Source organism: Callithrix jacchus, chromosome 21 (genome assembly GCF_049354715.1).
Source record: "Callithrix jacchus isolate 240 chromosome 21, calJac240_pri, whole genome shotgun sequence".
NCBI lineage: Eukaryota > Metazoa > Chordata > Mammalia > Primates > Cebidae > Callithrix > Callithrix jacchus.
In genome coordinates, this window is record NC_133522.1 from 51,032,490 (window position 1) to 51,151,599 (window position 119,110).

General features: G+C 59.1%; 1 protein-coding gene across 4 annotated transcripts; it reads left to right on the top strand.

Annotated features, from left to right (window-relative positions):
* The first annotated feature begins 17,176 nt into the window (after positions 1-17,176).
* COL18A1 (collagen type XVIII alpha 1 chain) lies at positions 17,177-118,293 on the top strand. Of its 4 annotated transcripts, XM_078358754.1 has the most exons (42): positions 17,177-17,286; positions 17,361-17,458; positions 71,929-72,473; positions 78,332-78,406; positions 80,029-80,088; positions 81,991-82,120; positions 85,004-85,080; positions 85,340-85,555; positions 85,914-85,940; positions 87,299-87,361; positions 87,466-87,552; positions 88,010-88,063; positions 88,222-88,380; positions 89,380-89,442; positions 89,917-89,943; positions 93,887-94,018; positions 94,468-94,530; positions 95,389-95,415; positions 96,317-96,352; positions 96,980-97,051; positions 97,363-97,398; positions 97,738-97,827; positions 99,074-99,103; positions 99,202-99,228; positions 99,612-99,674; positions 99,936-100,010; positions 100,863-100,889; positions 101,176-101,229; positions 101,643-101,717; positions 102,989-103,057; positions 105,944-105,986; positions 106,423-106,485; positions 110,780-110,823; positions 111,163-111,270; positions 111,808-111,961; positions 112,040-112,113; positions 112,520-112,648; positions 113,761-113,793; positions 115,298-115,543; positions 116,023-116,220; positions 116,892-117,007; positions 117,899-118,293. In XM_078358754.1, exons 1-42 carry the CDS (start codon positions 17,276-17,278, stop codon positions 118,107-118,109), a joined length of 3,987 nt encoding a protein of 1,328 aa, XP_078214880.1. In that variant the 5' UTR covers positions 17,177-17,275; the 3' UTR covers positions 118,110-118,293. The 4 variants fall into 4 exon arrangements, with proteins under 4 accessions (XP_078214880.1, XP_078214881.1, XP_078214878.1 ...); XM_078358755.1 differs by lacking the exon at positions 95,389-95,415; XM_078358752.1 differs by lacking the exons at positions 17,177-17,286; positions 17,361-17,458 and adding an exon at positions 60,027-60,642.
* The last annotated feature ends 817 nt before the right edge of the window (positions 118,294-119,110 follow it).

A 119,110-nucleotide genomic window follows, 5' to 3' on the forward strand; every position in this document is an offset into this window, starting at 1 on the left:
GCTGAGCACCAAGAGGAACCTCGGCCGACTCCCAGGCAGGTGGGACAACGAAGACATCACCATGCTTTGGCCCCTGAAGCAGACGCCTCGGGAGAAGCACCCTGGCTCTGTCTCCCTCCCGCCTTCCAGCCTCTCGCTGAGCCAGGCATGGGCTGAAGCTCGCGGGCAATGCTTGGCAAGCAAGCCTGGGACTGATGTTCGCGGTGCGGAGCGGAGCAGGGAAGGGGCGGATCTGCAGGCGTGTCTAACAGCACTTCTGCCTCTGCGCAGCACCCAGCGCCTGAGGACACTCGGTTGTTACCAGCTTTTCTCCTGTAAGGCTTGTGCATGTCACCAGGGGCTTGTGTGCGAGCGTTTCCCTGAGCGTTGTCCAGTCTTCTCACGCACTGTTCACTGAGACGCAGTGCCCAGAGACACACACGCCACGGCAACCGGTGACTGTGAATCAGTACTACCCTTAGAGTGTGCAATGCTTCCTGTATCTTCTACTCTAAATTTAAAAATGGATACATTGACTACATTTTAAAAAGAACTATTTGTCAGAGGACACAAAGTTAAAGGTGAAGGGGCTAGGCACGGTGGCTCACGCCTGTAATCCCAGCACTATGGGAGGTCGGTGGATCATGAGGTCCGGAGTTGGAGACCAGCCTGACTAACATAATGAAACCCCATTTCTACTAAAAATACAAAAAACTAGCCAGGCATGCTGGCAGGTGCCTGTAATTCTAGCTACTTGGGAGGCTGAGGCAGGAGAATCCCTTGAACCCAGGAGGCAGAGGTTGTAGTGAGCTGAGATTGGGCCACTGCACTCCAGCCTGTGCAACAAGAGTGAAACTTTGTATCAAAAAAAAAAAAAAAAAAAAAGGTGAAAAGCCACAAACTAGGATGACATTTGCCGCAAGGCATTAGTATCCTGCATATATAAAGACAATCAACAAGTTAAAAAGATTTAAAAAACCAAATAACACAATAGAAAATGGGCTTAAGATATTAATACAAATGTCCCAGAAAAGATACAGAAATGTCTCATACAGTAAAGAAAAGTTCCTCTCCCTCACTGGGGAATGACGAGGTGTAAGTTGAAATCCGCTGTGCACTCGCCATGGGCTGGTGAGGATGGGAGCTCCCAGGACCCTCTGTACTGCTGTTGGGTGGGAGAGGTCTTGCTGCTTTGGAAAACCATCTGATGGCTCCCGGCAGAATTTAAAGATGTGTGTACCCAGGGACACTGCAGTGCCCACCTTAAATATGCACCAAACCAGAGAGCCTTTGGTGAGCCATGAAATCGACTGAGTGGGACGCAGCAGCACTGATAATATATATTCTGATAATGGTTACCGTCAAACCTCATCGCGGATTTCAGGTCGCATTTCCTCATTTGCTGGTGAGAGAGGAGTTCCTGTATCTTTCCTGTGACATTTGTAACTCAAGCCCGTCTATTGTGTCATTTTTTTTTCTCTCTTTTTAGTTTGTAGACGTTCTTTTCTGCTCAGGATACTAATGCCTGGTGAGACATAACTTCTCTCAGTTGGTGGTCTTTTCACTTTTATTTCTGTGCTCTTTTACAAACAGTTTTTTATTTAATATAGTCAGATGTGTGAATCTTTTAATTGATGGCTGATTAGTTTGTGCTTTGTTTAAGAAATTCTTTACTTTGTGATTATTAAAATATTTTCTGCACATTTGGTTTAAAATAGTTTTCTTTTACATTTATGTTTTTAATCTGTTTGATTTAAAAACCAACAACCCCCACCATCACCAGCTACTCTCCCCACCACCAGCTACTCCCCCCATCACCAGCTACTCTCCCCACCACCAGCTACTCCCCCCCCACCAGCTATTCATCACCATCACCAGCTTCTTCCCACTGTCACCAGCTACTCCTCACCATTACAGCGACTTTCCACCACCAGCTACTCTCACCAACACCAGCTACTCCCCACCATCACCAACTACTCCTTACTATTACCAGCTACTCCCCACCATCACCAGCTACTCCCCACCATTACCAGCTTCTCCCTGCCATCACCAGCTTCTCCCCACCATCACCAGCTACTCCTATCACCAGCTACTCCTCACCATCACAGCTACTCCTCACCATTACCAGTTACTCACTAACCCTAACAAGACACCGACCAGCCCCAACTACAGCCCAACTCACCTGAGCTTTCCCCAACTTCTCCAGGCTCTTCCCCTTCAAGCCCACAGTATGCACCAGTCTCCAACCTCTTCCTCAAGCTCTCCCAGACACAGCCCTTCTTTGCCAAAGTGTACCCCAGCAAGTCTTCAGCATTCACCCCAACTGCCCCCAAGCACTTGCCCACCAGCCCCACTGTAGCCTCCTCAGCTTGCCATCAGCCCAGATGACAGCGACTAGGAGGCGTGGGGGTGAGTGCAGCGAGGGTGGCCTCTGGGACCTGTGTTCCTCCCCAGTCCCTGCTGGTTGGAGACCCTGAAGTCAGAAGCCCGGTCTGAGCCGCCTTTGGGGAGGTAGAGCCTCTGCATCCGGTGGAGGCTGCTGGGCCTGCGGCAGAGGGAGCGTTATGGAGCCCGTGGAGCAGGAGCTGCCGCCATGTGAGGGAGGATGCCTGGCTGCTGGGTCACACTCACGCTCCCCACGGGCTGGGCTTTGTCCTGCCCCAAGGAACAGAAGCAGGGCTCTGCTGGTTCCAGTCACAGTGTGGGGAGAAAAGCCCACAAAACCCCACGCGGCTTGCAGAGCCAAAGTTAAGTTGGAAAAAGGTGCAGTGCGTGGGCCCATGGTGGGGACCTTCCTCGCACACGTGCCAGGACATCGCTCCTGGCACAAAGCTGCCTGCCCGCCTGCAGCAGGCCGCAGGGGCACGGTGGGTCCTCGCCTGCTCCTCACGCCCAAAGTGTGCCCTCCTTCCCAGGTTCACAGCCTCTGATGGCCGGACCTCAACACGGCCAGCATGGTGTGCACCGTCAGGGGGAGCAGTGCTGTCTGTCACGCTTTGTCATGCTTTGCCGGTGTCATCTGAGAAGCTGTGCTGGGGACATGGGGGTGTGACAGGAGTGGCCCTGCCGTAGAGACCCCCTGGGGCGGTGCTCCTGTAACTCTCCAGAAGCCTCTCTGTTGACACGCACACCCCACTGAAGAGGGTACACGGCAGCACCTGGTTATACCCACACCCAACATTCAGAAACGCCCCACCCCACGGCAGGCGTCACGCAGGTACCAGGCAGCCTGCATGCAAAAACACAAAAATATGCAAGAAAACAACTGCCACACGCCTTTCTAGAACATGTAACCCAGGCGTCAAATCCCACAACCAAAGGTGCACAGGTAGGACAGGGAGAGGACGAGGACAGCCTCCACGCCAGAGGACAGAGCGGGCCGGCGTGGCAGCCGCGTGGACACAGGGAGGCCCGTCCAGGATGGGAGGAGGCCCGGAGCCAGCAGGGTCACCTCATGGGGAGGAGGGTCCCATGGGGAGTAGCAAAGGCTCAGTGCAGGCAGGAGCTCAGCCCGTGGAGGGGCAGACGTGAGTGGGAGATGAGCCTGAGCCCAGAGTGGTGGTCTGCAGCCCAGGCACCAAGCCCCAGGGCCCTGGGACTGCCATCAGCTCCCCCACAGCACAGACAGTCCCTTTAGCTCCAGCATGGAGCACAGGTTTATCAAGGAAGAGTAGCTTTGCAACCCTGCTAGTTTAGACTGCAGTGGGGACGGAGGCATGGCGGACTCTGGAGAAGTCCTGGAAACTGAAGTCAACAGAGCTGGGTGGGATGCTGGAGAGAGCCCAAGATAACACAGACGGCCCTCCAGGGTCCGGGACACGCTGAGCACGGGTCCCAGTCAGCTGGGGTCAGGGGCTGAGCAGGTGCTCTCAGGCCTTCTACCTCCGATCCCAGCTCTTCCCTGTGGCCGTGCAGGCTTGGGGGAAAATGGCCTCCGCTCTGCAAACCCGGTCTCTGAAATGGGATCAGACCCTGCGTATGGTCTCTCCATCTCATCTCCTGTAGTTTTCATTACTGAAGCTTTATAGTAAAATATTGAAGACAGGCTGCATTCTCCAACTTGTTCTTCCTATTTCAACCTTGTTTTGGCTCTTCTTGTTCCTTTGTGTTTTCAGACAGAGCTTGTAACCAGCTTGCTAATCATTACCAAACAGTTGCTGGCGTTAGCTTGTAGCTGTGTTGTATTTATACATAGTTTTAGGGACACTTGACATCTTTACAATATCGAACCTCCTGAGTCCATGCTTCCACTTTGTGCAAGTTCATTGCTGGCATAGAGAAACACAAGCAACTGCTCTGTGCTCCCTCATGTCCTGCAACCTTGCTGAGCTCACTTATTAATTCTAAAGTGTATGGGCAGCTCCCTTAGGATTTCCTGTGCACAGTCAGGTCATGTGTGAAAAGCACTTTTTATTTGTTCTTTTCCAACCTGTACCCCTTTATTTCTTTCTCTTGTCTAATTAAACTAAGATCTCCCACACAATATCGTACAGAAGTGGTGAAAGCAGCATCTTTCTCTTGTTCCTTATCTTGGAAGAGAGCATTTCGTTTTCCATATTAAGCATAAAGTTACACCCTTTACCAGGCTGAGGAAATTCCCTTCGATCCCTAACTTGCTGAAAGTTCTTTAGAATGAATCGTGTTTAATTTTGCTGTGTTCCTTTTCTGTAGATAACGTATTTTTAGGGAGATGAACGCATGACTTTTCATTCTCCTGCTACAATGAATCACATTGACTGACTTCTGACTCTTGAACCAACTTTGCATTCCCGAGAGGGCACCTGCTGGTCACGCTCGAGGTTCTCTCCACACAGTGCTGGGTGCTGGTCACGCTCGTGGTTCTCTCCATGCAGTGCTGGGTGCTGGTCACGCTCGTGGTTCTCTCCATGCAGTGCTGGGTGCTGGTCACGCTCGTGGTTCTTCTCTCCATGCAGTGCTGGGTGCTGGTCACACTCATGGTTCTCTCCATGCAGTGCTGGGTGCTGGTCACGCTCGTGGTTCTTCTCTCCATGCAGTGCTGGGTGCTGGTCACGCTCGTGGTTCTCTCCATGCAGTGCTGGGTGCTGGTCACGCTCGTGGTTCTCTCCATGCAGTGCTGGGTGCTGGTCACGCTCGTGGTTCTCTCCATGCAGTGCTGGGTGCTGGTCACGCTCGTGGTTCTCTCCATGCAGTGCTGGGTGCTGGTCACGCTCGTGGTTCTCTCTATGCAGTGCTGGGTGCTGGTCACGCTCGTGGTTCTCTCCATGCAGTGCTGGGTGCTGGTCACGCTCGTGGTTCTTCTCTCCATGCAGTGCTGGGTGCTGGTCACGCTCGTGGTTCTTCTCCCCATGCAGTGCTGGGTTTTATTTTGCTGACATTTTGTCAAGGATTTTTACAGGGTATTGATCTGCAGCTTTCTTTCCTTGCAGTGTCTCTGTGTGGTATCAGGGTCATGGAGGTCTCGTGAAATGAATTAGGAAGTTTTCCTTTCACCTCTATGTTCTAAAAAAGTTTCTGTAACTTGCAATTACTCATTCAATATATATATTTTATTTTTAATTTTTTAATTTTTGTAATTTTTATTTTTTTAAAGATGGGGTTTCACCATGTTGGTCAGGCTGGTCTTGAACTCCCAACCTCAGGTGATCCGCCTGCCTTGGCCTCCAAAGTGCTTGGATTACAGGCGTGAGCCACCCTGCCCAGCCCCCTACTCCTCCAATAAATATTTTATAATATTTACCAGTGAAGGAATCAGGGCTAGGGGTTTTCCTCCTAAGTGGCTTTTAATTATGAGTTCAATTTCTTCAACAGATATAGAACTACTCAGTTTTTAAAGCTAAAATTGTTCACAAATGGCATTGTATAAATTCTGTTTTAATAAGTAGCATTTATTATCCTTTCTACTTTTTAGGAGACGGGGTCTCACTCTGTCACCCTGGCTCGAGCTTGGCGGCATCATCATAGCTCTCTGTGGCCTTGGATTTCTGGGCTCAAACAAGCATCCCGCTTTGACCTCCCAAGCTCTGGGGTTGCCGGAGTGAGACTCTGCCTACATCGTTTTGACATCTGCAGGATCTTCTGTTCTTCTGTTCTTTCATTCTTGACATTGGAAATTTATGTCAGTACCCTTTAAAAAAATCGGTCTGGGCTGGGCATGATGGCTCACACCTGTAATCTCAGCACTTAGGGAGGCCAAGGTGGGCAGATCACTTGAGGTCAGGAGTTTGAGGCCAGCCTGGCCAACATGGTGAAACCCCGTCTCCACTAAAAATATAAAAATTAGCCAGGCGCGGTGGCTCACGCCTGTAATCCCAGCTACTCAGGAGGCTGAGGCAGGAGAATTGCTTGAACCCAGGAGGTGGAGGCTGCAATGAGCTGAGATCGCGCCACTGCACTCCAGCCTGGGCAAAAGAGCGAGACTCCATCTCAAAAAAAAAAAAAAAAAAAATCAGTCCAGACAGAATTTCCAGAAGACAAAACAAAACAAAAAACAGCCAGCTTTTGGCTTCAGTAATTTTTCTCTACTGTATGGTCTGTTTCCTGTTTCATTAATTTCAGTTCTGATATTTATTATTTCCTTTCTTCTGCTTCCTTCGTGTTAACTTGCTGTAATCCTGGTTTCTTCAGTCGGAGGCTGAGGTCATTTCTTTGTGTTCTTCCTTTTCCACATTTAGTGCTATAATTTTTTTTTTTTTTTTTGAGACGGAGTTTCGCTCTTGTTACCCAGGCTGGAGTGCAATGGCGCGATCTCGGCTCACCGCAACCTCCGCCTCCTGGGTTCAGGCAATTCTCCCGCCTCAGCTTCCTGAGTAGCTGGGATTACAGGCACGCGCCACCACACCCAGCTAATTTTTGTATTTTTAGTAGAGACGGGGTTTCACCATGTTGACCAGGATGGTCTCGATCTCTTGACCTCGTGATCCACCAGCCCCGGCCTCCCAAAGTGCTGGGATTACAGGTGTGAGCCATTGTGCCCGGCTTAGTGCTATAAATTTCCCATTAAGCACTGTGTTAGCTTTTCCCCAGAAATTTTGATATGCTGTATTTTTATTTTCAATTAACTAGTTTTAATTGTCTCCCAAGAGTCATAAGATTTATTGAGAAATGTGTTGTTAAAATTTCCAGATATTTTGGGACTTTCCAGATAACTATTTTTTAATTTCTTGCTTAACTTTGTTATGCCCTAAAAGGATACTTTGTAGGATTTGTATTTTAAAAAATGTGTTAAGATATATTTTATGAGACAGGAAAGGTGGCTCACGCCTGTAATCCCAGGACTTTGGGAGGCCAAGGCGAGCAGATCATGAGGTAAAAAGTCAAGACCATCCTGGCCAATATGGTGAAACCCCGTCTCTACTACAAACACAAAAATTATCTGGGCATGGTGGCGCACGCCTGTAGTCCCAGCTACTAGGGAGGCTGAGGCAGGAGAATCACTTGAACCCGGGAGGTGGAGGTTGCAGTGAGCAAAGATTGTACCACTGCACTCCAGCCTGGCAACAGAGCAAGACATGGCCCAGAATATGGCCGGTCTTGGTGTATGTCCATGTGCATTTGAGAAGAACGTTCTCTGCGAAGATGAATCAGGTGTAGGTGGTGGACAGCAGTGCTTGTGTCCTCTGCAGCCTTACTGATTTTTTGTCCATGTATTCTGACAGTTACCCCGAGAAGAGAGATGAAGTCTTAAAGCACCACTGGGTATGTGTCTGTTTCTCCTTCCGGTTCAAGGGGTTTTTGAAGCCCTGTTGCTTGGGACATGCTCATTTATGACTATGTCTTCTCAAGCCCGGACCCCCATTATCACGCCCAGTCTCTCATCATCCGTGTGGACGTTCCTTCTGTGGAAATCTGCTTGTCAGAGGGGAAAGCAGTGACTCTGCCTTTGGCTGGTACTGCAATGGTGCATTATGCTTAACTCTATAAATGTCTTTACATTTAAAGTGCATTTCTTGGGGACACAATGTACCTGAATCTTGCTATTTAAAACCTGCTGCGTCTTTTCACTAGCATGGCTGGACCATTCGCATTTAATGTGATTATGGATACAGCTGGATTACAGGCTCCCATTTTGTCACGTGTTCTCTATTTGTTGCGTCTTTTTTTCTTCTTGTGCTCACTCTTCTGCCTTCCCTCGATTAACAGAGCGTTACCTTATCATTCCATTCTACGCCCCCTTGTCTTAGGACTTATACCTCTTCTAGAAATTTGTGCTCACCATCCCAGAGTTAAATGTTAATCAGAGTGTCCCTTCAGACAGTTAGACGGCTTCAGGTGCAGCGTGAGGACCTTACAGCAGGGTTTCCCCAGCTCTTCCTTCCCATCCTCTGTGACGTCATCACACATTTCACTGTTGAGCATGTTACCAACACAAGACAGTGCGATTTCCCTGCAAACGGTTGTCATTTGCAGCAATTAAAATGCTTTTAAAAATTTCATTTTATCTTCATTTCTATACTCTAGCACTCCTCATTTCTTTTTTTTTTTGAGACGGAATTTCGCTCTTGTTACCCAGGCTGGAGTGCAATGGTGCGATCTCGGCTCACCGCAACCTCTGCCTCCTGGGTTCAGGCAATTCTCCTGCCTCAGCCACCTGAGTAGCTGGGATCACAGGCACGCACCAGCGTGCCCAGCTAATTTTTTGTATTTTTAGTAGAGACGGGGTTTCACCATGTTGACCAGGATGGTCTCGATCTCTTGACCTCGTGATCCACCCGCCTCGGCCTCCCAAAGTGCTGGGACTACAGGCGTGAGCCACCGCGCCCGGCCTTTGTTCTAAATTTTAAAAACATATTTTCACTGGCAAAGCATTCTGAATCAACACTCTTTCCTTTCAGTACTAGAAAGCTGTCTCCCCGTCATTGTGCACCACGCACGGTGTCTGCTATGCTTCTCACCTCCTGCGTTGGGAAAGGCTTCTTACCCTCCTCCGGCCAGTTGCCTTAGAGAGTTTCTCTGTCTTTCCCTCCTTCGGCCAGTTGCCTTAGAGAGTTTCTCTGTCTTTCCCTGCTCCGGCCAGTTGCCTTAGAGAGTTTCTCTGTCTTTCCCTGCTCCGGCCAGTTGCCTTAGAGAGTTTCTCTGTCTTTCCCTGCTCCGGCCAGTTGCCTTAGAGAGTTTCTCTGTCTTTCCCTGCTCCGGCCAGTTGCCTTAGAGAGTTTCTCTGTCTTTCCCTCCTCCGGCCAGTTGCCTTAGAGAGTTTCTCTGTCTTTCCCTCCTCCGGCCAGTTGCCTTAGAGAGTTTCTCTGTCTTTCCCTGCTCCGGCCAGTTGCCTTAGAGAGTTTCTCTGTCTTTCCCTCCTCCGGCCAGTTGCCTTAGAGAGTTTCTCTGTCTTTCCCTGCTCCGGCCAGTTGCCTTAGAGAGTTTCTCTGTCTTTCCCTCCTCCGGCCAGTTGCCTTAGAGAGTTTCTCTGTCTTTCCCTGCTCCGGCCAGTTGCCTTAGAGAGTTTCTCTGTCTTTCCCTCCTCCGGCCAGTTGCCTTAGAGAGTTTCTCTGTCTTTCCCTCCTCCGGCCAGTTGCCTTAGAGAGTTTCTCTGTCTTTTTTTCTCCAGCAGCTTGAGTAAGCCCAGGTTTCTGTGATTGTTTTTGTTTCTGTTCTGTTCTGTTTGTTTGTTTTTTGGCGTTTGTCTTGGTGGATGTTCTCTGAATTTTGTTAATCTGTGGTTTGATGTCTGTCACCACAGATTTTGGAAAATTACTGACCATCCTTTTTCCCACTGCCTCAGCACCTGTGATTCCATTTGTACCTATGTTAGACCACTTGGTATTGTCTTGCAGTCTCTTGGAAACACACCCTATGTTTTTCCCATTCTTTTTATCTCTTTGGTTTTCATTTTGCATGATTTCTACAGAGCTATTTTCAAATTTGCCAATTTCTTTGGCTAGGTCAAGTTTACTGACAAGCTTCTCAAAGCCATTTTTCATTTCTTTTACTGGGTTTTCATTTTTAGCATTTTCATTTCCTTCTTTCTCACAGCTTCTATCTCTCCGCAAGAAAGTATATTATTCTAAGGAAAGGACTGAAAACAAGCTAAGCCTATCTGTCAGTGGTGGAAGAACTGACAGATAAGCTAAGTGTCATTAATTTTAGGGAGACTTAGCCAGTCAGTTTCATTTTCAGATAACGAGGTCGGGAGCTCAAGACCAACATCCTGGCCAACAAGGTGAAACCCCATCTCCATTAAAAATGCAAACAAAATTAGCTGGGCGTGGTGCACTGTAGTCTCAGCTACTCAGGACGCTGAGGCAGGAGAATTGCTTGAACCCAGGAAGTGGAGGCTGCAGTGAGTCAAGATCGTGCCATTGCACTATAGCCTGGGCAACAGTGACAGACTCCATCTCAAAAAAAAAAAAGTTTCAATTGTTTAAATACATGTATTCATTTTGACATAGAGAGAGCTAGAGCATAAATTGAGTTTAAAAAGCAAGCTTCAGAACCATGGATATTATCTAATGTATGCTTTGTTTTTAAAATGCCACAAAGCAACATAATATTTCTAGAGCAACAAGTATCTACAAAATGCATTTTGTAAAACAGCCTGGAAGGAGAGCCAACAGATAGCAGGGCTTAGGCTTGGCAAGAGACAGGGATGGAGCTCCGGCTTCCTTGGTCACATGTGGTTTTTACAGTGAGGTTGTGTGTCTTCAGACGACTCACCCTGTGATTGGGTGGATGGTGCAGTGGGGGAGGGAGCACAAAGGGCCCCCGACAGCTGCCGGTGGAGGCCTGGGAGGGAGGCTGTGGTGGGTTTGTGCCAACGCTTCCCTGGGGCTGCAGACTCCAAATCATGTGTCTCAGCTGTGCCAGGCTTGCTTTCCTTCCCACGTCCGGTCCTTCTGTGTAAACACACGTTATCAGCACCCACGTCCCGCCAAGCACGGCTCTGGACACTGGTGATGCAGCAGTGAACCCCACAAAGACTCCGTCACTCAGGGCTGGCTTTCTTAGTGGAAAGGTGCCAGAATGTGAGCCAGAGAAACACCAGCGCCAGGCATGGGAGTGTGGGCTCCGGCTTCCAGCGGCTGGTTGGGACTGGCTCTGAGGGCCGGGCGGGCAGAGCCCCAAGTGAGAGGCATCAACAGCCGGCACAGGGTCAGGACAGGGTGCAGACGACGCCTCAACATCAGCCTCGAGTGTGAACAAACCCAGACTTTGTGGGGGCGGGGGGCGAAGATATGGTGTGTGTGGGTGTACTGTGCATGGTACTTGTGTGAGATGTGTGTGTGTGTAGTGTATGGTGTGGGGGCGGGGCGCGAAGATGTGGTGTGTGTGGGTGTACTGTGCATGGTACTTGTGTGACATGTGTGTGTGTGTGTGTAGTGTATGGTGTGGGGGTACATGTGTGTGATGTGTGTGTAGTGTATGAGGTGGGGTACATGTGTATGATGTGTGTGTAGTGTATGGTGTGGGGGCGGGGGGCGAAGATGTGGTGTGTGTGGGTGTACTGTGCATGGTACTTGTGTGAGATGTGTGTGTGTGTAGTGTATGGTGTGGGGGTACATGTGTGTGATGTGTGTGTAGTGTATGGTGTGGGGGTGCATGTGTGTGATGTGTGTGTAGTGTATGAGGTGGGGGTACATGTGTGTGATGTGTGTGTAGTGTATGAGGTGGGGTACATGTGTGTGATGTGTGTGTAGTGCATGGTGTGGGGGTACATGTGTGTGATGTGTGTGTAGTGTATGAGGTGGGGGTACATGTGTGTGATGTGTGTGTAGTGTATGAGGTGGGGTACATGTGTGTGATGTGTGTGTAGTGCATGGTGTGGGGGTGCATGTGTGTGATGTGTGTGTAGTGTATGGTGTGGGGGTACATGTGTGTGATGTGTGTGTAGTGCATGGTGTGGGGGTGCATGTGTGTGATGTGTGTGTAGTGTATGGTGTGGGGGTGCATGTGTGTGATGTGTGTGTGGTGTTGAAGAGTGGCACATGGTGTGTGTGGTATATGTAGTGTCTGGTGTGTAGTGTGTGGTACTTATGTGTTGAGTGTGTATGTGTGTGTGATATGTGTCTGTGCTGTGTACGGTGTGTGTGCATGGTTAATGTGCATGGTATGTGTTTGGTGTGTGGTGTTTGTGTACGTGGTATGGTGTGGGTGTATTGTGGTGTGTGTGGTATGTGTGTTTGGCATTTCTGTGTGTGATGTGTTTGGCATATGTGTGTGTGGTATGGTGTGTACGTGGTTTGTGTGTATGTTGTGTGTGGTCAGGATGTGGTGCATGTGGTATTGGACATGTGAAGTGTTTGTGTGTGTGATGTATATGTAGGATGAGTGTGGTATTCATGCACAGTTTGTGTAATGTGTGTGTTGCAGTGGTATGTGTGCATGGTGTTTCTGTGTGGTGTGTGTGTACATGTGGCATGGTGAGGATGACATGTATGTGTGGTGTGGTATATGGTGTGTCTGTGGTATATGTGTGGTAAGTGTGTGGTGTGTGTGTGGTATATGGTATGTGTTGGGTTCGTGGTGTATGTGTGGTATGTGTGGGGGCTGTCTGGTATATAGTGTGTGTCTCTGTAGTGTGTGGCATAGTGTGGCGTGTTTGTGGTATGTTTGTATGGTGTGTGTTGTGTTTCTCTGTGGTGTGTGTGGGGTGTGGGGTGTGGGTGTGGTATATGGTGTGTGCTGCGTTTCTATGTGGCGTGTGTGTAGTATGTGTGGGGTGTGTGTCTGTGTAGTGTGTGGCACAGTGTGTCTGGCATATGTGTATGGTATGTGTTGTGTTTCTCTGTAGTGTGTGTTGTGCATGTAGTGTGTGCTTTGTGTGTATATTATATGGTGTGTGTGGTATGTGTATAGTGTGTGTGTGGTATGTGGATGGTATGTGTGTGATGTGTAGTATGTTGGTGTGTGTGTGTGTGGTGGATGGCATATGTGTAGTGTGTGATGTTGGATGTGTGTCATGTGTGGTATGTGGTATATGGATGGCATGTGGGTGTGTGTGGTGTATGTGTGTCATTTGTGATGTGTAGATAGTGTGTATGAGTATGTGATGTGTGTATGGCATGTATGTGTTGTGTGGTTGTGTGGTATGTGGATGTGCATGTGAATGGTGTGTTTGGGGGTGTGTGTATGTATGTGGTGTGTGTATGGTATGTGTGTGTTTATGGTGTGTGTGTTATGTGGATGGTGTGTGTGGTGTTGGGTGTGTGGCATGTGGTATTGGTTTTGTGTGTTATGTGTGGTGTGTGGATGGTTGTGTGGTGTCAGATGTGTGTTGTGTACATGTGTTGTGTGGTGTGTGTGATGGAGGGGTGTATGTGGTGTTGGTGTGTGGTGTATACATGTGTTGTGTGGTTGGCATGTGCATGGTGTGTGTGTATGGCATGTTGTATGGGTGTGATGCGTATGATGTGTATGTGTGTTGTGTGGATGGCATGTGTGTGGTGTGTGTGGTGTATATATGGCATATGTGTGTGTTGTATGGGGTGTATGTGTGGTGTGTGTTGTGTGGATGGCATGTGTGTGGTGCTGGGTGTGTTTGCAGTGTCTCCTGTGGGGTGTGGGGTGTGAATGGCATGTGTGTGGTGTGTGGTACTGGGTGTGTATTTGGTGTTGCTTGTGGGGTGTGGTGTGTGTGGTGTATGTATTGTGTGTGTATGTGTTGTGTAGAGTGTGTATGGCACGTGTGTGGTGTGTGTATGGCATACGTGTGTTTTGTGTGGTATGTGCATGGCATGTTTGTGGCGTGTGTGGTGTTGAGTGTATGTGCAGTGTTGGTTGTGTGGTGTGGTGTGTGTGTGTGTGTGTGTGTGCATGCGGGTGGCGTGTGCATATTCAGAGTGCCTCCCCAGAGCGATGTCCTGGCTCCCTGGGAGGCTGCGCTCCTGCTGCAGCGCTAGCGTTGGGATTCTCTCGTCCACGTGGGGCTGAGCATCTGGAAGGAGGGGACCGGGGTGTGGGCGGGGGCGCTGCTGATGGTGCGGCTGTCAGGAGGGCAGGGAGTGGCAGGGCCAGTAATTCCTTCCTGTCCTTCCCCGGGGTCAGCAGCACCGTGATGGAGGCCAGGCGGTGCGTGTCCCTGTGGAGGGTTCACCTCAGCCAACGCGGGCCAGGTGGGCCTGGGACGGAGGCCTTTTCTCGCAGCAGCAAGATGGGGACGTGCACCCAAAACCTGCCTTAATGTTTGTCTTAGAACCCACATGTGGAAAAGCAGAGAGAAAGGGGCCGATATCTCCTGTGCGTCCACACTCAGAGGGAGCCACGTGCCACAGTGGGCTCTCAGCCTCCTATGCGGATGCTCTGCGCCACGGGCTATGTGGCGTCCCAGGTGCTGGCCGTGGCTCTTTCCACGAGACACTTTTTATTCCCATCGCTTGTAGGGGGCAAATGTTCCGCTGTGTGGCTTTCCCATGATTCGCCTGCTAATTCTGCCATGACAAGCCCCTCTATGACCTGTCTGCAGCATGAACGGTCTGGCCCCCAGTGCTCAGGGCTCAGCGTGCCCCCCAGGCCATGTCCACCAGCAAGGCCCAGTAGGAAGGGATGGCAGGGAGCGCTGGGCAGCTGGGTGAGCACTCCCGTTTCCACCTGTTTTCCTCCCGTGTCTCAGGCAGGAAGGGTCCCTGGGGCGGGTGCTGAGGCCACGCCCCAAGTCTGTTAAAGCCCCTTCAGGGCCAGAGCCAGGGCCAAGGCTGGGTCCGCTCCATGTGGGAAGAGAGCAGCCTCCCAGAAAGGCTGAGCGGCTCCTAGAGTCCTTAGGGGGTTGCAGTCTGCCCGGGCGGCCTCGCTTGCTGGGCGCAGCTCCTCCGAGCCTGAGTGCGGCCCCTTCCCTGTCTGTACCGCCTCTCCCTGCTCAAAGCCCCCAACGCCATCCCAGGCCCCACTTGCACACGAAGCAAGACAGACACCTGTGGTGCAGGGCCCGGACTTGAGGAATCCGCTACAGCTTCTGGGAACTCGGTCCCAAGCCTGTTCCACATCCTCCACCCCAGGGCCTTTGCTGGAGCCGCCCTCGGTCCTAGATGTTCTCTCTCCTCCCCACGCCCCCGGACAGCCTGCTCCTCCCGGTCTCCCCGCCACGGCCTGCCCCTCCCTGCGGCCCCCCACGGCCCGCTCCTCCCTGCGACCCCCACAGCCCACTCCTCCCTGCATTCCCCCCCACCACCTGCTCCTCCAAAGCCCGGGAGCCCTATCCTGGCCCCTGCAACCAGCCACGGCCACTACCATGCTGCCCATACCTGTGCTCCAAGGCACCTGACATATCTGTCTCTTTAGGGGCACTGGTTTGAGCGCGTGCATACCAGAGGGCACAGAGCCTCTGGGAGCCTGGCGGAGGACAAGCAGGGCTGAGCAGAGCTCCACGTGGGTGCCTGGGCGCTGGCCTCAGACCACGTGTGGGCCTCTGTGCAGAGGGGGCTGGGAGGAGGCATGGCTAAGGAAGAAACTTTTGGTCTTATTTTCTGGGTGCGCTTCTGCATTTTCTGTTGGTTTTTCTATGGTGATCACGTATCACTCGTGTCCACAGAGTAAACAATACAACTCTAACAGAAAGAGGGGCTGCGGAAGGGCCTATGGAGACAGACAAGAGGCCCCGCGTGAAAGGAATCAGTGGAGTCACGTGTTCCATAGCAGCTGTGTCTCCTACTGATAGCACCCTCGTAGTCCCCCAAGGTGGGGAGTGGGGCAGGAGAGAGGCAGGCCCGCTCGGGCTGCAGGTGGGCTGGAACGGGCCCTGCCCCACACCTTCCCTCCTGGGAGCCGCAGACAGGCCCCCAGGGCAGTGCATCAGGCCACAGCTGCAGAGACCTGCCTCCCCTGATGGAAGACTCAGGAATGGGTTGGGTTGGGTGGAAGTGGCGCCCCAGGGCAGGTGAGATGGAAGAGGTGAAAGGGACCTGCACTGCAGGGTTATCAAACAGGGGGGCAGACGGACCAGGGGCCTTAGGAAGGGTTGCCACCAGCGCCCAGGACACGTGAACACCGCCCCCACCCAGGCACATATGCTGGCATATACACCACGTGTAGTTACAGACACACACAAATGCCAAACAGTGCACAGAACACGCAGACACATGCACACAAGATGCAGTCACAGGCACACACCGCAGACATGCAGACCCACCCACTGCAGGCACCACCAGACCCTGACACACACCGGACTCACTCCTCCACCATCCAGAGAAACAAAAGTTCTGTGGAAAAGAAAAGTGTGCGACGATCGCTTCTACTCTATGCTGAGCCCTTTCATCTTTGTTGTTTTTTAAAAACATGGGTCATAATCCGTTAAACTGATTTCCTTCCTCACAGTGGACCAGAAGCACTCAGAGAAGGACTGCGGGTTTGAAGGCAGATGCTGGTGGGGACCTGGCCAGGTGGATGGGCGGGAAGGGGTGAGAGTGGGCTGTGGGGAGTGCAGGGAGGAGTGGGCTGTGGGGAGTGCAGGGAGGAGTGGGCCGTGGCGGGTGCAGGGAGGAGTGGGCCGTGGGGGGTGCAGGGAGGAGTGGGCCGTGAGGGGTGCAGGGAGGAGTGGGCCGTGAGGGGTGCAGGGAGGAGTGGGCCGTGGCGGGTGCAGGGAGGAGTGGGCCGTGGGGGGTGCAGGGAGGAGTGGGCCGTGGGGGGTGCAGGGAGGAGTGGGCCGTGAGGGGTGCAGGGAGGAGTGGGCCGTGAGGGGTGCAGGGAGGAGTGGGCCGTGGGGGGTGCAGGGAGGAGTGGGCTGTGAGGGATTCATTTCTGACCCTGCAGAAATAGAGGCAGGGTCTCTACCTGGGCGGGAGAAGGAGTCTGGGAAGGTTCTGGGGGGCGGCAGCGGGACCTGTGACGGAAGAAGCTCTGCTGGGCCGGGGCTGGGGACAGGGGGACCCGCGGACGGAGCCGGCGCAACTAGCGCACGTGGGGGGCTTCGCGGGGCGGGAGGTGCCGGCCTCTTCCTTCGTCGCGCCCCGCCTCGCGGGGAACCTCTTCTTCAAATCGCCGCCTTTCCGCTGCCCCACCGGACTCCCGGCCTGAGGTCGTAGCCCCGCGGGCCGCGGTGGTCCCCTCCCCGCCTAGTCCTGGGCTTCCTCCGGGGCAGCCCCCTCGGGCCTGGCTCTGGGTCTCAGCCTCGGGCAGCTCCCTCGGGGCGGGGCAGCGGGGCGGGGCGCGTTCCCATCCGCCCTCGCTGTCCCCGCCGCCCCCGGGTCCCGGCCCGTCCCCCTCTCCACTCCCCGGGCCAGGCCCTGCCCGGGTGCCCGTCGCTCCGCCCTCCGCCCGTCCCCGCCCCGTCCCCGCCCCGCGCCCGCCCCCGGCCGGGTCTCCGGCGGCGGCTACCGGAGCGCGGAGGTCCGAGCGGGCGAACCGCGGCGGAGGAGGCGGCGTCCCGCGGCGCGGACGGTCCTGCGAGGAGCACATGGCGCCGAGGTGCGGCCGCGGGGGCTGCGGGGGGCAGGGGCGCGGGAGGCGGCGGGGCCCTGACCCGAGCCTGTTGCCCGCAGGTGGTCCCTGCTGTGGCCGCGGCGGCGGCTGCGCCTCCTGGACGTGCTCGCGCCCCTAGTCCTGCTGCTCGGGGTCCGCGCGGCCTCCGCGGAGCCAGGTAAGACCCGGCCGGGGCGCGCAGGTTTGCGCTGGTGCCTCCCGCCTCCGTGGGGTCCCCGGCCCTGCTCCCTCCCCCCGCCGGCCGCTCTCGGCTGCAGCCCCGGCCCTGCCCACGCGCGCGGGAGGCGGCGGGAGCGGAGGAGCCGGGCCGGGGCGCCGAAGTCCCGCCCATTCATTCTCCCCCGCGCGCCGCGGGCCCGGGCGGGCAGGGGGGGCGGTGTCCGGAGTCCCTGGCGGTGACCGGACTCCAGCGGCCGGCGGGGACTCGAGGCGCGGGCTACGGGGTATCCGGAGACGCAGGAGCAGCAGCCGGGGTCGCCGTCGTGGCCTCGCCCCTCGCGGCGCGGGGTCCCGGGACTGAGCGCGGGCGGAGCTGGTGGGTCGGCCCGAAGGCGGCGGAGCGCGGGGCGCCATCTCCGCGTTTCCAACCTGTTGAGGCGCAGCCGCGCGGGCTCCCGGCTCCAGGCTCCTCGCCCCGAGCCGGGCATTGTCCCCGCCGCCCGCCGCGGTGTCGGGTTGCGCGCGGTCCCCTTTGATGCCCCCGGGCGCCGGGCGCTGCGCTGCGGGAGAACAATGCACGGGACACGCCGCTCCCCGGCCTCGCGCTTCCCTGCCCGGCGCTGCCCGGCGCCCTTGGGACCTTCCTGCCGCCAACCCGGGGCCGGGTCCCCACCACGCTGCTGGCCCGGGTCCTCCCGCCTCCCTGCCAGCCCAGCAGAGGCCCAGGGGGAGGGGGCGGGACGCGGACCCCAGGGGAGCCCCCACAAAGGGCCTGGGTTCGTCGTGGCGAGTGGAATCACCCCCGGGGATCCACGCAGCCAGCCCTTGCCTCTGACTCCACACCTGCTGGCTCCCGCGGGCGAGGAAGCAGGAAGCGGGGGAGGGAGGTCTTGATTCTCGTAGTAATTTGTTTCATTGTTTCCAATCGACTTAGTCACCAGGTTAAATAGCGACACAGACCTTTCTAAAAAGTAGTAAGTAGAGCCGCTAAAAACACCTGTTGGTTGAGTAGCAGACAATTCCCCACTTACCGTGCCAACTGTAGGGGTGAAACCTTGGCGGAGAGCTGCTGGGAGCCCACGCGGCGTCATCCCGGCGCTGCCCAGGGTCACTCGGGCCATTAATCACCGCTGCAGAGCTGCCCCCTGAGCCGGGCCGCCAGCGCCCGCAGGGCCCAGACCAGGGCGGGACGTTGGGGTGTTTTAAATCCACAGGGACAAAGGAGAGGAAAGGGCTGGGGCCGAAGCCCCCAGCTTATGAAACGTTATCAAGGAAGAGGTGTAGAAGGTGATGGTTTTTTGCCTTGGAACAGAAAAGATAACTTAGGTGAGCTTTGGTGAGACGCGACCTTGAGCTCTGAGAGTGAGGTGTTGAAGTCAGTGCAGACCTCGGGGGAAAGTTAGGGTTCACCGAAGGCTCCGGCCCAGGCCTGCCCCAGCCCCCAGCCTCTGGGACAGGAAGCCCCTTGGAGGTGTCTGATGGAATGTGGAAGGCAGTGGCCTGGAGGTGGAAGCGGAAGAGGCCCGCGGGGCCTCCCTGCTGCCCAGGCGCCCCTCCCCCAGCCCAGAGAGCACTCAGGCTCCAGGCGGCGGCCACCCAGGTTCCAGTCCCTGCAGGACCAAACCCCCGTGAAGTGGGAAAACAGTCGTCCCCTTTAGGGGTTATTGGAGAAGAGCTAATGAGCCTGAAATGCTGACTCAGCAAGGGCTTGATTTATTCTCGAGAATCTTAAACATCACCCTTGAGAATCGAAGGCCTGAGGCCCAGTTTGCTGATTTGCACATTTTTCCTGACCAAAATGGTGCACGTTACGTGTCTCTACGCACTTGACCCCTAGAAAGTCCTTTGCTTTGTTGTGTGGGGACTGGTTGCTGTGGTTCTGAGACTCCCGAATGGTGTTTGTGCCTTTCCCTGTAAGTCAGGAGCCCGGGAGCTTGGCAGTCACTTGGCCACCCGGTGCCACTCAACTGTGAGAGGTGCCATAGTCAGTGGTCACTCGGCTGCCCGGTGCCACCCAGCTACGTGAGGTGCCACAGTCGGCAGTCACTGGCTGCTTGGTGCCACCCAGTTGTGAGAGGTGCTGTAGTTGGTGGTCACTTGGCTGCCTGGTGCCACCCAGCTGTGAGAGGTGCTGTAGTCAGTGGTCACTCAGCTGCCCGGTGCCACCCAGCTGTGTGAGGTGCCACAGTCGGCAGTCACTGGCTGCTTGGTGCCACCCAGCTGTGAGAGGTGCTGTAGTCGGTGGTCACTTGGCTGCCTGGTGCCACAGTCAGTGGTCACTTGGCTGCCCGGTGCCACCCAGCTGTGAGAGGTGCCACAGTCGGTGGTCACTTGGCTGCCCGGTGCCACCCAGCTGTGAGAGGTGCCACAGTCGGTGGTCACTTGGCTGCCCGGTGCCACCCAGCTGTGAGAGGTGCCACAGTCTGTGGTCACTTGGCTGCTCGGTGCCACCCAGCTGTGAGAAGTGCCACAGTCTTCCCTTCAGTTTCTCCTCTGGTGGCTTCGTGTGTGCGAATCGGCTGTGGGCCCTGTGCTTCTGCAAGGGGCTGAGGAAGAGGACTGTCCCCAGGGTGTTTGCTGATGCCCATGGCCACTCCAGGAGCCTGGTCTCCCGAGCTGCCATGTCTCTGAGCCTCTCCTATACTCTACTGCTGCACCAAGCTTTCCCCTCACCCCCTGCAGCCCCAGAAGACACGAGTCCTGCCCCTGCTGGCCACAGGACTTCCTCCTGTCTGGTGGTCCACGTGGAGTCCAGCAGAGTTGGTACAGGGCAGGGTCCCTGCGCCTCACTCCCTGTTCCCTCTGAAGCCCTGCAGGAATTGAGCTTCAGTGGCCCAGGTTCCATGGGTGTGGCTCACCCCGGGCCACACAGGCACCCAGGTAACGAGAAGACCCTCCTGTCAACGGGGGTCTTATTCCTAGGCCCACGCACTGGGGAGTCTTCAGGATTCAGATGCAGGGACTTTGGAAGATGGTTTTGAATTTCAGCAAAACTTGTTTTTCAGGGTACTCCTGTTTTCCTATAAATGAAAGCAGAGCGGGGAAGTCTCTGCAGGAAAACCTAGAAGGAGCAAACTGCCCAGCTCCAGAGTGCAGGCGCCAGACAGTGGAGGCCGGTCCCGGAGAGCCCCACCTCGCCCGCTGCTGCTCCATTTAGAACTGCATGGACACACATCCATGGGGAGGCCCAGTTGTGCTCACAGGTGCACAGTCCCACACGAGTGCAGGGGCACACCTGTGTACATGCAAACACACAGACGTGCACACGTGTGCACACACATGCCCCTGAAGATCGTCATGCTGCAGGGACACACTCTTTCTCCCTCAGAGTGCCTCGTTCTGCTTTCACCTGGATTGCTGAAAAGGCTGGGTTCTCTGGGCCCCGGGAGTGCCTGGGGGTCCTGTGGTATGAGCAACAGCAACCCAGCCTGGGAGCAGCTCCTGACTTCGGGGTATGGACAGTAGGGCTGGGCTGGTTGGGGTGGAAGCTGCAGCCTGCAGGCAGCCCAGAAAGAAGGGTCCCCACGACAGCCTCCCCATCCCCGCTCACTGTGTGACGGCAGGGGGCATGCAGGCAGCCCAGGGAGAGGGGCCCCCACAATGGCCTCCCCATCCCTGCTCACTGTGTGGGGGCAGGGGGCATGCAGGCAGCCCAGAGAGAAGGGCCCCCACAACAGCCTCCCCACCCCCGCTCACTGTGTGATGGCAGGGGGCATGCAGGCAGCCTAGAGAGAAGGGCCCCCACGACAGCCTCCCCATCCCTGCTCACTGTGTGGGGGCAGGGGGCATGCAGGCAGCCCAGAGAAGGGCCCCCACAACAGCCTCCCCACCCCCGCTCACTGTGTGACGGCAGGGGGCATGCAGGCAGCCCAGAGAGAAGGGCCCCCACAACAGCCTCCCCATCCCTGCTCACTGTGTGACGGCAGGGGGCATGCAGGCAGCCCAGGGAGAGGGGCCCCCACAATAGCCTCCCCATCCCTGCTCACTGTGTGGGGGCAGGGGGCATGCAGGCAGCCCAGAGAGAAGGGCCCCCACAACAGCCTCCCCACCCCTGCTCACTGTGTGGGGGCAGGGGGCATGCAGGCAGCCCAGAGAGAAGGGCCCCCACAACAGCCTCCCCACCCCCGCTCACTGTGTGGGGGCAGGGGGCATGCAGGCAGCCCAGGGAGAGGGGCCCCCACAACAGCCTCCCCACCCCCGCTCACTGTGTGGCGGCAGGGGGCATGCAGGCAGCCCAGGGAGAGGGACCCCCACAACGCCCTCTCCACCGCTCACTGTCTGGGGAGAGGATGCCTGCTCCTGCTTGGGAAGGAGACCCTCCTGTCTGGCTGTGGAGCATTCGTTGGAGACCTGGGCCCACCCTGGAACTCTGGGTGAAGCTCAGGGGTGGAAGAACCTCACAGCTATGGGGCATGGGGTGAGATGACAGACGCTCCAGCCAGTCTCTCCCTCTCTCTGCCGGAGGCCTGCTGGGGAGCGGGTGCTGGCCAAGGGGGCCTTTGTGCCCAGGACTGGTTCCCCACCAGTGCTCATGGGTCAGGTGCAGAGGCTGGCAGGCACAAAGCTGGCTGGGGCTGTGTCTGCAGGGGCTGGCCATGGCCCCTGCCCCACCCCTGGCATGGGGCACTGGCCTGTGCGGAGAAGGGGCCACCCCATTGCCTGCCAGGGCCAGTCAGAGCTGCCACCCTCAGGGCTATCTGCTAGTGGGTATCTGTCAGAGAACAAGATGACAGGCCCGGCTGGGCCCAGCCCCGCCGTGAGACTCAGCAGCTGGTCAGTGGTGGACGGCACAGGGCCTGAGAGAGCCGTTCCGTCATGTGCTGTGCAGGACAAAGGCAGGACCCTGGGAAATTGAAATATGTGTTGGGGGCCCTTACACGATGATGACACTTGGTACATTTTGAAATACTACGGCCCGTAAAGATCCTGAAAGCAGCTGGGGGTACTGTGGGGTGCTCCGCAGCCTCTGGGCTCTGCCACCTGGGTGCTCCTCTCATCTGAGGCCTCCCAGCTCTGGGGTTTAGGTCTGGGGCCCTTTTCGAGGCTCAGGCACCTGCCTAGAATGACTGGGCCGCTGAGCCCCGCCTCCTGGGAGCCTTGCCAGGGCCGGCACTGGGTGGTCACAGACCAGGACCCATTCAAGGCAGTAGAGTGCCAGGCAGGTGAGGCCCCATCATCTGGTGCCTGAGTGCAGAGCCTGTGCCATGGCCGGCAGCTGTCACCGGCCTTGCTGCCTCAGTTCCCCGTCTTTACGCCAGGGTAGGAGTGGCTGCTGCTTCCGGGGGTTCTGTGAACGGCCGATGGCAATTGTGTAATTCCACGCACCACACACTGCATCTTTTTTGAGATGAAGTCTTGCTCTGTAGCCCAGGCTGGAGTGCAGTGGCACCATCTCCGCTCACTGCAACCTCCGCCTCCTGCGTCCCGGTTCAAACAGTTCTACCTCAGCCTCCCAAATAGCTGGCATTACAGGCACGAGCCACCATGCCCAGCTAATTTTGTATTTTTAGTACAGATGGGGTTTCACCATGTTGGCCAGGCTGGTCTTGAGCTCCTGACCTCGTGATTCACCCTCCTCGGCCTCCCAAAGTGCTGGGATTAGAGGTGGCGTGAGCCACTGCGCCCGGCCCACACACAGCATCTTTGCTCCAGACCACATGTCATTTGAGGGGACACGCAGCCCAGGCAGTGAGCTGATCTGTGTTGTCCCGGTGCTGCCCAGTGCCACAGAAGATGGGGAAGCCACGCTCACTGCCCCTGGCGGTAACATGTTAGATGGCGGGTTTGGGCCTCTGCAGAAGGGCTGTCAGGAGGGGCTTTTGATCACGGATGCGCTGAGTCAGATTGAACGGGGAGGCTGCAGGGGAAGCGTCTGCACCCAGTGCCTGCAGGAGCACGCCTTCTCTCCGCCGTTCCTCCGGCACAGTCAAGCCCAGGCACGGCTGTTCTGGCTTCTTCCACAGGAGCCGCGGAAAGGGGAACTATTCGCAAGCCCCCGTGTCTTTCTGGGATTTCATGCCTGCACATGGGGTTACCCCTCGCCATCTGGAGGCCGATCCCCTGTGGGCCCTCCCTTCCCAGTGGGGCCTTGTGATGAGCAGGGGAGGGCAGGGCAGGGCAGGCACCAGCACCAGCACCAGGCTGGGTGGCAGTTTGCCTATCTCCCCGACGGCTTCTGGAAGGCCAGCAGGCCCTGTGAGTGGGTGTGTGCTGGTGCTGGGGCTGGGCACTGGCTCTGGGGGTCAGGGTTGACCCCTGCGGGGAGTGTCCGTGGACCAACACTGGGCCAGAGCCACATGCCGGAAGGCAGGAGGAGAGAGCGAGGTGGGTCTCGGTGGCGGAGGAGAGAGCGTGGTGGGTTGCGGTGGGTCGCGGTGGCAGAGGCCATGGTGCGGTGGGGCGCGGTGGGTCACGGTGGTGGAGGCCGCGGCCCCAGCCATTTGGTGGGTCGCGGTGGCAGAGAAGAGAGCGTGGTGGGTCGCAGTGGCGGAGGCCACGGCGCGGTGGGTCGCGGTGGGTCGTGGTGGGTCGCAGTGGGTCGTGGTGTGTCGCGGTGGGTCGCGGTGGGTTGCAGTGGGTCGTGGTGGCGGAGGCCGCGGCCCCAGCCATTTGTTGTCTGCTCATTTGTTTCTGTTCTGAAGTCCTCACCTCTGCCTTTTCTCACCGTTCCGTTGGGCGGCTTCAGCAGGTGCTGTAGTCAGCCTGCCTCTTTGGAATCTGCTTAGAGATTCTGAGACGGCATCGAGTTTCAGCTCGAAGACTCCTCTCTCTGCAGAGAACCTGCCAGCACAGCTGCTCTGGGGCAGGAGAGGTCCGTCTGTTTTGGGGTGACATGAACTGATGGGGGAGCAGGAGAGGTCCGTCTGTTTTGGGGTGACATGAACTGATGGGGGAGCTGTGCTGGACGGGGCTTCTCAGCCTCAGGGACTGAGAGACGAAGAGAGACCTCCCTTCCATGTTTCCACTTAGACAATGGGAGACTTTGTTTGAGGAGGAATCACTCCATACACGCAGACGCTGCTGCTGGGACGTCTGGCCTCTCTTTGTGGCAGGCAGGGGCATGAGAGGGGTAGCGTCCTAGGACCTCCCTGGGCCCAAGGCAAAGTCTCAGCCCCTCAGCTGCCAAGGCAGGGTGTTATCTGGGGCAGGACACGGTCTGCCGTGGCTCTGCCTCCCCTGCTGGCAGGTGACCCCATGGGACCAGTGTCTGTGACCTCTTCCATGGTGGGGCTAAGAGGCCAGCAGTGCGGGGGCTGGCATTATCGGGGAACCTCAGAGCCCAGGGCTGTGGGCTGAAGGGCGTTGAGGCCCCCGCCAGGTGCTGGGGAGAGCCCAGCCGTGGTTCTTGGTCCTCTCGGCCTTTGAGTCTTTCTTCCTGTGTGCATTTTTGGGCACTTTTTGTGAGCGAGAGGCCGTGCCTGCCCAAGAGACTTGAAGGAAACTCCAGAGTGAGTCTCGGTGGCCCACAGTCTGGAGTGCCGGGGCCGTGAGTGAGCGGGGACAGGGAACAGCGCGCCCTCGTCTCTGACGCAGGCCGGGGCTTCGCTCGCTCACAGCTCTTACCTTGGTTGCCCTCCCAGACAGAGTTGGGCTGAGTTTGGCCGCTGTGGTCCGGGACCTGCCAGAGAGGGGAGGGCCTCGTCCCTTCCTGATGGGCGACATTCATGCACATGCAGCTCTGCAGCCCAGACGGCCAGGCTGGGCCCTGGCTTTTAAGAAACCTTGCTAATTTGGTTGATGGAAAATACCATTTTAGGGTTCTGTGAGTCCTCATCGCCATGTGGGGAACATTTTCACGCACTAGGGGCCGTCCTGTTTCTCTGGCAACATGGAGTTTTCCGTGTGGAGGATGTTTTCATGCACCAAGGGGCTGCTGTGTTTCTCTGGGAACGTGGGGCTTGCCGTGCGGGAGGCGTCTTCACACACTGAGGGGCATGCAGATGGGAGCGGCGCGTGCGGCCACGGACACTAGCAGAGGCCTGCGAGGTGCCGCTCTGGTGTGGGGGTGGCCGAGCCAGGGTGGTGTTTGCTCAGATTCTGAAATCCAGGGGTGCGGTGGGCGGCGCGGGCAGGCCCCGGACAGGAAAGTGCTGGTGGCTGAGTGAATCAGACCCGGACTGGGGGCCTGGGGCTCACGCCTTGCCCAGCCTTCAGAGAGGTGCGAGCTCTTTTGGAGAGGGAGGCAAAGGCACAGCACCTGCTCCTGGGAAGCGCTGTCCAGCCCCGTGCCTGGCGCTGCGGTTGAGGGATAACCCATGCCGAGTGGGGCCGTGGGTGGTGCCCGTGCAGCCAGGCGGGCGTGGCGTGGCGTGCTGAGGGTTTTCATAAAGAAAAGCTCACCAGGTGCCTGCCAAGCAGGCCCTCAGCCCCAAGGGTGCTTGCCAGCGGCCGGGTGAGCATGAGCCCCGCTTATCCAGAACACCGCGTGGGCCCTCGGCTATCTGGAATGCCTCGCTGGGCCTTTCCGTTACCCAGAACACACAGGCAGAGCCCTTCCATTCTCTGGACTGCCCAGCCACGTGGGAGCTGCCGCACAGTGGCTGGTGTTTAACCGAATTCCTGGGTGGTCCCTGGAGCAGCACTTGCCCGGTCGCTTGTCCGACTGCAGAGACGGCTCCTTGCTGAGCGGACACTCGCCAGCGGTCCTCACCTGCTCTGCACGGGCCGCCTCGAGCACCTCCAGACCCCACTGTGTCCACAGCCCTCCTCCTTGGCTCACGTCTCTTCCTGGGCTCTCAAGGAAGCAGCGTCTTCTCAGGGGCCTCTCAGCCACCTCCAAGGCTGTCTCTGCCTCAGCGTCAGTTTCCTGGGTCCCTTTTACCTTGACCCCCTGTGGCTGCGGCCCTGCCAGGCATGATGACCAATGTCCCCTAGAGGACCTTCTGTCATGTCGAACCCCTGGACGGCTTACAGGCAGGGAAATGGAGAAGCAGCCCCTTCACGGGGCAGACTGCGCGGTGGTCTTGACCGCTTCCGTCTGGGGTCATCAGGCGCTGCAGGTCAGCTCTTCCTGGTCTTCTGTAAAGGGTGGAATAGAGGACCGGGGTCCCCATCATCAGTGGCAGGTCAGCGGCACCACAGTGCTGAGCAGAGGTTGGCCAGCCCTGGTGAGAGGCTCCAGGGCTGAGCCCTGACACTTGAAGCTATGTGTAGTGATGCGTGATGCCGTGTGTGCTGATACATGATCTCGTGTGTAGTTAGGCATGATGCCATGTGTAGTGACATGATGTCACATGGCGACACGTGATCTTGTGTGTAGTGACATGATGCTGTGTGTGGTGATGTGATGCCATGTGTGGTGACACACAACGCTGTGTGTGGTGACGTGATGCCGTGTGTGGTGACACACGACGTTGTGGTGACACGTGATGCCGTGTGTGGTGACACGACGCCGTGTATGGTGACACGTGATGCCGTGTGTGGTGATACACGATGCTGTGTGTGGTGACACGTGATGCCGTGTGTGGTGACACATGATCTTGTGTGTGGTGACACGATGCTGTGTGTGGTGACGCGATGCCGTGTGTGGTGTTACACGATGTGTGTGGTGACATGTGATGGCGTGTGTGGTGATACACGTTGTTGTGTGTGGTGACACGTGATGCCGTGTGTGGTGACACATGACGCTGTGTGTGGTGACACGTGATGCCGTGTGTGGTGACACATGATCTTGTGTGTAGTGACACACAATGCTGTGTGTAGTGGCATGATGCCGTGTGTGGCAACGGGACCCCGTATGTGGTGATGTGCTATGCCACGTGGTGACGTGCTGGTAGGGTCGCTGAGGCCAGGCTGGCTCAGAAGGCTCCGCTCCGGCTCCCCGAGGCCACTCATCTCTGTTCAGGCTCTGGGGTGGAGCTGGGCTGCAAAGTGGCCTGGACTTTATTTCCCTCCAGGCACAGTGTTTCTCTCACTAGATGTGTTGGTGTTTGGGGTGTTTTGGTGAATGCCAAGAAGCCTGGCTGGTGCTGAAGGACCCTCTCAAAGCTGTGAGTGGGCACCATGCTTAGTGGAGGGCCCCGGGCCACGTGGTTGCACTGTGACATTTTCATGATGTTTTAAGTTTTATTTTTTAAAATGACTCAAGTCCAACAGGAGCTTTATTGAGTATTTGAGACCCCAGCCGATACAGTCCTGCCTGGAATAAAGAGTAAAACCCCAGCTCCCAGCTCCCCCCTCACAGCCTGGGGTTGTTTCCTCCACGCTGAGGCCACGTCCCTGCTCTGTGGCCTGGTGGACCCAGGCTGTGTTCACTGGAAACAGGAATTTGTTTACATCGTTTTATGGTCACAAATAATAAAGATCAGCTTCTAGATGACAATGAAGTTGGAGACCAGCCGCATGCCCCGGGAGCCGTGGGTGGGCTGAGGGTCAGCCTCAGGACCCTGCCTTCTCCCTGGGTGTGTAGCAGCCCTGCAGGACAGAAGCATCAGGGCCGGCCTCCTCCGCGTCTCCTGGCAGAGGTCAGGGCCGGCCTCCTCCGCGTCTCCTGGCAGAGGCGTTGCTGTCGCAGCTGGCTCTGTGCACAGCTGGCAGTAGGATTCCCTGCACCTGGCAGCCCTCCACGCTCGTTGGGTGTGTTTTGCAGTCCCTAGGCCCAGCCTCGAGGGTCTTGTGCACCAGCCTGGCAGGACGGGCAGCAGGGAGTTAACTGGGCCATTGTGAGGATGCTGTGATCTCAGAGCTGTGTCATTGCTGATGGAAGAGGTGACGTCCCCTCCACAGAAAGCGCCTTTGTGCCTGACCCTGGCCCGTCCCCATGCAGCCCTGCGCAGGTTGTGAGGGGTCCTCTCCCTCTCCCAGAGGCTCCTCGGGGCACCGAGAACAACCCCCTCTTTCATCCCTGCTATCAGCTTGTGACACAGGACGGTTTGGGTCCCACTTGTATCTAAAGAACCGGGGGAAAGGTCACGCTGTCCAGACATTAATCCTGCGCGTGGCATTTCTTCCTGGGCCTATATCCTGGCAACAGGAGGGTGGGTGGGGCCCAGCTCTTCCCTGCCTCAGAACCTTCTGGGGCTGGAGGTGCGGCGAGGGCGGGGAAGGTGGCCTGGAGAAGGCGGTGGCCTGGAGAAGGCGGTGGCCTGGAGAAGGCGGTGCCCTTGGGATGGGCCTGGAGTGGGCAGCCGTGTGGGACTCCACAGGAGGAGAAACCATGGCTCCCAGCTGTGCCCGGGGGGGGCAAGCAGTGGCAGGGAATGCCGGGGAGCCTTGCTGGAAGCTGTGTGTGGCCAAGCACAGGCACCTGCTCTGCCTCTCCCCGGCCTGACGCCGTCTTCCCTGGTCACGGATTCCTGCCTCTCCCAGGAGGGCGCAAGGGCAGTCTGTGCCATTCAGCCGTGTCCGCCCTGAGCCGGGAGACTCTGGCCACCCCCACTCCACCTAGCCCTGCCTGGAGCTCCTGCACTGGTTCCTGGCCAGCACTGGGTCAGCTGGGGCCTGCCCGTGCCACTCCATACTCCTCAGTCTCCTTGAGGACAGACAGGCAGGCGGGCAGGCGGACAGGCGCTCGAGAGAAGGGACCTTGGCCAGGCGGTTTTGCCTCCTGCCCTCACCCCACAGATGCTTGGTTTGAGCCCCTTGCAAAGGACTCACTGCCAGTGCTCAGGGCATTGAATGATGAGCCTCCTGAGGCCCCGGGAAGCCGGATCAGATACCAGGGCCTAGTGGGTCTGGACCGGGGAGGAGGGCGGAAGTCACGCCGGCACAGAACAGAGAATCCTGGAACCGCAGGGCTCAGGACAGCTGGGAGTGGGCGGACAGGGTGCTCTGGTGCCTGGAGAGCAGAGTCCGTCCACGTGGAAGTGTTCGGGGCCGCGCTGCAGTCTCGGGAATGGAACGGGACCCCGAGTTTCTGGCTGTGCAAGGCTCCGTGTGGTCTGGGCTTGTCATGCTGTTAATTAGATGGGAAAACCGGGCCTTCTGTGGCTTACATTGCTCACTCCTGCAGTGCTCCTCTCGTGCCCGCAGGCCTGGAAGGCGTGGAGCTGGTCAGGTGGCCTGCGGGTTGCCAGGAAGGGAGCTCACGCCGTTTGCAGGTTGGCGAGGTACCTGCCGTGCCTGCCTTGTACAGAGCCACACGTGGACCACTGAGCGGAGGGTGCCTTTAAATGCTTCCACACCTGAGGCTCAGGGCCCTGTGACAGGACCCAGCCCAGGTCCCCCAGAGCCAGCCGCACCTCCAGAATTCCTAGCACGGTAACCATGACCCGTGTCATACGTGTGACCTGTCAGCTTGTGACCCTCCATTCCTGGCGGTGGTGTGGTGGCGTCTTCACCCCATTCCATGCCAACACACGGACGTGGACACATGCCCAGGCTGATATGCACACATGGCTTGCATATATACACATGCAGGCTCTCTCACACACAGTTCACACACACAGGCTCACACCAACACAGGCTGATATACACACACGGCTCATAGACACACAGGCTGTCACACACGGTCCATACACACAGGCTGTCACACACGGCTCACACACAGGCTTACACACATAGGTTCACACACAGCTCACACAGGCTCACATACACACACTGTCACACACACAGCTCACACACAGGCTGTCACATACACAGGTTCACATACACAGCTCACACACAGGCTCACATACACACAGACTGTCACACACACACAGCTCACACAGGCTGTCACACACACAGGTTCACATACACAGCTCACACACAGGCTCACATACACACTGTCACACACACAGCTCACACACAGGCTGTCACATACACAGGTTCACATACACACAGCTCACACACAGGCTCACATACACACAGACTGTCACACACACACAGCTCACACAGGCTGTCACACACAGGTTCACATACACAGCTCACACACAGGCTCACATACACACAGACTGTCACACACACAGCTCACACAGGCTGTCACACACACAGGTTCACATACACAGCTCACACAGGCTCACATACACACACTGTCACACACAGCTCACACACAGGCTGTCACATACACAGTTCACATACACACAGCTCACACACACAGGCTCACATACACACAGACTGTCACACACACACAGCTCACACAGGCTGTCACACACACAGGTTCACATGCTCACACAGGTTAACATACACGGCTCACACACAGGCACAGACACGGGCACACACAGGTTTATATACACACACAGGTTCGCATGCTCACACAGGTTTACATACATGGCTCACACACATAGGTTCACACACAGCTCACACAGGCTCACATACACACACTGTCACACACACAGCTCACACAGGCTGTCACACACACAGGTTCACATGCTCACACAGGTTAACATACACTGCTCACACACAGGCACAGACACGGGCACACACAGGTTTATATACACACACAGGTTCACATGCTAACATACATTAACATACACTGCTCACACACAGGCACACACTGGCTCACTGTGAGGTTTAATCACAGCAAAGTCTGAGCACGTTGACTTGGCCCAGGGACCCTGGCACGGCCCTTGCTGTCTGCTGAGGGGCATGAGAGCTGCTGGGCTTGCTGGGCAGGCATTTAGAGTGCTACGGCGGGGCCTGGCCTGTGAGCACAGAGGGGTCTCACCTCTTCCTGTGGTGTTTGAAGGGGTGGGAGGCTGCAGGGTGGAGCTGCAGGAACAGAAAGATGGCAGAAGCCAGGAGCCGGGCGTTTATGTGGGGCCGACCTGATGCACCTTGCAGCATGGCAGAACCCAGGCAGGGCAGCAAGAGGCACACGTGAGTCGCTGAGCTGTGTGGGTGTCAGGGCACAGTCGGTGGCACGAGCTCTTCCAGCCATTTGTCGGCGAAAAACGGGGCCTCTGCCTAGCACCCTGCTAAGGAAAAGGGGAGGTGGTGGTAGCCCCAGGTTAGGCCACTGGGTGGGGTGAAGCTGTGGGCCCTCCTGGGTAGAGGGGCTTGTTCTGAAGGAGATCACCTGGTAGGTGGTTTCAGGAATGTTGAAGTGGTGGTTTTTTTTTTTTTTTTTTTTTTTTTACGAATCTTGTGCTGTTGCCCAGGCTGGAGTATGGTGGCACGATCTTGGCTCACTGCAACCTCTGCCTCCCCAGTTCAAGTGATTCTCCTGCCTCAGCCTCCCCAGTAGCTGGGATTACAGGCCTGTGCCACTACACCTGGCTAATATTTTTTAGTAGAAATGGGGTTTTACCATGTTGGTCAGGCTGGCCTTGAACTCCTGACCTTGGGTGGTCTGCCCGCCTCGGCCTCCCAAAGTGCTGGGATTACAGGTGTGAGCCTCCGCGCTGGCTGAAGTGGTTTAACGTCCCCATTTTTGACACCTTCTCCTTCTCCATAGGGCAGCTTGGAAACAGTGTCCTGGAGCTTGGGGGAGTTGGAAGCCGTGGCTTATGTTCCATGGTGACGTGCTTCCTGAGGGTCAGCTGGTTCAGTTCCTCAGCATTGCCCAGTCCCCGAGTGAGCGCGGGCCAGCCCGGTCCCCGAGTGAGCGCGGGCCACTCCGGTCCTCGAGTGAGCGTTGGCCAGCTGCCCTCACTGCGCTGGGCACATTCCCCAAGCTTTTACCCCCTCTGCTGCCAGAGGCGCCTGTGGCTCCATGCCTTTCCGTCTGCAAACTGCTCAACACGGCAGCAGGGAAAGGGAAGGCGGCAGAAGCTCGGGGAATGTGCCCGCACACAGAGGGGCGCCTGCCTCCCGCAGGCCCGGCTCTGAAGGTCATGTGAGGGGAGCTGGACCCTGTCCTCTCTTGAGTCGCAGCCCCCTTGGGGTCAGCCCAGGTTGTCCCACCCCCACCTGGGTTGCTAGAGAACCAGGGGGCTCATGGCCATTCAGGCCCGAGTGAAACATTAACGGAGGCAGCCGGCCAGGGCTCCGGGCATTTGGAGGACGGTGCGGTTTTCTCCGTCCTGCAGACGCCATGCTTCTGAGGTGGAGTACTGGGCTGCCCGACTCGGACCCTCTCGGACCAGGGTTCCGCAGCGTCTTGGGGGCAGAGGCCGGGTGCACTCAGCTCCTTGCCCAGGGCCCTCCTGTCGGGCATTTGGATTTGGAATCCAAGGCCATGGGAGCAGCCACCTCCCAGTGAGTTCCACCTCTCAGACACGGGCCTGTCCTGCCAGCAGGCCCTGCAAAGGGAGCCGGGCCAGTGCTGGGCAGGGCTGCCGGGCCCTGGTGGAAACCATCCCTGTAGAGGGGCCTGGGTGCTGGTGCTGGGAGAGGGCAAGGAGTGGGGGACTTCAGGAGCCCCCGTGGCGGGACCCCAGCAGGCCGCCCCAGCTCCTGCAGCTCCCAGCCTGTTATCCGCCATGATACGGGGGCACCATCTCAGGTGGAGGTGGCGGCCATCACGGCAATCCAGGAGCAGACCCCGGCTTCCTGTGCCTCTGCGGTGGGCCCTGATGGTCCTGGCAGGTGTGTGGCACAAGCATGCTCAGGGCTCTGCTGGGGAGCAGCGGAGGCCCTCTGTGGGTGGAGAGCCAGGTGGGGAGGCACAGCTGCAGGTCAGCATGGCTGGAGCACGACTCTGCCTCAGGTTAGCCGTGGGTCTCTGGGCGAGGGTCGGAGCGTAGTTCCCGGGATAAGGATGCCTACCCCGAGGTGCCCCATGGAGGATGACCCCCCCACCGCAGGGCGGCCATGCCTGAGCCTGTGAGGAGGTACTTCCCATGGTGCCAAGGTGCTCCCCGAGGTCTCTGCATCCCCCCCTGCACCTGTGCAGCCTTTTCAAGAACTCAGCCAGTGGAGCCCTCAAAGCACAGCCTCGACTCCCTGCTTGGAGTTGCAACCTGACCCTGGACCAGAGCTCGGGGCCGGGTCCTGGTGGCTTCTGTCCTATAGTTTGGAAGCTCCTGAAAACCTGCTCCCTTCCAGGGCAGCCCTTGGCCCCACCGGCCCTCCCTTGGTGCTGGGTGTGCAGTGCCGTGGGGACCCTGCCAGGCACCTGGCACAGCCCCTTCTGTCTCCCGCCTGTTGGTTTCGGTGGCTTGGGCACTGCCTCGCCTGGGCGCCTGCTTCCCACAGACCTGAGCCGTGGCAGCCAAGATCCTTCCCTTGGACCTGAGTCGTAGGTGCTCTCAGGACGCTGGTGCTCTCAGGGCGCAGGTGCCCTCAGGGCGCAGGTGCCCTCAGGACGCAGGTGCTCTCGGCGCAGGTGCTCTCAGGGCGCAGGTGCTCTCAGGGCGCAGGTGCTCTCAGGGAGCAGGTGCTCTCAGGACGCTGGTGCTCTCAGGAGCAGGTGCTCTCAGGACGCTGGTGCTCTCAGGCCGCTGGTGCTCTCAGGAGCAGGTGCTCTCGGCGCAGGTGCTCTCAGGGCGCAGGTGCTCATGGTACAGGTGCTCTCGACGCAGGTGCTCTCAGGACGCAGGTGCTCTCAGGGCGCAGGTGCTCTCAGGACGCAGGTGCTCTCAGGGCGCAGGTGCTCTCAGGACGCAGGTGCTCTCAGGACGCTGGTGCTCTCGGCGCAGGTGCTCTCAGGGCGCAGGTGCTCTTGGTACAGGTGCTCTCAGGACGCAGGTGCTCTCAGGACGCAGGTGCTCTCAGGACGCAGGTGCTCTCAGGGCGCAGGTGCTCTCAGGACGCTGGTGCTCTCAGGACGCAGGTGCTCTCAGGACGCAGGTGCTCTCAGGCCGCTGGTGCTCTCAGGACGCTGGTGCTCTCAGGAGCAGGTGCTCTCAGGACGCTGGTGCTCTCAGGACGCAGGTGCTCTCAGGACGCAGGTGCTCCCAGGACACGTGCTCTCAGGACGCTGGTGCTCTCAGGACGCAGGTGCTCTCAGGACGCAGGTGCTCTCAGGGCGCTGGTGCTCTCAGGACGCAGGTGCTCTCAGGACGCAGGTGCTCTCAGGGCGCTGGTGCTCTCAGGACGCAGGTGCTCTCAGGACGCAGGTGCTCTCAGGACGCAGGTGCTCCCAGGACACGTGCTCTCAGGGCGCTGGTGCTCTCAGGACGCAGGTGCTCTCAGGACGCAGGTGCTCTCAGGACGCAGGTGCTCCCAGGACACGTGCTCTCAGGACGCTGGTGCTCTCAGGACGCAGGTGCTCTCAGGACGCAGGTGCTCTCAGGGCGCTGGTGCTCTCAGGACGCAGGTGCTCTCAGGACGCAGGTGCTCTCAGGACGCAGGTGCTCTCAGGACGCTGGTGCTCTCAGGACGCTGGTGCTCTCGGCGCAGGTGCTCTCAGGGCGCAGGTGCTCTCAGGGCGCTGGTGCTCTCAGGACGCAGGTGCTCTCAGGGCGCAGGTGCTCTCAGGACGCAGGTGCTCCCAGGATGCTGGTGCTCTCAGGACGCAGGTGCTCTCAGGACGCTGGTGCTCTCAGGAGCAGGTGCTCTCAGGGCGCAGGTGCTCTCAGGATGCAGGTGCTCTCAGGGCGCAGGTGCTCTCAGGGCGCAGGTGCTCCCAGGACACGTGCTCTCAGGACGCAGGTGCTCTCAGGACGCTGGTGCTCTCAGGACGCAGGTGCTCTCAGGACGCAGGTGCTCTCTGGATGCAGATGCTCTCAGGGGCAGGTGCTCCCAGGAGGCATTTGCTGTCAGGACGCAGGTGCTCTCAGGGTGCAGGTGCTCTCAGGGTGCAGGTGCTCTCAGGGTGCAGGTGCTCTCAGGGTGCAGATGCTCTCAGGGGCAGGTGCTCCCAGGAGGCATTTGCTGTCAGGACGCAGGTGCTCTCAGGATGCAGGTGCTCTCAGCACGCAGGTGCTCTCAGGACACAGGTGCTTTCAGGACGCAGGTGCTCTCAGGACGCAGGTGCTCTCAGCACGCAGGTGCTCTCAGGACACAGGTGCTCTCAGGACGCAGGTGCTCTCAGGACGCAGGTGCTCCCAGGAGGCATTTGCTGTCAGGACGCAGGTGCTCTCAGCACGCAGGTGCTCTCAGGACGCAGGTGCTCTCAGGACGCAGGTGCTCTCAGGACGCAGGTGCTCTCAGGATGCAGGTACTCTCAGGGTACAGGTGCTCTCAGGGTGCAGGTCATCTCAGCTGTGCCGTCCCAGGGCCACACCCCAGTAGTGCAGGTTCCTGAGGTATAGATGTCCCAGCTTCACGCTCAGCTTTCTGGAAGGCGATGCCTGTGTGTTTGCTTTCTGCTGCATTTTAAGAGGCCGGGCTCTCTTGGGAGCATGTGCGGGGCCTGGTCACTGGAATATTTAGATTGGTGGCACTGATGGGTGACCGGGTTGGGGACTGGGACAAGCTTCTTGTTCTTCGTTTTGTTGCCGTATCTACCTCCATTGCAGCTCTTTTTCTCTGGAGATTTTAAATGAAAGCATCCCCTCCCCCTGCTGTCCTGCTGCGGGCCCCTGGAGGTTTCTCCCCACCCCTTTCTTCTGGGTCTTAAGGTTAGCATTGACCCAGGAGGCCAGATGTGTCCCTTCATAACTCACAGCAGCCCCTGGGGCTTCTGGCTCTCCTGACTGCCAGCCTCCCATGCCTGCCTCAGGCCCCCCGACCCGCCTGGCACTGACCAGACTGTGCCGGGTGCTGTGCCCATGGGCTCCGCCTCCCCCAGGCAGGCCCCCTCTTGCTCCACAGCACCCTGACCCCTGACTTCACACAGCTGCAGGCGTGTTGGGACACACCAGCACCACGGTGGGCAGGGAGCGGAACTCTCCAGGTGGGGCAGGCAGGTGGGCAGTCACTGAGGCTTCCGTACACACTGGCAAGTACCCTGGACTTGGCCTCGAGGGGTGGCCGGTGCTCTGGGTGCCTTTGCCGGATGATGGGTCCACCAGGCCAAGCATTCACACTGGTCACCATCACGAGACCCCCTGCTTCCTGGACCCACGTTGGGTCCGCAGGGCTGAGAACCCAAGGAAGAGGGGTGAGGCCTCGGGCTCACGCAGCACCTGGCGATGAGCTCAGGCCTGACTGATGAGCCGAGGTGACTCATAGGCCTGCCCGGGCCTGGATGAGTCTGATGGTTCAGGCGCTTCCCTGCTTGCTCTGTCCTGGAAGACACTGTCCCTGGCCCTGCAGAGCCTGGAGGACACAAGGTCTCCTGGGTCACAGCTGAGGTGGCCGACTCCTGCCCACTGCTCATACCGGCTGAGGCCCAGCAGCGCCACCTTCTCCATGAAGCCTTCCTGACTGCCCCCGCCCCCGTCCCTCTGTGTGCAGGTTGAGTGTGAATCTTGAGTGCTGTGCAGTGTGGGGCACAGCGCTCCCGTTGGCAGGTGGCGTCCAGGTCCGGCGGCTCTCTGACTTTGAGGAGCGTGCAGCAAGGGTGGCCTTGGGCTTGAAACACACAGCACTGTGCGAACTGGGAGACTGGCTGAGCCTGCTCCGAGGAAGGTGGGGCCAGGGGCACCCTCAGCTGACCTGGCATGCAGGAGTGACCCCCCCAGGTACGGCCAGGGATGGAGTGTGTGGGGTCGGGAGACTTCAGTGGCAGCCAGGACCAAGGCTACCAGTGTCCATCTTTGGCATGTTTCATCTTTTATAGAACTGGAAACAGATTCTTTAACTTTTTAAAGTTGAGGTGAAATTCACAACACATAAAATTAACCACTCAGTGGCATTCAGTCCGGTCAGAAGGCTGTGTGGCCGTCACCACTACCCGATTCTAGAACATTGCACACCTGGGAGAGGAGGCCCTGGGCTGTCACACGGTCACTGCTCAGCCATCGCCAGTACCCAGTTCTAGAACATGCTTCATCCTTTTCATGGGTGTGTAATAGTCCACCATAGATTCTCTATGTTTTAAAGCATGTTTTATGTACCCTAAATGTGTCTGTGTTAGAGACGATCGCTTTCTTTAAATGCATTCCCGGAGGGAATGGAGAGTCTCTTTCCCTGTCTTCTTTGCTTTGGAAAACATTTCAGCCTCCTCCACAAGGTGAAAGATCAGAGTCCTACGCATGGGTACTGCAGGTGCGCAGTTGCCATGGTGAACTGTGGCTGATGGTCACAGTCACCCATGGCTGCTGCAGGTCCCTGTGAGGAAGGGGCAGCGCCAGAGCAGGAGGAGAGGGGTCAGCGGACATCGTTTAGCTGTGCCATACATTCAGGCACCCGCCCATTCCATCCTCCAGTCACCCACTGTTCGCCCAGCACCCAGGCTCAGCTGCTCAGAACACAGCCCAGGAAGGCTCCACATCCTGTCTTCTCTTCTCCCCTATCCAGTCTAACACGGTGGCTGGAGGCATTTTCTAGTTTCAAATTCTGAGCTAATGAGCATGCTCATGATGCGGGACCCTGGGACTATGGAACCCGGCGCCTGACTGCGGGTGATGGACAGGCTCTTACGGCCTCTGTCAGCGTCCTCTCCAGGGCCTGCGAGGGTCACCGTGTGTCCTCAGCTGCCAGTGCCCCTCCCCACCTCCCCTGGGCCCATGTGCACAGGACCTGGGCTGCCCGCCTTGGTCCAGCAGGACGGCTCCCGCCTCTACACCGCTGCAGGGCCAGGAGTGCTGTGTCCGTGGAGTAGGGGTCATTGTTTGGGGGCACCCTGTTTCCCTGGCACCCTCTCGCCCTCTCCTGCATGTGTGGGACTCCATGGTGGTCAGAGCTAACGCTCTACGTGGGCTGAAGCACCCTCGCTGGCTCCTCTCCCTCGAATGCCCTGGGGGGACACAGCCTTTCCTTGGGCTGTGATTGACATGGCAGGAGGGGCTCCCCGCCGCCAGGCACTCCGCTAGGGAGGGGGCTGGAGACCTGCATCGGGCTTCTCCTCCACCTGTGCCCAGGGGAGCTGCTGAGGAAGGGCTGGGTGAGGCATCTGCCCTGGGCAGGTTCAGGGTCATTCTTGGTGACCCCGGGTCCAGTTACAAAGGCTGATGGAGCACGTGGGTGGCTGCCTAAGTCTCTGGAAGCCCAGGAATGTGGTGAGGGCGCGTCTAGGCCTGGGATCTTGTGGTGGGTCTGGGAGAGCGTGCCTCTGTTTCTAGGAAGGAGAGCACACTGAGGGAGGCTTGATGGCCCGGCGGCTTTTCCCCAAGATCCCCCAGTCCCCAGCCTGCACCATCCACCAAAGCAAGCTTCTTTATGGGGCTGGCTTGGGAAGCCGGGATCACCCCATGAGGCCGGGTCAGCTTGGGAGACAGGCGGATTAGACGGAGCAGAACTCGGACTGCCTCGCCTGCCCTTCCGCCGGGCCATTGAAAACCAAGGCCGTAGAAAGGCCCGGGTGCCCATGCCAGCTGGGCGGTGGGCCTGGCAGGGCTGTATGTGGGCAGGCTCGGGTCTCTCGGCTTGCAGGTGGTTTGTGTGTAAGGCTGGGGGTGACACTCAGGAGAAGGTTGCATTCCATTCATAGCAGCTTATCTGGGCTGTGAGGCAGGCCTGGGAGGGGGCTCACCTCTGTTCCTTCCAAGGGTGGGCAACAGATGGACAGCATGTCTTACCCCTTCTGGGCTGAGGACAGAGGGGCAGTGTTTTCAGGGACTTGGGGAGGCACAAGTGACCTCCATTGAGCCCCCTGTGTGCAGGACCAGTGCTGGGTGTGGAGACAGCAGAGCCTGTGTGGACCCCGGTCTGGGGGAGGTGCCCTGGTGGTCAGGGGTGGAGGCCAGGCCTGGAAGGCCCACGGGGAGGGTGAATCTTTCTGACCGATTCCTGGAAGCCTCTGGAAGATGGTGCTGTCTCGGAGGCCCCAGCAGACCCCACTGCCCCATGACCATCCCAGCTGACTCTCTGTGGCTCAGTGTCTGCTGTTTGAGACCCTTTGGACACAGGCCTGGGGCAGGCCGTCGAGGACAGTCTAAGCTTCATGCATTGATGGGGTAGCAGAGCACCTGCCCTCAGCTTCTCGGGGTGCAGCAGGGGCACCAGGGTGGGTGGCTGGGCCGGGGCTCATTTTGGCACCTGGAGGCTGGCGGCTGCTCTCATTCCTGGCCCATCACTAATAAGGCTGTTAGGAGCCACCTTCCTGGCCCACATCCTGTGAGCCCACCCACGGAGACCCTCCCACGGCCAATCCTGCTGCGGCCTGCACCCCCGGGCGGTGCCCACCTCAGTCCCCACTGGCCTCCTTCCACGCTTTATAGCAGACACAGGTTGGAGATAAGGAAAGTTCCGGAGCAGGGACCGGAACAAGCCCTAGGCCTCTCCCTGCCCTGGCAGGGCCTCCCTGGGTTTGGGGGACAGGCACCCTCATGGGGGGTCCTGAAAGTCAGGCTGGGGCTGGGCTGGGGCTGGCAGAGGTGACCTTGGCAGGGGTGGCGTTCCATGGTCTCACTGAGAGTCCAAGGCCGGCAGCCTTTCGGGGACCCACCCTTCATGTTGTGGGTGATTCGATCCACTGATTGCCTCCAGGTTTAAATCAGGCAGATACGTACCTAGCAGCCTCCTCTGCCTCTGCACAGGGCCTGGAGTGGGAAGGACGGGCCGAGAGGCCGGGGGCTGGGGGCTCTGCAGGCCCTGGTGACAGCCACACTGCCACCTTTTGTCACTCATGTTTTTGGGGAGAATCCCCTTGAGTGCACACATCTGCTGCACCTCAGCACCTGTGGCTCCAGTCAGAGCCTCTGCACCACACTGCTGGGGTCAGAGGCCAACAGGACAATGGGCAGTTTCTGTGATTGCTGGCGGGAATCTTGAGCCATTCTAAGGGCTGGGATCCGGAAGCTTCCTTGAAACGTCTCTGGGGACGCAGCTCTGTGGGTGTGACGGCTCCATGGGCCAGGTGGCTCTGTGGGTCGGGCAGCTCCATGGGTCAGTCTGTGGCCCCGTAGCAAGCCCTCCTGGAGCAAAAGCCTGCTCTGTGAGCCAGCCCTGTGCGGGCCTCTCTCTGCCTCCAGGAACTCATGCTTCACCCCAGGAAATCCAGGACTGTGGGAGACAGCGCCCTGCACTGACTGCTCAGCAGAGTGATGCCAGATGCCCCTCGGGGTTCATCCCTGTAGGGAGAGGTGCCTCCTGTGGCTGCTTTGACTGAAATAAGTATGAGAAACCCAAGTAGGTTCTAGAAAAAGCAGCAGTTTGCACAGATGTTAATCCTCTTTGAAACTTGACTGAATAATTCAGCCAAAGAAAATAGCAGTGGCCTCGTTTTGAGAGGGTCACGGGCGCCGTTAATGCTGGATTCCTGCTGACCTTGAGAGTGTAATGAAAGGGCGAGGAGGGGGCGTGCTGGGCTGGTTCAGGTGTGGACGGAAAGTTTGGATGGAGCGACAGAACACTGAGTTCAGTCTTTTAATTTAAGGCTCTTAAAAGCCCTTTATTTTTTGCAGGTAGCATGCTCTAAAGACTAGCGTTTGAGGTTGCTGGTACCCTGCGTGTGGACCGGGCAGCTCCATAAGGTTGCTGGTACCCTGCGTGTGGACTGGGCAGCGGTTGCTGGTACCCTGCGTGTGGACTTGGCAGCTCCCTGAGGTTGCTGGTACCCTGTGTGTGGACCGGGCAGCTCCCTGAGGTTGCTGGTACCCTGCGTGTGGACCGGGCAGCTCCCTGAGGTTGCTGGTACCCTGCGTGTGGACTGGGCAGCGGTTGCTGGTACCCTGCGTGTGGACTGGGCAGCTCCATGAGGTTGCTGGTACCCTGCGTGTGGACTGGGCAGCTCCCTGAGGTTGCTGGTACCCTGCGTGTGGACCGGGCAGCTCCATGAGGTTGCTGGTACCCTGCGTGTGGACTGGGCAGCTCCCTGAGGTTGCTGGTACCCTGTGTGGGGACTGGGCAGCTCCCTGAGGTTGCTGGTACCCTGCGTGTGGACTGGGCAGCTCCATGAGGTTGCTGGTACCCTGCGTGTGGACTGGGCAGCTCCCTGAGGTTGCTGGTACCCTGCGTGTGGACCGGGCAGCTCCCTGAGGTTGCTGGTACCCTGCGTGTGGACTGGGCAGCTCCCTGAGGTTGCTGGTACCCTGTGTGGGGACTGGGCAGCTCCATGAGGTTGCTGGTACCCTGCGTGTGGACTGGGCAGCTCCCTGAGGTTGCTGGTACCCTGCGTGTGGACCGGGCAGCTCCCTGAGGTTGCTGGTACCCTGCGTGTGGACTGGGCAGCTCCCTGAGGTTGCTGGTACCCTGCGTGTGGACCGGGCAGCTCCATAAGGTTGCTGGTACCCTGCGTGTGGACTGGGCAGCGGTTGCTGGTACCCTGCGTGTGGACTTGGCAGCTCCCTGAGGTTGCTGGTACCCTGTGTGGGGACTGGGCAGCTCCATGAGGTTGCTGGTACCCTGCGTGTGGACTGGGCAGCTCCCTGAGGTTGCTGGTACCCTGCGTGTGGACCGGGCAGCTCCCTGAGGTTGCTGGTACCCTGCGTGTGGACCGGGCAGCTCCCTGAGGTTGCTGGTACCCTGCGTGTGGACTGGGCAGCTCCCTGAGGTTGCTGGTACCCTGTGTGGGGACTGGGCAGCTCCCTGAGGTTGCTGGTACCCTGCGTGTGGACTGGGCAGCTCCCTGAGGTTGCTGGTACCCTGTGTGGGGACTGGGCAGCTCCATGAGGTTGCTGGTACCCTGCGTGTGGACTGGGCAGCTCCATGAGGTTGCTGGTACCCTGCGTGTGGACCGGGCAGCTCCCTGAGGTTGCTGGTACCCTGCGTGTGGACTGGGCAGCTCCCTGAGGTTGCTGGTACCCTGTGTGGGGACTGGGCAGCTCCATGAGGTTGCTGGTACCCTGCGTGTGGACTGGGCAGCTCCCTGAGGTTGCTGGTACCCTGCGTGTGGACCGGGCAGCTCCCTGAGGTTGCTGGTACCCTGCGTGTGGACTGGGCAGCTCCCTGAGGTTGCTGGTACCCTGTGTGGGGACTGGGCAGCTCCATGAGGTTGCTGGTACCCTGCGTGTGGACTGGGCAGCTCCCTGAGGTTGCTGGTACCCTGCGTGTGGACCGGGCAGCTCCCTGAGGTTGCTGGTACCCTGCGTGTGGACTGGGCAGCTCCCTGAGGTTGCTGGTACCCTGCGTGTGGACCGGGCAGCTCCATAAGGTTGCTGGTACCCTGCGTGTGGACTGGGCAGCGGTTGCTGGTACCCTGCGTGTGGACTTGGCAGCTCCCTGAGGTTGCTGGTACCCTGTGTGGGGACTGGGCAGCTCCCTGAGGTTGCTGGTACCCTGCGTGTGGACTGGGCAGCTCCCTGAGGTTGCTGGTACCCTGTGTGGGGACTGGGCAGCTCCATGAGGTTGCTGGTACCCTGCGTGTGGACTGGGCAGCGGTCGCTGGTACCCTGCGTGTGGATTGGGCAGCTCCATGAGGTTGCTGGTACCCTGTGTGTGGACTGGGGAGCTCCATGAGAGGTGGAGCCCTGGAGCCTCTCTGGGATCCCCGGGCCCTAGTAGGTCTGTCTGGAAGGTGGGTGGGGCCACAGAACACCAGGAAAATATTGGGGCCTTTGCAGGTCTCAGGCTGGACTCAGGCTGAGCCAACAGACCCCATCCGAGGGCCTGCAAGGAGGCATCTTCTGCGTGGCTGCCACAGCCCCTGTGTGCTGGGCCTGCAGGAACGCCTTTGAGGTCACCCCTGGGGAGATGAGCAGGCAGCATTTGGGGCCACAGCAGCACAAGCTCCTGAGCGCCTGGTCCCATGGGGCTCGATGCCTGTGGGCAGCATCTCCTCGACCTACTGTGTGACTGTTGGGTCATGTGTCTTCTCTGTGTCTTAGTTTTTCTCTCCTGAAAAACTGGCATACCATGAGGGGCCGAGGGGCAACAAGCAGGTGCCAGGAGCCAGGGGGTATGAGGCGAGCCCTCAGGAACCCCAGTCTGTGTGCACAGTGGGAAAGAGGCCATGAGGGGTAGAGGGGAATGAACCCCCACTCTTCGGGGGCTCAGGTGCTAAAAAGATGCGTGAGCAGGTGGGTGAGCTGGGAGTGAGAGCAGACGCCCCTTTGGCTCATGGGTGGGTGGCAGGGCGGGCAGAGCATCTGGGGGAAGGATGCAGGTCCCAGCGTTTCTGCCGTGGGGGACAGGCGCCCCATGCTGGGACGGAGCAGGAGCTCCTGAGGCCTCTGCTGGCCATTCAGAAACCAGGTGCTTTTCCCACATGATCCCAGGCAGCAGTGAACAGGGCCAGGAAGAGAGTTTTTCCCTGAGGTCTGCGTGCCTTGCTCTCTCCTGGGGTTCTGAGCATCGGGCCGGAGGCTAGGACTCCTCCCTGCCTCATAGTCAGGACGAGGGTTTCCTGCGGCTCTGTGAGCTTCAGATGCTTGGCGTGTACAAGCCGTGCTGTGATGATACATTTAGAAGTCACGGAGAGGCAGGTGTGTTTTCTCTTGGGAAAGAGGCTGAAACGAATTTGCACCTGGGACGTTCCACCTTCACCTTCTTCCTGACCAAAGGACTGTGTACACAGGTGCTTCGCAGACGTGTCTGGGATGAGGAGGGCTGACCGACAGTGGGGAAAAGATGGGGGCTCCCCTACATCTTGGCGGGGCTCCCGGTGGGGTCACAGCCCCCAGAGCCAGACTTCTTGGAAATGGGTACCGCTGCTGTCCTTTGGGGGTCGCTCTGGTGAGGGTAACCCAGGGCCTTGGAACAGCCAGTTCTAGACCAGGCTGTGGTCCCCGTTATGTTGAAGGCTGTGGCTTGAGAGGCTGGGGTGGGAAAGCCCCGTCAGAGAGGAGGCCTGGGGCTGGTTCCGATCCACATGGTTTCCTGACGGACATGCTCGGTGGGATTTGTCCCTGGAGCACTGAGGGCTGAAGGAAACCCACTGCCCCGCTCTCTTGCTGTGGCCCTGGGCCCCATTCTTCTGTGGGTGCAGGTGGGGACCGTGGGGTGAGCCCGCCCTCCCGGGGATGGATATATGCCGGGATGCTGGATGCTGCCTGTGTGAACCTTGGGAAGTGGGTGGGAGGAGGGAGGGGGAGGAAGGGGGTGGGGTGGGAGGAGGGAGGAGGAGGAAGGAGACATCCCCATCAGAGACGCCTTCTGCAGGCCTCTAGCAGTTTGGTCTGTGGGTGGGTGGGTTTGGCCTGGGTTTGGGGGATCCTTTAATGTGGGGTGCTCAGCTGGGCCATGGAGCCCCAGCCTTCCCTCTGAGCACAGGCCCACCAGGAATGTGCAGCCTGTCCTTGGTGACCTTGGGGGCTGGGGAGTACCCACCCTCTGAGCCCCAGCTTGGCCCCCATGTCAGGTGGGAGGCACCAGCAGGGCCGGGCCGTGGGAGTCTGAGAGGGAGTCCGGGGTTGGCTGGGGCAGAGGCAGGGTCTGGGAGCAGGAAGTGAGTTTGCCCGCCAGCATGGAGGCGGGGTGGACGGGTGGACAGGGGGCCGGGAGTGAAGGGTGAAGGGTCTGCCCTGGGCCAGGGCACTGTTGGGGCCTCACGAGCACCCATGCGCCCCTCGGCCCCCCGTGCTCCCCAGCACAGGTCTGCTCCAGGGTGTCGGCCCCGCTAGTCAGGACCGTGCTTCTGTTAACCGGGGCATCCAGGAATGAGCGCTCTTCCGTCAGTAAACCCTGTGAGCCCCTCCTGAGCCCTGTGAGACGCAGCCTGAGGTCCCGGCCTCACCTGCTGTCCCTCACAGCAGAGCTGCAGGTCCCTGGTGTAGGGTCTGGAGGGACTTCTCTATGGGTGCGGAGACGAGAGACTAATACACGAAACACCGAAATCAAGAGAAAGAGCTGGCCCAGGGGACCAGCTGTGGCCCCAGTGTCTGACACTCTGACTTATTGGGTACAAAACGGGGGCAGGGTAAGTTGGCTGAGTCCTCCACAGTTATCGATAGGTCAAGAAAATTGCGCGTCTAAGGAACAGGGGGCCCAGGGCTTGCAAGTAGCTGAAGCGGGGGCAGCGGGACGCCCGTCAAGTGAGATCAGAGGCTTCAAGAATTATGCTGCTGCTTACTGTGGACTACAGCGGAGCTGGGTGCAGGTGTAGGGAGTGAAGGCAGACACGGATTGTAACCAGCACAACACACCACGTAGAGACAGGTAAGCCCCGGGCAGCTGCGGTCGGGCTGACTGATCTCAGCCCTTCCTCAAGAGCACGGGGCAGCGGAGTGTTCTCAGACTTGCCCGAGGACAGGGATGTCCCCTTCCAAGGTCTGCGGAGTAGCGGGTGCTTCCAAGCCCTGGTGCTGCTGCAGAGATTTCAGATGCCCTCCAGCAGGCCTGCGGTGGGTGTGAGAGGGCTGGGCTTCGGCATCCAACAGGCTGCCCCTGCTGGGAGCCTCAGTCGATGTTCCCCAGGTGACAGGTGTTACCGCCCTTGCCTCGTGGCCACATTCCATATCGTCCCTTATCAGTCCCCAACCACAGCGACCCCCGAAGTTCCCAGATAATCATGCATGAAATACAACAAGGCTTTAATCGAGGTTTAACGTCATCGTGGCTAACATCCGATCACTCGTGATACTTAATATTCAACAAGTCTAACGTCTGATCACTCATGGTACGTATTCCTGGCAAAATTCTTCTTTCTGTACTCTATTTATTAAACAGGAATTGGCCGAGGCTTCAGTCTTCTGCTTCGACACTTATGAGAGTTTCCACCCACACGTGGCCCTGCAGGGTGGCCGATTCCAAGGGGGACACTGGGGCCTCAGGCTCGTCTTCTGGGTGCCTTTATAAAGCCAGCACAATGTGGGCCTTGGCAGGCAGTATCCTCTGTGAGGAAAAGCGTGTTAAAGGGGCCCATTTGGAACCTGCCTACAGGGCTGCCATCTCTTTGGTGAAATGCCCACGTGGGTGGTGGCAGTGATTCTAGCCCTTGATTTCCTCGAGCTGATGGTGGGCCTGGGCTGAGAAGCCCCTCAGTCAGGAGATCCCAGGCTCAGGGACGAGTGAAGCAGCCGCCCTTGCCCCAGGCCGTTGATCGTGTGTAGTGGGCGGAAGCCCAGGGGAGCTGGGCAGGATGAGGGACTGGGCCGGTGCCCCAGTGGGAATCTGTGCCCATTTTTCTGACTTCTTGCAGGCCGCATTTCTTGTGATTTTAAAGCTGGGCGGGGGGCGGGGGTTCCATTTCCTGCTCTGTCTGGAAGGAGAGGGCTTTCAATTTGGCAGAAAGGTCATCTTTGTGGGCGCCTGTGCCTCAGGCCACATGGAGGCCACATAGAGGCCACATGGAACTCCCATGGGGGAGGGGATCCTGGAAGTGAATGGCGGGGAAAGTGCCCCACCTCTGCAGCCCTGGAGCTGTGGCCGGGGTGGGGCTGAGGCTGGGGGAGGGGGCCTGGTGGAGCTGAGGCTGTTGGGGACATCGCTGCTGGGGGGCCTTGGGAGGAGGGGTCCATGGCTGTGAGGTCCCCGAAGAGAGGGAGGTGTGGATGGAGGGAGTTGTGGCTGGAGGGGAAGCCATGGCTTGGGGGTCTCTGGCTGGGGAGGGGCTGACTATGTTGGGAGTTGTGCCTGGGGGAGGGTCCTGGCTGGGGAGGGGCTGGCTATGTTGTGAGTTGTGACTGGGGGAGGGTCCTGGCTGGGGAGGGGCTGGCTATGTTGGGAGTTGTGACTGGGGGAGGGTCCTGGCTGGGGAGGGGCTGGCTCTGGCCGGAGCTGTGGCTGGAGCTTCTGCTCCCTGCATCCCTCCCTGTACATAGTGAAGGTGGGTTCTATTGCCAACGTTCTGCAGGTGGGGGTATACTGCTCACTCCATAGCGTCACACAGGCTTTCTCCTGCACAAACACACTAAGACGCTCACTCTCCGGGGCTGCGCTGAGAGGATCCTGGACCTGGCCTTCGGAGCTCGTCCCAGGTGGCTGGGCTGGGAGTGCCATCACCCTGTGATGGCTTTCTCCATGTTGGGTTTACACTTCCTGCACGAGCTGCCTTCTCAGGGCTCTGGGCTGCTTTGCAGGCTGGTGTTTCGGGCAGGACAGGGAAGGGGGCTGTGGAGAGGGAGTGTGTGCCTGGGGAGGGAGCGTGTGCCTGGGGAGGGGGTGTGGACTGTGGAGGCTGAGACCCCGTTGTCCCTGGGCCCTCACATGGCCGCTCAACTCCGGGGGACGGTGGGGGTCCACTGAGGCTCAGGGGTCGTCCACATGGTGCCAGGCCACAAGAGCTCCTCAGCACGTGGTCAGAGTTGCGTCTGATCCATTCGGGCAAAGCGATTGCTTATTAGACAGCATTAGCAGGTCTGTCTGTGCAGCCGGAAGGAAGAAAATGCCCACACGTGACTTGACATTGACACCCAGAGACCCATTCCAAATGGCGACCTGGGGCTCCCTGGGTGTGGTCTGGGGGCCGGTGGGGGCCGAGGGGCTGCTCAGTGTGGAGACGGGTACGGAAGCCAGAGACTTTCATGGCCATTGGGCAGGTCCGTTCCCAGCACAAAGAAAGGTGACTGTTGGAGGCGCCACTCATCACCCGAGTCTGACCCACCAGGCACCCCACAAATGCCACCCGTGTGTGTCAGTTAAAAACTACTCTTAATTAAAGACTTTTAATTCGAGAAACGGTGTCTGTTGCTGTTAGGTACAGTGCGGTGACCAACAAGCTTGTTCCTTGGTCATTTCCCAGCAAAACGTGGGAGAGACCTGCTCTTCTGCTGCACCTCTGGCCGGCCTGGACGGGCCCTGATGGCCGTGATTGGGGGGCGCGGGGGGTGCAGAGGACGTGGCGCGTTCCTTTCCGGCTCCTCTGGTGTGTGCCGTCGTGTGCGTGAGCAGAGGCCGGGTGGATGCCAGGGGGATGCCAGGTGGATGCCCGCCGGTCCTGGGCCGCTGGGGAGAGAGGTCATGACCTTTTACTCTCCAGGCCTGTATATATTGCAACGTGTGCATTATGTTCATGATAAAAATGTGCAGTGAATCGGAGCCCAAAGTGAACTTCTCCGGGGAAGCTCCGGTTGGGACTAAGGTGCCTGCTGAGAAATGCCCTGGCCTGTGGCTCCCCCTGGCGGCCAGTCCCTGGCAGGACAGAAGTGCGCCCCACGAGGGCTCCAGGCGTCCTGCACCGTCCTGTGCCCAGGGCCTCAGGGTCTGCGAGCTGTGGGCGATTCACAGCGTGTTTTCCCTGGAGCTGCTGCCCCCCTACCTGGGCGGCTTTGGGTACGGGCAGCGAGCAGGGTTTGGGTTTGGAAGTGCAGCTTGTCCCGGTGCCAAGCCCAGAGCGTGGCCTCAGGATGCCCAGGAAATGCTGTGCCCTGAGCCTGAGTGCTCAGTGCAAACCTGTGAAGTCGATTATGGGCGTCGCCAGCTGGGGCTCCAGCAGGGAGTGGGAGCCAGGCAGGGGCGACGGGACTGTTTGTCTGAACTACTTCCTGACTGAAAGCAAATGGAAATCTCTGGCTGCGCACCTCCCACCCGGACCCCTGAGCTCCCACCTGGGCCCCGCACCTCCCACCTGGGCCTCTCAACTCCCACCCGGGCCCCGCACCTCCCACCCCAGCCCCTCAGTTCCCACCCGGACCCCTCAACTCCCACCCGGGCCCGCACCTCCCACCCGGGCCCCTCAGCTCCCACCCGGACCCCTCAACTCCCACCCGGACCCCTCAACTCCCACCCGGGCCCCTCAACTCCCACCCGGGCCCCGCACCTCCCACCCGGGTCCGCACCTCCCACCCTGGGCCCTCAGCTCCCACCCGGACCCCTCAACACCTACCCGGGCCCCTCAACTCCCACCCGGGCCCCGCACCTCCCACCCGGGTCCGCACCTCCCACCCTGGCCCCTCAGCTCCCACCCGGGCCCCTCAGCTCCCACCCAGGCCCCGCACCTCCCACCCGGGCCCCTCAGCTCCCACCCGGACCCCTCAAATCCCATCCGGGCCCCGCACCTCCCACCCGGGCCCCTCAGCTCCCACCCGGGCCCCGCACCTCCCACCCGGGTCCGCACCTCCCACCCGGGACCCTCAGCTCCCACCCGGACCCCTCAACTCCCACCCGGGCCCCGCACCTCCCACCCGGGCCCCTCAGCTCCCACCTGGACCCCTCAACTCCCACCCGGGCCCCGCACCTCCCACCCGGGCCCCTCAGCTCCCATCTGGGCCCCGCACCTCCCACCCCTGCTGTGTGGCCAGCACCCAAAAAGGGCGGGGAAGGCTGGCAGGCTGTGGGCCCTACTGGCGGCAGGGCCAGTCCTCCGATAACAGGACAAATGTCTCCGGCCTAGTCCCCGATGCTCAGGGACTCGAGGGCAAGGACTTTGGGGTCGGAACCTCTACTGTGGCTGTGTGACCACGCCATGGTTTCCAGCTCAGCTTCCTGACCTGTGTGTCCACAGGCTCTGGTGGGAATTTGCTGCGTCCACGAAGCTCTGCACATTTCAGAAGCAGGGGCCTCCCTGGGCTCTCATGGCCCCCTGGCTTCTTGACCACCCATGTAGAGGGTCCAGGGCTGCCCCTTGCTGTCTGTGAGGAAAGCGGGTGCTTCAGGCCTGCCGTGGGGCCTCTGGGATTGCTGGGTGGGCTGCTCAGGCCCTGCCCACCTGTTTTCCAAGGTGTCTGCACCAGCTCCCACCCCTTCGGCAGCCTTGAGAGCTCCGATTTCTCTGTCCTTGTTTCTCTCTGACTGTTGGATTCCAGCCCGTCTTGGGTGGAAAGCAGTACCTCGTGGTTTTCATTGTGTTTTTGTGGCGACGTCTTTTCTTGTGCTTTTCTTGTGCTCGTTGGCAATCTGTGTGTTGAGAAGCATCTATTCCGATTCTTGGCACTTTCAGCTGGACTGTGTCTTTTGTCTTTTGTTGTTGGGTTCCGGGTTCATCACCCAGACCCAATCCCTTCCTCACGTACGTGGTTCGCAAATACTCTCTCCCACTCCGTGGGGTGTCATTGCAGTTTCTTGATGGTGTCTTTTGAAGCACGAAACTTTTACATTTTTACGAAGTCCAGTTTATCTGCGTTTCTCTTGTCACTTGGGAGAATCCTTTGCCGAATCTAAGGTTATGAAGAAGAAAACCTTCAAAACGTTTTCTGATTGAGGTCCATTTCAAGTTCATAGCTTCACGTCGTGGAAGGCGAGGATCCAGCTTCGCCCTTCTCCGTGTGTCTGCTCAGCTGGCCCCGCACCGTTTGGCTGCTCTTTCCTCACTGAACAGTCTCGACGTTCCTGTCGAAAGCAAGTTGACCGTAGGTTTGTGAGTCTGTTACGGACCCTCGGTTCCGCTGCACTGATGCATGCGTCCGCTGTCCTGTTACCATCGCTTTGTAGTAAGTTTTAAAATTGGGAGTATAAGGCCTTGGACTTTTTTTCTAATCCAATACTATGAACGAACCAGACGGCAGACGAAATGGAAAAATTCCCACAAAGGTGCAAACTACTCGAACTGATTCAACAAGAAATAGTGTGAACAGAAGAATAACAAGTGAAAGGTTGAATCCGTCATCCAAAAACACCCACAAAAAAAGCCGAGGACCAGAGAGCTTCCCAGCTGCGTTCTACCAAGCATTTAAACAGTGAAAACCAATCCTCACAAACTCTTTCAAAAATCTAGGCGAGTGGGAAACACTTCCCAGTTCATTTTATGACACCAGTATTACTCCGATACCATAATCAGACAAAGACATTGCCAAAAAAGGAAACTGCAGATGAATTGATCTTACGAATATGGATGTGGAAATCTTTGGTAAACTGCCAGTAAACAAAATCCAGCCACATATTAACAAAAAGTCACCGTGCCTAAGTGGGATTTTCCCCAGGAATTCAAGGTTGGTCTAACACTTCAAAAGTCCATACACTACATTATGTCGACAGAATACAAAGTAAAAATCACCTGATCATCTCAACAGATGCAGAGAAAGTATCTGACAAGATTCAACACCATTCACGGAAAAGAAAACTCTCAACCAGCTGGTAAAGAGCCTGAGACGAAGCCCACAGCTGACACCATGCTTGTGCTGAGGGGCAGATGCTTTCCTCCTAAGATCAGGAGCAAGGCAAGGATGTTCCCTATCGCCCCTTCCGTTTAACACTGAACTGGGGGTTCTAGCAGGGAAGTAGGCAAGCGGAAGTAAAAGGAACAAGAAAAACTGTATTTTTAGAGGCCAGATCTTATATATATTATGTATCAGATATATTATATAAAACTCCTGGCCTCTCAAAATAGTTTTTTATTGTTCCTCTAAAAATACAGTTTTTTCTAATTAATTTACAAAAAAACCTGTTAGTACTAATAAATGAGCTCAGCAAGACTGCAGGATACAAAGTCAGTATAGAAAAACCTACTGTATTTTTTATACTTGGAATGAACGATCCAAAAATGAAATTAAGAAAGAAAAATCTGTTTACAACAGCGTCAACAAGAATTTTACCCCGAAAAGCACAAAACAACCTTGGAAGTAATTAAGGAAGATCTAAATAAATGGGAAGTCATCCCATGTTTATGTTCTAGAAGATAGCAGCACTCCCTAACTCCACTAGAGTCCACACAACTCCTGACAGAATCCCCACTGGCTGTAGAAATTGGCAAGACGACCCCAATACTCAAATTGAATTTCGAGGAACTCAGAATGGCCAAAGCAATCTTGGAGAAGAACGAAGCCGGGGACCCCTTGGCTCTTGAAGTTGCTGGGGTCTGAAAATACCCGCTTTGTTTTGGGGTAGAGTGTGGACGGTTCCCTCCGAGCCTGTAGAGCACGTTGAGATCTTTTGTTTCGCCTCCGTGAACGTTACAACATCAAGCGGGTGACATTGGTGAGCCTCGTGGCCCTGCTGTGCCCCACCCGTTGGCCCTTCCTGCTGCAGCATTCAGAAGACGGAGGCCTCCTCAGCCTGGGAGGGGTAACAAGGCTCTGAAGGCGTGCCAGGACTGGCACCCACACGGAGCCCCAGGGGCTCCATGTCTGAAAAGCATTTCTTCCCACCTTCTGGTGAGTCAGAGGTGGGGCTGGCATAGGGAGTTTGCCGGAAGGCGTCAGGAAGAAACCTCTATTTTCTCTACAAACATCCTATGAGAACATTTCAAACCTGCATCGAAGTTGGTAGGATGATGAGAAAATGCTCAGACACACCCTTCCATTCGACTCACAAGCAAACACTTGCCGCGTTTTCCCCAAACACTCCCTTTCTGTCATGTCCATATCCACGTGCACACATTGTACACACATACCCACGTACGCAGGTGTCCATGCACAGGTGTCCAAGCATGTCATCTCCCTGCGCCTCCACGTGCATGTCTGCACACATCCGTGATGCAGATCCGTGTGTGCACCTGTACATAGCCACGCCCACAGATGACATGCTCGTCTGTATGCACACCTAATCCACATGCAGTCCACTCTACAGCCATGTGTGCATGGATCCGTGCACGCTCCCTCACGTTCTTTGCCGAACTGGCCTGCGTGTCTCTCAGCAGCCCTGGAGCCGCCGGGGACCACGTGTTGCATGAGTGTCCTGCTCTGTAGTCTGTTGGTTCTAGAGCAGCCCCTCTCGCCCCCTGACCTGGGTGTTCCTGGGAGTCCAGCTGGGTGTCTGTGGGAGCATCTGTCCCGCAGCCTGGACCCACTCACGTGCATGCTGGTGTTTAGGTGCAGGCTTTGTGGAGAGCGGCCTCCAGTTGGAGGCAGAGGTGGCCGCTGTCCCCAGGAAGGTGTCTAATGTGTCTTTTCCCTGCATGGATTTGATCCTCATGCTGCTCCTGCCTCAGGCCCTGCTGCCCCGCTCATGACCCTTTACCAGTGATCTGTCTCCTGTGGCTCTGGTGGCCTTCCCAAGGGTGGGCCCCTGGGCGGTGGCGGCTCCACCAAGCCCAAGGGGAGAACCAGGCTCTCGTGGGCTTCCAGTTGCCGCTGGCCAGGTGTGGGGCCAAGAGGCAGGCTGCCCACTGAGCGCCAGGCTGTGCTTGGCATTAGCTTAGGAGCTGAGAAGGCTCCCACCGCTCGTGTCACCCAGTGGAGGGTTGGGGTTGAAGAGCTAGGGCCCTCCACCCCCCACCTGGTAGCCCCTGGGCTCTGCCAAGCCATCTGCAGGGACGCCAGAGCCTGGGGAGGGGCGAGGCTGAGTCTGGGAGCGCGCAGCCAGGGAACTGCTGAGAGGAGCCTCGTCATGTGGTCGGGGAGGGAAGCCTCACTCTGCCCCCACTGTGACGAGAGGATGGGTTACGGGGCACCCTGAGGACTGAGCAGAGGGGGAGGGAGGCTGTAACCTGGGGGTGGACGTTAGATGGGGTGTGGCCACACTCCCTCCAGCTCGGCAGGTCTCCAGGCACCCGTGCTTGGCGACAGGGAAGCGTCCTCCAGCGACCTTGACCTGGGCCCGGCCATCTGGCTTCTCACTGTGAGGCCTCCTCCAGCCACTGAACCTGGAGGCAGCAGCAGGTCGTGCCACTGGCCATGCTGTGGTGGCTGCCAGGTCTGGTGAGAGGTCCCGGCCTAGCAGTGGGGCCTGCAGGGGGCATTTCAGAGCTTCTGGCCTTTATCATTGTGGTTTGATAGGGTAGCCACGAAATGCAGAGTGCAGGAAGCGCGTTCAGAGTGTGGATGGTCATAACGTAGCTGCACTGCAGAGATGAAAAGTCGGGTTTTCATTTCAGAAGAGCTGGAGATGTGTCTGTAGCGCCCAGACCCCGACTGGCTGTGCCACCTGGGGGACATGTCCACGGGCAGCGGGTGCTGGGACGGCAGTGCCCAGCTCTCCCCCCCACCAGGGAGTCTGGGAGCCGTGCCAGGGCCTGACCCTGTCCTCGGCCAGTCTCTGGTCTCTGGGGCAGGAGGGAGGGAGAGCACACTGGAGGGGGCTCTGCAGGACACTGTGGGCTTGGGCGAGCGTCGGGGGCAGGTGCAGGTGGCGGGGGCAGCTCAGGTGGGGGCGGTCGGGCTCCCTCATCCGGGTCATCCTCAGGGCTGAGCTGTGGGAGGCCCACGGAGAGGGAGCCCAGAGCTGCCCGCCACAGGCCAAGGCCTGGAGTGGCCAAGAGCAGAAGGGCGCCTCTGACCGTTGAACTGCCTGGAGCCTTGGAGCTGCGACGGGGCCTTCAGCCCTGACACGGGCCCCTTCCCTGACAAGCCAGTTTCCTCTGTTCACGTGTGGGTGTTTGTGCCTTTTTAAAAAAGGAAAATAAAAGAGCACACTCTTTAGGAATCCAAACCAGACAGGCTAACAAGACAGGACAAAACCTGGCTCGGGGCAGGGTGGAGGCAGGGGAGGGCGGGACCTTCCTGGAGACCAGATGGGGTGGGGGGATGGGGGCTCAGTTCTTGGCACCTGTGTTCACAGTGGGTGGCGTCCCTCAGCCTCTGAAACTGCAGCAACTGCCTGTGACCCCCTCCCCCACATCTCAAGCCTCCCACTGCATCCCGGGCCCCATCCCCCCGCCGCCCCAAGTCTCATGCCTCCCCTCCATGTCTCAGGCCTGCCCCCGATCCCGCGTCCCAGGCCTCCCCAACATCCCAGGCCTCCCCCCTTCTGTGTCCCAGGCTTCCCCTCAACTGCATCCCAGGCTTCCCACCCCCCACCCATGTCCCAGGCCTCTACCCCCACCACGTCCCAGGCCTCTGTGTCCCAGGGCTCCCACACACCTGAGTCTCAGACCCCCCCACTACCACGTCCCAGGCTTCCCACTCCCCCACCCCGTGTCCCAGGCCTCTCCCTGAGTCTCAGGCCTCCCACCCTCATACCACATCCCAGGCTTCCCGCCCACCGGCTGCATCCCAGGCCTCCCCCCACTGTGCCTACCCTGCACCCCGCTGCCAGCCTCTTCCACGTTCAGAGCCTGTGGCTGGCGTGGCAGTGGCAAGCCCTTGATGGCTGTGTGGACGCTGGAGGCTGAGGAGGAACCTGCTCCGTGATGGGGCAGCACCCCCAGTCCGCCAGCTCCAGGGCCCTCATGGCTGCTCCGGCTCACTGTTGCCTCAGGAGAGTACTGGGCTGCCCCGGCTCTGCAGGACGGCGCCAGTCGGGGACAGCAGGTCCTCTGGGGGTGCGGGGTTCTGAGCTGTTCGCACCCCCAGCTCAGGCCTCAGGAATGGGCAGGCCGTGATAACAGGAGTGGCTGTGTGCGGGCTGCCCATGACTGCGGCTTCCAGTGGGCATTTCCAGTGCCCTGGCCAGACGGCCGGCCAGCAGTGGCCGTGGCACCACTGCAGCTCTGTAGCCTTCAGAGGACACCCATTGTCTCATCAGGTTAGCAGGGAATAGAGCAGGGCATCAACCCAAGATCACACCACACAGACTGGGGCAGGCTGTGATGATGCCCAACCCAGCAGCGGGGCCAGCCTGGCTTCCAGGAACAGAGCCCCTTCACCCGCCTGTTCTCATCACTAAGAGCAAGAGAAAGGATCCCACAGGCTCTGGGGCCTGAGGACATGGCTGGGTGGTGCCACCTTTCTGGAATCCCATGGGGTTGGTGAGCCACGTTCTTTCCCAGCTCCCCGCTGGCCTTCGCCGGGGTGACGTGCTTGTCTGCATGGGATTCGCTGAGGGAGCTGGGGTTTGGTGAGGGAGCTGGGGTTCTCTGAGGGAGCTGGGGTTTGGTGAGGGAGCTTGGGTTCTCTGAGGGAGCTGGGATTCGCTGAGGGAGCTGGGGTTCGCTGAGGGAGCTGGGGTTCGGTGAGGGAGCTGGGGTTCTCTGAGGGAGCTGGGGTTCGCTGAGGGAGCTGGGGTTCGCTGAGGGAGCTGGGGTTCGGTGAGGGAGCTGAGGAAGCTGGGGTTTGATGAGGGAGCTGGGGTTTGCTGAGGGAGCTGGGATTTGCTGAGGGAGCTGGGGTTCGCTGAGGGAGCTGGGGTTCTCTGAGGGAGCTGGGGTTTTCTGAGGGATCTGGGGTTCTCTGAGGGAGCTGGGGTTCTCTGAGGGAGCTGGGGTTCTCTGAGGGAGCTGGGGTTCGCTGAGGGAGCTGGGGTTCGCTGAGGGAGCTGAGGAAGCTGGGGTTCGATGAGGGAGCTGGGGTTTGCTGAGGGAGCTGGGATTTGCTGAGGGAGCTGGGGTTCTCTGAGGGAGCTGGGGTTTTCTGAGGGATCTGGGGTTCTCTGAGGGAGCTGGGGTTCTCTGAGGGAGCTGGGGTTTGGTGAGGGAGCTGGGGTTCTCTGAGGGAGCTGGGGTTCGGTGAGGGAGCTGGGGTTCGCTGAGGGAGCTGGGGTTCGGTGAGGGAGCAGGGGTTCTCTGAGGGAGCTGGGGTTCGGTGAGGGAGCTGGGGTTCTCTGAGGGAGCTGGGGTTTGCTGAGGGAGCTGGGGTTCTCTGAGGGAGCTGGGGTTCAGTGAGGGAGCTGGGGTTCTCTGGGGAAGCTGGAGTTTGCTGAGGGAGCTGGGGTTCGCTGAGGGAGCTGGGGTTCGCTGAAGGAGCTGGGGTTCACATTGCTCTTGCTGAGTTGAGTGAGGAACCGTGACGCGGCTACAGAGGACCTTCCGTTTCTGCACTCAGTGGTAGGAATGCTCAGAGGGGAAGGCAATGGGATTTGAAGGCTGCTTCCTCTGTGAAATCTGACTAGGGGGTTGATCTCCTGCCTCAAGGCAATAGGGTGGTGGGACTTCAGACTGGGGCACTCTCCTATGTCACCCAGGTGCCCTGCACACCAAGAAAGGGCCTCATCTGTCCTGTCAGCTCTGCTTGATCAGGGGCCGTGGGCCCTCTTCCTCCTCACTTTGGCTCCTCTCTGTGTGAGCTCCATCACAGGCCTCCCAGCTGCCCCATCAGAGCCAAGCGGTTCCTGCCTCCCTGCAGACCCCAAGGTCCCTCATGACCACATGTTCGTCCTCTGTCTGTACCAGGCCGGAGGCTGCACTCACCCCAGGAGGGGCTGATGAAAGCTGCCAAGTGCTGCTTCCTGCCTCAGCTTCTCAGCTCCCTCCACCAGAGGGGAAGAGGCCACCCCGACCCTGGTCCACTCTGCTCATGGCACTGCCTGGGCACACAGACTCCTGGAAGGAGCTACAGTTAGGCCGTTTACCCGGAGCTGGGCGGGGGCTGGGGAGGAGGCCTGGATCCCTGGCTACACGGTTGGCAGGACTGGGGTGACACCAGGGTGCTCTCTGAGACTGCAGGCACATGCTGAGTGTGCTTGCCTGGGTGTGTGTGCATGAGGCACGAGCATCTGTGAGTGGTGTGAGCAGGCATGGCAGAGCTGGATATGTGCACATGTATGTGTTCATGTGTGAGCTTGTGTGTGACTATTCACGTGTGGCACATGGCATACTGAGCATTCATATGCAAATGCATGTGTGCTATGTGCATGTGTAAATTTGTGTGAGTGTTCACATGTGGCATGCATGGCATAGCTGGGCATGCATATGGATGTGTATGTGTGTGTTGTGTGAGCATGTATGTATTCACATGTGACATGGATAGAATGGCTAGCATGCATATGGACATGCATGTGTGTGCATATGAGCATGTGTGTACGTGTGAGCTTGTGTGTGTGTATTCACATGTGACATGGATGGCATAGCTCAGCATGTGTATGCATGTGTACGTGTGTGTTCATGTGTGTGCATGTGTGTGTGAGAGCATGTGTGAGTATTCACATATGACATGGATGGCACAGCTAAGCATGCGTATGCACGTGTATGTGTTCATGTGTGAGCTTGTGTATGTGTATTCATGTGTGACATGGATGGCATAACTGAGCATGCATATGTGTGTTCATGTGTGAGCGTGTGTGTGCATGTGTGTACATGTGTGATCTTGTGCGTGCATGTGAGTATTCACATGTGACAGATGGCAGAGCTGGGCATGACGTGCATGTGTTCATGTTTGAGCAGGTGCATACATGCATGTGTGTGTGTAAGCAGGTATTTGTGTGTGAGCACATGTGCATGTGAGTGATGTGTGTGAGGAGGCTCACGTAGTAGCCACCCTTGCCAGGTGCTTTCTGGTGGGAACCGGATTCCAGGGGCTTAGCTGCACTGGCTGGGATTTCCAAGAGAAGGCTGAACGCGTGCTGCTGCTGAGGAGCTTGGAGGAGAGAACCCCGGATGGTGGACAGGAGTCTCTCAAAGCACCTGGAGGTGGAGGGCCCTGGACAGTGGGCTGGAAGGGTGGGGTCAGGAGTCGGGGGCAGGTGAAGGGTGGAGGGAGCTGGGCACCCCGCAGATGCCAGGGTGGCACTCGGTGCAGTGGGGCTGCCGCCATCCTCCAAGTGTGGCCCCAAGGGCTGGAGCTGCTGTCACTCCGCTGCCAGCCATCTTCAGTCCCTTGCACCTGGCTCTGCCCAGGAGCTGTATGTTGGGGGCGTGAATGCAGGGCCAGCCCAGCTGGCCAGTGACCCTCTGAGCACAGAGCCTTCAGGAAGGGGGCTGGGGGCATCCCCTCCCTGACAGTGAGGCTGGGCATCCCCCACAGGCAGAGCCCAGAGTTCCCTCCCTGAGATGTGACGGGGGACGAGGGGGGTGGTGTCTGGAATTTCTGTTCGGAGACTTTCCGGAGGTGTGTTTAGGCACAAAATCACATCAGCACAGTTGGTTTTCAAGCAAGGACAGTGTTCTCTGGGCATCTCTAAGACGAGTTTGAGCAGTGTGGGGATTCGTTTTGGGAGCAAGGCCTTGCTGAGACGCGACGTTTGCTGTGGAATGCCAGTGCGTGCCCTCAAGAAGACGCTGCACTCAGCTGCTTGAAATGAGTTGGGGTCCCACGCAGCCCATCCCTGCCCTGGGGACAGCAATTGTCAGATGGCTGCTGGGCATCCTGCCCTGGGGACAGTGGGAACAACTCAGGACAGGTTGTGGGGCTGTGGCATCACAGCGGCTGTCACTCTCCTGACCCCAGCCCTAGGGGAGGGTGGCTGCAACCCCAGTCACCCAGCCTGGAAGTGGCAGGGTCAAGAGGGACTCTGGCTGGGAAAGTGGGCATGCAGAACACTGCAGGAGGTAGCTTGTGGGGTGAAAACTGCGGGCCAGTGCGTGTGAGGATGTGCATACATGTGAACATGTGCGTGAGTGAGCATGTGTGTGGTAACGTGTGTGTGAGTGCATGCATGTGAGTGATCACACCTGTGTAGGCTGCCTGGGTTCCCTCTGGCTCCACCTGTAATGGCCTCCATGATCGTGAGCTGGGTCCACGGGCTTGTGCCTCAGTTTCTTCACCTGGAAAATGGGCCATACAGAGGTCCTCAGAGGGCATAGGGCACACAGCACCCACTGCTGTGCAGCCACTCACGTCACAGCCTCGTGGGTCGCTCACTTGTGGACTGTTCTGTCTAATTTGATCCTTCTGTGGACGGGGAGACTGAGGAGGGGAAGGAAGATGCCACAGTCTCGGCCTGTGAGCTGAGCGTGGCCAGAAGGCAGCGTTCCTGCCCCGGCCCCAGGCTCCACCATTGCCGGTCTCCTGGGCAGAAGGTCAGGAAGGGCTGAGAGGGACATAGTCCCAGGCAGGTAAAACCCAGGCTTCGAGGGGAGGCACAGCCGCTGAGAGGCTCCGAGCCCCTCCCCGGGATGTCAGCACTCGGGCGGCCGTTGCAGCAGTGGAATTGGCATCGCAGCAGGCTGAGCATTTTCTCAGTTGCAGACTGCAGCACAGTATCCACGCCAGGCGTCTCTGGGCATTCCGGGTCAGGGGGAGCAGGGGCTGGGGCCACTGCCTCGGTGCTCCTGGGATGGGGTCCTGGCCTGGAACCCCCTCCAGAGACTCAGCAGCCCTGCCGGACAGTGCCTAGCGGAGCACGTTGGAACCCTGTGAGCACTGCACTCAGTGCCTCTCTGTCCTCCTGGGGCCCAGGACTGCTGCGGGGCCACGGGAAGGAAGTTACGAACCCTCGGGTGCTGGGCACCTTGATTCCAAGGCTGGTGCCTTTTTTCCTTCTGCAAGAGTGAAGGGTGGGAGACAGAGCCACCCAGAGGCTGGGAAGACTGCCCGGGGTGGGAGGGCAGGAGGGCGGGAGCCTGGCTGACCCCACCTCCAGGCACAGAGGCCTCGTGCTGCCCTCACTCCAGCTGCACAGTCCCAATGGCTCCCGACCCCAGCGGCCGCTGCGTCCTGCTGCTGCTCTTCTGCTGCCTGGTGGCTGCCCAGGCCGACCTGCTGGACCTGAGCTGGCTATGGCCCAGTAAGGACACCAGCCACACAGCTGCCACGGTCCCCAAGCCCACAGCAGGCCCCACCATGCTTGTGGCCCCGCAGAATGGTTCCACAGAGCTAGAGACAGCCCCTGGCAACCCTAAGCCACCCTCAGAGCTGCTGGAAGGCGGCCAGGACACCCCCACTTCTGCCGAGAGCCTGGATGCACCGGAGAAGAACATTGCCGGTGTGGGAGCCGAGATCCTGAACGTGGCCGAAGGCATCCGGAGCTTTGTCCAGCTGTGGAACGACACTACTCCCACTGAGAGTGAAACGCTGGCCCTCAAGACTCCCGTGGGCCCCCTCGTCCTCCCTGTGCCCTCCGATGCCCCCTGGGAGAATGGGACCGTGCTCTGGCCTGGTCATCGTGCTCCGAGCTCTCCAGGCCCCCACACGACCGAGGCTGGCATCCTGCCTGCACCCACGCTATCTCCTCCCTCCCTGGGCAGGCCCCTGGCACCACTCACGGGCCCCCCAGGGCCGCTGCCGTCGTCAGGTAGAGCTTCTCTCTCCTCCTTGCTGGGCAGGGCGCCTCCCTGGGGAAGTGTCTCGGACCTGGATGGCCAAGGACGCCCGCCCGCTGCCTCCGCTCCCGGCACACAGCTCCGACGCCCCAACGTCCGCCCACACACGCCTCTTCTGCATCCCCTGGTGATGGGTTTCCTGGGCCACATGGCCCCCTCTGCCTTCTCCTCTGGCCTCCCGGGTGCCCTGTCTCAGGTTGCAGTCACCACTTTAATCTGGGACAGCGGTGCTTGGGTGTCCCACGCAGCTACTTCTGTGGGGCCTGGTCTCACTAATCACTCTGCCCTGCTTGGAGTGGACCCCGAGGCCCCCACCGGCCACTGCCTGCCCCTGCCGCCCTCCCTGACAGTCTGCGGCCGCCTGGGCTTCTCGCGTTCCTGGCTGCCCAACCACCTCCACCATGAGAGCGGCGAGCAGGTGCGGGCTGCAGCGCGGGCATGGGGGGGCCTGCTGCGGACGCACTGCCACCCCTTCCTCGCCTGGTTCTTCTGCCTGCTGCTGGCACCCCCTGCGGCAGGGTCCCGCTGCCCGCCCCACCGCCCTGCCGTCAGTTCTGCGAGGCCCTGCAGGACGTGTGCTGGAGCCGCCTGGCGGGGGGCCGGCTGCCTGTTGCCTGCACCTCGCTCCCGACCCAGGAGGACGGGTACTGTGTGTTCACTGGGCCGGCTGCAGGTAACTGGTCAGCCCCCGCCTCCCCACCCTTTCCCTTCTGTCTTGCCAGGTAAGCTCAGTCGGGGCCGACGTGAGCCTGGTACAGGCTCCCCCGACATCGAGTCTCTACGTTCAGGGCCTGTGGCCCTCGGGCGGTGGGAGAGCTGGGAGGGAGGCTCCCGTGTAGGGAGGAGGCCGGGGTCTGGACAGGAGGAGACCTGGATGAACCGCAGCTGACGTGTCAAACACTGCCTGGGCCAGCGGCTCCCTGGGCGTTGTAGTGCATGTAGTCCTCACCATGGTCCCAAGATACCCTGCACGTCATAGAGGGGCAACTGAGGCATGGGGCAGTGGCAGGACTTGCCCCAGGAAGCCGAGATTCCCGCCCAGGTGCGGCTGCGTCGGCGTTTCCCCCAAGCTGCATGGTCCGGCTGCGCCTCCTGGGAGCCCCGGCGTGCTCGGGCCGAGTGTGCTGCTGCGTGGCAGTGCGGAGATGCTCACAGTGAGGGGGAAGGGAAGTCCGAAGGGCATGTCCTGGGCGGGAGCCTTCCACGTCCCCCTCCCCAGCCTGGAGCACACCGCCTCCTGCTGCAGTTGGGGCTGCTCCTGGGCCTGGGGGAAAGTGCCCCATCACCGCGTGGCCTGGCCCTGTTGCTGGCAGGGTGTTTGGGGAGGAGGATGAGGAGGGAAGGGGGACTGTCTTTAACCTCCCGGGGGCAGGGGCAGCCCAGGAAGGAGCCCAGCAGCTCCCTCTGCATCCAGGGTTAGACGGGGCCCCTGAGCTGTGCCTGTCCCGTTCAGACTCCGCCTGCTGTGTGCACCCAGCAGCCTTGGCCAGGAGAGTCCACCCAGAGGCCACGTCCCTGCAGGGTGAGGGGCTCGGTCTTCTCCTGCCGTCCACCCCTTGGTGCTGAGGGGAAGCGGCCTTGGTCCCTTTGAGCTTTGGGACCAGGTTGGTGGGGGCTGTTAGTGGCTGCGCCAGACTCCGAGGTGGGGGTGCCTGTGGTGGACATGGTGGACACCCACCTGCCGGGCTCCAGGAGGGATGATTCCCCTTGACTTTTGCTCTCAGCGGCCATTTCTGTCAGCAAAGCCCAGAGCCTCTGCAGACCCACTGCAGGGCCTGGGATGTGGCCGGGGGTCCACGGACGGTGGGGGACAAGTACTGACACAGGTGGTCCCAGGAGCGAAGCCCACGTGGGCTGGAATAGAGGGGCAGGCGGTGGGGAGGGCTGCACGGGGTCAGGGCTAAGCCCTGAGGGGGGTCACAGGCACTGCCCTGGGGGGACCTGGTGTATGCAGGTGTGGGGGCCCTGGTGAATGTGCCCCAAAAGCTTGGGGCTGGAGCTCTCCTGAGGCAGGGGGAGGCAGGGGCTGCACCCAAGGCTTAGATGTCACCCCTAGGGCAGCTGGCACTGCTGCAGGCAGGCAGATTCCTGTGTCCTGCTCATGCTCCGTCCCTTTGACACCCAAATTAAGCGAGCACCAGCCGCCTCTCAAGGTCCCCCCTGCCCCACAGCCGCAACCCACCCGGTGGCTAAGCCCTATTCCCTCCCGAGCATGTTAGGGGGGCAGCCCTGCCCCTGCAGGAGCCGTCCTACCTGGAGGGGAGGGCCAGTGTCACGGAGCCCCAGCAGGCTTGAGCGCAGCCCACTTCGTCCCCTCCACTGCAAGCCCACAGAGGTGGACAGGCCAGCGGCCGGCTGGGAGGGGAGACGCCATGCCTGCTTACCAACTCTGCCCTGGCATTGCTGCGGAGACTGTGGGACCAGTCGAGTGCTCTGAACAAGCGCCGGCCTCCGGAGGGTGGCCGTCTCCTGGCGTCAGGCTCAACTTCGTGGCTTGGGGACTGGGGTCTGAGTGGGCTGTGAGGACAAGGAATTTCTGTAACTGCAGCTGGCCTGGTCAGTGGCGTGGCCTGAGGGGGACTTTTCACTGAACATCTGGTCACTTGGCAGGGCCCCTGTGTGAGGGAGGCCACATCCCAGACAGAGCCCTTGTCCATCGCGTTCATGGCCCACGTGGTGAACCTTGGGCTTCCGCAGGGGGCCCCTTCCCAGGTGGCCTGGACGGGAGGGTCCTGCTCCGTCTTCTGGCCTCTCAGCTCATCCCCAGCCCAGGCTTCTCTCTGGGGTGATCCCCCCACTCCTGCTGGGCCCCGTGTTGGGCTGGACACTCCCAGCCCTGGGTGAGGGGCAGGAGGAGGAGGGGGAGCCCAGCTGCCACACTGGTGCCTGACCCCTCGGGGCTGGCTGTGAGACCCTGGAACTGGAGATGCTGGGCTGTGGACACGGAGGCCTCAGCTGCATCTCCAGACCCAGGGGTCAGGAAGGACGTGCCCCTGAGGGGAGGTAGTCGGAGGGTCCTGCTGCCTCCAGCCCTGCTCCATCTCTGGCTCCCCCTCCACCAGGACTGGGCACTGTGTGTCCACCCCCTGCCCTGCCTCCAGGAGAGCACGGGGGGCAGTACGGCTGTGCTGGAGTATCGGGGGTGCTCAAAGGGAGGGTGCACCCATGGTCAGCACACAGGCAGGGACCCTGAGGGAGGCTGGAGTATCGGGGGTGCTCAAAGGGAGGGTAACTGCCAAGGGAGAGGAAGCGGGGTTTGGGCTTGGGCTGCCTGGAACACTGCCTCCAGGAAGACCCTGGGCTGTCCCCGTGGGGCTTTGTGGGTGACACAGAGCTCAGGTCACAAGGGCTGTGGGAGCGTCACCACACCACAGCAATGGTTGCCTAGCATTCTGGACTTTGCTCTCTATGCCCCTCCTGAGCTCTTTCAAACCCTTCCTGGCCCCTGGGACCGTAGCAGAGGTGAGTGGTATTTCTAAGGAATCCTACAGGCAGGCGGCCTCCGACCTGGGACGTGGGTATTGTTCCCGTTTATAGGTGAGAAGCTGAGGTCTAAGAAGGACAGATTCACCTGCGTGCCGCAAGCATGGCCAGTAGGAAGTGAGGCTCGAGGAGGGTCTGGCAGCCTGGCCCCGGAGCGCCCTTCAGCTGATGCAGGGCCGGGGGCACCCAGAGACCAGCAGGCGCCTACCCTCATGGTGCAGGCCGTCCAATGAAGGGCAGGGGCCAGTGCCGGGATGGATGGTGTCTGTGCACAGAGTGGGGTTCAATGGGGCACAGCTGCCACTAGGACGCTCGGGAGGCAGGTCTACACACGCCGGCCAAGCCGCTCCTCTCAAATGCACAAGCCTCATGATCTCGGCAAGTGGCGCACAGGCCCCGGGCTGGTGCATCTGTGTCCCCCATTTCCACCCCTATCACTGGATGTTTGGAGGTCAGTGGGAGGCCACGTAGCCACAGGAGTGCACGTGGTCACATCACCACGATGGCCCTGAGGGGCTGTTTCTTCATAGCTGCTCCCTACCTCGTGGGCCAGCCACTGGCGCACAGGTGTCCGTGCATGGTGTTTACCTCTTGCTCCTTTAATGAAATGTAGAACTTGAGAAAACGTTCCTGTTCCTTAAAACGCTTTGATTTACTTGACATTTCCACATAACTTTGGTTGAAGAAGGAGAGAACCACTCCGTGGAAAACAACGCATGCTTATCTCTCACCGCTTAGCATCTTACAAGTTGTTTTTGATGACGTAGTCTAAGCTTCTCACGGATTTTCCCTGCCTTCAAGAGGCACCAAGAGTGACTCAGCATTGAATTCCTGCCGGAGTGTCAAGGGCCCACCTGCACCTGTCAGGTACCATTGTCTGTGGGTTCAAGAGCTTTTATGATTCTGAACCAGACACAGACAGAATGAAAAGCGCAGCATTCCAAACGGGGCTCCCTGCTGGTCCTTACATATGTTTGAGTTTTGTATATGCTTTAAGTATACGATGTTATGATTGCCACAGTCAAGCTAGTTGACATCTGTCACTTCAGGTAGTTCCCGCTGTGTGTGAGCGTGGTGAGCACACTTACCAGCTGCTCGGGCTTCCAGTGCCGTGTGCAATACCGTGTTCTAGCTGCAGTCACCACGCTGTACATTAGCCCTCTAGAACTTACTCGTCTTGCATAACTGAAACTTTGTACCCTTCAACCAACAGTCACATTTCCTCCTCTCTGTGGGCTGGCCTGCGCTGTGCCCTGGTGGCATTCCCAGGTAAACAAAAGCAAAGGGAGTAATGCCTCTAGACCTTCCCTGCAGGAAATGGTCCCGTAGTCCACCAGGTGAAACGAAAGGACACTAGTTAGTAACAGTACATCAAGGAGGCCACTGTTGCCTATGCATGGAGTGGGGTGCAGCTGTGCCCCATTGTACCCCACTCTGTGCATAGGTTCCGTCCATCCTGGCACTGGTCCCTGCCCTCATCAGATGGCCTGCACAATTAGGGTGGATGCCTGCTGGTCTCCTGATGTTCCCCTGCTGGGCACTTACTTGTCCTGCATCTGCTGCAATGCTGAAGAGCCAGGCTGCTGGGTCCCCTTGAGGCTCCCTTGCTAGCCACACCTGTGGCGTGCACACACATTTGTCCTTCCTACACCTCAGCCCCTGACAACCCCCTTCTACTCTGCTCCTGTGAATGTGACCTGTTCAGATCCCACATATAAGTGACATCATGCACTGTTTGTTTCTGTGCCTGCCTTATTTTCTTTAGTTTAACGTCCTCCAGGTTGGTTCATTAAAAGTGCAGATACTGGCTTTTGTAGTTACTCCTGTGTTTACGTTTTTTGAGATCTTTGTTTCTTCACGTGACTTCTGTTACTGACGAGGACCCTTTCATTTCACCTTCTGGACCGTTTCCTGCAGGGTAGGTCTAGTGGCGGTTAACTCCCTTAGCTTTTGTTTATCTGGGAATGCCAATTTCTTCCTCACTTTTGAAGGACAGTTTTGCTGGATATAGGATTCTTGGTGAACAGCTTTTTTTTTCTTTTAGTACATTGAATATATTGGTTCACTGCCAAGTTTCTGATGAGAAATCTGCTGATAATCTTATTGAGAAGTCCTTGTGTGTGATCACTTGCTCTTTTTTTGCTGTTTTCAAGATTCTCTCTTTGTTTTTTGAAAGTTTGATCATAATGTATCTTGGCGTGGGTCTCTTAGTTCATCTTACTTGGAGTTCCCTGAGCTTCCTGACTGTTTATACTAACGTCATTCATCAAATTTGAGAAGTTTTCAGCCATTATTTCCTCAGATGGTCTCTCTGCACCTTTCTCTTTCTCTTCACCTTCTGCAGCTCCCACAGCATGTGTGCTTTCTTGTCTCTTGATGGTGGCCCACGTGTCCCTTGGGCTCTTTTCACCTTTCATCCATCTTTTGTTTTTGATAATTTCCATTATCCTATCTTCAAGCTCATTGATTTATTCTTCCGTCTGCTCAAATCACCTTCAAACTACTCTAGTGGTGTTCTTAATTTCAGCTGTTGTACTTTTCAGTTCTATAATTTCTTTTTTGTTTCTTTTGAGGTTTTTACTCTATTGGTATTCCATTTGGTCCCCACATTACTTTCTTGACTTTGACACTTGTTTTAAAGTCTTTGTCTAGTAGGTCTGCCCTCAGGTCTTCTGCAGGAACAGCTTCTGTTGAGTTATTTTTTTTCTCCTTTGAATGTGCTATATATTTGATCACTTTGTGTGCCTTGGGATTTTGTGTTAAAAAGCGGACATTCGAATTCAGTAACGTAGCTTTGGAAGTCAGTGCTCGCCCTTCACCGGCGTTCACTGTTTTTGTTACTTTAAGAAAAAGTTGCCTCTGTGCCAAAGATCTCCCTGAGGTGTGAACGTCGGGTCTTCTTGGGTCTTTCCCTGGGTCTCTTATGTGCTGCTGTTTTTCAATGCCCTGTTCTTTAGTGTTTGTGTCCCAAAGGAGGAATAAGAGAAACATGAGGGAGAAAAAACAGTGCCAGTCCTCCAAGTCCCCTTGAAGTCACTTCAGCTGGACGGGGGAGCTTGTAGCCACAGAGGGAGTGTAAAGTGATGGCCCAGCTTTCTGTCTGCGCTCCCTGATCCCCAGCAACTGATGAGAGCACAGGTTCTCAACGTCTGCAGGGCAGGGCCCTTTTTGCCATCCTGTTTCCCAGAAGCTGTGTGGCTGCTGCTCCTGAACACATGCATGGCACCTGCTGTGGGAATGGGGGTGGGGGTGGATGTGCAGCTGCTACTGTGCTGGGAGCTGGGTGTAGCGAAATTAACCACCCATCATTGTCCAAGCCTTCCTTTGGATGTTGCAAACTTTCAGTAGACTCTTCCGAGAGTTTCCGAGACAGATTCTGCCCCCGCACTTGTTAATTAGTTGGGGAGATGGATTCCTGGTGCTTTCCATCTGCCATTTCCCAGAATACTCCAGAGTCATTTTCAAACATGTTTCTTTCTATCAAGAAATCAAGTCTTGGTCAGGCGCGGTGGCTGAAGCCTGTAATCCCAGCACTTTGGGAGGCCAAGGGTGGGGGGCAGATCACCTGAGGTCAGGAGGTCGAGACCAGCCTGACCAACATGGAGAAACCCCATCTCTACTAAAAATACAAAATTAGCCAGGCGTGATTGCACATGCCTATAATCCCAGCTACCCAGGGGGCTGAGGCAGGAGAATCACTTGAACCTGGGAGGTGGAGGTTGTAGTGAGCTGAGATTGCATCATTTTACTCCAGTTTGGGCAACAAGAGTGATACTCTGTTTCAAAAAAGAAAAAGAAAAAGAAATCAAGTCTCAAGCAGCATTGTCATTATATCATGTGCAGGGTCCAGCCTGGATGGCACCCAGCTAGGTCAAGTGCAGGAGAAACTCCTCATGGGCACTTTGGCTGCATCCAGAGCTCAGAGGCTGGAGCTCTGAGAGAACTGCAGGAGCCCAACCCCATGGAGCCTCTAGCTCCCAGGAAGAGACACACCTCTGGGGGCGGAGTGACCACGTTTCCACGTCACTCAGCCCTGGGGATTGAGGTAGTAGCCTGGCACTGGGGCAGAGGCGGATCCCACAGTCCCTCAGTGGAAGCCTCAAGCCCCCCGTTTTCCTCTCTCCCTCTTCCCGAGATGGTATTTGGGAGATGAGATCTTCCTGGTGGCTGGAATCTGTCCCAGAAGTCAGCAGCTCGCTGCAGGGCCCCAAGATTCCCTAAGATAAGGCAGGCCCTTGGCAAGACCCCAGCCGCACGTGAGAGGGCAGAACGCAGCTCCTGAGCCCCTCTCTCCACGGCACCTGCAGTGGTCAGGTGGGGGCACGTGTATGTCCCCCCCGTGGGATCGCACCAATTTGCATATGGGTGTGTAGCTTCCTCTTGTGGCTGTAAGAAGTTACTGCAGATTCACTGGCTGGAACCACTGCAGATGTCTTACCTTTCAGTTCTGCAGGCCAGAAGTCTCGCTGGGCTGAACCAGCGTTGTCAGGGCTGGGTCCCTTGGGGGCTCTGAGGAGAAAACGTTTCTTGACTTTTCTAGCTTCCAGGGGCTGTGGGGGAGGGCAGGGGGCCAGGTAGCCTTGGATCTCATCCTCAGGAGCCTTTCAAAGGGGCAGCAGGAACTCCATGCCCCGTGCCCTGGGGGTCAGGCTGGGCTGGTTCTGGGGAGTGGCTGGAGCACATGGTGCTGAGTACAGGTGGGCATCTGCGGGGTTCGTATGTCGGTGGGTCTCTGAGGGTCTGCCCTGTGCTTTCAGGCCACGGTGGCCATCAGGGATGTGGTACATTGTGTGTGGTCCTTGAGGACTGGCCTAGCTGGAGCCCACTGCCCCGTGGGTGAGCACTGCTCTGGGTGGAGTGTCCAGTTTGGGGAGAGGGAGGGTCTTGTTCCTGGAGCTTTTCAGACAGAGCCAGGGACGGGATTCACAGGAGGCCCCCCAGCCAGGCCGTGCTGGGTGAGGCTGGGAGTGAGGGTCCTGGGAAGTCTGGCTTCTGGAAGAGGCGCTTTGTCTCGGGAGCTGCTGCGGAAGGAATGGACCTCCTGGCCTGCTAAGATAAGGGACCCAAGGGAGGGGCGGGGCCGGTGGGCACTGGTGTGAGAACAACGGAGAGTCCCACCAGAGGCCCCGCCCCTCGCCTGTCGGGAGGATGCCGGCTGTGCTGATGGTCCTGGGTGTATTTAAAGGGGCCTCTGTTAACACACACAGGTCTCCAGAATCATCCACACTTCTGGCTGGCCTGATTCCTACGTGGGAAACGGTCTTGAACAAGGCAAGTGCCTTGATCCCAGCAGGAGGGGCCGCCCCACCACACCCCGGCAAAGCCGGGCTCCGGCACTCGCTGTTTGGATTCCGGAGTGTCTGAGACAGCTGGGCCCGTGCCTCGAGGAGTGGAGGCTGCGCCATTCTCCGCCCGTCCAGCATCTTAGGGCTGGGCATTGGGAAGCTGAACTCCAAAGGGAGCCTCCAGGAGCTTCGTGGAGAGGAGACAGGACAACTTGGGAAGGGCTCGCCTGTTCTGGGGTCCCTGGGGCCGCTGGCACAGCATGCTGGTGGCTTCCAGCCCAGGAAGGTGGCTGCATCGTGCTGTCCCAACCGATGCCAGAATGTTCTAGGAAGGGTGGCAGGGAAGTTTCTCGAAGGTGAACTCGGGGGCATCTGGGTGACTGAGATAGGCTTGTTTCCTGGTGTTAGCACCACCCTGGCATGGACTTGTAGGACCTGGGCACTTCTTATAAGAAAGGATTGTTGGCCGGGCGCGGTGGCTCAAGCCTGTAATCCCAGCACTTTGGGAGGCCGAGGCGGGTGGATCACGAGGTCAACAGATCGAGACCATCTTGGTCAACATGGTGAAACCCCGTCTCTACTAAAATTACAAAAAAAATTAGCTGGGCACGGTGGTGCGTGCCTGTAATCCCAGCTACTCAGGAGGCTGAGGCAGGAGAATTGCCTGAACCCAGGAGGCGGAGGTTGCGGTGAGCCGAGATCGCGCCACTGCACTCCAGCCTGGGTAACAAGAGCGAAACTCCGTCTCAAAAAAAAAAAAAAAAAAAAAAAAGAAAGGATTGTTGTAACAGCTGCCATCTGGGAGGACGGCAGCCTCTGTCTGAGGGGGACATGACCGCTGGCCCCCAGAGTCCAGACTCCCCGTCGGGACCCCTCTGCCCCTAGCCTCGGGGCACAAGCCAGGCTGCTGTCGACAGAAGCCATTGTCCACTCTGCACCCAGCCCTGCTTCCAGTTGGCTCGAGAGTGGGGCCCACAGGGAGTCCAGGCCGCCACACTGCCTCGTGCTGGAGTCAGGCCACATGGGGCAGCAATGGCTGCTGGAGGTGCCCACAGGCGGGGGGTCTGCACTCATTTCCTTCGTGTTCTGTGTACTGTGAGCTCTTCAGAGGCACTGCTTCCCTCGTGAAGTTCAGGCTCAGCACTTCTCCCGTGTGTGGTCCCAGGTCAGCCTGGCCGCGGCAGGTACAGGCGCTCACCCCCGCCTTCCTCAGGACGCCCAGGCATCAGCAGCCCCTTCCCACAGGAGCGCTCAGAAGGAGCCAGCCTGCTGCACAAGCGTCCTAGGATGACCATCACACTGTTGAAAGCAGACTGTTTCCAGGCTCTCTGGCATCTCGGGAGGAGGCATTGGGGCAGGGCCCTGGCCCAGACTGTGGCTGCGAAGCCCGGGCTCTACCTGGCACAGCAGGTGTGCTAAGAAGGGACTGCCGAGCAGAGCCTGTCCTTGAGTGGGTGCCAACCCCCTCCATGGGCAGGAAACGAGGAGTGCTTGGGCTCCCTGGAGAGGGATGGACAGGGCTGGTTCTGACTCTGGGCTGCTGAGTTGAAGTGAGGTTGCACTCAGCCCGGCCAGGAAATAGTGGAGTGAGTTGCTGCGCTGCGGTGCATGGGCACGGAGCAGCGAGGCTGGTGGGGAGACTGGTGCTGGCAGATTCGTCAGGCGGGCTGCCACTCCCAGGGGTGATGGTAACCTCGAGGGCAAGCAGCACGGGGTGGGAGCCATGGCTTGTCCGTGCCAGGAGATGCCTGGCCCAGCGGGTCAGTCCCCAACAGCGCTGGGTGAATCCCGCCTGGTGTCTCGGAAGCCACACAGACCCGCAGCCAAGGCGGCCGCTCCGGGCCAAGCCCCACCTGCAGGCTCTGCGCTCCCACAGCTGTTTGTGCTCCAGGCTCCCGCTGCAGCCGAGCCTTGGAAGAGCATCGGGATGTGGAGCCGGACTCCTTCCTTCCCTGCGGTGGAGCTGCGGCTCTGTGGTGGCAGCCAGGCTGGGGTGCCGGCCTGGGCTGCTCTGGCAGTCTCAGAATGGGCGGGTGGGGCACAGGGCCGGGAAGGGGGCTGCCAGAGGGCCACCTGACCACTGTTGGCATCGCCCAAAGATGTAGGCCAGCCCCTTGCAGCTCCTTGGTCCAGCAGGGGTGCCAGCCAGTCCCTGGCACCTTCTCCCGCATGGCTGTGTCCATCCCTGGGGTTCCCTGCTTTGGGTCATGAGCTCAAAGCAGGGGAGGGGCCCTATGGACACCATGGCCCCTGCAGATAGGTTTCGGCATGGAGCATGCCTGTCGTTTGGAAATGAGTGAAGCAGGGTGGCCGTTGAGTAGCCGGTGGGTGGCTGAGCCCAGGGGATCAGGGCAGGCTGCCAGGCATGTGCAGAGCCCTCTCAGACTCAGTTTCCCCTTAGTGCCCCTGCCTGGCCACCTCTCCAGGCCGCCTGGGTGGCCCCCAGTTCAGTCCCTCATGGCCACCTCACCGGAGGTCTTTCTTTTGCAGAGAGCATCGGCGAGGAGGTGGGGCTGCTGCAGCTCCTCGGGGACCCCCTGCCCCAGCAAGTCACCCAGACAGAAGACCCCGATGTCGGGCTGGCTTACGTCTTTGGACCAGATGCCAACAGCGGCCAGGTGGCCCGGTACCACTTCCCCAGCCTCTTCTTCCATGACTTCTCACTGCTGTTCCACATCCGGCCAGCCACGGAGGGCCCAGGGGTGCTGTTCGCCATCACAGACTCGGCGCAGGCAGTGGTCTTGCTGGGCGTGAAGCTCTCTGGGGTGCAAGACGGCCATCAGGACATCTCTCTGCTCTACACGGAGCCAGGCGCAAGCCAGACCCACACAGCCGCCAGCTTCCGCCTCCCCACCTTCGTCGGCCAGTGGACGCAGTTAGCGCTGAGCGTGGCCGGTGGCTCCGTGACCCTCTACGTGGACTGTGAGGAGTTTCAGAGAATGCCGCTCGCTCGGTCCTCACGGGGCCTTGAGCTGGAGCGTGGCGCTGGGCTTTTCGTGGCTCAGGCAGGAGGAGCGGACCCTGACAAGTTCCAGGTAATTCTCACTGTGCCGTCGCTGGGGGGCTAGAGCAGCCGGATGGGGTGAGGTGGGGTGGCCACTGGGACAGGGACGGAGCTGCAGCCGTAAGAGGAGAGCCCCCACCCAGCTGCGGTCAGTCCTGGCCTCCAGTGCGGGCCTCTGGGTTCTTGGCCGGCCTGGCTGGGGTGGTATTCATGTTCTTGGCTCTTTGGCTCCTAGGCCCCCCGGAAGGGTCACCCTGGGCTTCTGTGGTTTTTCTGAGACCCCAAAGCCCAGCCCAGGAGGGACCCTTTGGATGACCTTGTAACTAGACATCCACCTCAGCTGTGACCTGGAGATTCCCCCATGCCTGTGCCAAGCCCTGTGGTGAACTGGGGCTCCTGGTCTCTGACTGGCCGGTCAGGGAGTGGGGACCGGGCCCAGCCCCACACCTCATGGCCCCGAGCAGAATGAAAGCCGAGGTTCTTGTTAGAAACGATGAATGATCTGGAGCTGATGGCAGAGGGTGTTGACCTCAGCAGGGGCCCTGTGGTGGACGCATCACCCGCTGGGAGCAGGTGCACAGTGTGGCCCTGCAGGTTGGGGCCTTCACAGGGTGCACAGCCCCGGGCCTCTGAGGCTCCACCTGGGAGCACGTGGGTGGGATGTCCTCAGTGGTGATGGCACGTGGCCGTCTCCACCCGAGTCTCCCTGGGAAGTCCCTCCAATGGGCCTTCATTTCTTGGGGCCGAGGGAGTAGACAGAGCCCTAAACCAAGGTGGGGTCTGTGTCCAAAGCCCCCACATTTCTGGAAACCTTTGGCTGGGAACAGCCGTGTGGGTGACCTCAGCTGAGGCCATCTCACAGTCCCCGAATCCTAACATTCAAGCTGGCCCGCAGCTGACGCCCCTGCCCTCGTGGTCAGCAGGGACAGAAGTTAATTATTGCCCAGACAAGGGCTGTTTGTTTGAAGTTGTTCTAAGTCCTGGCCTGGGGGTTCTGAAAGCTGACCCTGCACCTTTGGCAGGAACTTTTAACCCCGATTGCTCCGGAGCCGCTAGGTCGTTGACACCAACTGGGCTTCTTTGTTTTCCCCTCGGTCACAAACGCGATTCCTGGGAAAGAGGCCAGAGTCCCCTCCTTGTGAGAGGCCGTGTGTTGTGTGAATCCCCTGGTGTTTCTTCGTGGAATAAAGTCACCCATGTGCTGCTGGCCCTGGTGGGTGCTGAGGGCCGCATGCCACTGGGCCAGGTGGGGTGCTGAGGGCCGCGTACCACTGGGCCAGGTGGGGTGCTGAGGGCCGCGTGCTGCTGGCCTGGGTGGGGTGCTGAGGGCCATGTGCTGCTGGCCTGGGTGAGGTGCTGCTGGCCTGGGTGGGGTGCTGAGGGCCGCGTGCCACTGGGCCGGGTGGGGTGCTGAGGGCCGCGTGCTGTTGGCCCAGGTGGGGTGCTGAGGGCCGCGTGCTGTTGGCCCGGGTGGGGTGCTGGAGGCAGTGTGGGTTGATCAATGTATCAGGTCCCTGCAGGCCTCAGGTGTCAGGAGCTCTCTCTGGGTCTTAGGTGAGATTCTAGCCGGGGAGGGAGGAGCATGCGTGTGTGGAGAATTGTTTAGCACAAGACTTTCTCAGACTTCTCAATTGAGGTTCTTGGGAAAGAAACATTCAAGTTGTGTGACTCCCAAGGTTTGGCAGAAGGAAGCACAGAACTTTGGGTACGGGAAGAAACTGAGCTTCCTCCTGGTCAGCCTCTCTGCGAGCCGCACCAGCCCCAACGCTGCCACGGAGGGTGCCTCGGACGCCCGACCTCGGCTGCGTCCCACAAGCCCTCTGTGGCTTGTGTCGTGTCTCGTGGGCGTCCTCGGCCGTCATTGGCCTTTTCGGGGGCTGTGTCCGACAAGCCCTCTGTGGCTCGTGTCGTGTCTCGTGGGCGTCCTCGGCCGTCATTGGCCTTTTTGGGTTTGCTTCTTGAGTCCAGTCTGTCAGCAGCTTCTCCGGCGACCTCACGCCCCTCCAGCTGCGCTGCTTCCTGATTTCCAGGCCTCTGAGGCTGCAGTGTGATGGGAAGCATTTTCCTGCTCTTTCCTGACACGATGCCCGTGACCCCTCCGTGTGTGATCTCCGGATTTCATAACTTTCAGTCCTAAGTCCCTCAAATATTTGTGACGGGCCTGTGGCTTTTGCACTAGTGCCATCTGCCCCAGCCCTGGAGCCCCTGGCCACACACAGGCTCAACACTCCTCTGCCCTCTGCAGCTGCCGCCCACCCGGGCACCCTGCAGCCCCATGCAGAAGGCGCCGGCGACCTCGGGGGCTCCCTCAGGACTAGAGTGCTCTGGCGAAAGAGCGTGGTGGCCGCCAGTAGGGCGCTCAGGGTCTCGCGGGCCCCTCTGGATAGCGCGGGTCTGTGCGGGGATCGATGTCAGGAATGCCCAGGCCCTGCCCGGCACCAAGACCACCCAGGATGCACCCCAGCTCGGGCTGCCCAGTGGAGAAACACAATGTTCTAGAATATTCAGCGCCTCTCCCTGCAGTGTGAAGCTGAGAATCACTGCTGGTTTCTAAGGGAAACCTGTGCTTACCCAGGAGTCCGGGGGTTCCGCCCCCCACGCATGAGCGCACACGCACGTGCATACATGATTTCATGCTTGCATGTGTTCATGCACATGCGTGTACTCATGCATGCGTGCCCACACACCCAGGCCCAACGTCCAACCCACGCCCAAGCCACCTCAATGACCAGACCCCATAGGCCCATGTGGGGCTGCTGCGCCTCTGCCCTGAGGTTGTCTCTTCACAGCTCTGTCCCTCCCTGGGTTCCCCCACAGCCTCTGCCTGGGAAGCTGGGCTGAGAGCGGCAGGGCCTCGCTCTGACCGGGGCTGTTCCAAGGCCGCCTGATCACCCACTTGCTGAGGACTACGCAGGGCAGTGAAGACAGAGGCAGAAGCCCGCACGGGCCGGGATGACGGCAGGAAGGCCTGAAGAGGTGGCTGAGGCCACCACAGGGTCCTGTGCAGACACCTCCCGGATGCTGTCTGCGCTGGTCTGGTTGAAATGGGGGCTGATGGCAGGCCTTGGTGGGCACCCTCGGCGTATCCAGCGCTGAGGACGCCCTGAGGAGACACGGTGGCTTCCTGGCCACCCCCCCATTCTCTGGTCATGGCCTCCTTCCTGTGGTACAGCTGCTCACAGCCTGGGCTCATTCCACATCAGCGCTGGCTGCACTCTCCCCAGACACCCCGTGGGCTGGCCACCGCCTGAAGCTTCCTCGGGCACTTCCAGGCTTGTGCTGGTCCCACCCAGCTGCACCAAAACTGTCTGGAGCTTCGGATCGTCCTGGGCAGACTGGGAGCGAGTGTGGACAGGGAGGTGCTCCACAGCCACAGTGGACACAGGATGCCCTGGGGGGACTGTGGAGAGGGGCCCCGGAGCTCAGCCCACAGAACTGGGGCTGGATCTTCCTGCCACTGAACCTCCTGCCTTCCACCTTCTGCATCACAGTGGCCGCTGCTTCCGCCACCTTCAGACACCAACCCAGTGATGGGGAGCAGGGCGTCCCTCAGTGTCGGCCCGTGATGGCTGCAGCGTGCCCCATGCTGTGAGCTCAGCCCCCCGTTGGGGAGCAGGGCGTCCCTCAGTGTCACTGTGCCTGTGACGGCCCCAGCACCCCCCATGCCGTGAGCTCTCCATGTTTGTCGGCAAGAGGAGGAGACCCTGGCAAGTTGGGAATTGGCCTGAAATTGTTGGGAAAATGACAGAGCTGTGGCATGTGTGGCCCTGTCTCCCCCACACCGGGTCCCCAGTCGCCTGCCGGGAGCATGCCTAGGTATACGCTCCAGCGCACAGACACTCGTACAGGCACATGCACACATGCTCACACGGGCATGCAAACACACCCACAGGCATGCCCACAGGCATGCCCACACACGCACAGGCATGCACACACATGCTTACAGGCATGCACACACACAGGCACACACATGCACAGGCACACACATGCACAGGCACACACACACTCGCACAGGCACACACATGCACAGGCACGCATACGCACAGGCACACACACGCTCACAGGCATGCACACGCACAGGCACACACATGCATAGGCACACACACTTGCACAGGCACACACACTTGCACAGGCACGCACACACACAGGCATGCACACACACAGGCACACACACTTGCACAGGCACACACACTTGCACAGGCACACACATGCACAGGCACGCATACTCACAGGCACACACTTGCACAGGCACACACACTTGCACATGCACACACACGCACAGGCATGTACACACACAGGCATGTACACACACGCTAGCACAGGCACGCACACATGTACACAGACCTCGCCGTCAGCATAGGGGAGGCAGGTGTGGAGGCAGGACCTGGAGCTGGGGTGGAACGGATCCCAGGAGGCTCTAGCTCTCCCAAGGAGGGGCCTGAGTGGTGCCCTGAGCGAGGAGCCGGGGCACACAGGGCGTCTGGTGTTGCAAGCTCCCAGGGAGGACATGGCTCCAGTGGCCCGGGGAGCAAAGGCAGCGTCGCAGCACGGCCTCGGAGCCCACTGTCCCACAGCTGGAATGGCGTCTACGCTTCTGGAAGGTTGGAAAGCATGAAAAGAGACTTCGTGACACGTGTCAATCATATAAAATTCCAGTTTCGGGGTCCAAGAATACACTTTCGTTGGAGCGGCCACACCTGTTCGTTTCCTTGTTGTCCGTGGCTGACTTCCCAGGGCAGTGGCCACAGATTTCAGGAGATGGGAGGCCTTCAAAGTGGAAACCCCGTCCCGGCCTTTCCAGAGAAGCTGTGCTGACCCCTGACCCAGAGCCTCCTGCTACGAGAGCTATGAGATGTGCATCCTAGCTTGGATGAAATACAGTCTCGAAAAAGTACACAAAAATGATTAAAACATTAAATAAAAAATGAAGCAAATGCTAGAAACCCATGTGGACAAGCCTGTCATTTCTCCGTGAGGAAGGCCTTTTACAAAGTGTCAGACGGACCACGGCACACAGCAGAGAGTGGGTGCCAGAGGCAGCAGCCCTGCCCAGGTGTTGGGCCCCAGTGGGGCTTGCAGGCTGGGCTCTGAAATCTGGGCCGGATTCAGAACCTGCAGTACAGGCAGAGGCCCTGGTCACGTGCGTGACCCCCACGTGGCAGCCCCTCTTCCCGCAGAAGCTCCTCCCTGCATCCTCTCCCTCGGGCAAATGGCTCACATGAGATCGAGGACGTTGTGTGCTCCTGTGCCCCTGCCCAGTGTCCCCATCCTGTGTCTCACGGGGTCCTGGGAAGTGCCGTGCCAGGACCACAGAGGGCAGGGGCGGGCACCCTGGCACTCAGCCCAGGACTGGGAATGCCGGAGGGAGCCGTGTACGGGTGGGAGGGTGAGACTGGCTCTGGGTGAACGGGCGCAGAGACCCAGGAAACTGCCCCCGACGTTGGCAGCACTTTTGTTGTAGGCGGAATTCCAGGTGTGGTTTTCTATGAAGTTCAAAGAAAGCAAAGCCGCAGCCCTGCCTTGGTTGGCCGAGTCGGGGACGAGGCCGCCTGGTGCGTGTGTAAAGCTCCCGGGACTTGACCTGCCGCCCCTGGAACCTGCCCCTCTCCCAGGCCGTGGGCTGAGCCACGCCTGCTGTGGTTCTAAGCCCGTGGCACTCGGGTGGTCCACTGGCCACTGCCCAGCCGGGTGCCTTCCACATGAAAGCACCCAGGACGTCTTCCTGATGTGAGGGGCACCGCACCCCCAGGGAAGCTGCCCTAGACCCCTTCCCTCTCCGAGACTCCCCTGCCCTCTGTGTGCCCACTGAAATCTGGAGCTCAGGCAGTGCTGGGTTTGCTGTGGCTGCCTCAGGACCGCTGCTGAACCCTTTTCTCTCTCTGCCTTTAGGGGATGATTGCCGAGCTGAAGGTGCGTGGGGACCCCCAGGTACACTGCCTGGATGAGGACGATGACTCGGATGGGGTGAGTGACGGCCAGGGCCCGGGCAGGGGGCTCCCTCCACCCCTGGGATGCGGGGTTCAGGGCCAAGGGCTGTGTGTGTGAGTGTGAGTGTGTGAGTATGTGTGTGTGTGTGTGTGTGTGTGTGTGAGTGGTGTCCGTCTTGTGTGTTGTGTCCGCATGTCTGCATGGTGTGTGTCTCTGTGTGTGTGGGGTGTGTGTGTGTGTGTGAGTGGTGTCCGTCTTGTGTGTTGTGTCTGCATGTCTGCATGGTGTGTCTCTGTATTTGCGTGTGGTGTGTGTGTGGTGTCCGTCTTGTGTGTTGTGTCCGCGTGTCTGCATGGTGTGTGTGTCTCTGTATTTGTGTGTGGGGTGTGTGTGTGTGTATGTGTGTGAGTGGTGTCCGTCCTGTGTGTTGTGTCTGCATGTCTGCATGGTGTGTGTGTCTCTGTATTTGTGTGTGGGGTGTGTGTGTGTGTGTGTGTGTGTGAGTGGTGTCCGTCCTGTGTGTTGTGTCTGCATGTCTGCATGGTGTGTGTGTCTCTGTATTTGCATGTGGTGTGTGTGTGTGAGTGGTGTCCGTCTTGTGTGTTGTGTTCGCATGTCTGCATGGTGTGTGTGTCTCTGTATTTGTGTGTGGGGTGTGTGTGTGTGTGTGAGTGGTGTCCGTCCTGTGTGTTGTGTCTGCATGTCTGCATGGTGTGTGTGTCTGTATTTGCGTGTGGTGTTTGTGTGTATGTGTGTGTGAGTGGTGTCCATCTTGTGTGTCATGTCCGCATGTCTGCATGGTGTGTGTATCTCTGTATTTGTGTGTGGTTGTGTGTTGGTGGACTATGCAGCATCACGTGGTACCTAAGGGGAGACTCTGCCAGTCCCAGAAGGTGTGAGGAACTGCAGGGAATTGTCATTCGGGGCCCAGGTCACGACGTGCCCATGTGGATGTGGACCCACGGCCTCCCTCCTGGGTGGCGTGGGCAGGACACAGTGTGGCTGGGCTGTGGGTAGCGTTCATATATCCGTGTTAGTTTCATGTTTTTTTCTATATTTTGCCCAGTAATTCTGTTGTTTTTACCTGGAACATGCCAGAAGATGCCGGCTTGTTTACATGGCGGCTGTGACAGGGCTGCTCCCTGGTGCAGCTTGCCGGGTGCTGGGGGTGGCTGAGGCGTTGCTGTGTCACCCCTCCCGTGGCTTACCTTGCCCTCACGGGTCATTAGCCGACCCTGAGGATGTTTCTTTCTCCTCCGGGTTTTCATGAGGTTTGAAGCATCTGGCCGGCTTGGGGTGCGTTTGGCCCAGGCCTGGCCCAGTGGGGCCTCTGCCAGGGAACCCGGTGGGGACGCGTCTATGGCATGGCCTCTTCCAGGGCAGGGCTCAGGTCAGAGGAGAGGAGCGTGTTCCCCGCCTCTGTGTGTCTGACCGGCAGCCAAGGCACCTTTGGAAGTGTCACTGTCCTCGACCTGATTGGACGTCACTCACTGAAGCCCAGATGGTGCCCGGGCAGGGAGGGCCAGTGTGCCCACCCAAGCGGCCCCTCCAGGAGCACCAGAAGGGCTGGACAGGGCAGGGGCGAGGCGGGAAGGGGCCCAGGCATGCTGGGGTCGGGGCCTGGCTGCCATGTCTCCCTTCCTTTTCAAACCCCTCAGGCATCCGGAGACTTCGGCAGTGGGCTCGGGGACGCCCGGGAGCCTCTCGGGGTGGAGACGGTGAGTAGCCAGCGAGGCCAGCCCACCCTGCAGGGTCCCGGAGGCCCCTCCCAGTGGCGGGGTGCGCATGTGTGCACAGGTTTGAGGCCCCAGGAGCTCACTTGATGCCAGGAAGCGGATTCCCAGCTGGAAACAGACACTGGCTGGGCACACACTCCAAGCCTGGGGCAGGCCTCGCTCCCGCCCTCCTGGCTGCTGCGTGTCTCTGACGAGAGGACATTCCTTTAGAACAATGTCCTGACCCTGCACATTGCTTGTCCTTGAGGCAACCTTGGCCTTTTGCTCCCCCACCCACAGAAATCCTGCAAGAGAAGCACAGCGAACACCCAGCACCTGTACCCAGAACCAACATTGGGGCCTCAGCATCTCCCCATCTGCCTCACACACACTCTCACACTACACAAAATACACACACACAACACATACACACTGCACACATCACACCACACACTCTCACACTACACAAAATACACACACACAACACATACACACTGCACATATCACACCACACACTCTCACACTACACATACACATCACACACTACACAAAATAGACACATACACACACTGCACACATCACACCACACACACACTACACATACACATCACACACTACACAAAATACACACACCACACATACTGCACACATCACACCACACACACTACACATACACATCACACACTACACAAAATACAACACATACACACTGCACACATCACACCACACACTCACACTACACATACACACACATCACACACTACACAAAATAGACACACACACACTGCACACATCACACCACACACTCACACTACACAAAATACACCACACACACTGCACACATCGCACCACACACTCACACTACACATACACACACATCACACACACACTACACAAAATATATACACACACACCACACACACTGCACACATCACACCACACACTCACACTACACAAAATACACACAACACATACACACTGCACACATCGCACCACACACTCTCACACTACACATACACACACATCACACACACACTACACAAAATATATACACACACACACCACACACTGCACACATCACACCACACACACTACACATACACATCACACACTACACAAAATACACACACACCACACACACTGCACACATCGCACCACACACACACTACACATACACACACATCACACACACACTACACAAAATATATACACACACACCACACACACTGCACACATCACACCACACACACACTACACAAAATACACACAACACATACACACTGCACACATCGCACCACACACTCTCACACTACACATACACACACATCACACACACACTACACAAAATATACACACACACACACCACACACATACACATTACACAAGCTCCATGAGCTTGTGGTGGCCGCCGTGGGGTGCACGGGTGTGAGTGTGGCTAGCAGGAGAAGGCAGTCTTCCAGGCGGCCACCTTCACAGCTTTCCCCAGCCCAGGCACCTGAGAAAACATGCAGGAGGGGCGGGTGGCAGGGCAGGGAGGCCCAGCACCATGACCGCGCCCTGCACGGCACTTTCCGCTGGAGAAGGGCGTGGGAATGCGTCCCTGTGGGGACCCTCAGCAGGGACACATCAGCTTCGCGGCGTGGCCCGTCTCGCGCCGGGGGCCTTCTGCGGCGATGGCAGACTCAGCCCTCCCGCCACGACAGGCGCGTTCTGGGACCCTGGGAAACGGGCGGCCACAGCCCACCACAGGAAGCCCCTCGCCCGCAGCCTGGAGCTTCCCAAACCATCCTGTTTCAGAGGATTTTCCTCTTTCCTGCAATCCTAAGTGTTTCGTTGCACATACCAAGCAAGTCTCCACTGGGCATCTGCCGCCGAATAACAAGCCGCCTCCCCTCATCTGCCAGGGCGCAGCGCTAAAACCCAGGCTCCCCACGCCACCCCCGGTCACCGCCCCACCCTTGGCTGGAGGCAGCAGCATGGAAGAGTCCAGAACTGAAGAAAACGAGGAGCAGACCACGGCGCCTACATTAGGAGGTAAGCTCTTTTCTGGATGTGGTGTGAATGTGTGTGGTGTGGGGGGTGCGCTGCGTGTGTGAGTGTGGTAACGTGTTTGTGTGACTGTTTGTGAGGTGTGTGTGTGATATATGGTGTGTGTAGTGTGTTGCGTATGGTTCATGTGTGTGTAGTGTGTGGCACGTGTATGTGTGGTGTGTGGTGTGTCTGTGTGGCGTGGCGTGTTTGTGTAGTGTGAGGTGTGCCTGTCTGTGGTGTGAGGGCTGACTGGGCGCCAGCCAGGCCCACGGGCAGTGGTTTGCTGAAGGAGGAAAAGCAAAATGCATTGTGATCCTGGGTGCTCCCACACCCCTGTCCCCAGAGGAGAAGCCACCTAGGACTTCCTGGGCCAGTGGCGGGGGGCGGGCTCTGAACATGGGCTGAGTGTTAGAGCCTCACGTGGGACCAGCTGTCACTTTCCCCAACGTGGCCCTGGGTTTGTAGGAGGCTGTTGTCACTCTTAGGAGATATCGCAGGATTCAGGGGAAGAAGGATCGTGATAAACGCCACGAACTCTGAAATGTGTCTGACTGCTAAAGAAGAAATGATGAAGGGTGTGTGTGTGTGTAGTGGGTGTGTGTGGTGTATGTAGAGTGTATGGTGTGTGTAGTGTACGTGTGTGGCATGCAGTGCATGTTGTGTTGCATGTGTGGTATGTATTGTGTATGTAGTGTGTGTGTGCATGTGTGATGTGCATGTGCAATGTGTGTACAGTGTGATGCGTGGTAGTATGTGTAGTGTGTGTGTGATGTGATGTGTGTAATGTGTATGTGTGTGATATGTGTGTATATTATGTGTAGTGTGTATGTTGTGATGTGTGTAATGTGTGTGTGTGATATGTGTGTATATTATGTGTAGTGTGTGTGTGGTGTGATGTGTGTAATGTGTGTGTGATATGTGGGTATATTATGTGTAGTGTGTGTGGTGTGATGTGTGTAATGTTTATGTGTGTGATATGTGTATATTATGTGTAGTGTGTGTGCTGTGATGTGTGTAATGTGTGTGTGATATGTGGGTATATTATGTGTAGTGTGTATGTGGTGTGATGTGTGTAATGTGTATGTGAGTGATATGTGTGTATATTATGTGTAGTGTGTATGTGGTGTGATGTGTAATGTTTATGTGTGTGATATGTGTGTATATTATGTGTAGTGTGTGGTGTGATGTGTGTAATGTGTGTGTGATATGTGTGTATATTATGTGTAGTGTGTATGTGGTGTGATGTGTGTAATGTGTGTGTATTATGTGTAGTGTGTGTTTGGTGATTTATGTAATGTGTATGTGGGGGTGTGTGTATATATGTGCAGTGTGAGTGTGTGGTGTGTGTGTAATATGTATGTGTGTGGTGTGTGTATATTATGCATAGTGTGTGGTGTGGTGTGTGTATATTTTGTGTGTATATTGTGTGGTGTGTGTGTATATTTTGTGTAGTGTATGTGTGATATGTGTATATTGTATGTGGTGTGTGTATATTTTATGTAGTGTGTATGTGTGATGTGTGTATATTATGTGTAGTGTGTGTGGTGTGATGTGTGTAATGTGTATGTATGTGGTGTGTGTGCATATTTTGTGTAGTGTGTGTGGTGTGGTGTGATGTGTGTAATGTGTATGTGTGTGTATATTATGCGTAGTGTGTGTGTGTGGTGTGTGTATATTTTGTGTAGTGTGTGTATGTGTGATGTGTGTATGTTATGTGTAGTGTGAGAGTGTGGTGTGCTGTGTATAATGTGTATGTGTATGATGTGTGTGTTATGTGTGTATATTGTGTGGTGTGTGTGTATATTTTGTGTAGTGTGTGTATGTGTGATGTGTGTATATTGTATGTGGTGTGTGTATATTTTATGTAGTGTGTGTGTGATGTGTGTATATTATGTGTAGTGTGTGTGGTGTGATGTGTGTAATGTGTATGTGTGATGTGTGTATGTTATGTGTAGTGTGAGTGGTGTGCTGTGTGTAATGTGTATGTGTATGATGTGTGTGTTATGTGTGTATATTGTGTGGTGTGTGTGTATATTTTGTGTAGTGTGTGTATGTGTGATGTGTGTATATTGTATGTGGTGTGTGTATATTTTATGTAGTGTGTGTGTGATGTGTGTATATTATGTGTCGTGTGTGTGGTATGATGTGTGTAATGTGTATGTGTGATGTGTGTATGTTATGTGTAGTGTGAGTGGTGTGCTGTGTGTAATGTGTATGATGTGTGTGTTATGTGTGTATATTGTGTGGTGTGTGTATATTTTGTGTAGTGTGTGTATGTGTGATGTGTGTATATTGTATGTGGTGTGTGTATATTTTATGTAGTGTGTGTGTGATGTGTGTATATTATGTGTAGTGTGTGTGGTGTGATGTGTGTAATGTGTATGTGTGTGTGTATATTATGCGTAGTGTGTGTGTGTGGTGTGTATTTTGTGTAGTGTGTGTGCACGCACGCGTGCACATGTGTGTGTGAGGCAGGTGGGGAGATGCTGAGGCCCCGATGTTGGTTCTGGGTACAGGTGCTGGGTGTTCGCTGTGCTTCTCGTGTAGGATTTCTGTCTTTGGGTTTTCAATTTTATTTTAATTACGAGTTAAGAGAGGAAAAGGAGAAGGGAAATGCATGCTGTGGGCAAGGAGTTTGCGGGGCTGGGTCTCCTGTAACACATTCAGGAAGCATCTACCACGCTTCAGCTGTCGTCGGCTTAGGTGGCCACACGGGCTCGCTGCTGATTTTAAATTCTCTCTCCCTGTTGCTGGTGCCTGGGACCCAGAGCTTTGGGAAATGCGGCTTCAGGCTGGGGATCAAACTGGAGGCACCCGGGGGGGCCGAGAGCAGAGCTGGGGGCGCCCGAGGGGCCTGACCCTGGCCAACTCTGCTTCTCTTTCCAGCTCAGACGCTTCCTGGCTCAGATTCTGTCTCCACGTGGGACGGGAGTGTCCGGACCCCAGGTGGCCGCATGAAAGAGGTAAGGCCACTCTCCGCGCCCTTGAGCCATCGTGAACCAGATTTCCTGCGGCACTTGGGGCCACTGGCTGGCGAGCCTGATGGAGCCCCTCTGCACCTGCACCTCCTCTGTGCCCAGCACACGGTGCCAGCATGCGTCCACCCTGCATGTCCACCAGGGGAAGCAGAACCCAGCCCGGGACTCTGGAGGGCACAGCGGGGCATGCCAGCAGGTGTGAGCCCCACCCCAGCCCCGGCCCTTGTATTCTTTTTATTCCCAGGGCGGCCTGAAGGGGCAGAAGGGGGAGCCAGGTGTTCCGGGCCTGCCTGGCCGGGCAGGCCCCCCAGGCTCCCCATGCATCCCCGGTCCCCCGGGTCCCCCGTGCCCGGTCAGTCCCCAGGGTCCTGCAGGCCCAGCATTGCAACCTGTCCCCGGACCACAAGGACCTCCGGGGCTGCCGGGCAAGGATGGCAGCCCGGGAAGGGACGGCGAGCCGGTGAGTCCTTGCACCCCCAGTCTGGCCCATCTGGAGGTGGGGCTTGGGCAGGAGCGGGAGAGACTGTGGCTGGCATGGGAGTGGGATGGGTGCAGGTCAGCAGCATCGTTGGGACGCTGGAGACCCTGGGACCCTGCTTGGGGTTGGTGCTGGGAGGTGGTCGGGTGCGGGAGGCAGAGCTGCTCAGACACAGCCCTTGTGGATGTGAGAGGCTCCTGGCCCAGGGGCCGGGGCATCGGGGGAAGGTGTCTTTGCCACCTCATGGGGACTTCGAGCGTGGGGTGCATTTCCACGTGCAGATTCTGGGTGGGCAAGAGGTGTCATTTACCGTCGCTAATGGCTTCTCTTGCACACTCAGGGTGACCCTGGCGAGGATGGGAAGCCGGTGAGTCTGCTTGTCCTGAACCCGTGTGCTAGACCTTGGGCTTTGCCACCGATGACACTGTTTAAACGTGACCCAGTGAGGAGACTGCACAGCAAAACTGTTTTGAAAATGAAACTTTAAAAAAAAGATGAGTTGACGGGAAACAGGCAGTTATGCATTTGTGTTGAGATGTTTAGGCCACAACTACCAGGAAGGAGAGGAGTAAGAAAAGGCAGAGCTTCCAAACCCTCAGAGGGGAAACGCACAGCAAAGAAGCCGGAAGTGGGGAGCGGGTTCGAGACGGGGGCGAGACGGGGCAGACCTCCGAGTGGCCGGGGGCACAGTCAGAGCTTCCATCTCAAAACACTCGGTTCGGATTTTAAAAATCAGCAGCACTGTTTCCAAGAAGACAGTCAAATCACAAGCAAATAGAGACCCGGGAGCAGCCTGGCCAGCAAATGGTAACACGCGGCAGGAGGTTTCACGTGAAAAACAGTCTCGAGGGTCTGAAGGGGCAGGGGGCATCGCCTCTGCCACCCAGTGGTCATTCCCGACCCCACAGCCAGGCTGCCTGTGACGAGGGCCATGGCAGATAAGCAGGGCAGTCGGCTGGGGGCGGCACAGGCCCAGCCTCTGCGGCGGTGTGCGTGCGTGTGAGTGTGTGTGGGGCAGGAGCCACGTGGCTCAGCAGCAGGCTCGCTCTCAGACCTCCCCATCCACACAGTGAGCCCGGCCCGCCTTTGTCACGCCCACTGGACGGTTCAAAACACTGACCTTCACTTACGTACAAGGCCCTCACCTGCTGACCCATGTAGCAGACACGCAGGTGCTCTGTCCACAACTCCCCCACAACACCGCATGCTACACACATGCACACACACACCACACATACACCACACACTACACACATGCACACTCTGAATTACACACATCACACCCCTCACACACCATGTATGCACTCACACCGCACGTACACATACCACACATGCACCAGACTACACAATGCACACACACCATATACCACACACTAAACACATGCACACACACATCTCCACACACACAGCACACCCCTCACACACACGGCATGCATACCCACACACGTATGTAACAGTCTAAGCACCGGCCACTGTGGAGGCCATCGGGGACTCATCACGTCCTCTGGAGGGGTGTTCCCTTGGCTCCCCAAGGTGTCCGGCGAGATGGACTCAGGTGGGGGCTGCTCTATGGGCCTGGCACCCTCCTACCTTCCAGACCCTGGGGACTCCCCTGAAGAGCTCAGCTCCCGTTGGTCCCCTGCTTGGGGGACGAGCACAGAGGGTGCTAGGCCACGGCCTATGGTGGTGCCTCCGCTGACAGGGACCCTGGCTACTGTCTTCCAGGGCGACACAGGGCCACAGGGCTTCCCTGGGACCCCAGGGGACATGGGCCCCAAGGGTGACAAGGTGAGTCTTTGAAGCTGGGTGGGGCCCCCTTCTGTGTTTGCCCTTGGCCTGAGGTGGGGGGCTGCCTGTGCTCAGGGTGTGATGGGCTTGTCTTGTGTTCCCAGGGCGACCCCGGGGTTGGAGTGAGAGGGCCCCCAGGACCCCAAGGGCCTCCGGGGCCTCCAGGACCCTCCTTCAGACATGACAAGCTGGTGAGTCCCACCCCTGGCTTCCTGCGACCCGGGGTCTGCCCTTCTCAAAAGTGGGCACTGCCTCTGGCAGGCATCTGGTCCAGGTGCATCAGCTCCACCCTCAGGGGCTTATGTGGGGTCTCAGCTGAGCTGAGGGTCACAGGTGTGGTGAGAGACCTCGCCTACCTGCCTTCAGCTTCTCTGGGGCAGCGGAGGGGCCGTGGTTTCTCAGCTCCTCGTAGAAATAGCTTGATAGGCAGTTTGTGGGGCCGGGAGTAGGCCAGGCAGGGAGTCCGGGGAGGGGGCAGAATTAGTCCAGGTTGGGCACTGGGAGTAGGCCTAGTTGGGGGCGAGGGGGGAGGGCAGAAGCAGTCCTGGGGGGCGGGGCGGGAGCAGGAGTCACCCTGGCCGGCAGGGAGGCAGGAGCCATATGGGGGGCCAGACTCTGGGCACCACGTCTCCCCATTCTCTCCTGCAGACATTCATTGACATGGAGGGGTCTGGTTTTGGTGGTGACCTGGAGGCCCTGCGGGTGAGTGGCCCTTGGCCAGTGTCTGTGCCCGAAAGGCTGCAGAACCCCAAGATGCAGCTGGAGTCCTATGGGGGGTTGGGACCAGGCCCGGTTTGGGGTTGGTGGTCATCCTGGTGGGTGCCACATGGGCCGTGACCATCTGTGTTTGCCACGTCCAGGGTCCTCGAGGCTTCCCCGGCCCCCCTGGCCCCCCTGGTGTCCCAGGCCTGCCTGGTGAGCCCGGCCGCTTTGGCATGAACAGCTCCGACGTCCCAGGACCCGCAGGTCTTCCTGGTGTGCCTGGGCGGGAGGGTCCCCCCGGGATTCCTGGTCTACCGGTAAGTCCTGCCCCCCATCAGTGTTGGGGGCCCTGTCTGCTGGGAGTGGGGGTCCCTGCCCTACCACCGGGAACCCCAGTCCTCACCCCCTCTCACCTTGTCTCCTCTGGGAGCTGGTGGGTGGCTGCTTACAGGGCTGCCCTGGGGCATGCAGGGGCCCTGTGTGACCACCCTGTGGTTCTGGGGGTGCTGACCAAGGGTGACCACAAGCAAGGCTTCCCACCCCTCTGGCCCTTTGGGTCCACGGACCACACAGACAGTGTCTCCATGAGTGATTCCCACAGGTGGGGGTGGGAGAGGCGCGGTCAGCACCCCTGGAGGCCCAGGGACGGGAGGAGCCTGCTTGGCCAGCGCGGCTCATGGGGTCTCAGGGCCCTGTGGCAGGGTCCCCAGCAGCTCTGGGGCACGTGACAAGCAGCAGGTGCCCACAGAGGTGGCTGTGTGATTGGGTCACGCTGCACTGGTGTCCCGTGGCCTGGGACCTGGGGTCACTCAGCAGCATGTCATGACGCATAGGACAGGGACTGTGGAGTGAGGCCACACGTGGTGTGGCCCTGCTCTGGGATGGTCCCCACCTGAGCCAGCCCACCCTGCTGATGGGCGTCGCCGTCCCCATCGGCTCTGAGGCATCCTGCACCATCTGGTGCCACGTGGCGGGCACTCCCCAGGGTAATTGTCAGGGGCAGTTTGGGCTTCAGGAACGTGCCTAATTCACATTCATACCTGCGGTCAGACGGCCTCCTGGAGGGGGTAGCGATTACCCAGCCCGGTGTGTGATAGTGTCTCCCAGTGTGGGGCTGTCAGCCCTGCTGTCTCATCCTGCCAGCGTGGCTACGGCACTGTGGGCTGCACACGCACTGGCATCTCCCGTGAGCCCTGGGACCCTGGCCCTGCGTCTGGGGAACGATTTATGTCCTGAAGCTCAGATAATCTGTTAACTCAGAAATCTTTTTGGTGGCTGAATGCCAGCAAGACACACTCTGCTTTGCTCTCCCCCAGGGACCCCCAGGCCCTCCAGGAAGAGAGGGGCCCCCAGGAAGGACTGGGCAGAAAGGCAGTCTCGTAAGTCTCCCTCGAGTCTGGAGTGAATGGGGCCCAGTGCCACACCGTGTGGCCGGGGTGGCCGAGCCCTGGGGGTCTGTGGGTGGACCTGGTGGGAAGCGCCTGCATTCAGCCCCCTGGGGAGTGGCCTCCAGAGTGACCTTGGGAGAGAGCTGCGCTGCTTTGGGCTGAGCTGGGGACACTCGCTGTAAATGCCCCTCGAGGCTCAGAGCCTGTGGCTGAGCCGAAGGGCTCTCCAAGCCGGGAAGTGTGCGGGTCCCCTGTGGAGCCGGGTCCAGCACTGGGATCGGGCTTGGCTTCCCTTCAGAACCCCAGTCACAGCAGAAAGAGGGATGATGGCAGCAACAGCCTCGGAAACTATGAAGCAAAGCAGGGAGCAGGGTCAGGACACAGTTACCGGCAGGGCGACGCGCCCTCCTCTGCCCGCTGTGCTGCGGGTCTGATTTTGTCGTAATCCTCCTCTTTTCCACACAGGGTGAAGCAGGCGCCCCGGGACTTAAGGTACAAGCAGAACACCCGGCACACCGGTCCCCGAGCCCCGCAAGCCCTGGGCCTGCCCGCTCAGTCGGCATGCCCCAAAGAGGGTGGGGCCTCGCGGTAGAGGGAGGAGGCTCCCGGGGTGGGCCTTGACCCCCACTCCTGCCATCCATCCTGCTGGAGGCACTGGCAGCAGCCTCTGTCACTCTTGGGAGGTGGCTTTCATCGAGCCGTGGTCGGCTGGTGAAGTGAGGGCAGACGTGGGAACGACCTCCCAGTGACCCATGCCCGATAAAGCAGCTCCCAGGAGCTTCAGGAGGAGCAGCTGGGCCACTGCAGGTGGAGAGGCTGTCTGCGGCCTCAGAGGGGCCCTAAGCTGGGGACCCAACGTCCTCCCACAGGGAACCCCCTCCCTGCCTGTCCTGCACTCTCATGAGCGTCTGGGGATACTTGGAGGGAGCGCTGAGGGCGGCTGGGGTGTCTTCAGGGGCCCTGGCCTGGCCCAGAGTCTGCTCAGACCCTCTGGACTCAGGGCTGCTCTTACATGGACCCAGCCTTCCTTCGGGCAGCCTGAGGTCTGGGCCGTGGCCTGGTTGGACCAGACAGCTTATCTGACACCCCCACAACGACCCACTTCCTCCTGCTGTTCTGCGGGAGAGGAGCTGGAGGGAGGAGCTGGAACCTGCAGAGGAGGGGCTGGGAGCCGGGCTGGGACCTCATGTCAGGGTCTGTGCCAACCCCACCAGCACCCACGCCCCTGGAGGTCACCTCAAGGATCCAGGCCTCTGGGGGCCGCCCACTCAAATCATGTTCACGTCAGGAGCTCCCCTCCTTGGGCTGGATGGGGTGGGCACTAACAGGGAACTTCCCCCAGAGCGAGGCCAAGCTCTAGGCTGGGAGTGAGGAGGGAAGGAAGGCCAGTGGGAAGAGGATGGCTGGGAGTTGGGTGAGAGCCCAGAGGGCTGAGAGGAACATGGGCTGGAAGTGAACACACCAGCACAGACAGACACACACACACACACACGTAGCCTGTGTGCATGCACGCATCTCCCAGATATGAGCACACGCACACGTGTATGTACCATGTATGCACAGCATGTACATATGTGTGTTTAGGCTATCTGCACACGTGTCTAGCATATGTGCACATCTGCATACGTGTATCTCTAGGTGTGTGCCCACATACCTTTCTAACACACATACATATACATACCTCTAGCATATGTGCGTGCACACACGTATCTGTAGTCTGCACATGCATGTATTTAGTATGTGCACATTCACGTACGCATGAAGGCTTTGAGTTAAGCAGGGGAGAAGTATTTTGATCAGATTTAAAATCACCAAAATTAGATACGCACGTATGAAAATAGTGTACGCTTTAAAAAATCTAAAATCTCAAGTAACATGAATGAGAATTCTAGAACCATCTAGAACCCTGCAACCTAATTGTAAACAATTTAAAACAGAAAAGGGGAATGAAGTTAAAGGTTTTCAACAAACCTTTTTTTGGAGATGAAATCTCACTCTGTCACCCAGACTGGAGTGCAATGGCGCCATCTCAGCTCTCTGCAACCTCTGCCCCTGGGGTTCAAGTGATTCTCCTGCCTCAGCCTCCCAAGTAGCTGGGATTACAGGCATCTGCCACCACACCTGGCTAATTATTGTTCTTTTTTTTTTTTTTTAGTAGAGACGGGGTTTCTTCAAGATGGCCAGGCTGGTCTCAAACTCCTGACCTCAGATGATCTGCCTGCCTTGGCCTCCCAATGTGCTGGGATTACAGGTGTGAGCCATGGCACCCAACCTAAGCAAACTTTTTTATAGGCACTTTTTAAAGATCAAAACTTAGATGAGGCTGGGCACAGTGGCTCACACCTGTAATCCCAGCTCTTTGGGAGGCTGAGGCAGGAGGATCGTTTGAGTCCGGGAGTTCAAGGCTGTAGTGAGCTACAATCACGCCACTGTTCTGTAGCCTGGGCAACAGAGCGAGACCCTGCATCTAAAAAGAAAAAATAAAGGAGACGAGATTTTTAAAGACAATAAAAGGATGCCAGCACTAAAATAGATTAAAACCCAGGAGTAAACTATAAGATTCTGGTAACGTGAGCCCTCTGGGTGAGTGGGTACGAGATGTTACCATCTGTAAGACCTAGAGCAGTGAGTGCCCCCCCCACCCCGACGTGAGACCAGCCCTAGAAGAGAGGAGGTGGGTCACTCGGGATCGAATTGGCGGGTGCGGGAGGTGAGGCCCTGGCTTGGAGGCCTGGCTGCTGTGGGGATGTGGGAAGCAGGAATCCCCACTGAGGGGGGCTTCCTACCTCTGCCTGGGCTGTGACCTTATCAAGGGAGCGGTCGAATTCCTGCCCCAGTTGCAGGCAGTGCTGGGCTCCTGCTGTCTCATTCGACTCTGTCCCAAGCCCGAGAAGGAACCCTGGGCCTCTCTGTCTACAGCTGAGGAAACTGAGGCTCAGGGAGTGTGTGGCTGTGATTGGGGGGTGGTGCCACTGAGGCCTCCTGCCCTGAGGTCTCCCTGCCTCAAGTTCCCGGCCCCACTTCCCTGCACCTGGCTCTCACCACTCACCTGGGTCTCTGAAACTCCAGGTGGCCCAGGGCCTTGGGTCACAGATGTGGGGGTCGCAGATGGGTACACACCTCATGGTCTCCTGCTTCTCATAGCCTTAAGACTAAGAATCACCGCAACGCCTGCGTCCACTCGTGCCCCTGGTGGGCCCAGATCCTGAGCCTCCTCTCCTCCCCTTGCGTCCCCCACTGTGCATGTGCACCCGACCCAGCCAAGCTTGGGCTCTGTGGCTCTGTCCTCAGCTGTGTCTCTAAGTGGCTGGAATTGCGCTGTGAACTCGGGAAGGCCACTGTCCTCAGCTGTGTCTCTAAGTGGCTGAAACTGTGCCATGAACTCGGGAGGAAGGCCACTGTCCTCAGCTGTGTCTCTAAGTGGCTGAAATTGTGCCATGAACTCGGGAGGAAGGCCACTGTCCTCAGCTGTGTCTCTAGGTGGCTGGAATTGCGCTGTGAACTCGGGAAGGCCACTGTCCTCAGCTGTGTCTCTAAGTGGCTGAAATCACGCCGTGAACTCGTGGGAAGGCCACTGTCCTCAGCTGTGTCTCTAAGTGGCTGAAATCACACTGTGAACTCGGGGGAAGGCCACTGTCCTCAGCTGTGTCTCTAAGTGGCTGGAATTGCACCGTGAACTCGGGGGAAGGCCACTGTCCTCAGCTGTGTCTCTAGGTGGCTGGAATTACGCCGTGAACTCGGGGGAAGGCCACTGTCCTCAGCTGTGTCTCTAAGTGGCTGAAATCACACTGTGAACTCGGGGGAAGGCCACTGTCCTCAGCTGTGTCTCTAAGTGGCTGAAATCACACTGTGAACTCGGGGGAAGGCCACTGTCCTCAGCTGTGTCTCTAAGTGGCTGAAATCACACTGTGAACTCGGGGGAAGGCCACTGTCCTCAGCTGTGTCTCTAAGTGGCTGAAATCACACTGTGAACTCGGGGGAAGGCCACTGTCCTCAGCTGTGTCTCTAAGTGGCTGAAATCACGCCATGAACTCGGGGGAAGGCCACTGTCCTCAGCTGTGTCTCTAAGTGGCTGAAATCACACCATGAACTCGGGGGAAGGCCACTGTCCTCAGCTGTGTCTCTAAGTGGCTGAAATCACGCCATGAACTCGGGGGAAGGCCACTGTCCTCAGCTGTGTCTCTAGGTGGCTGGAATTGCGCCGTGAACTTGGGGGAAGGCCACTGTCCTCAGCTGTGTCTCTAAGTGGCTGAAATCACGCCGTGAACTCGGGGGAAGGCTCCTGCTGCCGTGGCCTTCGTTGCTTGGCAGGGCGTTACTTACCTTCTGATTTGCAGGTGTTGAGAAAGCATCTTAAGAAAAAGTGTCTGCTCTGGGGTTGCAGGGCCAGTGGGGGCTGGGCTGGGCCCTAACATGCTCTCCTCACCCCACGCAGGGGAGCAAGGGAGACCCCGGTCCCGCTGGTGCTCGAGGGGAGAGCGGCCTCACAGGAGCCCCCGGACCTGCTGGACCACCAGGCCCCCCCGGACCCCCCGGGCCGCCAGGACCAGGACTCCCCGCTGGATTTGTGAGTACCACCTGCATCTGACCCCCAGAGAGCCAGGGGTTGCCCGTGCCCCACACCTGCTGCCCCTGGCATCGCACTCACAGAGCAGCATGTCCCTGGCGGCGGTCTCACTGGCGTTGCCCCAGCCTGCCATTTCGTCTTCCCCTTGGGGGCTCCATCTCCCACCCATGCCCTGCCGAGCTGAGGGGCTGCCCCTGGGGAACTTGGCCCAGCCACGCCCAGCACCGTTGCGCAGGAGAGAGAGCACATAAGCTGATCGCAGACAGGCGGCCTCGGGGGTCCCCACCCAGGCCCTGCCACCAGGTGAACAGTCTCCGTCCCAGAATGGCAGCTCCCCAGGCCACCATGGCCCCGAAGAATGGCCTGTCCTGCTCAGGCAGTGCTGGTCCCAGGGAGGCGTCCTTCCACAAGAAGGGACATAGGCCCACACGTGTCTTGTACTCCTCCAGGATGACATGGAAGGCTCCGGAGGGCCCTTCTGGTTGACAGCCCGAGGCGCTGATGGGCTGCAGGTACTGCCATGAGCTGGGCGTGGCCGGCTCTGAGGGGCGAGGGGGTGTTGCCTGGGGCAGAAGAGTGTCCCTTGAGCAGCTGGCCTTGCCTGGGGCGGAGCAGGCCGCATGTCGGGGGACTGTGCTGGCCACTCTTACTCTGGAGATGCCCCTTTGTTGAACCAAATCACGGGGGGAGGGCCCGGTCTGCAAAGTGGGAGACACAGTGGGTGGTCAGGACGGAGGAGCGGGGCCACTGCACCCTAAGGGACAGGCCTTTCTGGGGAAATCCAAGTCATATTCTTTTTGTGGCTCAATTTTGGGAAGTGACAAACGTTTGCCCTGAGAATCTGGGGTTCCTGTGACATCTCCGCCATATTGCACCGTCAGCGTGTATACTGGTCAGGGTTAGGGCCAGCCAGGAGTGAGCAAAGTCCCCAGGTAACCGCTCAGACAACTCATGTGTCAGGGCACACCCAGGGGCCGGCCACTCCTTCCTCCCCCACCCCCGCTGTCCCCTCCATGACACCGGCTCCCCCGTGGTGCCGGCACAGAGGAGCCCGTAGGCACCACAGCCCCTGCCTGAGACGTGGGCGGCTGAAGCCACAGCATCCAGCTTCACTCTCAGAGACTCAGCCTGTTGAGAGCAGGGGTGGTCGGGACACATTTCTCACTCGGAGAAAAATGAATGAGGAATTTCAGTTAGGCAGAAACAAGCTGGGTCCACGGGAAGTTAGCAGAGCTTCACCACTTTCACTAGCACCCCTCCTTCCACACACGGGTTTTGAAGTCTTGACTGTTACCCGCCGGCTTTCCTTGTGGGGTGAGCATCTCACCGCAGGGCCTGCAGCTGCACTAACATCTCCTCTGCCCTCACAGGGACCCCCAGGCCTGCCAGGACTCAAGGTCAGTGATTGCCTGGTCGCTGGCTTGGCCCTGGCCTTGGCACCCTGGGGTTGGGGAGACAGGGCCTCGCCTCAAGTTGTTGGATGGCAGGCGTAGGATGAATTTGGCACGGGAAATTTGCAAAATGCAGCAAAAAGCTGAACTGGGAAATAATCACACACAGCTCCTATCGGGACCTCCAGTGTGAAGGATTATTGTCCCGTTCTCTCTCCGAAGCCCATGAATCAGGATTCCGGGGTTCACGTTCCTGCAGCACACTCTCTGACTTGGGCTGAAAGAGGGGCTCGGGAAGAACCCGGGGTCCCCATCTCAGCCTTAGTGACAGGTGTGGTGACCCTGGAGGACCTGGGAATTTGTCCTCTGCTCCCCTGTTCCTGGAGGACACCAGCCCCCAGCCTGCCCCAAAGACCCCACCCTCACCTGGGCCCTGGGCAGCAGCCGCCTTTCACCCAGCTGTGCACATCAAAGCATCGTCTGCTTGGTGGCAAGGGGCCCTGGGCGCACGGGGCCCACCCTGCGGCTGGATTCTCACTTGTCACCAGCCTTGTCCTGGCGCCCGCTCCTTTGAGAATGCTCTGCTTTCATTTGCAAGACATTGGACATTTCAAGAGGCTGACTTTGGAAGGGCTGTGTGTTCACTTTCTTAAATTGGGAAAGTGAGGTCATCTCAGCAGGGTTCTGCTTGGAGTCCCAGTGATAGAATATGCCCCCAGGCTCCACTGCAGACCAGACCGGGTGCCTTTGGCCACCATGGGTCACGGGGTCCCTGCACAAGTCTGGGCTGGGGGAGGGGCATGAGTTGCATCCTGGGTCACTCACTCTTCCCTTCCCCTGGGGTGGACGCTGCCTGGGGAGCTGGGTGGGCCCCAGTAGGTGCTCATGAGACCCTTTATCCATTTAGGGGGATCCTGGCATGCCTGGGCCACCGGGGGCCAAGGTAAGCATGATGCTGGGGCTCAGAGACGTGGCCAGGCAGGGGCAGGGAGGGCCCAGGCAGACGCCTGCCAGAGGTTGGCTCGGGGCGGCCTCCCCTGCTCTTCCTCCCACCATCCTTTCTTTATAATTGAAAATGTGCCAGTTTCAAAGGCAAAACTGCCAGGACACCCACATGCCGGGCACCCAACCCTAGGGCACCTACAGGTTTGACTGCACTGGGAGCACAGCCTTCCTCCCTCCCAGCTGCCTGACTGTGCAGGCCTCTCCGCCCCTGCCACCAGCCTCCTGCCTCTCCCTCCTTTTCCCCCACTTCCCGTTCCCCAACATCCCCCTCCTCTACTTCCTCCTCCTCCCACTTCCTCCCTACTTCTCCCCCTCGCCCCCACTTCCTCCTTCCCATTCCCCTCCCCCACTTCCTCCTCCCCCAACTTTCCCCTCCCTCAACTCCCCCTCCTCCTGACACCCCCTTCCCAGGTTCTCCGTCCCTCCACAGCCCCCGCTTAGGCCCACAGGGGTGAGAGAAGACCAGGCTGTCACCATGTCCAGGGGTTCTCCAGACTCCTCATGAGGGTCCCTGCAGCCCTGGGCATGTGGCCGACGCCCTGCATCCTCCATGTGTCCCTTTCAGGGAGAAGTTGGAGCAGATGGAGCCCCTGGGTTCCCCGGCCTCCCCGGCAGAGAGGGCACTGCTGGGCCCCAGGTGAGCGGCCTTGGTGGTCCTGGGGTGCGAAGGCGTGGAGCCCCAAAGGCACCATGCCAAGTTGAAAGCTGGCAGGAGGTGTGTCCCCCGGGCCCTGGGCCTCCGTGTTCCCTCCGGGTCTCTGAGTGCCAGGAGCCAGAGTGCATGTCTCCATCAGGGCTTTTGCTGGCTGTCTCTCTCCCAGGCCCCTCCCGGTCTGGAAATAAAAAACTGCAGGTCTTCATTCACAGTCGTCCCTCGTGGGAGCCTGGGGGCTCCTGGACGGGGCTCCTGTTTCTATTTATGATGAACCATTTCTTTCCTGTCTTCAGGGGCCAAAGGGAGACAGAGGCAGCCGGGGAGAAAAGGTGAGTGTCCCTGGGCAGGTGGATGGGGTAGGGGGTGCTGGGACATCCGGAAGGCTTGGCCTCAGCTGCCCCCGGGTCCATGCCGCTGCTGTCCACGTGGCTTCAGAGACTCAGGACAAAGACCCTGAAGTCGGCAGGCCGGCTTTTAGGCAGGGGCAGCCTGTGCAGCTCAGCCATCTCCCTGCCCTGCCTGGGAGGGGACTCCAAGGCTGCAGTCCACAGCCCTGTGCCCTCCTCACCCCCCGTGGGCTCTGGGCACCCCCTCCAGGGCTGGGTGGCTCTGGGGTCATGGCCAGAGTGGCTGAGATGAAATGCTGGACACATGGCATCTTCTTCCAGGGAGATCCAGGGAAGGACGGAGTCGGGCAGCCAGGCCTCCCTGGCCCCCCTGGACCCCCGGGGCCTGTGGTCTACGTGTCGGAGCAGGACGTAAGGATGCTGCATGGGTGGCCACCCAATGTCCAGACCTCCCACTGGGTGCAGAGAGCCCTCCCCGAACCCCCCACAGCCCACAGGGCAGGCCAGGCCTTGACCTCAAGGCCACACTCTGACTCCACGGTGGGGGCTGCTGAGGCCCCAGGTCAGGGATGCCTCAGGCATGGGGGCTGCTGAGGCCTGGGGTCAGTCCCTGTGTCCTTGACGCTGTGGCCGTGAGGCTGCATGTAGTCCTCCAGCTGCCCCGTCAGAAGAAGCAGACATGCCCCTGGCCCTCTGCTGAAGGCTGTGTCAGTTCTGGAACCTTCCTCTCCACTGAGGCCCGTCCATCAGGCCTTTCAGCTGTACCCTCTATGCCAGCCAGCAGCGTGTCCCACTGGTTCCTACGCCACCCTGGCCTCACAGGCAGACGCCACCCTGCCCAGCCCGGCCACATGGAATGCAGCGGCAGCCCCAAGCCCCGTGTCTAGGCAGGAGTGTGAGCCTCTGGCAGGCCCCACACTGGGTGGGCACCCTCGAGGCCGAGGCAGCTTCTTTCGCCTGCAGAGGCCTGCAGGGTCCAGAGTGAGGCGGGGCCGAGAGCGTCCTGGTGGGGATTGATGCAGGGCCCAGGGGGCAGAGCTGGGTGTGGGCAGGGCTTCAGATCCCTGCTTCTCTGTGGCTGCCAGTGGGAGGGGCTGCCTGGGCAGAGCTAAGAGCAGGCACCGTCAGCCCTCACCCTGGACTAGTTACCTACCCCTGTGCTCCGGGCCCTCACTTAGGAGGTGGGACCGCAGCAGTCTGGAGAGGAAGGTGGGGTTGGGTACAGGCGGGAGAGCCACCTCCGCGTGGCTTTGCTAGGAGCAGCCGGATGGGCATCGTGAGGCAGGGGCAGCCCAGAGGCCACAGGGACTTGGGTGTGACAATCAAGTCATCGTAACATCAGAAAAGCCCCTGGTCGGCTGAGCTGCTTCCGCTGGCAGCATCTAGAAGGGAGCATCTAGCAGAGGGAGGAGCATCTTAAACCAAAATGGAAGTGAAAACCGTGGCCCTCAGGGTGTCTGGAGTCTGGTCCCGCCGCTCTGAGCGAGAGGAGCTGCTCAGGAGGGACGCTCCCGGCCCAGGAACACGGAAAGCAGCGTTTTCCTGAATTTCCTGTTTCGTTTTGTTCTGTTGATCTTGTAAGTCTCACAGTGAGGGTCCGGCTTGATTTTAAATGCAATTCTTTGCTTCTGATTCCTTTCTCCCGGCTGGTGGACAGGGAGCCGTCCGGAGCGTGCCGGGATCCGAGGTAGGTGCCTGCGGGGACCTGGGTTCAAGGCTGGGTGGGGCCCAGGCTGCGGCACAGGTGTGTGGTGACCCCAGCTGACGCCGTCCCTCTTTCCCCAGGGCCGGCCCGGCTTCGCAGGCTTTCCTGTGAGTAACCTCGCCCCGAACTGAGCACTGCCCCCCACCGCCCTCCCTGCAGAGGAGGGAGGGTCTCCACCTGGTGGCACAGAGCAGCCTGTAGAGCTGGGGTGGACCTTGTCAAGCCTGGGGGACGAGGAAGCGATGGTAGCGGGATGTGGGCAAGAGCCCCTGGCAGGCCCCACACTGGGTGGGCACCCTCGAGGCCGAGGCAGCTTCTTCTGCCTGCAGAGGCCTGCAGGGTCCAGAGTGAGGCGGGGCCGAGAGCGTCCTGGTGGGGATTGACAAGGCAGGCACGTCACGGGGACAGCGGTGGGAGGAGGTGGAGCAGCCATTGGGGATGGGGGAGACGCAGCTGCTCGGGCCTCACCCCTGCCTGGCCCCCATTTCAGGGACCTGCGGGGCCCAAGGGCGACCTGGGCTCTAAGGGCGAACGAGGCTCCCCGGGACCCAAGGTAAGGGCTCAGGCGCCGTCCCTCAACCCCTCTATGACCCAGGGGTGGCCCCGGCCTGTCCAGGTGACCGCTGTCTGGGGATCCGGGAGTCCCTAGCCTCTGCGGTGAGGGGTACACCCCACTCGGGCTGTCCCTGTGGTCACCTCCACCTGAAAGAGGACCCAGGCTGCTCCCTGGCTGAGGACTCCAGCCTTCAGGGCACTGGGTGAGGCTTTGTGGGAAGGAGCTGGCCTGACCCTGCCGGACCTCCTGCCGTTCCAGGGTGAGAAGGGAGAGCCTGGCAGCATCTTCAGCCCTGATGGCAGTGCCCTGGGCCCTGCCCAGAAAGGAGCCAAGGTGAGGCAACCTCCTTCCAATGTGGGGGCGTGGGAGCTTCTGGGGGCTGTGGAGACAGCCTGGGAAGGGTCTTGCCGAGGGTCTCCCTGCTGACCCACGAGCCCCGCCCAAGCAGGGCTCCAGCATCCAGGCATGGCCCCTCCCCTCTTTCACCCAGGTGGGCTGGCCCACTGGCCCCTCATCCTCTCCCTGCCCCTGAGCCCACCTTGCCGAGGGGAGATTCTCAACGGCTGCAGCTCTGAGCTGGCGCCTCCCTGGGGCCTGGTCTGTGGGGTGCAGGAACCCAGGCTGTAGCATCTCAGCCTCAGCAGGTTTCTGGCTGCCCCTCCAGCCTCTTCCTGGAGGCCCTGATGCCATGGGCAGCAGCTGTTCCTTCCTCTCTGCAACCCCAGGGCAGGGCCCAGAGTCAGTTCCTCAAGGGGCCTGTGCTTGGGTCCCCGCCCCCAGCAGGCAGCCACCCGGACAAGCGGGAGGAGGGTCCTGGGAGGATCCTGGATCTTTGGGGTGTGGGGCACGGGCTCCCCCACTTTCCAAGGGAGCACTGAGCCCTCGGGGGTGTTTGGGTGTGCCTCAGACACAGGATACCCAGGCCCAGCAAGAACACCCGTCCCACCCAGCTGTGCATCTGAGCTGGGGCCTTCGGCAACTAGGACTATGTGGGCACCGCATTCTTGCACCAACGTGGACACAAACCCCAATCCTGAACCTCCCCCACTGGCGGCTCCCACCCTCCACAGAGCTGCTTGCGCCTTGGGGTCTGCCCGATGCACCCAGAGGGCCATAGGGGTCCTCAGGGAGGCTGCCAGGTGGGCCACAAGCCACCACCTAACTGCCTTTTTGTTTTTTGCTCAGGGAGAGCCGGGCTTCCGAGGACCCCCGGTAAGTGGACCCCTGGCTTTCTTTGCACTGAGCTCGGGTATGATGGCCCCCAAGGACAGGCTCGCTAAGCTGTGCGGCCCAGGGCTCCTCTCCCAAGTGCAGCTTTAAAGTGTCTGGGGCAGGTGTTGGTGTGAGGTCGCAGCGGGCTCCTCGGAGCCAATGGGTGGCCCAGGGCGCTGAGCTCTGCATGGCCCCTCTGCTTCACCGGCTCCTGAACAGGGCCTCCCCGGCTCGTGGACGAAGGCTGGGGTCTGCTCCACTAAGCCTGGCTCCCTTCCTCCCGCAGGGTCCATATGGACGGCCTGGGTACAAGGGAGAGATTGGCTTTCCTGGACGGCCGGTGAGGACCTGGGATCTCCTGTGGGGGCAGCAGATGGGACCTGGCAGTGGGGAGCAGCCCAGGCCCACAGGGGTGACATGCCCAGAGGGGAGGACATTACTGTCCTCTCCCCAGAACCGGCCCTGCCTGAGCACAGCTCTTGTCCTGGATGTGCGTAGCCAGGACCCAGGAGGAGGCCCTGGGGGGATACAGGGAAGCGGCCCTGGGTGTGCTGGGATCAGTCACCTCCTCCTGAAAGAGACCTTGAGCAGGAAGAAGGAGTGAGAAGGGCTGGGGCAGCCTGAGGGCTAGAAGTGTGCTAGGCTGAGCCTGGGCCGGGCGGGGCCTGGCGTGGTGCTACAGCAGCTACCCTGCAGAAACCTGGCTGGTGATGCCCACTGCCCAGCAGTTCACACCCCTGTGCCCCACCCCAGGGTCGCCCTGGGATGAATGGATTGAAGGGAGAGAAAGGGGAGCCGGGAGACGCCAGCCTTGGAATTGGCATGAGGGTGAGTATCCCTCAAGGGGCGGCCCGGGTGGCAGGGAGACCAAGGCCTGGGGGTGGCCTGGCCATAGCCTGGGGTCCTGCAGCTCCTACCGTGTGGCTACACTGCACTGCTCCTGCCATACCCATGCACAGTCATGCACACGCGTGGCCACTCTACATGTGTGCACATGTGCAACATACATGCCCATGCACCTGCACGTGTCCATATACACATGCCTTCATGCATGTACAAATCAAAATACCTGCACACGCATACATACACATAAGCATCTGCACATGTACGTGTGTGTCCAGATACATGTGTGAGCCCTCCCTAGCCCATTCCATGATGGACAAACACACTGCACATGTACATGCACACATGTACACAGATGTACGCACATGCACACACATACACATGCATATGCACACATGCACCCAAACACATGCACATTCACATTCACGTGTGCGTCTACACAGGCACAGCCATGTGTACATATGTGCACACCCACACCTACACGGACATATGCACACATGTGCACCCATCCATACACACACACACACACACAGGCCAGCGTGGTTTCTCATGCGCATGTGCACCCATCCATACACACACACACAGTAGGCCAGCGTGGTTTCTCATGCGCATGTGCACCCATTCATACACACACACACACACACACACACCAGCGTGGTTTCTCATACGCATGTGCACCCATCCATACACACACACACACACAGGCCAGCATGGTTTCTCATACGCATGTGCACCCATCCATACACACACACACACACAACAGGCCAGCGTGGTTTCTCATACGCATGTGCACCCATCCATACACACACACACAACAGGCCAGCGTGGTTTCTCATGCGCATGTGCACCCATTCATACACACACATACACACACACACGCCAGCGTGGTTTCTCATACGCATGTGCACCCATCCATACACACACACACACCAGGCTTTGTGTTTTCCACTCTGCTGTCTCCTAGTGTCAGCAGGGTGGAGCATTTTTAGTCACCTTTTACCTGAGACACAGTGGCCTCTTCACTCCTCCGAGGGACGTTTGTGCATGACTCTGGTATGGGGTGAGGTGGGCCCAGGGCCAGGGCCAGCTCCTGTCCTCAGAGAGTCATGGCCCAAGTGACCCACTGCATTCTCGGTTCTGCCTGTAGAGGCGGCCAGCTTTCTGATTTTTCTGATTTTCTGAACCGCTCCTGCTCTCACCTGCTTTCTGACTGGCAGCCTATAACCCTAACTAACAGCTCTCTGCCCTCCCCACAGGGAATGCCCGGGCCCCCGGGGCCTCCAGGACCCCCAGGCCCTCCAGGGACTCCTCTTTACGACAGCAATGTAAGTCCCCAGTGTGCCCACTGTCCTGTGGCTGCCCATGGCTCTCATGCAGAGCCCCGCAGATGGGCTGGGCCTTCTTCTCCCTGGGCCTCTGCATCTGCAGGTCCTTCTGGGATGGGCCAGTCTGGTGGGTGGTGGATTAGGAGGTGAGTTCCTGAGGAAAGTGAAGGCCTCGGGAAGGGAGGACTCTCTGGGCATGCAGCCACTTCCAGCTGGAATTCTGCCGAGGGCCAGAGCCCAGGGGTGCTGGGGGCACCCCTGCTTTCCCAGGCTCAGCAAGTGGCCTCACACCAGGGCTCCTGGTTCTCCAAATTCCTGTTTCCTCCCGTTGCTGAGTGAGGGAACCCGTGTGACCCTGCACCTGTTACCTCCCATCTCTGAGCTGGGGAGGCTGCTGCGTGGCCTCACACCTGTTACCTCACGTGTCTGAGCTGGGGAGGCTGCTGCGTGGCCTCACACCTGTTACCTCACGTGTCTGAGCTGGGGAGGCTGCTGCGTGGCCTCACACCTGTTATCTCACGGGTCTGAGCTGGGGAGGCTGCTGCGTGGCCTCACACCTGTTTCCTCCATCTCTGAGCTGGGAAGGCTGCTGCATGGCCTCCCACCTGTTTCCTCCCGTGTCTGAGCTGGTGAGGCTGCCTCATGGCCTCGCACCTGTTTCCTCCCGTGTCTGAGCTGGGGAGGCTGCATGGCCTCACACCTGTTTCCTCCCGTGTCTGAGCTGGGGAGGCTGCCTCGTGGCCTCGCACCTGTTTCCTCCCGTGTCTGAGCTGGGGAGGCTGCCTCGCGGCCTCGCACCTGTTTCCTCCCGTGTCTGAGCTGGGGAGGCTGCCTCGTGGCCTCGCACCTGTTTCCTCCCGTGTCTGAGCTGGGGAGGCTGCCTCGTGGCCTCGCACCTGTTTCTTCCCGTGTCTGAGCTGGGGAGGCTGCCTCGTGGCCTCCCTCCTGTTTCCTCCCGTGTCTGAGCTGGGGAGGCTGCCTCGTGGCCTCGCACCTGTTTCTTCCCATGTCTGAGCTGGGGAGACTGCTGCGTGGCCTGACACCTGTTACCTCACGTGTCGGAGCTGGGGAGGCTGCCTCGTGGCCTCGCACCTGTTTCCTCCCGTGTCTGAGCTGGGGAGGCTGCCTCGTGGCCTCGCACCTGTTTCCTCCCGTGTCTGAGCTGGGGAGGCTGCCTCGTGGCCTCGCACCTGTTTCCTCCCGTGTCTGAGCTGGGGAGGCTGCCTCGTGGCCTCGCACCTGTTTCCTCCCGTGTCTGAGCTGGGGAGGCTGCCTCGTGGCCTCGCACCTGTTTCTTCCCGTGTCTGAGCTGGGGAGGCTGCCTCGTGGCCTCCCTCCTGTTTCCTCCCGTGTCTGAGCTGGGGAGGCTGCCTCGTGGCCTCGCACCTGTTTCTTCCCGTGTCTGAGCTGGGGAGACTGCTGCGTGGCCTGACACCTGTTACCTCACGTGTCGGAGCTGGGGAGGCTGCCTCGTGGCCTCGCACCTGTTTCCTCCCGTGTCTGAGCTGGGGAGGCTGCCTCGTGGCCTCGCACCTGTTTCCTCCCGTGTCTGAGCTGGGGAGGCTGCCTCGTGGCCTCGCACCTGTTTCCTCCCGTGTCTGAGCTGGGGAGGCTGCCTCGTGGCCTCGCACCTGTTTCCTCCCGTGTCTGAGCTGGGGAGGCTGCCTCGTGGCCTCGCACCTGTTTCCTCCCGTGTCTGAGCTGGGGAGGCTGCCTCGTGGCCTCGCACCTGTTTCCTCCCGTGTCTGAGCTGGGGAGGCTGCCTCGTGGCCTCGCACCTGTTTCCTCCCGTGTCTGAGCTGGGGAGGCTGCCTCGTGGCCTCGCACCTGTTTCCTCCATCTCTGAGCTGGGAAGGCTGCTGCATGGCCTCCCACCTGTTTCCTCCCGTGTCTGAGCTGGTGAGGCTGCCTCATGGCCTCGCACCTGTTTCCTCCCGTGTCTGAGCTGGGGAGGCTGCATGGCCTCACACCTGTTTCCTCCCGTGTCTGAGCTGGGGAGGCTGCCTCATGGCCTCGCACCTGTTTCCTCCCGTGTCTGAGCTGGGGAGGCTGCCTCGTGGCCTCGCACCTGTTTCTTCCCGTGTCTGAGCTGGGGAGGCTGCCTCGTGGCCTCCCTCCTGTTTCCTCCCGTGTCTGAGCTGGGGAGGCTGCCTCGTGGCCTCGCACCTGTTTCTTCCCGTGTCTGAGCTGGGGAGGCTGCCTCGTGGCCTCCCTCCTGTTTCCTCCCGTGTCTGAGCTGGGGAGGCTGCCTCGTGGCCTCGCACCTGTTTCTTCCCGTGTCTGAGCTGGGGAGGCTGCCTCGTGGCCTCCCTCTTGTTTCCTCCCGTGTCTGAGCTGGGGAGGCTGCGTGGCCTCGCACCTGTTTCTTCCCGTGTCTGAGCTGGGGAGGCTGCCTCGTGGCCTCGCACCTGTTTCCTCCCGTGTCTGAGCTGGGGAGGCTGCCTCGTGGCCTCGCACCTGTTTCCTCCCGTGTCTGAGTTGGGGAGGCTGCCTTGTGGCCTCCTTCTTGTTTCCTCCCGTGTCTGAGCTGGGGAGGCTGCGTGGCCTCGCACCTGTTTCCTCCCGTGTCTGAGCTGGGGAGGCTGCGTGGCCTCCCTCCTGTTTCCTCCCGTGTCTGGGTGCGGGAGGCTGCCTCATGGCCTCCCTCCTGTTTCCTCCTGTGTCTGAGCTGGGGAGGCTGCCTCGTGGCCTCACACCTGTTTCCTCCTGTGTCTGAGCTGGGGAGGCTGCCTCGTGGCCTCGCACCTGTTTCCTCCCGTGTCTGAGCTGGGGAGGCTGCCTCGTGGCCTCCCACCGTGGCGGTGCTTCTGGGCTTGGGGACCCAGTGGCGGTGGCCTCAGTTTCAGAACATCACCCTCAGCTGCCGCCTCTCCCCGCTCCTTGCAGGCGTTTGTTGAGTTGAACCGCCCCGGGCGTCCAGGATTGCCAGGTGAGGGCCCGGGCTCCCAGCTGGGGATACAGGCTGTGGAAGGGACCCTCTAGGGCCTCATGTTCCTTCCCGAGTCAGTGCACTCAGCCCACACTCAGTCCTGATGATCTTGGCCCTTCCTGAGACCCCTCCTGGCACAGCTGTCCAGGACCTGACCTCGGGGTGGCCCCCATTTGCTATTCGCCATTTAGATTTTGCTTCTGTTCGAAGCAGGATGGAAGCAGCCTGCTGTTGGTCAGCACGTGCCCTGCGGGCATGGCCTGTCCTCCACGTGGCCTGCTGAGGGGGACCTGGGGCTCCCCTGCTCTCCGGGAGCTCTTGCCCTGCCCATCCCCCACATCCACCTGATGCCCCCACCCAGGGCCCCAGGCACGGGGCATTTCGGGCTGGGTTCCTCCCTGGAGCACTCCATGACCTGCACTTGGTCTCTTTTCAGGAAATCGGGGCCCTGCGGGACCCAAGGGCGCCAAAGGAGAAGTGGGCCCCCCCGGACCGCCAGGTGAGCAGCTGTGGGCATGCCAGGTGGAGGAGCCCCGGTGTGGCCAGCACTGAAGCAGGGTCACACCCAGAACCCCCGGCGGGTCCTGGCCCTTCACTGTGTGGTGACCACCTTGCCCTCTGGGAAGAAGGAAGCCCCTTCTGGGTTGATGGAGCTCTCAGAGGACCTGGTTTTGGGATGGGGGTGGGTTGCAGGGCACAGGCCCAGCAAGATCCCCCTGTCACCCTACCCACTCAGGAACCGGCGGCTGCCCCTCCATGCTAGGCCTGAGTGGGCACTATGCAGAGGCACAGTGTCCTTGATGTGCTGGCAGTCCTGAGACCCCTCTCCCCTCCATGGGGCTGGGGAACCTCTGCCTCCCAGGGTCTCCCAGGGCCTCGTGTGGGGAGGAGGCATTGCGCAGCAGGCTGAGCCCAGCAACCCCCTCCTGCAGAAGGACGAGAATGCCTCAGTGAGTCCCGCTTCCACTGAGGGTGGCAGGGCTGCTTGGATGATAAGACCACCGAGAACAGCTGGACAAAATGTGAGAAGCCACTGTTTGAGGATGTGTGGGAGCTGGCAGAGCAGAAGCCCAGAGAGCCAGGCCAGCTGTGGGCACCTCTCACCACCAGGGTCCTTTCCAAGGAGACCACCACATGGCCGCTATAGCTGGGGTTGCACCGCGGGGTGTGAAGGGACCAGGCAGGCGGAGGCCAAGTCAGGGCTGGGTCATCCTTAAGGCCTGCAGAGGCAAAGGTGGGCGGAAAGCGAGCAGGAAGGGGGAGGACGTGCTCGTCCCAGGCTTGGCCTTTGCAGTGTCTCACGCCCAGGAGGGGAGTGAGCAGCACACAGATGACTTGCCCCACCGGAAACCAGGAGTGGCCGGCGCCACGGCAGACCTGAGGCCCCGCTGATGGGGTCAGACCCACCTTGAACTCCGACAGTCACACCCATAAGCTTCGGGAAACCTGGAGATGGCAGCGGAGAGCTGGGAAGCACAGAGGGGTCGGGATGAACCCAGGGCTGACGGCGGAACTTGGGACCCATCTCTGGGTTTACGTGGATGAGACGACCGAGGAAGCAGAATGTCCAGGTGGACGTGGGGCTGCCTGTCCCTGGGAGCCAGAACGAGGGTCCCCGGGGCACCAGAGGGAGTGGTGTTTGCACCAGAATGGCCAAGGCTCTTCCAAAGCCCAGGAGGGTGCAGAACCCCCCACATTTGAAGGATCAACAAGAGTGACGAGATTTCTCAACAAAATGGGAGAAGCCAGAAGGCCATAAATGGTTTCAAAACGTCCAAGAAAGGGACTGCCAGCATGGGCTCCTACAGCCGGAGTACTCCCACAGCCTTCAGAACCAGATGGCGCCCAGCAGGCAGCCACTCCAGACCTGACTTGTGTCGGCGGAGGCTCTTCAGAGAGAAGATGAGGCCAAGGGAGTGCAGGGATGGGGAGAGACAGCGCCAGTGGGCACCAGTGCAGGCTGTAGGACAGGACGTCCCAGCGACAGTGGGGTCAGAGGCGCCCGCAGGAACCCATAAAGGCTGCAGGACAGGACGTCCCGGTGACAGTGGGGTCAGAGGCCCCCTCAGTCTCAGCGCCCTGGGGAGTGGCAATAGTTCTCACTCTGTTGGACTGTGAGGTTGGAGACGAAGGCAGAGCTGACAGTGGGGGAGAGGCAGGATGGCACACACAGGACGTTTAACACACAGACTGCATCCAAAGAAGCCAACACAGGAGAGGAAAAGGAGCTTAGAACAGGCGGGACGAACAGAAACCAGGGAATGAAACAGGAGCTCGAAGCACAGATCCATCTGCAGGTGCCGTGAGTGTGACTCGGGGAGACATGGCCACTGAAGGATGGATGGGATACACTGTCGATGGGATACACCAAAACCGACATGTGCTGCTCTAAGAGACGCTGCCCACTGCTAGGACCAGAGAGGGCAGGGCGCCCGGAGGCGGGTGTGGGGTGTATGTGGTGTGCTGGGTGTATAGTGTGGGGGTGTCGGGTGTGCTGGGTGTGGAGCGGGGTGTGAGTATGTAGGAGTGTCTGTGGAGTGCTGCGTGTATGGGTGTGTAGTGTGTAGGAGTGTGCATATGTGGGTGTGTAGTATGGGATGTGGCTCGGTGTGTGCAAAGTATATCCTGGAGTAGGAAACATGGTCAAAAATAATAAATGCTCGGTTGGGTGCCGTGGCTCACACCTGTAGTCCCAGCACTCTGGGAGGCTGAGGCAGGCAGACCACGAGATCAAGAGATCGAGACCATCCCGGCCATCATGTGAAGCCCCTTCTCTACTAAAAACACACAAAAACTAGCTGGGCGTGGTGGTGCGCACCTGTAGTCTCAGCTACTTGGGAGGCCGAGGCAGGAGACTCCCTTGAACCCGGGAGGCAGAGGCTGCAGTGAGCCAAGATCATGCCACTGCACTGCAGTCTGGCGACAGTGAGACTCCACCCTGAAAAAAAAAATAAATGTTCATTGAGACAATGGAGCGTCTCCACCAGAGACCTTCAGTAGTCCTACAATTCTGTGCATCTAATGAGACAGCCTCAAGATACAAGTAAAAAGTTGGTAAAGTTAAAACAAAAAATCAATCATTATAGGGAGACTTTCAGCCCAGGGAGACCTGAACAGCAGGTCTGACAGGCGTCACCTGCTAAGGTCTCCAGGCCGCGTTCCCAGCATCGGGACCAGAGGCTAGGTGGACAGCAGGCCTGGCCTGCAGGAACCGAGATCTCACGACGTACAGCGAAAGCACATGGGAAATGCCACAGGGCAGTGCCCTTCCAGGCGGCTCGTGAGTCAGATGCCACAGGGCAGTGCCCTTCAGGCGGCTCGTGAGTCAAGCAGAAGCAGGTGGACGTGAGAAACAGCCCCGGAGCTTAGGTGTGCCCAGGGCAGCCGCAGCCCTCACACTGCAGCCTCGGGGGCCTTGCCCCGGCACGACCCCCAGGCTCCCAGGCACTGGGGCCTCCACAGCCAGTCACTTACAAAAGGACCCGGAGCGAGGCCCAGCCTGGGAGGAGCACGGGTCCCAACAGCAGCTGGGACTTCCAACCACAGGGACTGCGCCTGTGGGATGGGGGGCTCTGGGCATGTGGAGCCACCTGCTCAGAAGCTTCTGGGTTTCCAGGGCTGAGGTTGTCTCCACCCGTGTCAGGGTTCCAGGGGAATAGTCAGCGAGAAGGTTCGCCCAAGGCCACCTTCCCACCTGGAAGGAGAAGGGGTTTTGTTATCTCCGTTCACAAAATTAGAGCCTTAGGTGGCACGTTTCCACGCAACCTTCCTTAGATGTTAAGAACAAACTGCACATTTTTTTGGTGAAAATAGATGGGAAGAAATAGTAAAGACCAGTTACGAATGAGGACAAGTTACATGTGCTTTATGTATTTATAAAATAGCCAGGACCAAGGAGGTAAAACAGTCCAGTCAGTTCTTTGAGAAGACTCATCATACACACCTCCGCCCAGACTGACACAAAGGAGGAAGCAGCAGGAAGCAATTTCACCAAAGGCCTCGTCCGTGGCCTGGAAGGAGCCACCGTGGTTTCCACAGCGTCACCCTCAGAGCGGGTGCGGGACCCTCATCAGGACCGAGACATGGGGGGGTGTGGGACCCTCATCAGGACCGAGACATGGAGGGGGTGCGGGACCCTCTCGCCAGGACCGAGACACGGAGGGGTGTGGGACCCTCATCAGGACCAAGACACGCTGCCTGCCCCACGCTGGGAGGAGGCGGAGGATTGATGGGAAGGGGGAAGGACCTGTGTTGCGGTTTCTCAGCATGTCTCCCACCTAAGCCACCCAAGTGATCTACAGGTGAACCATTGGGATTTGTAAGAAAATGTTCCAAGGTCACAAGATGGGGGACAGTTTAGAAAAACCACCAACTAGCCCTCAGCAATGAATGAAGTTTTAAAAAGGCACCATTAACAAAACGTCAAAATATCCCTTAACTAAGAAGAACCCTAATGAAATACGCAGTTTCTACCGAGAAATGCAGCAATGGCTGGAAGCAACGCCATAAACCTGCTGGTGCCAGTGCCTGGGGGCTGCAGGGGAAGCCTGGGCACCGTCGGACCCCACTCAGCGGCACCCCCGTCTCTCTCAGTGCTGGGGGCTGTGGGGGAAGCCCAGGCACCGTCGGACCCCACTCAGTGGCACCCATTTCTCAGTGCTGGGGGCTGCAGGGGAAGCCCGGGCACCGTCAGATCCCACTCAGCGTCACCCCCGTCTCTCAGTGCTGGGGGCTGTGGGGGAAGCCCAGGCACCGTCGGACCCCCCTCAGCGGCACCCCTGTCTCTCTTGTAGGGCAGTTTCCGTTTGACTTCCTTCAGTTGGAAGCTGAAATGAAGGTGGGTGATCCCCTAGTGGGGCTGGGGGCCCCCAGGGTCCTATACATCCCCTGGGTGGCAGATGCATCCAGCCCAAGCCCCTTTTCCTCGTTCAGGCCTGTGAGAGGCGCTGGCCTCAGAGAGCATGGCGCAGGACGTGCCTGTCCCCACTTAGTTTTTGGGAGACTTGGCTGATGCAGTGGGAGCTGGGGAGTCAAGCCCTGCTTCATGCAGCAGCAGCTCAGAGGCCTGGGCTCTGGAAGCTTCCAGCCACCTTGCCCTGGCTTGGGAGGCACAGGAGGGACCTATGCCTTGTAGGGGTTTGGGGCTCCCGTGTCTGACAAGTGCTTCCATCCACAGGGGGAGAAGGGAGACCGAGGTGACGTGGGACAGAAAGGCGAAAGGGGTGAGCTTGGGGGCAGTGGCCCCCCGGGCCCCCCAGGCCCCCCTGGCTACCCTGGGATTCCAGTAAGTCCCGGCCTGTGCAGACAGAGCTCATGTTGCAGGGGTCTGGGTCCAGGAGCTGAGGGTGGGTCCAGCCCGGCCGCTGATGTCCGCCAAGGCTGGAGAGGCCCCTGCAAGTCCAGCAGCCCTGACACATCCTGTCCCTGCAGGGTGCACGGGTGTGGGAGTGCTGGCCCCAGACGTCCCTCGCCCCCGCAGTGCTCGTGTCGTGCTTTCCTGTGGGGGCCTGGCCCATCCGCCTCTGCTCCCCGGCTTGGTGGGACAGGACTTTAGGCCTGTCAGTCCTGAAGACCCCAGAGAGCTCTGGGTCCCAGCTTCTGCCTGGGGGCCCACACGTTGTTGGGGACTGCACTGGTCCCTGTCCCAGGATCGTGCCCCAGGGAACGGTGACGGTGTGGGGTCTCTCAGGCTATGGTGTGGGCAGGGAAGGGACCAGTGACTCAGGCTGCACTCACTAAGGGGGTCGAAGCCCCACAAGCTTGCCCGACCCCTGCCCAGGCCATGAGGTAACCAGGAAGCGTCTCTTGTCCCCGTCCCTAGGGTCCCAAGGGAGAGAGCATCCGGGGCCAGCCCGGCCCACCTGGACCTCAGGGACCCCCTGGCATCGGCTACGAGGGGCTCCAGGGCCCTCCCGGCCCTCCAGGTCCCCCCGGCCCCCCAGGAGCCCCGTCATTTCCTGGCCCTCACAGGCAGAGTAAGTCAGTGGGGAGTGGGCCCTGGGCAGAGGCCGCCTCCTGTGGCTTCGTGGTCCCACCTGGTTTCTCTCCCACAGCCATCAGCATTCCCGGCCCTCCGGGCCCTCCTGGGCCCCCTGGGCCCCCTGGAACCATGGGTGCCTCCTCAGGGGTAAGTATCGAGGTGGCCGGCCAGGCACCTGTGTCCCGTGCCCTGGCTGGCTCTGCAGACCCTGCCCCTCAGAGGCACCGTCCCACGGACCCCGCAGGGAGAAGCATAGGAAGCCGAGATGCGGTTTCCAGGGTGGAAGTAGGGCGGGGCCACGGGGGGATTCAGTGGGTCCAGGAGGAGGACCCCAGCTGGGAAGTACTCGGGGTTCATGCCCTATGCACAGAGGCTGAGGGGCTGGAGATGGGCAGGGGTCCCCACGGTGCTCATGGGGGCAGCCGCCTCAGTCCATGCCTGCCCAAAGCCGTGCAGCCCCCACCCAGCACCCTAAAACGGACATCCCTTCCTTCTGCCTCCGCCCCATGCCTCCTTCCTTGAGCCCCACGCTCCTGTGTTTGGGTCCCACCAGGTGAGGCTCTGGGCCACGCGCCAGGCCATGCTGGGCCAGGTGCACGAGGTGCCCGAGGGCTGGCTCATCTTCGTGGCCGAGGAGGAGGAGCTCTTCGTCCGTGTGCGGAATGGCTTCAGGAAGGTCCAGGTGAGTGCTCTGTGCAGCACACTCCCGACCCGTGGAAGGGCCAGTGCCTCCTCCTGGGGCTGGCGGAAGGCAGGAGGCCCAGACCCCCGACAGGGATGGAGGGTGGCAGCCAGCGCTTCTTAAACTTTTAAACTTCTAGTAAAGTTAGTAAAATACTTTTCTGAGCAGTTTCGGGTTTAGAGAAAAGTGAGCTCAAGCGTCTTAAAGTGGATGAACGCATGGTTGTGAGGGGCACCCTCCCGGGGCTCCCCAGAGGTTCCCGTCATGGTGAACATTCACAAAGACGAACATCACCTCGCACACCCATTAACAAGACAAGGTGTCTGACGGGACAAGGTGGCGGGTGGGCTCAGTCCTTCAGGGGCCACGTGATGGCCACAGCCTGGTGGCTCTGCACCCCGAGTTACAAACACCCAGGTGGGAGGAGGTGTGTCCGCACTGCTTAGCACTGGCCTTGCTCACGGACCTGGCTTCTCAGACACACCCGGGGTGGTGCCATCCAGGCAAGGCCAACCCCTTTCCTGCTTTACCAAAATGGCCTGGGAGGCAGGAGCGGCCAGTCTGACCCAGGGGGGCAAAGCCGTGCTTACTGGGGGAGATTTGCCTTCATGTGGCGAAGGTGAGGATTGGTCGAAGCCCCGTGCTGCTGGAACGGCCGTGACGTCCGTGGGAGCCTCCACTGCTGAGCACCATGCATTGACGCAGCCCTGCCTTCCAGAGCCCTTCCACCCTCAAGCCACCAGCCCCCACCGGGCCTGGCTGACCCCTGCAGCACCCTGGACAGTGAACCCCACTCCAGTCCCTTCATCTGTCCAGTGAGAGGCTGCAGGTCTCACAGCAGACACTGCGCTGGTGCCCACTGTGTGCCAGGGGTCCTCGTAGGCACTGGGACACAGCCCCGTCCTAATGTTGAGGGGCTTTGGTCCTGGCAGGAGGAGGCAGGGGATGGCATCCTAGCAAACACATGTTGGGAGGGCTGGGTGCTGGGGAGGGAGGGCGCCCTGCTGTGGGCAGGGAGGGTCGGGTGCTGGGGAGGGAAGGTACTAGGCAGGGAGGGCGCCCTGGTGCAGGCCCGGCTGCAGGTCCTGGATGACCCTGCTGCTTTTTTCCAGCTGGAAGCCCAGACGCTACTCACACGAGGATTGGTAAGAAGTTTTTTTTTTCTTCTTAGAAGAAAGGGGAGGTGGATGGATGGGTGGGTAGATGGGGAGGTAGATGGATGGGTGGAAGGCAGGTGGGCGAGTGGATGGATGGGTGATGGATGGGGAGGTGGATGGATGGGTGGATGGACAGGTGGATGGACAGGTGGGTGAGTGGATGGGTGGGTAGATAGATGGGGAAGTGGATGGATGGGTGGATAGACAGGTGGGTGAGTGGATGGGTGGGTAGATAGATGGGGAGGTGGATGAATAGGTGGATGGATAGGTGGGTGAGTGGATGGGTGGGTAGATAGATGGGGAGGTGGATGGACAGGTGGGTGAGTGGATGGGTGGGTGGATGGACAGGTGGGTGAGTGGATGGGTGGGTAGATAGATGGGGAGGTGGATGGATGGGTGGATGGGTAGGTGATGGATGGGTAGGTGGATGGATGGGTGGATGGACAGGTGGGTGAGTGAATGGGTAGAAGGGGGGGTGGATGGATGGGTGGATGGGCATATGAGTGAGTGGATGGGTGGGTAGATGGGGAGGTGGATGGATGGATGGAAGGCAGGTGGGCGAGTGGATGGGTGGGTAGGTGGATGGATGGGTGGATGGACAGGTGGGTGAGTGGATGGGTAGATAGATGGGAAGGTGGATCGTTGGGTGGAAGGCAGGTGGGTGAGTGGATGGGGAGCTGCGTGGATGAATGGTGGGTGGGTTGGTGGGTAGATGGATGGTGTGAAGGTGGGTAAGTGGATGGGTGGGTAGGAATATTTTCATTTTCCTGAGTGTTTCGTCCCACTGCTGTCAGCCCTCCTTGAGTAGAGGTCATGCCTCCTTAATTGGCTCAGGAGTGAGGCCTGATGTTGAGCCACGTCAGGGACTCCTCACAGGGCTGATCCTCATCTGTGGATTCAGTCAGTCAGCCAGTCAATAGTCATGGCCCGTCCTGCATGCTGGGTAGCCGTTGATGTCCTGGGTAACCGACAGCCCGGCGCTGTGAGCACACACTGGGGATAGCAGTGCAGGCAGAGTGTGGTGGATGGCAGCCGGCTCAGGAGAGCTCAGGCTGTAGGGGAAGGCACAGAATCAATCAGGAGAATTAGGCCTGAAGGCTGGGATTTCTAAAGTGTAGGTCACCTCTGTGAACTGAGGCAGACAGAGCAAGGGCTCAGGGGATGAGAAGGTCGAAGGTCACAGGTCGCAGGTCGCCACGCCGAGGTCAGGGCCCCTGAATTGGAGCCGAGTCATCAAGAAGAGGGCAGGTCAGGGCATGTGGGCAGTGAGGGCCGCAGCTTCTGAGCGCAGCTGGGCCTGCGGGGCCTGAGCAGAGGTGACCTGCAGTGCGGCGCCACGACACACAGGGCTCCCCTCCCTGGCTCCTGTGCATGCTCCCAGAGCAGCCCTGGGGTCGGGGTGCAGCTCCCTGCTCGCCAGCTCGGAGTCCAGCCCAGAGGGAGGGGGGACCTGGAGAGCCCCACCCACTGGCACCTCATTTCTGGCCTGCAGGACAACGAAGTGGCCGCCTTACAGCCCCCCGTGGTACAGTTGCATGACAGCAACCCCCATCCCTGGAGGGGTCACCCCCGTCCCACTGCGCGGCCCTGGCGGGCAGATGACATCCTGGCCAGCCCCCCTCGCCTGCCTGAACCCCAGCCATACCCCGGAGCCCCACACCACGGCTCCTACGTGCACCTGCGGCCGGCACGCCCCACGAGCCCACCTGCCCATACCCACCTCAACTTCCAGCCTGTGGTGAGTGCCCCCCAAAGTGAGCTCAGCTCCACTTGGCCCCTCAGCTCTCAGGACAGTGGAAGAGGACCCAGCCCCTGCAGAGCTGCTGGGGTCCCGGGCTTCAGCCACGGGTGTGCATCTGCTGGCTCAGGGCTACTCAGGGCAGGTCGGCAGGGCCTGGGACTTGCCCTCTGGTGGCCAAGCGATCATGGAAGTCCAGCGCCCGGGAGGCGGTCCTGGTCACATCCTCGAGGGGGCAAGCCTCCGCCTACAGAGGCAGCGGGGTAGCGGGGGCTGCCATCTGGGCCCTCAGTGTCCCATGGGCATTTTCCACTCAGCCCCCCAGGCCATGCCTGTCCACACGGGTGTGGGCCTGGGTGGTGTACCCACCCACGGCCTCTGGGACGCCGCCTGGGGGCAGAGGGCAGCAGCACCTGATGCAGCCCATGAGGTTCATCTCTCCCTGGCCTCCCCCACCCCTCCTCTCTCCCTCCCTGCAGCTCCACCTGGTCGCACTCAACAGCCCACTGACGGGTAGCATGCGGGGCATCCGCGGGGCTGACTTCCAGTGCTTCCAGCAGGCACGGGCTGTGGGGCTGGTGGGCACGTTCCGCGCCTTCCTGTCCTCGCGGCTGCAAGACCTGTACAGCATCGTGCGCCGTGCTGACCGGGCAGCTGTGCCCATCGTCAACCTCAAGGTGGGTCGGTCAGTCCTACGGGCACGGATCCTTGGCCACACGTGGCCTGTGGGGTGAGCTCCTGGCAGGGGGCTTCCCTCAAGGGCCTCTGCAGGCTGCCGTGGTATAGGCGCTGCCACCCAGCCTGGTGACTTCAGGGCAGGCCCCGGGTGGGTCATACCCTGCAAGGCTCAGGCAGGGCCTCTGCATCCCTGGGCACTGCCCCATCCCCCAGGACATCCCAGGAGGCTCCTAATGTGGCCCCCGCTCCCCCACCAGTGCCACTCAGAGGCTCCCATGCTGCTGGCCTGAGTGTCCACACAGGCGACAGGCCTCTCATACAAGCCTGGAATGGTGAACTGTCCCTTGGGGCTCCAGTGCCACCCAGCCTGGTGGCCCCTCTGCCATAGCACCTCCCACGTGGCTTTGTTCTGTGGCTCCTTTTTGTGCACTGGGCTGTTGGTTTCTGGGTGCCCAGGGAGCACCCACATTCCCCAGAACCAACAGCATCACAGACCCAGGGTCCAGGGCTGGGGGCAGGCGGCTGTGGCCCAGCACCCCCCACCCTCTGATGGCCTGGCGTTAGGGGACTGGGTTCCCTGCCTTTCCGAGGCCTGTTGGGGGCCAGGGCCAGCTCCCAGTGGGACATGCCCTGGATCTGCAGAGTCCCCATACACAGGGTTTCTCCCCAGGACGAGGTGCTGTTCCCCAGCTGGGAGGCTCTGTTCTCAGGCTCAGAGGGCCTGCTGAAGACCGGGGCACGCATCTTTTCCTTTGATGGCAAGGACGTCCTGAGGCACCCCACCTGGTAGGTCCCCCGTGCCGCGCCAGCAGCTTGAGAGCCCCTGTGAGGGCGGCCGCCCATGCTCCCAATGCAGTTCAGCCTGAGTGTGGGCAGATCTGAGCCACGCTCAGGGCTGAAAAATTAAAACATCCAAGAGTGTCTAGAAAAACGAAAACTGCTCTTTGAGGTCATCAGCCATTCTAAAAATGCCCTTAAGTGCCCCGTCCCTCTGCCCGTGGCTGACAGACTCCACATCTCCCGGGCTGGCACTAAGCCTGTGGTCAGCCTCGTAAGCTTTGCAGTGCTGAAGGGCAACAGAGTCCAAGCATGTGTGCCCTTAAAATGTTGACCGAATTTCCGGCGTCCTGAAGAAGGCTTCACCCCAAATGTCCCTGTGCCCTCCCTGTGTGAGGGCTCCGATTCCTACAACACTCCTGCTTTTCGGGGCGTCTTGGGGCACCGCACAGCATGTTCCCTGGGGTGCCTGGCCATCTGCTGTGGCAGAGATGCAGCTGCCAAAGGTCTCTGACGGGAGCACTGTGGGCTGGGCTGGGCCACGGGGCTGCCTGGAAGTCAGGAGCTGGCGGGCAGAGCTGGTTCCTAGCGAGGCAGCCCCAGGAGGCCATTGCCCAGCAGGCATGAGGGCCAGGTCCACCAGCCCCCCGAGCCCTGGCCCCTCTGCCCTCTGCCATGGGTGTATCTGGGAGAAGCAGCGTGGGTGCAGTCTGGGAGATGCAACCCCCTCCACAGGCAGCTGTTGGGATGCCACGTGGCCTCCAGACTGTGGGAGCCTCTGCAGTCCCCTAGCATCCCTGGTGCCGGCCTCCTGCCTCCACCTTTCCCGCCCCAGGAGGGTGGCCTCTGCCCTGAGTGCAGCAGGTCTGGCTGTGGCTGATGGCCTGGCTTGTTTTATAGGCCCCAGAAGAGCGTGTGGCATGGCTCTGACCCCAGCGGGCGCAGGCTGACAGAGAGCTACTGTGAGACGTGGCGGACCGATGCCCCTTCGGTCACAGGCCAGGCCTCCTCGCTGCTGGGCGGCAGCCTCCTGGGGCAGAATGCCGCCAGCTGCCACCACGCCTACATTGTGCTCTGCATCGAGAACAGCTTCATGACTGCCTCCAAGTAGCCGCCGCCTGGATGCGGAGGCTGGGGAGGACGGGCTCGGAGGGAGCCCCCGCTGCGGGCAGGGAGCGGCCGGCTAGCCCCCGCTGCAGGACCTGGCTGGCATTCTTTCCTGTATAGTTCACGTGTCATATAATCCTCCAGAAATAAAAGGAAGCCAAAGAGTGTATTTTTTAAAAAGTTTAAAACAGAAGCCTGATGCTAAGATGCTCTCCTACCCCAGCCCTGCCCTGAGCTATGAGCCCAGTGGGCATGAGTTGATCATGCGGCCTGGGTCAGGCAGGGTGTGGCATCATGCCCTGTGTAGCCTCCCAGCCCGAACCAGACCACAGCTTGATTTCGACAGGAGGTCCACCCCGACTAGACCACAGCTTGATTTCGACAGGAGGTCCACCCCGACTTCCTGCTCTGGGAAGCTGTGCTCGCCCTGGCGGGCACCTAGAACTTCCTTCTATGCACAAAACCCAAACCTGTCAGCAGACGGCCCCATGAGGCAATGGGGGCTTCACTATACTCTGCACAGGGCCACCTGGTCCCCCTCAAAGTGTGCACTTGCCCCGAGGTGGACAGGAGGGTCACTCAGGTCCCTGGAGATGGGGGCAGCCCCTTCTCCTCAGCTCTGGGCCATTCTCTACAGCAACCCCAGGCTGGAGCAGATTTTCAAGCTCAGAGGCCCACTGTGACCCCCGACTCTGGCCTATCCACCAAGCACAGGAGCCTGGAACTGGCCCTGACATGGAGGCCTGTCTTCAGGCCTGTCCATCCTATGCTGATCTCCCAGATGAGCCATGAGATACATCCAGAGCAGAGAGCTGCACCCTTGCCAAGTCCAACTAGGAGCTTTGAGGAACCCATGAGTTGGGGTGAGGCAGCCTCCCATCCAGGGCCCCCATCCCATGCCCAGCACCCCTCTTCCAAGGTGTGGGTGCCCAGAGCTGCCTCTGGCCCAAGCTGAGCCCACCCTGTTTCCTGCAGCAGAACTGCTGGGGTTTGAATCTACCTGGA

Excerpts from the sequence above, each read along its gene's own strand:
- COL18A1 (XM_078358752.1), top strand. The coding sequence starts at position 60,036 with ATGGCTCCCGACCCCAGCGGCCGCTGCGTCCTGCTGCTGCTCTTCTGC. Across the intron at positions 95,416-96,316 it reads CAGGCCTGCCAGGACTCAAG|GGGGATCCTGGCATGCCTGG; the intron begins GTCAGTGATTGC and ends TTATCCATTTAG. Across the intron at positions 103,058-105,943 it reads CTCCTCTTTACGACAGCAAT|GCGTTTGTTGAGTTGAACCG; the intron begins GTAAGTCCCCAG and ends CGCTCCTTGCAG.